This window comes from Macrotis lagotis, chromosome 5 (assembly GCF_037893015.1).
Source record: "Macrotis lagotis isolate mMagLag1 chromosome 5, bilby.v1.9.chrom.fasta, whole genome shotgun sequence".
NCBI classification, from domain to species: Eukaryota; Metazoa; Chordata; class Mammalia; order Peramelemorphia; family Peramelidae; genus Macrotis; species Macrotis lagotis.
In genome coordinates, this window is record NC_133662.1 from 141560790 (window position 1) to 141704968 (window position 144179).

Genomic DNA, 144179 nt, shown 5'->3' on the forward strand with positions numbered 1-144179 from the left:
GTTTAAATGGAGATTTATTTCTAAGTAATCTGACCCTTCACATCATATAGTCCCTTGCTCTGATCTTTCTTCTTCCTGTGGGAAACATTCTGTTTGGACATTCTGTTTCTAGGATTCCTAAATTCTCTTCAGTTTTCATGGAATTTGGAACAAAGCAGTCCTAATAATAAAGAGCAGAGAAAGCTCTTCTGTCTCCTTCTTAACCTCTTTGCTGTTCTGCTAGGGAAATCTATTTCATTTCACCAGCATGTATCACCTGTCTTCCACCTCTTACTTGGGTCGGAATACTTTTCTAGATCGATCAACATTGTAACATTTGGCATGTTCAAGTTTTGTTTTTTAAATAAAATTGTTAGCTAAAACTTACTTTCTAAGTATAAAGACCACAGTCATCATCATTTCCTCCTATCACTGTGAGTAGGGATGGGGGTGGGGTAGGGATGAAGTGAGTGCTAAACTTGGAATCAGAAAAATCTGGGTTTGAATCCTTCTATGATTCCTGTTAAGAATCACAGTATCTTTGAACTAGAATAAGAGGCAATTTAATACAATTTCATTTTATAGAAATAGAAATTGAGGTCCACAAAAGTTAAGTTACTTGCCCAGTGCCACACAGGTAGTAAACCTCAGAGATGGGATTTTTTTAAATCTAGAAATGTTTCTCAATCCACTGTACCATGGTGACCATGGTAGCTAGGTAGTGGAATAGATTGAGTGTTGGACCTTAAGTCAGGAAATACCTGAGTTCAAAATCAGACAAAGACACTCACTACCTGTATGACCTTGGGCAAATCACTCTTTGCCTCAGTTTACCTCAATTTCTTCGATTGTAAAATGGAGACAAAGCACCTACCTTACAAGGCTGTAAGGATCAAACTGCTTAGAATATAATTATTGTTGTTTGTCCTTCATTTTTGAAGAGATTCAGTAATATCACAGGTGATATCCTGACTCATGTATGACACAAACTTGTTGGCTCACTCTCTCTTCCAGATCATCAAAGTCCAGTAGGAAGATAAAAATCAAGATGACTGGTGTTGGCCTAGGATTCAGTAGATGAGCAAGGCATTATCAATGTCTTAACAAGCTGTTAGTACTTCATAGAGCTTACTTCAGTTGTCTTCATGGCCACTTAGAATGATGTTCTCATCTGCCCATTTAGCCGGGGAAGTTTTCACATGGGTAGCTACTACCTAACTCATCTATTGGTTACCATAAATCTGTATTAACTAGTTTACTGAGATAGTTTAACAGGGGTATGACTGCTATACATGCTACAGTTTCTTGAAGACACAAATTATTGGGTTTTTTCATCTTTGATTCTCAAAGAGGACCATGACATCAAAGAGAAGATGCCATGACAAGCAATAAATTGGATTTGAGTGAGGGGATTTTGTGCTAAGCCATCAGCCTCACTTTCTACTCTGGAGCCTTCTGAGTCTAGTGGCCAGATATGAATCAGGACAACTGGAGATGGCCCTAATCTCAGGGACTAACTCTCAATGAGTGAGTCCCACCTTAGTTTTTGTTCCTTAGCCCACCCAGAGATTACCCCCAGGACAATCTCCAATTAGAGCTCAGGTATAACTTGATTCTAAGTTTTCTTCACTTTAGAGGGTACATATTTACTTGAGAGACACTCAACATAACCACTATATAGCTTTTACTTCCCTGCACAGAAAAATGATGTGCAAAGTATTCACCATGATTTATCCATTAGGATATGTTTCTTAAGTTTTTTGTCCTTTGTCTCACCAGAATTTAGCACAGTATCTGGCACATCCCAATTATTAATTGTTTATTGATCAGTCAGTAAACTGGGTTCACAAATAAATACAAAGACAAGGAGGTTCAGAGAAGATATACCACTTGTCCAAAGTTAGAGCCCAATGTTGTCAACATCACAGGTGTCACATGGTTCTATCATCCAGCTCTTTCCTAAGGATGGACCTGATGGGTCCTGGTGTATATCAGCGTTGAAAATCCATGGGCTCATGTCCTTGTCATGCACAGCCCTTTGAGTTAGGAGTATTGCATTGAATATTGACTCAAAGATTTTGTGACTGTCTGACATTAGTAGTCACTTCCTTCTCTTAATTTAACAACAACAATAACAAAAAGTATCTAAGTATCCCTAAGAATTGGAGGTTCAAAAAGAGGCAAAAGACTATCCCTTCCCTCAAGGAGCTTGCAATCTAATGAAGTATACAACATGCAAACAAATGTACACAAAGTTGGTTATATACCAAAGAAATAAGAAATAACAGAGGGAAGACAGCAGAATTATAAGAGTTTGGGGAAGATTTTCTGTAGAAGGTTGAGACTTAAAGGAAGACAGGGAAGTCAGCAGTAGGAGAGGAGGAGGAGAGAATTACAGACATGGGGATCAGTCAGAAAGAATACCCAAAGCCAAGAGATGAAATGTCTTATTCCTGGAGGCCAGTGTCAATGTATAGCTCATGAATAAAGTATAAGCCTTGAAAGTAGGAGGGGGCTATGCTGTGTTTTGAATGCCAAACACAGAATTTTGCATTTACTCCCAGAGGTGATAGGAAGTCACTGGAATTTATTATGCAAATTGGTGACATGATTGAAGATTTTATAAAGAAACTCATTTCAGTGGTTGAATGGAGGATAAAGTGGAGAGTGATTTGATGCAGATTAACCCACAAGCAATCTACTGCAAAAATCAAGGCATAAGGTTATAAGGACCTGTACTAGATGGTGATAGCGTCAGAGGAGAGAAGGGGATGATGTTGCAAAGATAAAATGAACAAATATTGACAACATATTGGATATGATGAATGAGCAATAGATGATGAAGCCAGGATGACCTCTAAATTGTGAACCTGAAGAATGGGGAGGATAATGTTGCGCTCTACAGTAATAGGAAAAGTAGTGGGGTTGGGGGAGGCTTTTGGGGGAAGGATAAGTAGTTCTATTTTGAATTTATTAAGTTTCAAATGTCTACTAAAAGTCCAGTTCAAGGCTATTGAAATGTGAAATTAGAGGTCAGCAGAGATTTTGGAGCAGGAAAGGTAGATTTGAGAACCATTAGCATAGAATCCTTGGTTGCTGATGAGATTGTCATCTAAAGTAGTACAGAAGGAGAAGAGAAGGCAGTCTAGGAAAGAACCCTGAGAGACACCAATAGATAGAAGGCATGATTTGGAGGAGCCAGCAAAGGGGGCAGAAAAAGTTAGGTAGGAGGAGAAAAAGAGTATCAAGGAAAATTTATCAGTATCAAAAGCTGTGCAGAATGAAGATTGAGAAAAGGTCATTGGATTTGACAACTGAAAGATCATTAGTAACATTGGAGAGAGCAGTGTAAGTGGAATGATGAGGTCTGAAGCCAAATTGCAAATGGTTAAGAAGATAGTAAGAGGAAAATGAATTGTAGAAATATTGTAGATAACTTTTTCAGAGAAATGAATAGAGAAAAGACAGAACCTCTGGGTTCTGAGTTTATCCTAAATCCTAAGTAGATGAATGATACAAATAGATTGGAGAAGTAATTGTCAAATAGAGAGGGGAATCAAGAAAGAACAATATTCCATAAACTCAGGGAGGAGTATCAAGATGAGGGAAGTTCAACGTAGAGGTCAGAAAGTTTGAGGAAGACTTTTCTTGGTATCTTCTTAATTCAATTCAGCTAGACACTCTGTAAGGCCCTATAAATGAGGACAAAGAATATAACAACCCATGGGCTTAAGAAGCTTAAATTCGCCTGGGTCAGACAGGAACAATAGGTATTCAAATAAGCAAAAACAAAGACATAAAATAAAAATGCAAAATATACAGAAAATATATTTTGAAGGAGTGTAGCATAGTGAGCAAAAGACAGGTGTCCGAGTTGGAAGATCTGATACCACCTGGATGTATAATTCTGGGTATGAAGTTTGCCCCCAGGCAACTTTATTTTTGCAATTTTAAAAATTTGGGGGGGTTTTGTTAGTCGGTGGCTTAAAGTGTCTTGCCCAAAGTCACACAGTTAGGTAATTATTATCTTAGGTCTGATTTGAACTCAGACCCTCTTGACTCCAGGTCCAGTGCTCTATCCACTGTACCACTTAGCTGGCCTCCAGGGAACCCTTTAAGCTTAAACTCTTTAAGTTTGTCCATATCAGGGAAGGTAAAAACTTACTTTGGGAGATGTAGTCCTACAATCAGATATTCCAGAAGAAATCACATGTTTGACCCCCCCCCAAAAAAAAATCTTTATGAGGATTTAAAAAAACTGGGAAAATTAGGAAAAGACTCTCATATGAAGTGATATTTGAACTGAGGCTTGACTGGAACTAGAGATTTTAAGAGGTGTCCTCCAATCTTATCTGATTCTTCATGTGGGGTTTTCTTGGTAGAGATACTGAAATATATTGTCATTTTTTTCTCCAATTCATTTTGCAGATGAAGAAACTGAAGCAAATGGGGTTAAGTGACTTGCCCGGAGTTATAATTCTAGTAAGTTTCTGAGGGCAGATTTGAACTCAAGTAAATGAATCTTCCTGACTCCAGGACTGGCATTCTATCCATTGTTCCAGCTGGAACACATGAGATAGCATAAACGGTAAGATGTGAAAAATGGAGAAACTACAAGTAGGTCATTTTATCTGGAATATTGAGTAAGTGGGTGGGTTGGGGGTGATATAATCAACTTGGAAAAATAGGTTGCTCTTTGATTGTGAAAGGCTTTAAATGAAAAACAAATGAAATTTTAATTTTATTTTTCTGGAGGTGAAGAAGAAATACAGAAGCTTTTTAAATAGCAAAATGAGATGGTTAACATCTTACAAGTGCTTTAATAATAATATCAATTTGGATGCAATCTGGGGGCCAAAATATAAGGGGGAAATGATGAAAAGAGTCTAATTAGGTTACCCTCACAATGTCTATTCCATTGTTCTTCCTTTTTTTATGGTGAGAGACTTCATTTTGGAACTAGCAAAAGGTAATATCTTGGATTACTTTGGAGTCCATCTCATTAATGTTTTCTCTACTCATAAAGAATGAGCCCTTTGTTCTAAAACGTTCAATGCCATTCCAAAGCAAAACAAAGAGAATTATGGGTTGTATTCCTGGCTAAGGAAAAGTTTGTTGCAACATGGGAGATTCTCAAATTACTGAGAAAAATACTTGGGCAGAAACCAGAGAGTGGTTTGAACAAGTAAAAAGACTATCTCTGATTTAGGACATGCCAAATTTTAATTGAAACAAAGATCAATAGAAAAAAATGCTATACTTGTGCATATATGTAATTATCTTAATAAACTTCCATAAATCTTTCACAATGAAACACTAGTGAAATATTAGAATAAGGGTAACTTGCATGTAGATTAAAAATTTAATTTGGCAATGTGAAAACAAATGAGTTATAGTCACATTATAAATTTCTTAAAATTATCCATCACTAATCCTGGTACCTGGATCTGGGGCAGGGAGAAAATGAAGTTTTAAGTTCCCTATTGAATTGTATTATGGTTCTTTGCTCCAAGTTTCAATTTTGACAAAAAATATCTTATTTGACTTGAAAACTCTTAATCAGCTGGTCAAGTCACTTTAAAAAATAGTAACATATTCTACTCTTCAGTTTGTATTTACACTATCTTCAATATATTTTTCCTTTTTTTTCAGAAAATATATATGAATTGTTTGATGTCTTAACTGGTACTTACCTAGAAAAAGAAATCAGTATTAGTGAGTCTTATTTGTAATTTAAATAATTGCTCTTTTAAATTTTCCAGAAATGAGTCATAAGGTTTGGAACTAACAACTACATTTCTTACAATATTTACTGTAAACCCTCGAAAATTTGTACTTAGGGCTGGCCAAAGAGGGAATTATTACTCTTTAACATTTACTTAAAGGCCCAGTTTAGTCCTAGAAGCTCTCCTTCTAAAACAAATCGAGGTTTTCTTCACATACAGAACGCACAGGAAATTTGGTTTACTTTCTACCACTTACGTTAGAGACAAAAAATGCTTTTCCTTCACAAAAACCAACAAGAAGTTAACTCTCACTAATTAACTGACCAACCTCTTAAGAGTTTGCCAGGAGCAATGGTGCCTGATTTTTCTTTTTTCTTTTTTTTTTTTTTTAAAGAAAGCACAGTGTGTCACTTATTCAATTCTAATGTGTTTTTGGTACTTATGGCTAAGATTTTTATGGAGAGAGCAGTACTGACATGCAGATAGTAGTTGCTTGTAGCTGCTATTATAATTGCAAAGTGTGACAAGACTGTAGTTTTTTTTTTCCAAAGGAGAAACCAAAAAAGTGAATTATGTGTTTTGCATTCAAAAGTGTAAATTGATAGTGTTTAACTGAGCAACAGTGAATTGCCATTGGCTATCACAAATATTTATTTCATTTCATCTTGTTTATGCAAAATAAAAATCTATCTATTTATTTTTAAATGTTAGCTAAGAGAAGTTAAAATAATTTTAGTTATATCTTGCCAATAACTTGTTCCAATTGCTCTGCCTGTACATTTTTGTGCACGCATTTCAAAATTCAATGTAGCAATGCTATTTCTAGTTCCTAACACTCTACCTCCCACTCTGAAGACTTATTCAGTAAACATGAGCTCTAACCACCATGACCCTCTAGACCTGAGTTCTGGCTTTTGCCTCTAGAAAGATCTATAACTAACATAGGGCAAATAGCCCTTTGTTCATAAGTTCCAACATCTAAGAGGGATAAAATGTTTCTTGTACCTTCTCTCACAATTTTCTGCTGCTTGACATAACAACCTTCCCATGCTACAATATCCTCATCATGGGACTGCTCTCAAGAGACATACTTTACTTTCTCATTTTCCCCAAGATGGTAGGGATTGGAAATTCCATCATCAATCATTATTCAGATTGTTCTTCATGACCCATTTCCTCAACTGTTTTTCCCTCAACTGAAAAAAATGGAACAAGATATGGTCCTTGTGATGGGTCATTTGTTGCAGTTAGTAGTGTAGTGGAAGGAAATTTGGGTCTCCAAATGAAGACTGAGAGGCCTTGAATAGTGATCATATATTCCCTGGGATTTAAAACTCTTCAGGATTTATTACGGAAGGCTTGCAAAGTATATAGATTAAAAAAAATTTTTCTTCTGGAGAAGCAACAGGGACTTTGAGGACAGAAGTAAATAACAAAAGTGAGATTGCTTGGGAGAAAGAGACAGAGAGAGATAAGGAGAGAGAAAGAAAGACAGTCAGGGAGAGCTGAATGAACCAAGAAGAGTGGTGTTGACCTGGGGGGAGGGCATTTAGGCTAGGGTTTTATAGTCTTGACTATTCTCTGGGAACTGAGGGCAAAGGGGAAATCCCTACCCCCTTATGTGACTGGAACCAGGTAAATGATTGGAAGCTGGGGATTGGGAATGACAGAGGGGTACAAATTTTACATTTAACAATGGAACAATTGGAGTCAATATACAGTCCAGGAGCAGATAACATTTTACACTTTTATAAAATTTAACAGCATAAAGTATTACAAAATCTGCTTTTAATTACAAATTTCCTATATTCATAATTCTTGGCATCATTTCCCCCCTTCAAATTTTTTGGAACCCAGATTGATCTGGGTTTTCAAGATACATTTGGAGGTAAATTTATTGTAGTGGGAATTCAATTAAAGCAAAGTCCACAGGATGCTGGCTATCAGGACTGGCATAGCTGGTTGACATCCTTCAGAAGTCACTATTGGAGATGTATAGCTGGCAACCCACAAAAATGAATCTCAGAAAAAAATGACTGAGCAAACAAAACCAGTGACGTCTATTTAATAGAGACCCAATAATTAAGGGGAAAAGAACTAGAAGGTCTATAAAGAACAAGAATTATACCTTGTTAATCCTAAACCAGTATCAGAATATTTTTCAAAAGAACATGGATTCCAATTAAACACAGATTCATTAATGGTTGTCACATGAAACTGTAACCAAATGCTCAAGAATAGTATAAACAAATGTACTGAATAACCATTTTAGAAGTGCCCATGTCCAATAAGTAGTTTGCAATAAAAATTTATATTTAAACTTTAGCTGTGTTTAGAATGAACAAAAATTCTAGCTGAAAGAATGACTCTCTCCTTTAAATCAATTAAAAAAATAGATCAATAGGTATTATCCTGATATAAGAAGTCATGCTGATATTTCTTTTATCCTTAAGGGAACTTGTTGTAATAAAGAATCACATCCTCTGTTTAAAAAACCAATTGTTAAGGATTTAGAATATTAAAATTCCAATGGCTCACTTTTATACTTAATTACTGAGCACCTGGCATGATTTTGGCAATTTGCTATTAAAGAGCACACACAGGGACATGAGGACATGTTACTTTGTGTGTTAGGTGTCCTTTACAGGCAGGTCACACAGGCAATCCTTTTCAATAGGGCAGGTTGCAGGTCTGCCTGGTGAGTACTTCCTTTAAAAGAATCCTACCTCAGCTAAAGGTGAGAGTTGCTCTTTCAAAGGCCACTCACTCTATCTGCAGTATTAACATCAAACCCCATAGGTCTAATGACTTCACTGGCATATTGCTGTTTTAACATACCTAATGTAATATAGCAATTACCTATAACCAGACCTTCAGGTGGTTTGAGCACTAAAGGAATCAGAGTGTTAGAAGTAGTTATCAGCAAAGAGATCCAGAGGAAAAAACCATAATTCAATTGTTGTTCATGTACCTAATGTCAGTGCTGTAAATGAAATAAAATAAGCAGAACTTGAGATGTAAAAATACAGCTGAGAACTGGATTTTTATAAAAGCAACTTTTTTGCAATGCACCCATTCAGTCTGTTAGCCATGTTTAAAATAGATACATATATATCATTGCTTTCAGAATTCTTTAAAAACCTTTAGAACATATTAGGTGACTTTAAACTTTCAACAAGTTATTAATTCCAATGTAATAAAACAGTAGAAAGAACAACCAGGTATTCAAGTCAATTGACACATGAATTATTAGATTTTACAAAATAATATTTCTAATATTATTATACATTATTATTATATATAATGCATTATTTATCCATTGTATATATATATATTATACATTATTTAGTAATATTTGGAATTCTAGTGTTGATCTTGGTTTTGATATTTCCCTTTCATTATCCTTACAAAATAAGCAGTTATTACTTCTAGGCTTCAATATTATTACAGTATATAAATAGATGTATGATCATAACAGATAACCAAATAATTATGTCTACAAAAGTGTGACACATAACTGATAAAAATTCTCAGTGTTTTTACCCATCAAGAAGTTTTCTTTTTTAAAAAAAATTATTTATTTAAGACAGTGGAGTTAAGTGACTTGTCCAAGGTCACACAGCTAGGCAATTATTAAGTGTCTGAAGCCAGATTTGAGCTTAGATCCTCCTTACTCCATAGCCAGTGCTCTATCCACTGTGCCACCTAGCTGCCCCCAACAAGTTTTCTTTACTAGAAGTACATAGTACTAGATTGTCTAATATAATTTTCACAGACCCTCTTTCTGGATTCTTAAAGCATCTTGAGGGCAGGACCAAGAGAAATGAACACATTTCCAGATCTTGAAGTTACAATCACACAAAAATGGAACTATGAGTCACCCAGTCCAGTTAACCAAAGTTATAATAGCTACATTTTTTTTTCCTTTTATAAACCCAAGAGAACACTTAAAAGTCTCAATTAATTAACATAGGCTGAATACAGTTGTCAATCAATATTAGGTTAACAAAAGCTTAGTTCAAGAACATTTCACAAAAGTATTTGTTATAAAGCTTGTAAATTAAACACACTTTAAAATATAAACCATAGACAGGGCTCAACTCTACTAAGTCAGTAAGAACTAGGAACAGATCTTTTGAGTGTGCTGAGGTCTCAAGGAGGCCATTAAATCAAGTAAAAAACATCATTCTGTCCCTTTGGCTGCAAGCAAAGTGTGATTTGCTCCAAAAACCTTCCTCCAGATTTTCCACTTGAACCTGATTTACTGACTTGATTTATAGGTCCTTGCAATTTCTAACTGAGGTCAAATTCCCTAGGAAGGAGGTAGATTCAAAATCCTAAGTCCATAATTAATAACTTAATTTTAAATTAGTCTTTTTAAAACAATTAAATCCAAAACCCAAAATAAAAGGAATAAACATTTAACTCAGTCATAACAATAGGGAACCATTTCAGATATGAATTACAGACACACACACAGGAGTTTTAGACACAGACACACACAGTCACAAGCATAATTCTTTTTGCCAATGGTGTAGTGAGATTTTAGGAACCTTGGCCACTTCCTTCAAATCTCAAATCTAGAGACATTTTCCTAAATTCTCCAGGTCATTGAAAAGATGTGCAAGGTCTTGCTGAAGAAAACTACAAAGAAATCATTGATTTAAAAATATTTTTAAAACACACACACATACACATATATTTATATTAGTAATTTTAAATAATACCAATTAAGACCAGTCAAAAAATAATAATTTTTAGAATCAATTAGAATTTCTTGAGGTCATATTGATGAAGAGAAAACTGGGCAGGGGAGTGATGAGAGCAGTTGAGACAAACTTAGTAAATCTTTTGGTCACTTTGTAAAAGAAATCTTCTTTCATTGGTCCTTCCACACCTGAGGGCCTGACCTTCAACCTTATCTGGATTGCATTGGTTTTTCATGGGGCAGCCAGGGAGCACAGGCCCTGAAAGACCACCCAAAAGAGACCCCTCCCCAAAAGGCAAAATCTCCAATGAGGGACTTGGGTCATTCCTCCTCCTATGGACTCTGGGAGAGAATTCAAGGAGATCCAGGGAAGGGGCTAGCCTCTTTTACCTTCCAGTCTCCTTCAAAACCCTGGCCTGCACTGGCCAATTCAATCAGCAATCCACTTGGTCTTCTCTTTAAACTCTTTTTAACTTTTCTATCACTTTCTTAATGTGCTGCAACTTCCTTTAATAAATCTTTATTTTCTTTCCAAAAACTGCATTACTGAGTTTGAGTTGCAATTCCTCCCCGGGGCAGAGCCGAACCCCAAGAAACAAATCAGCAGGGACAATATATATATTACGATTTTTTTTATTATAATTTTAAAATAGCCAATCAGTAGTTAAAATTCCTTAATAAATAGAATGCATTCTTAAGTTACTTTACATAGTTCAAACTTAGTCACCCTATTATAAAGATCTTAGCTTATTAGCCCACGGCTTAATTAAAATGGAATCTGGATTTCCCAGTTCCAGAAAGAGTTTATAAATTAGATTATCGTTTCCCATTCTTCACCCCCCCCCTTCTTTTAGCCAATTGACCATAAGGCATGTAAATCAGTCTGCTTGCTTCCCCTTCCTCTACCCCCTTTCCCCAAGGAGGGGGGGTTCTCTTAGAGTTAAAGTCTTAAGGGAATAGGGAATGGAATGTTAAGTGTTAAATCTAAGGAAGAGATCTTTCACCTTACCCCTTCCTCCCCAACCCAGGAGAAGGCATGGGGAGGGGAGGTTCCCCCTGGGAACTTAGCCATCAGTGGTGTAGATTAAATTTCAGCTAGAATGTGGATCAAGCCTCTGGGTCCTAGGGGTAAAGATCTCCCCCACCCCAACTGTCCCCAAGACCAGAAGAGTGGGCTGCAGAGAGCTTTTCAGAGAGAGAGAAACAAGCAGAAACACAGACTGAAACATAGGTAGTTTTCCAGGAGTGGAGGGAGAGAAAGTCCATACCTAGTCACTTTACTTCTCAAATGTCAATCAAATTCTTAGTGAAAAAAAAAAAAGTCCTTCCAACATACTTGGGATGCCCCAAGACAAAATTATGCTACTCAAAACGACTTCAAAAAGCTAACTTCAAACGTCAGAGCATGCCTTCACCAGTCAATGTCCACTACACAGCACAACCTTTTATGGGTCACAAGCCATGATGGGCTCAAACTCAGGAAGCAAAAATTTCTCTCCTGCATTAACCCTGGGTGCAAGAGAAGGGACAAAGGGAAGAGTTTCTCCGAAGAATCCAATTTGTTCTGACATGGGAAAGGTGGCCTAGTTCAGTTTCTCTTTTTTTTTAATTGATAATTTATTTTTACAAATACATGTTAGGAAAGTTTTTCAACATCCATATGCATATGTATATTTTAAAGTTACAAAATTTCCTTCTATTCTCCCTTCCCACTCCCTTCCCCTCAGTAGTGAACAGTCAGGTTAGTATTGTACAAAAATATTCGTAATAAGCATGTTTACAGATTAGTCATTTTCAGGATGAGGAATTAGGATTAAGCGAAAGATACATGCGAGATATTTTTTATAAAGTGTTCATCAGATTCTGAAGGACTTTTTTATTTAAATTTGGGGGGGGGTTCACTTGTTTTGTTTTTCTTTCTCTGGATGGGGAAAGCATTGTTCAAAGCCAGGATGATATGGTTGTCCTCTCTGAACTGCTGAGAGAAGTTGTTCCATCAAAGTTGATCATCTCACAAAGTTGTTGTTAATGTATAAATGTTCTCTTGGTTTTGCTCCCTTTGCTCAGCATGAGATCCTGTAATTCATTCCATGCTTCTCTAGAGTCTGACTAAGTCATAGTATTCATGTACCATAATTTGTTTAGACATTCCCCAATTGATGGACATCTCCCCAATTTCCAATTGTCACTATAAAAAGAGATTCTATGAATATTTTGGAACATGTGGGACTTTTCCCATTTTTTTATGATTTCTTCTGGATATAGATCTAGAATTGGAATTGCTGGGTCAAAGGGAATGAACAGTTCCAAACTGCATAGTTCCAAATTGCTCTCCAGAATGGTTGGATCATTTCACAACTCCACCATGAATGCATTAATATTCCAATTCTTGGGGGGGGCGGAGCCAAGATGGCGACATGAAGAGATCCAGTCTTAGGAGCTCTCGAATAAAAATTCATAAACTAAGGACTCTAACTAAACTTTTGAGAGACAGAATCCACAAAGGGACCCAGTGAGGCAGTTCTCCTACTCAAGGTAACCTGGAAAAGAGCAGAAAGGCTATGCTCCCCGGGGTTGGAGGGGTGGCCTGCCAGAGGGGTGGCCCACCAGAGCCAAAGAACTTCAGCCTCCCAGAGGCAGCCCCAGGGCTCTGGGAGCCAGGGCTCACAGCAGCGGGGGAGTCTCCTGAGCTGCACCCCGGGGAGCACCAGCACAAAGTGGGGGAACAGCAGGGGACCTCTGCCAGAGTGAGCACGTGGAGCCCAGCCCTCAGGGCAAACAGCCAGCAGCCTGGTCTTTAGGCAGCCTAGACCAGGAAACAGAAGCAGGCAGAGCGGGTAAGCAGGAGCCCCTAGGGCATGAGCCCATTGAGCTGAGGGAGGGGAGTGAAGAGAGACTGCAGAGCTCTGTCCTCTGCCCCTGGAATAGGACTCTGGAGCTCTGACCACATTCAGATCCTGATCGCAGTCTAGGTCCCCCCATAGAACAGAAGGGCCCCCCCCCCACCTCGGCCCGTGGCAGAGGGGGGCGCTTATGGTCATTCACAGACCAGGAGGGAGGACAGAACCTCACACACTGAGACCCTTGTGGGAGTGTCCCAAAAGTTCAGGAAGCACCCCCAAAAAACAGGCTTAGGCTGGGAAAATGAACAAAGAAACAAGAGGAAGACCATTGAGAAATATTTTGCAACTGAGCCCAAGAAGGATCAAAATACTCAGTCTGAAAATGAGGAAGCACAAGCTCCTGCATCTAAAGACTCCAAGAAAAACAGAAATTGGGCTCAGGCTATAATAGAGCTCAAAAATGACTTTGAAAATCAAATGAGGGAGTTAGAAGAAAAACTGGGAAAAGAAAGGAGAGAGATGCAGGAAAAACATGAAAATGAAGTCAGCAGTTTAGTCAAGGAAATCCAAAAAAATGCTGAAGAAAATAGCATGCTAAAAAACAGCTTAGGTCAAATGGATAAAACAGTTCAAAAAGTTATTGAGGAGAAGAATGCTTTAAAAAGCAAAATTGGCCAGATGGAAAAAGAGATAAGAAAACTCTCTGAGGAGAATAAATCCTTCAGACAAAGAATAGAATTAAGGGAGATTGATGAATTTACCAGAAATCAGGAATCAATACTTCAAAACCAGAAAAATGAAAAATTAGAAGAAAATGTGAAATATCTCATTGACAAAACAACTGATATGGAAAACAGACTTAGGAAAGATAATTTGAAAATTATTGGAATACCTGAAAGTCATGATCAGGAAAAGAGCCTTGACATCATTTTCAAAGAATTACTACAGGAAAATTGCCCTGATATTCTAGAAGCAAAGGGCAAAATAGAAATGGAAAGAATCCACCGATCCCCCCGAGAAAGAGATCCCAAAAAAACAACCCCCAGGAATATTATAGCCAAGTTCCAGAACTCCCAAGTCAAAGAGAAAATATTACAAGCAGCCAGAAGGACACAGTTCAAATATCGTGGAGCTGCAGTCAGGATCACACAGGACTTAGCAGCAGCTACATTGGAAGCTCGTAGGGCTTGGAATACAATATACCAGAAGGCAAAAGAACTTAGAATGCAGCCAAGAATGAACTACCCAGCAAGGCTGAATGTCCTCTTCCAGGGAAAAAGATGGACTTTCAATGAACCAGGGGAATTTCAAAGGTTCCTTTTGGAATGGCCAGAGCTGAACAGAAGGTTTGATCTTCAGATACAGGACTCAGGTGAAGCATGGAGATTGGAGGAGAGGGGGGAAATATGAGGGACTTAATGAGGATGAAATGCATGTATAGAAAAATGATACTGATAATATTCATATGAACCATCTCAATTAATAGAACAGGTAGAGGGAGCTTTTATAGTTGAAGCACAGGAGAAAGCTGAATTCCAAGATAAAATATGGTGTAAAAATGGAGTCAATAAGAAAAAAAGAGAAATGGAATGGGAGAAAGAAAAAGGAGAGAGGGAATAGTCCAAGCTATTTCACATAAGAAGATTTTTTTTTTATTACAATGAGCTATTGCAATGATATGGAAGGGGGGAGGCAAGGGGGAATGAGGGAACCTTTGCTCTCATCAGAGATGTCTAGGAGAGGAAACAGCAAATATACTCAATGGGGTATAGATAACTGGAGTAAGAAGGAGGGGGGATCAGGGGGAAGGGGTGGGGATGTGAATAAAGGAGGAGAGGATGGACCATGGAGGGACAGTGGTCAGATATAACACATTTTCTTTTTTTACTTCTTGCAAGGGGCTGGGATTGGATGGCCTGCCCAGGACCATAGGGCCAGGTGGATTCTGGGCCGAAGGGGTGGTATGGGGGCTCAGGGCTTCTTGGCCCCAGGATCAGGGATCTGTCTTCTGCGCCATTCAGCAACCCTACAGCAGAGTCAGAGTGAAAGGAGAGAGAAAATATAGTACATGGTAGTGGAGAAATACGAAAGGAGGGAGTTGCGATCAGCAATGGCAATGTTGGAAAAATATGGAAGTGACTTTTGTGATGGACTTATCATAAAGAATGTGATCCACTTACAACAGAGTTGATGGTGTTGGAACAAAGACTGAAACACATTTTTTTTGTTATTATTATTATTTGGGGGAGGGTGCGTGGGGCTGGGTGGCCTGCCTGGGGCCACATAGCAGGGTGATCATTGGGTGTCTGGGGACTGATTCGGACCCAGGTGCTCCTGGCTCAAGGGCCAATGCTCTGTCTGCCACCCAGCCACCCCTACTATTATTACTATTTTATTTTATTTTGGGTCTTTTTTTTTTCTTCTTTTTGGTTTTTGCAGGGCAGTGGGGATCAGGTGGCTTGCATGTCACATGGCTGGGTGATTATTGGGTTTACGAGGCTGGATATGGACTTGGGTGCTCGTGGCTCCAGGGCTGGTGCTTCGTCCATTGCACCACCTGGCCATACCTACAATTATTACTATTATTTTCTTTTTAATTTTAATTTTAATTTTTCTTCTCCTCCCTTTACTTTTTTGCCCAAGCAAGTCTATCTATATTCATGGAGGGAGGGGTATTTTGTTTACTTGTAAACAAGTATATTTTGTTAATGTAAAGAAAAACATTTGTACAAAATGAGAATAAAAAATAAATTTAAATAAAAAATAAATAAAAATCTCAATTCTTCCACAACCTCTCCAACATTGATCATATTACCTTTTTCTCATGTTAGCCAATCTGAAAGGTGTGAGGTAATATCTCAGAGTTGTTTTAATTTGCATTTCTCTAATCAAAAAATTATTTGAAGCATTTTTCATATGATTATATATAGCTTTAATAACTTCATTTGAAAACTCTCTATTCATATCTTTGATCATTTATCCCAACTGGGGAATGACTCGTAAACTTATAAATTTAATGCCATTCTGTCTCTCTCTCTCTCTCTTTCTCTCTCTCTCTCTCTCTCTCTCTCTCTCTCTCTATATATATATATATATATATATATATAATATATATAATATATATATATATGTATATGTATATATATTTTAGAAATGAGACCTTTATCAGAACACCTAGTTGTGAAGATTGTTTCCCAACTTTCTGCTTTCCTTCTGATTTTGGCAGCATTGATTTATTAGTGCAAAAACATTTTAATTTAATATAGTCAAAATCATTCATTTTGCAGTTTATAATGTACTCTCTTGTTTGGTCATAAATTTGTCTCCTGATATATAGAGTGTTTCTTGGTCTATTAATTTATCCATGGTGTCACCCTTTATGTATAAATCCTGTACCCATTTTGAACTTATTTTTATAAGGTGTGAGATGAGAGTCTATGCCTGGTTTTTGCTGTACTATTTTCTAGTTTCTCCAACAATTTTTGTCAAATAGTCAAATATCTCAAAAGCTAATGTCTTTGGATTTGTTAAACAGATTACTCTAGTCATTTACAACTGTTTCTTTTGAATCCATCCTAATTCTGATCCATTACTCTATTTCTTAACCAGTACCAGGCAGTTTTGATGACTGTGGCTTTATAGTTTTAGATCTGGTAGAGCTAGGCCACCTATCAACACCATGTTGGTGTCATGAAAGGAATTTGGCAGAACTCCTTCTTCTCCTATTTTTAAAAAATAGTTTGTATAAAATAGAAATTAATTGTTCCTAAAATGTTTTGGTAGAATTCACTTGTAAATCCATCTGGACCTGGAGACTTTTTCTTAGTGAGTTTATTAATGGTTTCTTCAATTTTTTTTCCTGAAATGGGGTCATTTGATTATGTTATTTCCTTTTCTCTTAATCTGGGCAGTTTGTATTTTTGTAAATTTTCATCCATTTCATTCAGGTTATCCAATTTATTGGCAAACAGGCAAAGTAGGCCTGCATTATCTCTATGATTTCCTACTCATTGGTGTTTACCCTTTTTGTTTTTTTATGGGTAATTTGGTTATCTTCTCTTTTTTAATCAGATTAACCAAAAGTTTGTCTTTTTTTTTAAATAAAACCAACACTTAGTTTTATATATAAGATCAGTGGCTTTTTTGCATTGTTTTATTAATCTCTCCTTTGATTTTCTGATTTTCTAATTTGATACTTAATTGGGATCTTTAATTTGTTCTTTTTCTAGCTTTTTAGTTGCATACCCAATTCATTAATCTCTTCTTTCTCTATTTTATTCATATAGGCATTTTTTCTTTTTGCAAGGCAATGGAGTTGAGTGACTTGCCCATGGTTACAGTCAGGTAATTATTAAGTGTCTGAGGCCAGATTTAAACTCAGGTCCTCCTGACACCAGGACCAATGCTTTATCCACTGTGCAACCTAGCTGCCCCTAATACAGGCATTTAGAGATATAAAGTTTCCCTTCAAAACTGCCTTGGTTGCATCCCATAAATTTTGATATGATGTCTCTTAAGTATCATTTTCTTAGTTATAATTATTGATTATTTCTATTATTTGCTATTTGATACACCCATTATTTAAAATTGTTATTTAGTTTCCAATTAGTTTTTGCCTTAACTTTCCATGACCTTTGATTGCATGTGATTTTTGTTGCATCATGATCTGAGAAGTGTGCATTTATTATTTCTGCTTTTCTTCATTTGATTATAAGGTTTTTATGTCCTAATACATAGTCAATTTTAGGCAGAAAGAAGGGAGAGTGTGAACACTGAGTAAATTCTATTCAATAACTTTGACGGAGAGGGAGAATAAAATACATTTTTACTTGTTATCTTATTCCTTCTCTGAGTCAAACCTTATTGAATAGAATTTACTCAGTGTTCACACTCTCCCTTCTTTCCATCTAAAATTATAAATCTTTGTGCCTCTTTACCTGATATTATTTATCACTCAAGTATCATTAATCAGATATCATCAATCACTGTTGTGTTATTTATTCTTCACCTGGTGTTATTTATCACTCAGGTCTATTAATCAAGTATCATCAATCACTGTTGATTGTTTAATAAGCAGTATTTTCTCTGTCACTAAGCATCCTCCCCTCTTCTGTCTCATTAGAAGTACACTTTTCATGAGTCTTGAAGTAGATCAAATTATAATCATTTTTTAACTTACCCCTTTTCCAAGGACACACAATCCTCATGAGCCAAAGTATCATCCAAAGCCAAATCATTTCATGAACTATTTGTACCCCTCCCCCCAAGCCTATTTTCCTCCCACATTTTATCCCTTTCCCTGCAGAGTACTTAACCCTTTGTCAAATAAAGTAAGGATTAAGTCCAACCCTGATTTAATTTATAATTATTTAACTATAAGATACTTAATATAATTATTTAACTATGAGATATGTAAGATATTTAAGTATAAGAATCTCAAAGGGTTCTAAGTACTAGGAGACTCTGAAGTTCACAGTTGATAATTTTACAAATTATTGTGAGTTATAACAGAGACACTAACTCAGGACTGTCCAGTTTATGATGCCCTCTTCAGAGAAAGTGATAAGCTTTGTCAGTACAGTAGAATTAAAGTAGGTCAAAGGATACTGAGACACTTAAGTTTAGAGTTAACACTCTTTTTTTTCATCAGGGCTTCTTGTCTCAAACATAGTGAAGTCATCTTGGACCTCTTCGGTGGAGAGACAAGACCCAACTATAACTATATCCTATAAGTCCAATCTCTTCAGTTATATTCTACTCTTTAATTTTCCTTAGAGAAGTAAAATTCTCAAGAGTTTTAAGTGTTATATCTTCCCTTTTTGAGTTGTATACAATTTGATGGTCTTGTTTTGTTTTGTTTTTCTGTCCCCTTTTCATTTACCTTTATTTGCTTCTCTTGAGTTGTGTATTTGGCGATTGCATTCTCTGTTCACTTCAGAAATTTTAGAAGTCCTCTGTTTCATTGAATATCCAGCGTTTCCCCTGACAATATATGCTGAATTATGCAGGGTAGTAATTTTTTTTAGGATTTTGCAAGGCAAATGTGGTTAAATGGCTTGCCCAAGGCCCCACAACTAGGTAATTATTAAGTGTCTGAGGCCGTATTTGAACTCAGGTACTCCTGACTCCAGGGTCAGTGCTCTATCCACCTAGGTGCCCCATAGGGTAGTAAATTCTTGATTGTAATCCCAGATCCTTTGTTCTCCAATATATATGGTATTGCAGATCCTCTGGTCCTTCAATGTTGCAGGTCATGTGAGTCTGATTGCGTTTTCTTTATATTTAAATTGCTTCATTTTTTCTGCTTGCACTATTTTCTCCTTTATTTGAGAGTTCTGGAATTTGGCTATATCAGCCCTTGGAGTTTTATCCTGCTATCTCTTTTCTGGAAGGATTCCATGTATTTTTTTCAATGGTTATATTGTCTTCTTGTTCTAGCAGATTTGGATTGCTTTTCCTCATAATTTCCTGCATGATGCTTTCTAAGTTGTTTTTGTTTGATCTAGGCATTCTAATAGTCTATTGATTTGAAGATTGTCTCTCTGGATCTGTTTTTCCAGGTCATTTGCTTTACCTAAAAGATACTTTACATTTTCTTCAATTTTTTCAACCTTTTTATTTTGTTTGATGGAATCTTATAATTTTTAAGATTCATTGGTTTCTAGTTGTTCAATTCTAATTTTTAGGGTTTTACTGTCTTCAATTATCTTTTGTGTTTCCTTTTTAAAGATGTTGAATACTCTGTTCAATTTTTCAATTATTTTGCATGACTCTCATTTCTTTTTTCCATTTTTCTTTTTCCTCTCTACTTCACTTTTTAAATTGTTTTTTAAGATCTTCTATAAGCTTTTGGATTTGAGTCCAATTCATAGATTCTCTTGAGACTTCCCCCATGAATGATTTTTCACTGACTTCTCCTTCTGACATGACATTGTTATCTTCATCAAGTAGTTTTCTATAACGCGCACTTTTTTTAGCTTTTTTGCTCATCTTTATTATTTTTAGCTCTGCTCTTGGAATTTAGGGAGCATAGATCTAAACTTTTTATGCTGGCACTAGGGTTTGATTCCTGGCTTGTCATTGGCCATGATGTTGCATATACAGTCCTGGCCTTGACTTTGCAGTGGTTTATTTCCTCCTTTGTGTCCAGGTTCTGACTTATCAGTGGTTTGTTCCCAACCTAGTCCTGTCTTTTGCCTGGGGTTCTCAGTGTTCAGATTTTGTTTGGGTTTGGGACCCTCCCTGCTGGCTTGCTATCTAGGTGCTGGGACCTTTGCTGTTGTCAAATTGCCAGGATCTGAACTGCACTGTAGCAAAAAGCCTTCTATTGTCTTTCCCACTCTCCTGCTGTCCGGGCCTTACTTTGCCTTTCCCTCCAAAGAGACAGACCTTCACTAAAGATTCTCCATGATATTTACACTGAAAACTTCTTTGGATCTTCTCTTTTTCTTGGTGGGATCTACAGTCTGAATGTTAGGGCAGAAGCTACAATATTCTTTAGTAGAGAAAGTTCAGGGAGTATGTTAGCATCATGCCACCATCCTGGCTCCACCCTAAAAGTACCCAGAGTTTCTCTTACCTTATAGCCATCTCAGCAGATCCAGGGAGATTCAGTACCCCTTTGTAGTTTGCCAAAATGTAGTGGGAGAGAATTGGGGTCTCCAAATGAAGATAAAGAGGCCTTGAATAGTGAAAGAATTCACATATTACCTGGGATTTAAAACTGCTCACAGGATTTATTATAGAAGGTTTACAAAGTACACAGACTAAAAAGCTTTTCTCCTTCTGAAGAAGCAACAGGCACTTTGAGGACAGAAGAAGCAAAGAACAAAAGGCTTGGGAGACAGAGACAGACAGAGATAAGGAAAGAGAAAGAAAGATAGTCAGGTAGGGCTGACTGGGCTAGGGAGAGCTGTGTTGACCTGGAGGGCAGTTTAAGATGGGTTTTATAGTCTTGTCCATTCTCTAGGTACTGAGGACAAAGGGGAAAATCCCTCCCCCTTATGTGACTGGAACCAGGTAAAAGGTTGGAAGCTGGGGGGTTGGGAATGAGGAGGATACAAATTTTACATTTTACATTTAACAATGGAACAATAGGAGAGCATTTACATTGTACATTTTTATAAATTTTAATAGCATAAAGGTTTACAAAATCTGTTTCTGATTACAAATTTTCTACATTCATAATTCTCTGCATTAGTAAGACTAGACTTTACATGCAAATCACCATTTTAGAGTTTAGTCAAGTCAAGTTAAAACCTGTATTTTGATTTATTATATGCAAGGAACTGGGGCATTGAGATAGTAGTACCTGTGTGACACTGGGCAAATCACTTAACCCCATTTGCCTCAGTTTCCTCATTTGTAAAATTAAATGGAAAAGCAAATGGCTAACCACTCCAATCAAGTGTATAACATTTAATAGCTCTATTAAAAGGAGAAAATCACTTAACTTCCCTGAATTTTCTAATCCATTAAATGACGATAATAATATGTCCTAATTTGTAGGGTTGTTGTAAGGTTCAAATACAGGTGAAGCTCTTTGTTAACCTTGAAAAGTTCTATGTTGGTGACTGTAAAGATGAGAGTGGATTTCAATTTTGCAGGTGAGAAAGATTGCAGAAGTTTGGTAAATTTGAAAAGAATTCCACACAGACTCTTGACTCAGAAGTATTGAGGACATAGAAGTTTATTTATGGGTTACTATAACTATTAAAGTAACAAGCAAAAAGTTAAGCAGTAATATAGGCTAGATTTCTTAGGGAAATTTAGCAAAGAGGGAAAACTTTTTATATGAAAGTTTTATTACAGTCACAAGGTTATTACAATTGGGCAGATCCTTAAGGGAGAAAAAAGGATAAAGAGAGAGTAAGAATTTTAAAAGGAAAGCAATACAAAGTGTTTCAGGATGAGTAAGGGATGTTCCTATAATCTCAGTGGATTTATTTGCCTAAGCACCCCCTTTTGGTGGGATAGCTTTTGAGTCACCAATACTAGCTGTCTTTGTCTCTATAACAAGACATAATAGATGGAAGCCCCAGTTCCCCTTTTTTGGTAGGATAGCTTTGATGTGCTTGCTCCAGGTAGCTTCTGACTAGAGAGAAAAATGGGATGGGAATCTCACACACACAAGATAGTACCCTGTTAGCACAAGACCAGCATAGAAAGGGAAAAAAAAATAATTATTTGATATAGTATCTTGTTAGTATAAGATGAGCACAGAAATAAATAGATTACTTATTTGATATGGTCAGCACAGAAGGGAAGATTAACTATTCATTGGCATAACCAACATTTCCTTTGCTATAATAGGATTCAGAAATACAGATCACCAGCCCTGCTGCCTCATTTCACAAATGAGAAAACCAAGATTTAGAGACATTGAAGAGCTTTCCTATAATCATCCAGGTATTTGCATAGAAGGAAATAGCACAAAAAGACAAAATACTCAGAGAATTTTGAAGCTAAATGCTCAAAATATAATAAAGTTGGAATTTATTTTGCCACTTACCTCTGTGACCATGGACTTAACCCCTTATTTATTTCTTCATAAAATAAGATAATCAGACTAAAGTCAAAGATTCCTTGTAGCTTGAAAATTTTTAACCTGATTCCAAAGTAATATTTTTCTAAATCATGTGAATATTCTCCTAAGGGGTTCATCCAAGACTAAAACCTACTTCTAGGTCCCTTAGACATCAACTCTTGGGGGCATCCTTTCTTGAAGTTTATCTGTCCAGGAACAACAGCAAAAGCAAGAGGGGAAAAGGTGCAACTTTCATGTAACAGAGGAAGGAGCTATCAAGAAAGGCATCTGTACCTACATGTAAAGAGAGTATTTTGTTATGTGAGAAATGTGGTGTGTGGGACAAATGCCACTTAAATAAATTTCGGAGATCTCTCAAGGTATGAAGAGAAACAGGCCACAATCAGAGAGATTGAGGGGAAAGATCACATTTATCCTAAAGAGATCCCCCCCCCCACACACACACACCCACTGACCCACCCTCATTAATGAGGAATGTGGTTTTAACAATCTAAACTGGAAAACTACCCTAGGGAAAGGGGCATAGAATTCAAACAAAGCAAACTAATGTAGAGAAAAGAACATAAAATTCAAAGGGAAACCAGATTAACTCTTTAGTCCCAGGAATTATATGATTCTCCAGACATCAACAGATAAGATGAAGTCAGTAGCCTCTTCAACAATACCCCAGAAGTTTGCTTCCTCTAGGGAGGAAGGGAACATAGCTAACCAGATTAAATCTGTAATATTTTACTGAAGAAATCTCAAAACTTTATCCCACACAGAGTTCACAGGGTGTGGAGGGGAGCCTTTAGGGAATCCATTACAAAGGGGGAATGGCCCAGCCAATCACAAGACTGGAAGAGTCTTCCTAATTCCATTCCAGGGATAACAAACCCCAAAGGTCAAGAGTGACCTAGAGATCTTGTCCTAATGCTACTGAGTTTGTGCAATTAGGTAATTGAATATTAACCCACACAACCCCTCTGATGATTGGGGTTCTTTAGCATATTGTGTATCTGATGATGTTTGGGGGGATCAAATTAGGGGCATATCATGGAATGGGTGAACCTCTTAGAGTGTAACTCAAACTCTTGAGAGCCTATGAACATCCAAGAGGGAGGGGAAAGAGTTTCTGAAGACCATAAATTACCTGACTTTGAAGACTAATTTGTGCCTCATGCCTAGGAGTGAGGTACCGGTATCTTGTAAGATGTGTCTTGCAATGTTTGTGAATAAAATGTACAATTTTCTCTCACTCTAGCAAGTTTTTCTTTTCATTCATTTATAACATACATTTTCTTAAAATTAAAATATTCACTTTAAAATAATTCAAATAATGCAGTCTACAATTTGATTACTGAATTTTTATATTATTTATATTACTGTTTAGAACTTTTAAAAATACAAGCTTCTTTTTAGCTCCTAATAGTTAAACCCTAGTGATAATGAAAAAAAAAATGAGGAAGAGAAAACAACTGAGAAAAGAACCAAGAGAAAACAGTTTTTAAAACACAGAAAAATATCCAGGACCAGAGTGGAAATCAGGAAGAAATGTGACTGAGAGATTGTGAAGGTTTGAGAACTGAGAAAAGAACCACTGAATTTGGCAGTCACGTAATCACTAGCAACTTTTAAGTAAGCATTAAGCACTTTTAGTTGACTAATGAACTCAGAAGCCAGATTGCATAGGTTTGAGAAATGAGGGGAAAGCCAAGTAAGCCATTTTTGTTCTAGAAGATTTACTGAAAAAGGAGAGAAACATTAGCTTGAGGGGAATGATAGTCTATTTTTTTTTAAGAATGAGGAAGGAAGTTTGGTGTGACCATAGGGATGAAGGAACTAATAAATGAGGATGGAAGAGAGAGGGGAGATGGCTGTATGCTGGAGTATATGAGAGTTATATAAATTAAGTAGGGAAAAGGCAAGCATCAAGTTTTTAAATAACAAATAAAACCCCATTATTCAAATGAGGAATGTGGTTTTAACCTCGTTAATTCCTACATAATTTAATTCCTTGTTATAATTTAGAATTCTATTCATATAGTTCTTCTCTAAAGCATTTGCTAAACAAATTAATGTAAAAAAAGTTTTGAGATGAAAATATCTACTGTAAGAAAAATTATTTTAAAATAATTTAATAGTATTCAATCAATTCTGGTAAATATTAAATGCCTACACTAGGAATACAAAGATTTTTTAAAAAGATAGATATGGGGGTGGCTAGGTGGCACAGTGGACAGAGCACCAGCCCTGGGGTCAGGAGTACCCAAGTTCAAATCCAGCCTCAGACACTTAATAATTACCTAGCTGTGTGGCCTTGCATAAGCCACTTAACCCCATTGCCTTACAAAAAAAAAAACTAAAAAAAAAGATAGATATGTATGTGTATGTGCATCCCTATTCTAAGAAAGTAATTTCAATGTGAGCGGAATGAAAAAGCAATCTATTACAAATATGGGAGAGAATTAGCACAAATATATGGGACCAGAAGAGAGCAGGAAGAGACTGGGGAATGACAAGGCGTCCAGTTTGAGTGAAACAGAACGTAGGTAGAGGGTAGTTTTCCAAAATATGGCAGAAAAGGAGATCTGTATGCAATTCATTTCTGGGGATAAATCACTCTTATTTATTAAAGCATGGATTGTGGAATCTCTTTTGAAAGTGGTGATTGAATTATTTTAATTATTGGAAAACAATTATATTTTAAAGTTCTATACTTCAAATTAACTTTTTTACTTATAAACTACTTTACTTTTAATGAATTCAAAATAATGAAAAGGTTTACTTTTGTGAAAAAAGATTTCTAGGTAAACTGAGTTGTTAAATGGAATTTCTATGTAAAATAGAAAGATTACACTGTATCCCTTTATTTTTAAAGAGGAAAAGAGTCAAGAAACTGGATCCAAGATAATTCAAATTATCTTTATTTTGGCTGCATAGTTACATTTCACTAAATTAGTTAATTTTATTTCCAATTAAATTCTCATAGTTTGCCATGTAAACAGTGCATTCACTATTAAACTGCTGTACAAGAACATTATAAAATACAGAATCAGAATAGAAAGAATTCACTTTACAATATTTCAGATAACTGCACTAAAATAACATTGATTAAAAAGGCTAGTGGGTTCATTGGCAAAACACTCAATTCCCATTCAAATGAAGGATGGTTAAAAAAATGGCACAAATGAGAAAGAGTAAAACAATTAAATGAGAGCAAACTAATCCGCGTGTTAGTTAATGATAGCAATTTTTATCCACATAGTCACTGCCAGTCAGATATGAGGGATGGTAAGAAGCTACCAAAAAACTTGTTGCTGTTTTCTGAGTAGTCAGTTATTCAGTGAGTTGAGCTCTCTGGGATCAAAAAATTATCAGCTATAGTATTTTCACAATTTTTTTCTCCAAATTCACAGTAAACATTTACAAAGATTATACTTCTTCAAATAGAATTAAGAGCTAAACACAGTCTATGTCATCAACACCACCCTTCATTGTAGAGGTATTTAACAGGAATGCTACAGCAATTGCTTAATAAATACACATTAGAAATACAAGACAAATTAAGAATGTGCCCATATATTGTTTTTTCAGAGATAATAAAGTATCAAAAGAATGGATCATCCAAGAAAGAGTATGTTGGCATTTTAAGTCTTGAACAAAGCAGCACAGAGGTCAGTTAAACAATTTTTAAAGTTATTTGATAATATTTTCTCCACTAGCCCAAACTGAAATAAAAAGCACATATTTTCCTTGGGCCAACAAAAAGGTACAAGTATGTACAGCAATAGAGATGCACACATAACACGAGTTTTTAATAACAAAAACTAACAGTAAATAACTTAAACAATGGACTGATAGCAAATTTGAATATGGACAAAAATTCAGGAATTGCTAAATTGAAGAATATCAGCAGATAAATTTAGAAAACATTTTAATATTAGAAAATATTTTATTTAAATCAAAGGAAACTTCCCCTCAAATAAAAATACCAAAGTATGGATACCATCATTTACTGAACAGCTACACAATGATAAAAACTACAATTAAAGGAATTTTCCTACATAATTTAGATGATGTAGTGCAACAATGCCCTTCTTTTAATTTTGTTTCAAAGATCCCCAAATGATGAGTCCAACAATCACCAATCCAATGACAACAATAAAAATGCAAATGCACAGAGTTTTTCGGGACTTGCGCTGCAGGTAGGAAAAAAACAAAACAACACAAGATGAAAACAGTCATCCTGTGGTTTACTTTGTAAACCTAACATATAGTCTTAACTGTATGCAACTAACAGAAAAATACACCTCACATATTGATCAAGCATATAATCCCTTATTGTAACTAACAAAAAAATAAATCTCATATGTGAATCCTGTCTTATTTGGAGAAAAGATGACTTTATTATTATTTATTTCTTCAACAACTCTTCAATTTCTGTATTGCTATTTTTTAACAGAAAATGCTTCAATAAAAATTACAATCAAGTTTTACTGGCATCATTTGTTTTTTACATTTTTTTTAATCTAGGAAACACTTGAGAAAAGAGTTCATAAACTTCATGATTGTGTTGAAATTCCCTTTATTCTTAAATTTAGGTATTGGTTAAATAAGCATAAGAATAGACATTTACTTAATATGATAAATATTAGACCTCAGACTAATGTTATCTGTAATGGAGAAACACTAGATACTCTTCCTAAAACATCAGGCATATAAAGCAAAGTGTCCATTGTCAGTAGCATATTTGTTCTTGTTATAGAAATATTAGCTATAGTGATAAAATAAAAGGAAAAAGCATTGACAAAGAAGAAATAAAATTATTGTCATCTGAAGACAACATAATAGTATATCTAGAGAATTCTAGACATTGAATGAAAAAAATTAACTGAAACAATAACTTCAATAAAGTATCAGGATATGAGCACCCATAAAAATCAGTAGCCTTTTTATTTATTAATAAACAAAATGAATCAAGGGGAATTTTTATAAAAAAATTCATTCAAAATAACTAAAAAATTTATAAAATCCTAGAAAAATCAACCTATCAATGCAGATTTAGGACTTAAATTAATAGAACTAAAAAATTATAGAAGGAAGACTTAATAGGAAAAATATAAACTGTTTCGCTAGACCATGTTAAACTACTAAATGATAATGCAGTTACCTAAATTACAGGCCTAGTGTTGTGCCAATAAGGAGTTTCATTTGAAAGAATAAAAGCTCAAGAATGTCAAGAAGAAGAAATCAACAAAAAGTAGAAATGATGGGGACCTAATAAGATCAGATTTCAACCTATACTTTCATGAAAGAATCATCAGAAGTAGTTGATACTGGTTCACAAATAGAAAGCTTGATCAGTGGAACAGATTAGAAATGAAAAGGAAAGCAACTTTGAAAATCTTTCTAACTCCAATCAATGTAGTGAGCAATCATGACTTCACTTCAGAGGATGGATAATGAAATATTTCTTCCATCTTTTGGCAAAGATGTGATAGACAAGGAGTTCAGGACAAGACATATATTTTTAGAAATGGCCAATGTGTTAAGAGGATTTGCTTGACTATGTTTGTTACAGGACAGGATTTCTATTTGGGGACAGGAAGTGAATAAGTAGGAAGTGATACAGCTGCAAAGAAAATAGATATCAATAAAGCATAAAAAAAGAAAAGTTCTGAATGTGACAACTTCATTACTGCCTACTCAAAAGTAAAGCATACTTTATAAAAATGCATTAAGTAAAAGTTCATAGTTTCACATACAATAATTTTGTTCACCTTTGTATATTATATTTTTGTTTGATATTCTCATTTAAAAAATAAATTAATTAATTGTCAATTAAATGCCATTATAAAATTTCATATTAACTTTTACATTTAATTTAAGAAATTACTTAAGAATAAGTGCTTTCCTTTAAAATATTAGCATTGCACGACAAGGCAGAGAGAAGTATAGGAGGAAAGAATCATGTGAATCATGGAAACCAAAGGCCTAAATTCTGGCCCAAGAGCAGGCAAAAAACTGTATTGACAAAACATCATTTTTTTCTACTGTAAATATAACATTCTTGGCAAAGTTCCTTCTACCAACACTACAGAAAGTCAAATTGAAATCCACAAATAAAAGTACAAAACAAAAATTTCTACATGATATATCAGACAGCATAAGATATTATGGGATGCCCTTTCCCATGTCCACAGTTAGGCATTGTATTCCATTTCTTCAATCTGAGTTTAGAAAGATTTCCATATTCTTCTATGTCTTCACATATCACAACAACATGCAGGCATCATTTTTCTCATTTTTGAAAGGAATAGAAATTGTTAATTTACTCCAAGGAGAATAGGAAGGCCACAAAGGCCAAATATAAATCTTTAAATTATAAGAATTTTCAGAATTACAGATACAATTACTTTTTCCTTCTTCCCTGCCCCTAAAAGTACCAAATGTGTTGTTAGATTCAGTGAATTCTCCAAAATTCTTTTTATTTCATAAAATTCTATCATTTGGTAAGATCAGAGACATGATGAGAATATATGAAGAAACAATAATATTTTAGGAGATCATGGTCTTAAATCACCCTCATTTCATTTCAGTTTCTCTTTTCAGTTACTAAACTTCAAGACTACAAACAGGTTTCTATTATATTTCCAATTTCACTAGAGAAAGTCCTTGGTTACTGTTGTAATAAGGATTTATAGCAACTTTCAAATCTCTGACATTAGAACAGAGTAGATTTCACAGCAGAGTAGATTCAAAATCAGGAATTTATTAAAAAAGAAAAGCCTTCTCCTTTCCAGGTTCAATACACTATAGAGGTTCCTCCCAAAGTTTTCCTTCCAGAATTGCTTTTAGGTTTTATTTTTTTTTTTTGCAAGGCAATGAGGTTAAGTGGCTTGCCCAAGGCCACACAGCTAGGTAATTATTAAGCGTCTGAGGTCAGATTTGAACTCAGGTACCCCTGATTCCAGGGCTGGTGCTGTATCCACTGCACCACCTAGCTGCACCCCCAGAATTGCTTTTAATCACTCAGAGAATTGGTTTTACTTGAAGGCACTGGAATATGTTTGCTTTTACTTGAAGTCACTGGAATATTCTTGCTTTTTAAATAAAAGAATTGTTAGGTTGAACCCTAGGGTATTGAATGTAGCATTGTACCAGATGCAAAATCTTAAATGAGAAAAAACCTCCAATAAACAAATATTGCCTTCTCACTAGTCATTTTTTAGGATTCTCTAGGAGCGAATCTCTCAAATTACAATATAACTCTTTGCATATATACATATATATGTATATATATATGTATATATATATGTATATATATGTATATATATATGTATATATATATGTATATATATATGTATATATATATACATATATATATACATATATATATATACATATATATATATATATATCGGAATTCAGACCCTCAAGTTCCAATGATTCACTGAGGTTCTACTCTTCCACTTTTACTTCATCCTCTCTCAGGGATTCTAGAATCTATGTAGAGTAATCTTGAAAGTGGTGGTGGTGGTGGTGGTGGGATGTTAAACATGAACTAGTAAGATGTTCACTCTTCACTAACCAAACTAATAATAGTTGTTTGGCTCCACACTGTCAGCCAGTGTGCTTTCTGAAAAACCCAGAGGAATCACTCAGAGAGTGCAGTAATCTCATTAGTCACTCAGGTTATTAAACAATGCTGAGGGTGTCATCTTTAGACCCAAAGACACACACCATAAAAGGAAGGAGAGAAAAATTAAGAGTAGAAAGAAGAAAGTAGAGAGGAGAAAGGGAAGGGGAGAAAAGAGACAAATGAAGGTAGTTCATTGACATGGAGTAGTAGAAAGCCACCTGTATTTGCTAGAGTTAAATGAGCTACCCTTGTCTTGAGTTATAAAGGTAATTCAATTTTTTATTCCAACCAGTCACTACTATTTTTGATAACTATGCCTAAAATTAGCAATTCTGTTCATGTCATTAAAAAGAACTGACTGACCAGTCCTTTTCCCCATTCCATTAAACTCTAAATCCCCCTTAAGTATTTTTTAAAGTTTGCTTTTAAAAAATATTTTAGAAAGATTAATATTTGATAGTATAACATTAAAATATGTGAGTTTGCATTGTTACCTGATAATCTGCAGCCCTTGATAGCTGTTGGTTTGCCTGCTGGATATGGACCTCAGCATTTTCTACATTGGCTTCTATGCTATCTTTAGGAAAAAACAAAGACATGTAGACATTAATCACGCTCTCCAAATGTATAATTCCAATTCTAGATTGGACCCAAGCATTCCTTTTCATTCAACCAAGATCACTGACATCTTTGATTTCCTTACTTTTTAAATTTTTTATTTATTTAAGGCAACAGGATTAAGTGACTTGTCCAGAGTCATACAACTACGTAATTATTAAGTGTTTGAAGCCACATTTGAACTCAAGGTCTCCTAACTCCAGGGCCAGTGCTCTATCCACTGTACCACCTAGCTGCCCCTCATGACAGTAGCTTTTTCTTTTTGTTGTTTCTTCATCTAGGTAATTATAAGTGTCTGTGTCTGAATTTGAATTCAGGTCCTCTTGAATCCAGGTCTGGTAATCACTGATTTTCAAAAGCAGCAGTTTTCCTCAAAGTTAACCTAAGTTTGAGGGGATTTCAGTTTCTCATTTTCAAAATCTAGACATTACTGTTTATCACTGACATGCCTCAAGGTCAATACTGAATAAAGTGAATAAATAAAAATATGATCATTTAGTCTTGTAATGGAATTCTACTTCTCAGTCTACCAGTCTCTAGTAATCCTCCCAAAATAGAATATCAAATGTGGTAATTAATATCAGGATTCATCACCACCTGGAACCTAACTATTTATTCACATCTCTTTCCCATCATTTAAGTGTTTATTGAGTAGAAATGAAATAACAATTCCTCCTCAAAATGTTACCGCACTCAGGACAAAGAAAATATGTACAAAATCTGTATCGTTCCCTGGTTTTTAATAATAATAGCTATAAAAGCAGCATTTATATAGCACTTTAAGATTTATAAAGTACTGTACAATATATTATATGATTTTTTTAAGGACTAAATGTCTGCCCATTAAATATGGTCTATTTCAGATGGCAAATTCCTGAATTCTATTTAGTTTGCTCTCTCTCTCTCTCTCTCTCTCTCTCTCTCTCTCTCTCTCTCTCTCTCTCTGTCGTGTGTGTGTGTGTGTGTGTGTGTGTGTGTGTGTGTGTGTCTAAAATTATTATTTAAAAGCCACAGGAAATTCTGTCATTCACCATTCATCTGGTATTTATTCTAAGACTAATCCTATAAATTTTGGGGATTATTTTCCCTCTGTCCTGCTGAGGTGGCAAAAGGGAGCTATAGTGATCGAATTTAATGTTTTTAAGTCACACATCAAGAGTGAATGTTGAATAAGGTGATACCAAAAAGAAATTGGATCAGCTCTTGAATCATACATTAGATTGAAGAGTAGGGATGGATGAAACCTCAGCTCATTTAGTCTAATGCTTTTATTTACAGATGAGGAAACTGAATCCCCAAGAAATAAAGTGAGTTGTCAAGATCTACCAGGTAGTGAATAGTACAGGCAGATTTCAAACTCAGGACCTTTGATTCCAAATCCAATCTCCTTTTTTTCTATATCATATTACCTCTAATACATATCTTTTATATAATGGGAACTATATCAGTTATAGGAATTTAACAAAAGTAACTTAATTTAAAAATCATCTGAAAGCAACAAAAATAATTTGTTTATTTTTAAACTACAAATGTGGTTTAAAAGAAAAGGGGAAAGCGGTAACTAGGTAGTGCAGTGGATAAAGCACTGGCCCTTGAGTCAAGAGGACCTGAGTTCAATCCAACCTCAGACATTTAATAATTACCTAGCTGTGTGACCTTGGATAAGTCACTTAACCCATTGCCTTGTAAAAACAAGACAAAAAACAAAAGGAAAGGAGGAAAATGCACATGAATAAAAAAATTCTCTCAAAAGAAATGTTGGATTACTCCCAGTTTTCCTATAGATTCTTTTTTTTTAAAAAATTATGTATTTAAGGCAATGGGGTTAAGAGTGACTTGCCCCAGGTCACCTAGCTACACAATTATTAAGTGTTTGAGGTAAGATTTGAACTCACGTCCTCCTGGGTTCTATAGGTTCTATAGGGCTGGTGCCCTATCCTCTATGCCTTTCCTATAGATTCCTAGTCAGGGTGAATAGAACAAAATTAATTGTTAGGTCAAGTCAAGTCAAATTGAGGTTGGGATAGGGGCAGGGGGCAGGGGCTTGGAGACCTGACTCGGAGCGACTTAAAGTCAGCTAATTTTGTGCTCTCTTAGCAGCAGCAGCAACAGCAGGAGCAAAAAGGTTCCCTCACTAGGTATCCTTTCTAATATTTTTCTCTATTGAAAGCAATAATTAGCAGTGACTCCAAAAAAAATAAGCCCAAACAAAGTCTGTTCTCATACATGCAAAGTGCTGGAACTAAACAGCAAAGTCAACATAGAGTCCTGTGAGGTTCAGAAATGAGGTTGTTATATTGCCCCAGTGGAACCAAGGGAGAGGGAAAAAAAGTAAAACTGGGGAAGAAACCATTTGTAAAGTCAACCTTACGTTGACACATCTAAATTACATGTACTTACCTATCACATCTCCTTGTTCATGAATCATCATTCCTAAATCCTTAAATATTTCATTTATATCCATAATATCAGCCTGATGAAGGAAGAATATAGTAGTTGATTATAAAAGAAATTAAGACAACCTCATACTACCTATTCCTTTCTCTTGCCCCACCTCCCATAAAATATACACAAACATTTGTACATCAATATATATATACCCCAAACCTGTAATAACCTAAATAATTCAAAGGGCAAAAAATTACTACTTTACTGAATAATTGAGAATAATTGAGAAACTACTCATCTAGAGTAGCAACTATCAAACTTTTTGGTTGTGGGATAGCTTTACACTTTTAAAAATACTGAGGACCCAAAAGAATGTCTGTTAATGTGGGTTATATCTATCCATATTAACTATATTAATACGAATATAGCACTCAGAATTTCCTCTAAGATTATAAACAATTCACTCTGTATAGATACAACCAGGTCCTCATTACTGTGAATAATTTATCCCTTTAAGTAGTCACATCATTCATTCAAATTCACATTGCATATTCCCATTGGGCTTGAACCAACTACCATAGGTACATAATTATAACTTTATTATACATCTAAATATATGCAATCACTTCAGAGAACTCATTGTTTGCCCATAAAAAGGACCTATACATATCTTCTTTGTATATAGTTGCTTGCAGTTATCTCTTTTCCATTAGACTATGAGCAACTTGAAGGGAGAAATTATCTTTGCTTTTTTGTATGTCCTCAGGGTTTAGCATATGGTAGGGCTTAATAAATACTTTGCTGTTATTGTTGTCGAAGATGCAAAAGCAGACCATCTAGGATATGATTTATCAGGGAACTCCATAGAACAACACAGGTTGCTGCCCATCTATGAATTAGATGAAGCCAATACATGTAGAGACTAAGTGATTCAATCAGGGTCACAAATTTACTACTAACAGTAAGATTGAATCTTAAGTCTTACTGATTCTAAGCTAGATGCCTCTATAATGAATTAAGGATAAGGTAATTCATTGGTAATTATTTTAATCTGATTACTTTAAGGTAATTGGTACATTTAAAACATAATTCATTAGAGGATCATCATCATCATCATCATGATCCTGACAGTTCAGATTTATATATAGTACTTTGGGTCTAAAAAGATCCAAATGATGATTAGAGATCTCTAATCTAATCTAATTAGATGATCTCTAATCCTCCTATGTATTTTTCAAGTGAATAAATAGAAATTCAGAAGATAAATGGTTTGTCCAAATTCATCTGAGTACTAAGTAGAGATGACATCTGAGGCCATGTCCTTTGATTCAAAGTTCAGTACTCTTTTCAGTATATTATAGTCTATGTGTTATCTTACAAGGACTTTAATTACTTTTTATTAATAAAACTAAGACACAGAAAGCCATAAAATTCCCCATAGCATAATCCATTCCTCTTTTATTGTGTAAAGGTTTCCAAACAAGAATATTCAATTTAATCTAGTAGAGGGCACCTAAGTACACACATACACTTCTTTCCTTAAAGTTCTGACTCAGATACAAGTTTCTTCAAGAATTTCTTCTAAGGACTCTCTCCACTAGATTTTCCCCATTTTCTCACTTCAAATTTCTCAAATAATTCTCTGGAAATCTCTTCTGTCTTTATTAAGTTTTACTCTATATAATGAGTAAAAATGGATTCTACCAGAGGTCATTTGAAAAATTTTTATATATTATTGTAACTTAGTTAAGTTATACACATATATAAGGCACCATTGTACTGAATAATTTGCAGCACTATGACAGCATATATACATATAGGAAGTAATAAAAAATTATATGGTTCCAGATTCAAAGTAATCCAATATAGGTCATGATATTAGGAACTAACAAAACTCCATAGACTTTCCCTTTGTACGTATTCCACACAATTATTTTCTTGTGGTTCTAAATCAATAGGGGCTACTGTACTCAGCTGAGTGAAGAATAGCTAATAACTTGACCCTTGCATTTTTTCCACAAATGTCCTATGATATTTCATCTTTTGTCTAAGTATGACTTACTTTTCTAAGAAAAATGGTCCATTTCTTCGAAAAGGAATGATTTTGATGTCTATACTTTAAAGGTGACTTATGTTTTTCCTTGACATCATTTCCTGTCCTCTTAAATCACTGCTCATGTATAAGGTAATGAAACAGCCCTAGGAAGACCTAACTACAAGTAGACTTATCTACTACAGATGAAGAGGACAGCATATCTTACTTCAAGTTGCCTAATGGAAGATTCTCTCTCTTGAATAAGGTGGAGATCATCTTCTGTAATGTCTTCATCCTGCAGCTGAGCTTGGGGTTGAGTTTGACTAGAGAAAGAGAGAGGGAAAACATAGGTTGGATTTAGAAGAGAAAAAAACTAGACTCATTTTATTTTTGAAGATTTACTAGCTTAAAATTGTTTATATGAAAGTTTTTTAACAAAATGTAAACATTAAAAATGACAAATTGACTTGTCTCTTCACTGATTACATATTATTATACTTCAATCAATATTCATCTTAGTCTCATTTTTAGGATTCTAAAAAGTACATTTAAAAAGATTTGGTTATCAGTTGTCAATAAAAATTAATTTATGTCTTACAAATTTCCACTAAAACAAAATGCTTTTCAGTAAAGATTCTCACTTACCTTTCCCAAGACACAAGATTTCTATCTTTAGAACTATCTTCAGGAAATCCACCCTGTATGATTTAATGTTAAACGGAATGTGAAAGGGAAAAAGAAGAAGAAGGGGGGAAAAAAGGAAGGAAAAATTATAGTTCTTTTACTAAAGTTATTATTAAACAGACACTTAATATACATTGCTATAAACAGATTTTTTTTGAATTTGCCATGCTATTAAAAGAAATACAAAAAAATTAACTTAGCAATGTATGCATAACATATGTTATACAGAACAAATGATAATTACTAATTGGCTAAATTAGAGTACTTTTCTTGAATCCATTTACCATCATTGGTAATGCTACTTCTATACATATTCTAAGACAATTTAAAATCAGATTAACCAAAAAACCCCAAAGAAATAAAATTAGATTAACTGAAATGTTTGAGGTTTATTTTGGATTCCTAATCTATCAAAAGAATTCTTTATGATTATATTAATTTTAATTGTATCTAGGAAACATCTTTACTCATTTATGTGAAAATTTTTCATAGCATTAATTTCAGAGAGGCAAATGTTAACATCATTGGTTTCATGCCAAAAACTTCATTGGAAAATTCACATTTTGAAATGAACCATATCCATGCAGGAGGTGTCCTTTGAAGAGCAAACTAAATGAAGAATTCTGAAACGTACTGATAGTGAAGCAGACATAAAAATTACAAAATGCATTCTCTTCCCTTGAATCTATAATTAGGCAGGGAAGAGGAAAAAAAATAAAGGAAAACAAAAGGCTTCTACATTTAGGATATACTTAGTTCACATGCTTCAGAATCTGACTAACTTCAGAATTTGCCAAAGAATGGATTTATCAAAATCTTCACATTGCATGTGGTAGGTACTCAATAAACTTTTTCTGAATAAATGAATTGTTTGTAAAACACAAAATGATTAAGGACTGATACAGATACTAAGTAATCCTTAGAAAGGATCATGATATTTATATTCTAACCATGAATTTTCAGATACTTACAGAGACCCTAGAGCTGGCTCTTACTCTGGCAACAAAATCTTTCTCTTTTTCAGCAGCTTGTCTTTGGACCTTCTGGAAGTTTGTTAATGAAGCTGTGAATTCAGCAACTAAGCGATCTTTCTGTATTTTCCTTTGACGCTGCAGAAAAGAGAAATAGTACAAGAATTAAGCTGTCCAGTCTACAAGATGTGCTAACATTTTGTTATGTCTTTTGTTTTTTACTATTTCATGTTCATATTTAATCATCTAATGGAGTAACTTTTCACTAATAAGGTGAAAAACAATTCTTAAGAGGATGATGTCATTGTTTAGCTTTGTAATATTCCCAGCACCTAGCACATTACTTTGTATGTAATAAGAATTTAGTAAATGTTGAATGAAGAAGTGAATGAATGGCTTTTATTAGTATCTCCATGTGATATACATTTACAGGTTGCTCAGTTGCCAACCTGACGTTTACTACAAAGATAGTTTTAACAGTGGATAGAGTGCTGGGTCTTGAATCAGGATCATTTAAGTCCAAATCTGACTTCAAGTAGTGTCTGGCATATGGGCATTCTATAAATATTTATTTCTTTCCCTTTCCCTAGATAAAACAGTGAATAGAGTGTTGGAAGATCTAAGTTCAAATTCTGCTTCAGACACTAGCTGTTTGTCCCTAGTTACTTAACCTCTGAGGTCTTAGTATCCTCTTTGAGAAAATGAAAATAATAATTGCATCTACCCCACAGATTTACTGTGAGGATCAAATGTAATGACTTGTAAAACTCTTTGTAAACAAATTTTCTATGTAAAAATTTATTGACACTACAAAATGTTTTAATCACCCTTTTTTTGGCAAGGCAATGGTGTTAAGTGACTTGTCCAAGGTCACACCGCTGAGGCCACATTTGAACTCCAGGGCTGATGCTCTATCCACTGCACCACCTAGCTGCCCCTAAGCACCTTTTCTTAAAGACAAACACTAAACAAATTTCTCTTGGTGACACCTTCCAAGTCACATTAAAAGACACAAAGCAAAATAGAAAAAAAATGAATCTGTAAGGCTTGTATAAGAAAGCATTTGGAGAACCTAAACAGGAAGCATCATGCATATGTTAATTAAGGTTAATACTTAGAAAGAAGTTTGTTTTTTTTTCTCTCTCCGAACTAACCCGGAACATTTTTTAAAAATTTGTGGTCAATTTGCTATTAAAACAAATTTTAACATGTTTTAATAATTTATTTTATTGTAAATATATTACCAGCATGTCTAAAAGCTCATACCTGTTCACTTGGGGTTGTGGGCAGAGATCCAAATTCTTTTATGTACTTATCTGTTTCTTTGGCAAGTTGGTTTGTATACTGTTGCTTCTGTTGTCTAGTGAGAAAAACAAAATTATTAGCTAAAGAATTCATAGATTTATTCAAATGTATTCAAAGAATACATACACATTTAAAGAATACATACAAATAAAACTTAAAGAATACATTTAAGTCAACAACTCTGCCACACAAACCAACTCCAATAAATGGTTTTCTACTGAAGGATTGTTTGAAGATGTCCCTAAAAGATCTAATAAATGATAGAGTGGCCAATCTGCTTAAGGTTATTAGTCACTGCAAGATGATATAAAAACTAGTCAGTAACCTGAGAACATAGAACATCCGAAGGGGCAATGGTCTTTGAGTTCACCTGGACAAGTTCTGCCATTTTACAGATAAAGAAACCAAGGATCAGATAGGACAAATAACTTATCTGAGTACAAACATCTTGTTAGTTACAAAGCCTGAATTAAAGTTAGACATCCTGACTCACAGTCCAATTCTCTTTGTCCTACATGATTTTCAGAGGAATTGTCTGTTTTAATTTTATTTAATTTATTTTAATATTTACTAATAACTAAAGTTGAATCAATATTATCTATATAGAGCACTGATAATGGCAAAATACAATTTGTAAGCAGATGAGAATTTAGAAAAGAAAGAGTACCTGGAATTGAGACCTAGGATATTAAAAATGAACATTTAGGTAACTTCCTAGATCTTACCTAGTAGTTCTTTTAGTTGGCCAATAGTTCCTACACTCTGGATCTTGCAGTTCAATTTGCCAGAATGAAAACATTCAGGCAGTTTACTGAATTTGTAAAGACCAAACTATTTTGAAATGGATTGAATTATAATGAAAATCATTATGGTACTCAAGGATACAATGAAAATAACTTGCGCTATATTTCTAAAGACTATATTAGAGTTAGACTGACTTAAATGGAAACCATAATGATACTAGAAAATTCAAGGTTATTACATTTATAAGTGCCCATTAACTGTATAATATGTTTATACCTGAGCAGCTGTCCATGGTGCCAGGGAGGTATTTCAGTTGGTTCTAAATGGGGTTCTTGGTAGCTGACAAATGCATTTTAAAGTTGGCTAAAAAGTTTATATGCATTGTCTCAATGAACTGGGGGGAGGAAGTGCTATAAATATTATTTCCATTAAAGGGATGAAGAAACTAAGTTCAAAAAGTTTAAATGACTTGCTCATAGTAGCAAAGATACTGACAAAGAAAGGATTTGAATACAGATCTTTCTGACTCTAAGGTAGCTAGGTGAAACAGTGAATAGAATGCAGAGCCTGGAGTCAGGAAGAACTGAGTTCAAATTCAGCTTCAGACACTTACTAGTTGTGCAAACCTAGAGCAGTCATTTAACCCTGTTTGCCTCAGTTTTCTTATCTGTAAAAATAAATTGTAATGTAAATGCCAAACCATTCTAATATCTTTGTCAAGAAAATGCCAAATGATATCATGAAGAGTTAGACATGACTGAAATGACACCACTACCACAATCACTGCAACAACAACTTCTTAGTCCTAGGTCTAACAATCTATCGGCTATACCATGTGGTTTCATACTTCTGAGAAGTGGCTCTTCAGCTTTTTGTTTAAAAATTTCCAATGAGAGTGAACTTACTATCTTCGGGGCAGCCTGCTTTTATACAGTTCTGTTAGTAAGTTTTTTCTTTACATAGAACTGAAATCTTTTGCTCCAAACTTCTACCACCTAATTGTTTCTACTTTTGTATTCTGAGGCAAAAAAGAACAACCCATGTGCCCCCCTCAAGATTCTTTAAATAGCTATAGAGAGCTATCATGTCCTACTTTAGTTTTTTCATTTCTATTCTTCAACTAAAGAATACCCATTCCTTAAATTAATCCTTAGGTGTAATAATCCCAAGGAAATTCACTATCTACCCCAACCTCCTTATTGACATTTTTACCTTCTTATCAGAAACTTTTATTTGATGTTATAGTCTGGACAGATTTTAAACTGCTTTGAGAATTGTTTCTATTCAAGAGTATTGAACTGTGATTTTAATAAAAGAACTCTTTGTTCAATCTCTCTAGTTATAAATGAAGCCTTGCTCCAAATACAGGATAGTGATGCCAGCATCTTATTTGTATTTGGATAGTTTAATGGTTTAAATCAAGGGTTGGGAACCTTTTTTTCTGCCTAGGGTCAGAATATTTGTTCAATCCAATTCTATCCATTATAAATACTGGAATTTATAACATCATTTATAGGCTATATTTGGTCAAACATTTAATTAAATGACCCCTAAAAAGCTCCTAGATTTACAGAATTGAATCTTCACCTGCAGTTGCCTTGGCAACACCAGAGTCAGAGGTTAACCATCCCTGGTTTAAAGGGATGTTTTTATTGGGGAAAAATGAGAAGAAACCATTTCAAGTACACAAAAAGAGAAGGAGAAAAGAGAGCTTAAGAATATCAGGACAATATAGTTCCTCTGTTCGTTTGCACATAACTTTTTTAAAACTTCAAAAGGTAAAACTTAAAAAAAAAAGAAAACATAACTATATGGGGACCCATGGCTTTCTTTTCATCATTTCCATAAATTCATCATTCTGCAAGATGAGCACAATTCTGAAATTCACACTCTGCTCTTGGGCTCCTCCCTCTCTCTGGTGAAGGTGAAATATGAACGCTCCTTGTAGATATCTTCCATTTAAGGGGTGAAGTATCCAGGGAATTTACCTCATTTTTTTTCTATCCAGTTACTTTGATTTAGGGAAATTCTTCATTTTGCAGATAAGATCAATTCTGAAACTTTCATCTCAGACATTTTCTAACCCTGGCTACATAACTTATGTCTCTGTCTTGGTCACTTCCCCACCCCAATCCCTCCTTTGTATGTATTTTCTTAACCTATTTAGATTGTACCCTTTTCAGAACCAGAAGACCATATTATACATTAATAATGACATTATGTGATGCTTAACTATGATAGTTTTAGCTCTTCTCAACAATACAATGAACAATGACAATTACAAAAGACTTGTGATGGACAATGCCATTCACATTCACATCCAGAAACTATGAAATTTGAGTGTAAAACAAAGCAGATTCTTTTCCCTTTTTACATGTTGTATGTTTTTTTGTTTAGTTTTCCCCCTTTTGTTTGATTCTTCTTTTACAACATGATTAATATGGAAATTAAAAATAATTTTTTTATTTATTTAAGGCAATGGGGTTAAGTGACTTGCCCAAGGTATACAGCGAGGCAATTATGAATTGTCTGAGGCCAGATTTGAACTCAGGTCCTCCTGCCTCCAGGGCTGATGCTCTATCCATTGCTCCACCTAGATGCCCCCATATGAAAATATTTTTAACATGATTGTTATGTGTAACCTATATCAAAGGAGGATAGAGGGAGGGAAAAATGTTGAATTCAAAATTTTATAAAAGTGACTATTGAAAACTATCTTTACATGCAATTGGAAAAAAATAAAATAGAAAAATGTAAGCACTTTGAAGGCAGGGATTATATTTTGCCTTTTTTGTTATCTCTAGTACTTAACATAATTCATGTTTATTGACTATTTTAAGAGGTCTGTTCATTTCATTTGGAATATGTATTATTTTTAAGTGAAAAATGAGTCACTGAGTGAAAATCACTTGATATATAAGCAGCTGAAAATATAGAAATGAGGAGGATGAAAATCCATTGCAGGGAAAGATTGAGGAACCCAGATGTAGAGACAAACTCAGAAAAGAAAGAAAATCATCTTCCCTTAGGGTTATTGATAAAAGCAGTCAACTGACAGAGGAATTTAGCTAAGGGATTTCTGATTAAAGTAAAGTTCAATCCAATTTCATATACTCAAGATTTAATTTAAGAGAGGCAAGACCTTGGAAATGACAATTTTTATTATTTGTTACCTCTTTTAGTTTGACAGGGAAAAGTAGAATTAGGAAAATTAGGTTTTATAACTACTATAAAAGATGTTGAGATTTAATTGGGGTGTAGAATACTGGTGAGTAAAGAACTGTCTAGGCTGGTATGCCTCAATCAGAAGTCAATTTGGGTTGTTTTGCCACTATTTAAACAGAAGAGTATTCTAATAAATAGCTAGCTGGATCTGGGCTATACACCCTAAGGGGGGGGGGGTCAGCTTGATGAATTTTATAGTTCTCTACACATTCTTAACTTTTAAAGGGGACAGTCAATTGAAGTTTCTTTTTTGTCATTTGTAAAGGCTATATCATGTTGGAGACTAGAAGTTTAGAAGATCTACCTTAATGGAGAGTTGTAGGGACCAGCAGAGAAGCTGCTTTGTGTAGTGTAAGGTATTCCTGAGTGACCAATGATATCAAAACCTTAAGTACAGAGTTGTGAAATGAGCTGAGCACATGGGTTTTCTTCCTTCACATGTTTCCCTGTGAGAGCCCAGTAGGTATCTAACCTGCCCCATGGTAGTTAAGTATAGTGGTGGGATAATATAAACTTGGGTTATATGTGGATTATAATGCTTTTATTATTACCATATCTGCTTGAATATAATTATATATGATATCATTTCCTTTGCCTTATTGCTAAGAAGTTTATGTTTAAGATCTAAAAAAATGTTATTATTGCATCTGATATTTGTAAATGGAAATGTATCAGTAAAGATTTAAAAGTTAAACTGATGAATAGAGAGATTATATTGACCCTCAACAAGGTTACCCCTAGGAGAGAATTTAAATGTATTTCATTGGGAAATCAGACTTGATATTGGGTCAACAAGTTGGAGTGATTAAGGCATCTCAGAAGCAGATAACCATGCACCCTAATGAGAGAGGTGAGACAGTACTGAGTAGGTATAGACACTTTACATATACAAATTTGTTATACAGAGTATTTTTGCTCTTTGTGACTGCCCTATCACATTATTGAGTTTTATTCAGATAGTCTACTAAACCCTAGGAATTTTCCCCCCACTAGAACTATCTTACAATACCATTACGTACCATATCTTTCCTATCTTGTACTTAGGATTGTACTGTAATTCTGAACATAGGTAAAATTTGACCTTGGACTGTGGCCTAAGTCTTTTTTGGATCGTGATTCTGTCACTAATGTAGATGCTATGCCTTCTAGCTTTGCCCTATATGAAAACAAGATAAACACTTCATCCATGTCATTGAATGATGATGATGATGATGATGATGTTTGTCCTTCATTTTCAAAGGTGATGACATCAGGGAAGTGATGTCATGACAAGTAAGTGAATTGGATTTGAGTGAGTAGGTGCTGCATTAAGTCAATAGCCTCACTTTCTCCTCCAGAGCCACCTGGGTCCTATGGCCAGATATGAATCAGGAAAGTTGGAGATGGCCCTGGATGTGAGGCAATCAGGGTTAAGTGATTTGCCCAAGGTCACACAGCTAGTAAGTAGCAAGTGTCTGAGGTTAGATTAGAACTCTGGTCCTTCTTAGTCCAAGGCCAGTGCTCTCACTGTGCCACCCAACTGCAACAGCACAGAGTCAAGAATAAATGATTACTTTCTGAATTTCACCATTCAACTAATTCTAAATCTACTTAAATGAATAACTGTCTCCCCACATCTCTCCATTTCTTCTACAATTATGTCATGAGCTATTATCAGGTGTTTTTTCTAATATTCTTATCAAGGGAATGGGGTTGGTCTGATCTACTTAATTCTTGAAAAACCCCCTAACATCTCTAGAGGTTCATTAACAATTCCTTTAATAATATGCTCCACAATTGTTTTGAGAAATTGAGTCAATAAAGAATATTGCTAGATATTTTTCTAGATGCTAGGGATACAAAAACAATGAATGAAACAATGCCTACATCCAGGGAACTTACATTCTAATGAAGGAGGCAATAAAGACACATATACAATATAATAAAGAGAATAAATGTAATCAGTTAGTCGATAACAATTTATTAAATAGTTCCAGACCCTGTGCCAAGAATAACACAGTCCTAAAGACAAACTAGTGAAGGAAACAACATGCAAAAATGATAAAAGTTGGGGGTAATCAATATAGGGAAGACACTAGTATTAAGAAGCATCAGGAAAGGATATGAAAAAATTATCAGTTGAGGGGAACAGGAATGGTTACATGTATATTATGGTGCTGAAGTTATATTTTGTTGGAAGAGAGATTGTATTGGCCAAAAGCAAAAAGTAAGTGCATTCCAGGTATGAGCCAGTGAGTAAATGAAAAGTCATAAGATTGGAGATGGGAGTGTTGCATATAAGGAATAGAGAAAAGGCAAATCTGGCCCAACTGCAGAAGGGGCTAGGCATGGATATAATTTCAATGAGGCTATAAACAAAGGTTGAAGTCAGGTTTTGTACAGTGTTTTAAAAAGCTAAATGGAGGAGTTTATTATCTTTTATCCTAAAGTAAATAGGAAACACTGGAGTTTATCACTCCAGTGATATGGAATTAATTGATGGTAAGATTCAGAAAGTAATCATTTATGGCTTAAATCATGTTACTGAAAAAAATCTCTTATGACCACAATATCTTCTTGGCTCTATGCTGTTGCAGTTAGGTGGCACAGTGGATAGAGCACTGGCCTTGGAGTAAGAAGGACCAGAGTTCTAATCTAACCTCAGACACTTGCTACTTACTAGCTGTGTGACCTTAGACAAGTCACTTAACCCTGATTGCCTCACATCCAAGGCCATCTCCAGCTGTCCTGATTCATACCTGGCAATAGGAGACAAATGAGATGGCTAAAACTGCATAAGAAAAATCACTTTGGCAGTATTTGTAAAAGGTAGACTGGAGTATGAAGAGATGAGACAGACAGATCAATCAGGAGATCACTACAATAATCTAGAGGAGAGGTGAAGGCCTAAATCAAGGTTATGTGATTAGAGAAAAGGAGTTGGATGTGAGCAATACTGTGGAGTTAGAAAGACTCAGCTACTGATTGCATTGAATGGGAGTGGGAGAAGGAGAGGTTGAGCATAATACCAAAGATAAATACCAGAGAGAATTGACAGAAACAGGGAAATTTAAGGGGGTGGGTCTGATTAGGTAGTTCGAGACTATCGAGGGTAACCCAGGTCTGTCTTGGTTTCTCTGTGAAGAGTCTTTTTCTTGGCATATTTTTTTTGTACTTCATTTTCAAAGAAGCAAGTGAAATGAATTTGAGTGAAGGGGGCTGTGCTAAGTCACCAGCTTCACTTTTCCCTCCAGAGTCATTTGGGTCTAGTGACCAGATATGAATCAAGTCAACTGGAGATGGCCCTGGATGTGAAGCAATCATGGTTAAGTGACTTGCCCAAGTTCACATAACTAGTAAGTGGCAAGTGTCTGATGCTGAATTCGAATTCCCAAAGTCTCTTGAATCCAAAGTCAGTGCTTTATCCACTGCTCCACCTAGCAGCCCTAGTTTAGGTCAGAAAGACCTAAATTCAAATGGACCTCAGAAACTTCATAGCTATGAGGTCATTTAATCTGCACCTCAGTTTCCTCATCTGTAAAATGGGAATAATAATAGTACCTTCCTTCCAGGCTTGTGAAGATCAAATGAGTTAACTTAAAATAAGCTTAAAGGGATATCCATGTAAACATATGCATTATATACATATATAAATATATATGCATATGTACATATTCTACATTAATCATATCTTAAGAGGATTATGTGTATCCATTGCAAAAAACAAAGTATTCAACTCTTTCTTTAGTCATTTTTGATTGACACATCCTCCCTGAGCAGTGGTTCCATCTCTTTCACTTTTTTGTTTTCCCTAAAAATACCTTTTGATTCTCAAGTTGCCTTACCAGTTACAGCCTAATTCCTGGCTTTACTAAACCTGGTACTATTATCATAGGAACATGTAATCATCTTCCATTAACTGCTAGTGCTTCCATCTTCTGTATATGTCCTTAAAAATTACCTAAAATGATTGATTTCCCAATGAATCTTCATCTATCTCTTCAGAATCATTTTTTTATATCTCTTCCTCTTGCTTCATGTCTTCAGAACTCATTCTTGAGTTTCACATTCTACCAAGATTAACATTCCCAGCAAAAATTCAGCATAAGTGTCCTCCCTTTTTTTCTATTTGAACTGGAAGTCTGACCTCCCATAACCTAGGGTGCATGTAATTAGTCTATATCTGTTATTATTTCATCTGTATATACTCTCTTTCACTAGCACAAATTCTGAAGTGGAACAGACTCTTTTCTCATCCATACTATCATTGACATTGCTCCAAACAAACATTTCCTCCTTGCTGAGCATCAAACTCAGAATAAAATTACCCCTATTAATCTATCTTTTGAGAAATAAAAGAATCATTAAGGAAAGTCAAGTAATTATTAGCTAAACTGTGGTTGGTAATAAGAATTCCAGTAATGAACAGGTAACTGAAGTTCACCATCACTATCTATCATGCCTCTCTGCTGGGTTTTTGATCTGTTTCCCAAATTCATTTATTTTTCTCTGTCAAGATGTATCTGTATACAGACAAATGAGTTCATGAGTTTATTTTTGAATTTCCTGGAATTTTATTTCTATGAACTTTTGGAAATCACAAATGGAATTCTCCCTGTAGTTTTCTCCGTCCTCTTTCAAATGTTCAGTTTAAAAACTATTTGATTAATTTTCAAGTCTCTAGGGTAAAAATTCTTGGGAAAGATTTCCACTCATTGTCACCTGTAAAACTTAACACAAAATAGGTGATTGATGAGTTGCTACATGAAAATGTTAATCAACTTCCTGAAGCTTTGTTAGCATTTCCTACTCATGCCAAGAAAAATGGAAAAAAAGATGAAAGATTGCTTAAACAATTTCTAAGAAGCACACAATCAAATATTTCTTGTCACTTGCATACATTTTACTTGTGTGATACTCCAGCACCTTAGAATTAAATGATGGATTCTTTTGATCTAGCCCCAAATACTGCTTTAGACAGTAGAAGTGAATGCATATTTAAATTACTTATGTGGTTGATGTGAGCAACCCTATGAGAATTGTTGACTTAATATTGCTGTTTTTCAGTAGAATTTATTTCTATTGGTATGGAGTATACCAATTTTCTGATTTGAGATTAAACATAGGGAATTTACTCTGTACATAGCCATATGAAATTGATATCTTCCCCATCGGGATGTAAACTCTTTATGGGCAGGAATTATTTTTCTGTTTGTATTTTTCCCCAGTGCTTGACATTCATATTAAAATTACTGATAAAATTGAAAAAATTATAAGAAAACCTTATTTTTCTAGTGGAAGTGGGTGAAAGTAGTAGAATGTAATTGGATTTGGAGTTGATTTTAGTTATAATCTTGGTTCTGCTACTTATTCTCCTTTATTACCTTGGACAAAGCATTTGATCTTGCTCCGTTCTCTCATCTTAAAATGAAGGGGTTGGCCTAGATGATCTCTGTATATCCCTTCCAACTTTATACTTACATACAATAGGTTTGTAGATATGAGCAGAATGGAGGGGTAAAGTTTAGTCTTATTTTAAATTGTCTTAATCCTGCAATTTTTAAAAGTTATAACATTATAAAATCCTGTAATTTATTAAAGATTCCTTGGCAATCAATTCTATACATTCAACACTTCAATTCCTTATTAACTTCATTGAAAGAACTTTCCATCATAAAATCTGACATTCTCATTCAATTTTACTTTGTTTTCATGTTGTTCAGTTGTTTCAGTCATGTGTAACTCTGTGACCACATTTGAGGTTTTCTTAGCAAAAATACTGGAATGGTTTATTTCTTTCTCCAGCTTATTTTATAGAAAAGGAAACTGAGGCAAAATATATGAAGTGACTTGCTTAACATCACATAGCTAGTAAGTATCTGAGGATGTAACTCAACCTTTGAACTCAGTTCTTCCTGACTGTAAGTCCAGTGTTTTATTTATTGCACTTCCTAGCTGTTCCTTGTTTTCAAGAGCTTTCTTCTAAAATTTCAAATTCAAACTCTCCTTACAATCTTTCTTTTTTTCTTCCCTGTGATAGAATCTCCATCTCAAAATACCTTTGTGTCCACTATGTATATTTTATATTTAATTTTCAACATAAATACTGTTTTCTCTAATAAAAAGTTTAAGTTCCTTCTTGACAGGAATTGTTTTCGTTTTGTAATGTGATCTGTAATGTGACTTTGGCATAGTCACCTCTTGTTAAATTCTTAAAATGACAGGATCAAAACTGGCAACTATAAAATTGTCAAGTCACACTTTGCCCTATTTAAACAATAGGGCAAAGTGTGACTTGACAATTTTTTCTTTTTTCTCTGTCTTACAAGTTTTACTTCTTTGTCTCTGTGGCTATGAAATGCCACATATAAATATATTATTTCCTTGAAAAATCATTTCTTGGGGCAGCTAGGTGGCACAGCGGATACAGCACCAGCCTTGGAATCAGGAGTACCTGAGTTCAAATCTGGCCTCAGACAATTAATAATTACCTAGCTGTGTGGCCTTGGGCAAGCCACTTAACCCCATTTGCCTTGCAAAAAAAAAAGAAAAATCACTTCTAAAATTATCTGAATACTATGAAATATTTATTAGAATTGGGAGGAAACATAAGAGGATTCAGAATTTCATTTTACAAATTAAAAAAAAAACTGAGGTACAGAGTAGGGAAGCTATTTATTTATAGTTATCCAGAAAGAAAAGAAACAGGTATCTTGATTCCCAATGCATCAATCTATCAATAAGTATTTGTTAAATGCCGAATATGTGCCCACTGGGGATAAAATTAAAATGACTGGCATAATCTCTGTTCATAAGGACTTTATATCTGTTATGTTTAAAATTCAAAGTAAACTGAAACAACAAAGTTCAGGGTATGTTCATTTTATTGGTAAGACTAGCAATCAGCAACTAAATGTGTCTAAGTACTGTGAATCAAGGGAAGACCTTGTGGGGCTTACTAGCCTTCATATAGCTTTTTCAGAGTACAAGAGAACACTGAACAGGAAGCACCACAGATGGAAAACAATAAGCTTGGATGGAAGTCTGGAAATGCAGGGCTAGCAAAAACCACTATTTCCATCTTGTTGTTATGGAAAGCTCTTGGTGATGTATGTACACCAGATAACAGACCAAGTTTTCTTGTAAGGATAGCCAGTGTTGCAGAGATGATAGACCAGACTCCCTGGCATCCAACTGTACCCTTCAAGGATAAAAGATTTCTTCTAGTTGTATATGGACAGTTAGTAGTACAGAAATAATGATTTTCTTTCAATTAAACTGATTTATAGGAAAACAACTTTTAAAAATTAATTCAGAGAGGAAAACTAAACTTCTGGACTCATGAATTTCTGAACTTAACTCGGAGACAAAGAAATATGGTTCAGGAAGTTATAGAATTGTACCAATTGCAGAATGTAATAAAATAATTAATATTTAATTTTCTCATATTTTAATATAAAAGAATATATATGTATATAAAATTTATTCCCATTATCCACTAAGTTGCCATTTGTCTTAGTTCCTTTCCCAGAATCTAATTAACTCCATCAAGTCTATAGCAGCCTATATGAAGAGTCTTTCAGCCCCTTCAGGTACAATGGACTTCTCTGGAAACCACCAGCAGTCTTCTAGATGGCTCTTCACAACTACCCAAAACTAGATGAGAACTTTCCTAGAAAATGACCCAAGAGGCCAGTGATTTGACTATAAGAACCTGAAAATGCCTGTTTCAAAAGCTAAAGTCCACTGAGTTCCATGGGTATCACTATCATTTCTTAAAAAGGTCTTCCCCAAAGATAAACTTTGTAACCAATTTTGGAATAATTCAATTTTAAAAAGTGCAATGATGAATTTCATTTCACATATACCTTCCCCTAAATTAATCCCTAAATAATATATACTGCAAATAATGCAAAAATGTACTTCTTTAGTGGTTGGAGGAAAAGGAAAAAAAAACCCACTTACAGTTGTTGCCTCAATTCAGGTGAGTCTTGAGGTGTTCCAAGTTGATTCAAAGATCTTTGTATTTCCACAGCTTTTAGAAAGAATGAGGAGAAAAAAAAAAACGCGTCAATACATTATTTTATTATATTGCTTTACTGAGGCAATTAAAAGGATTTTTTGTATAATAGTTTTCAAGCTATTACATCATAGTTATTAAACTATACAATGAGCCATGTGAAATGTTTAATCAAATAAATGCAGAAAGATCACATCATACTATGAATTTTCTTTCAATGAGGTCTCCATTTTTGCAAATAATCCAGCTGCTAATTAAGAAACGTTGCTTCAGATTCACCTGAATAAAAACCATTTTATTAGTATTTTTAATACATGCAAAATGAGCTATGAACTAAATCTCAGCAGGCAAGTTTTATACTTGAATCAATTTTTCATTAATATTAGAGTTGTATGCAACTTTGGAATTTATAGAATTCAATCTCCAACTGAGCTCTCCATCTAATCCTTCTGCTTATCACCTTGTTTCCATTTTTGCGTTTCACCTTTTAGGACCTAGCTGTAATACACACCCACATACACACACACAACACACAAACACACACGCAGACACACCCTCTCTCTTTTGCTCTCTCTCTCCGTGTATGTATACACACACACACACACACACACACACACACACACAGTCTCTTTCTCTCCCCCATCCCATATATATAAACAACTCTCAATTTCTACTTTTTCCTTCCTGTCTACTTAAATATATATGCTCCTTACTGGGATAGGGGGAGAACTTTCTTCAATCCTTCTATGACATCAATTGATTGTATCACTTCTTATTTTTATATGATTCTTCCACATCCATACAAAAAGTTTGACTTCCAGATCCCCCCACCTCTACTAAATCTGTTTTCTCAAAGATCTCCAATAATTTCTTTATGAGGAAACTGGTGGTCTTTCCATCGTAACTTGTTCTGTAGCATTAAACATTGCTGAACATGTTTTTCCTCAATGACCTCTTCCTTAGTTTCTGTGACTTCAAACTACAGGGTCTCATTTTACTGCCTCCAATTACTCATTTTTTTTCTCTAGTTCATTGATTCCTCTTCTTGATTTCTTAAATCAGGTGTTCAAGGCTCTGTTTTGAGCCCTTTCCTCTTCTCTTCTCTTCCTATTTTTTCCTTGACAATCTTATTCATTCACTGTTTCAACCACTAGAAGTAGTTGAATTTGACATCTGCAAGAAAGAACTCATTATGCAGATCTAATTGTTAAGAAGTTTTCCTCTGCCTTTCTTCAAATCTAAAAATCTATTTTTTTGATATTCCTGACAGGTACTCCTGACTCCAGGGCAGGCGCTCTATCCACTGCACTACCTAGATTCTCCATAATCTATCTTTCTGGAGATATAATGAATCCTTTTTGCAATAAACAGAATGAATACAATCTAATCAATGTATGATGGTTCTTCAGCTACTAAAAAAAACTAGCTATCATTCTGGTTCTATCTTTACCTGATATGTGACCTGAACTTTCCCTCTTTATGCTGCAATTTCAATATCAAACTAAAGATTCATGGCAGATTAGAAATAATACTGAACCAGAGACTGTAGGTTCAAATTCCTGCTCTTCCACCAACTAGTTTATCTTGATCAAGTCTCCACCCCTTTTACTCTATCTGATTTTGCCCCAGTAAAAATAGTCCTAATTACTGCCCCATTGCCCTAATACTTCATTCCATTATCAGCAGATTAACTGAGATTCCTATATTTCACAGTGACCAAATGACAAGGAAAGCTAGTTTTATTCTTCAGCTCTATCACAGCTGGATTCATAGAATTGTTTAATCATTCCAGTAGTGTATGATTTTTTATATTTTATAATTCCATTTGGGGTTTTCTTGGCAAAAATATTGGAGTAATTTGCCATTTCCTTCTCCAGCTAAATTGCCAGATCAGGAAACAGGCAAACAAGGTTAAGTAATTTGCCTAGGGACTTGCCTACAAAGTATCCGAGGTCAAATTTGAACACAGGACTTCCTGAGTCCAGGCCCAACATTGAATCTACTGTACCACCTAGTTGTCCTTGCCCTATTTTACTAAATATTTTTAATCCAGCCAGCAGGTGGCAGCTGTACAAAACAGACTCCAAAGCTGCCACCATTTACTAGCTTTGTGGCTAGTCACTTAACTCATTTCTTCATCTCTAAAATGGCAATATTAATACTTGTGCTGTCTCATAGAGTTGGTGGAAATCATATAAAAATTTGTAAGTTGTAAATATATTCTATCATTTCCACTTAGGGTTGGAAAAGACAGAGAGATGGAATAATGCTGTCAATTTTACCATTTTTTAACTGTCTCACTTCATCTATATTACAAAGAAAGAATTTAAAATAATAAGTTAAAGGTTTTCAGGATATCTTGAACTGAATTTCTGTTATACCTTTGACCTTCCAGAAATCAAAAGTTGGCATAACAGAATTTATGAAGGTTCAGGCATATTTCTTATAGATTTTTTCATTTTTTTTTTGCAAGGCAAGGGTCAAGTGGCTTGCCCAAGGCCACACAGCTAGGTAATTATTAAGTGTCTGAGGTCAAATTTGAACTCAGGTCCTCCTGACTCCAGGGCTGGTGCTCTATCTACTGTGCCACCTAGCTGCCGCAATTTCTTCATCTTTTAAGCATTTTTTTTTTTTTTTTTTGCTTAGAATTAAAAGACAATTCTGGGCAGTAATGCAGAATGTATAGTAATGGGAAATTGGAATTTGAATGTCTGCAGTTGAGAAAAATAGACCATACTTACATAAGTAAAAGCAATACTGTAAAATATGAAAATAAGCCAGTCCTATCAAGGGCAGTTATGGGTTGGCAGTTTAGTTTTATATGCTTGTTTGCATCTTCTCCAACTATCAAAGTTAAATCAAAGTAAGAGAATTTAAATTAAAAATAGTGCTACTCAGAGATTCTTATGGCTCCACCAAAGACAGACAGTTCTCCAGTAAAGCACAAACCCTCTAGTTTTATACATGCATAATTAAAATGTCAAATGTTAAAACCATCTTCAAAGTAGTAAGGTTTCACTCAATTTTTAGGAAAAAAAATCCTTTATTCCTTTTTATTTGAAATGAGTGATTTATTCATAAGGCTAAAATACTTTATAATAGTCATCATCCACTTATTTATAGGATAGAGGGAATGAGATTTTAACTCCCAAGGCAATTTTGGAAATCATTCTACAAATTATATTTCATTCTTTATTGGCAAAAGAAGATGATGCAATGTGTTCTGCTTACAAGCAAAGATTGAAAACTATGACTACTGGCAGAAAATACACACATATACATACATAGAGAAAGAGAGTGAGAGAGATCATAGCAACCATTTTTATTTTATTAGTTTCAAAAGAAATTCAGACAGCATTCTACAGTTGTTTTTTCTTTCCCTCTCTTAATACAGGGAAAATTTCTATTTTTAGACCTTTTTTTCCATTTAGGTCCTTTCCTTATCATCCTAATATGTCTTCTGTCTTCTAAAAGATTGGACCTCCCATTAGACAAAAAGGTACCTTGTTGCAGATATTATTTTTGGTCACCCTAGTACTATACAGATAGTATTGCATACTATTACAAGATCCTAGATAGACATTGGCTGAACTGGTCTTTCATCTCAACACTATTATTTTTCTTCTTGCATCACCGGCTTACAACATCATCACAATCCACAGATAAGATAAAGAATACATATCATTCCTTTCCAGAAAAAAGTGTCAAAAACAATAAACATAACACTTATCTATAAAATGGAGATAATAATATTTGCATTTTCTACCTACTGGATTGTTGTTAAAAAGGAATTTTGTAAACTGTATATAAGAATATTATTTGAATTACAAGTCACATTTATAAAAAGTATTAGTGAAAATTCTAATGAAATCTAAAAATTAAAATTTTCAAATCAAAAAATTCTATTTATTCATATGGCAACAAAATTTTGACTTTATAAGGATTCATCACCGGATTCCTTTAATTAGCAAGTCTTCAATTTATTTAAACCTTCTCTACATAGTTTAGTGCAAGTGCAATTTTTATGTCACTATTTTGTACTAGTCATATCATTACTTCCATTCCTCTAACACAAATTTCAAGAATTTCCTATATTTATAAATGGAAATCATTAAAGAATATTTTTTTACTTTTAATTTGGGAATTTTTGCCAGGCAAGGGGGTTAAGTGACTTGCTGGGGTCACATAGCTAAGCAAATATTAAGTGTCTGAAGTCAGATTTAAATTGAGGTCCACCTGACTCTAGGGTCGGTGCTCTATCCACTGTGCAAAAGAATATTTTTATAATCACAGAGTAATGACAGCATTTGCTACAAAATATTTTTAAGTCAACATTTTAAATCAATATTATCTTATAGTTCACAGATCCCTAAACTGTTCTCATGTAAAGACTTTCAGGAGTTGGTGAAATTAAATCAGAAAAAAATACATCTTTATTTCAATATATTTATATTCTTTTGTTGTCCTAACCTAGGTATTTTAATTTAGACATTTAAAAATATTATTCTGAGAACAGGTCCATAGGCTTAATCGGATCGCCATGGTCTATGATCCAAATCCACATTCTTTTGCCACCTTCTAATACTTTTTAGTATCATAGAGAACACACTGTTCAATGAAAGTTAGCGACATGTTTTTATACTGAGAAATTAATATTCTTGAGCTTGTGTCTGCTGCCATCTGGTGGCATAACATAATGCTGAACGACAAAAGGATAATTTGTTACTAATAATGGTTCCTATAATAAAAGCCCCAAACTCTTATTCCTAAAATATATAAAATTCCTTGTCCCCACCAAGTTCTTGCTGTAATATGACAACACCCCAAAATAGTATCAAATACCATATAGCATATGCCCATTTGTCAGGCCAACTGGTTATTAAGTAGACACTCTCAAATAGGAACTTTAAGAAAATTGTTTTTTTTCTTTTTTTGCAAGGCAAATGAAGTTAAGTAGCTTGCCCAAGGCCAGACAGCTAGGTAATTATTAAGTGTCTGAGGCTGGATTTGAACTCAGGTACTCCTGACTCCAGGGCCGGTGCTCTATCTACTGCGCCACCTAGCAGCCCCAAGAAAATTCCTACAAAAGCCTTCCATGGAATAAGCTATTTTTGCCAAATAACAAGAATTGTTAAATTAAAGAATTGCTGTGAGGATGCAAAGAGAAGATCCAAACAAAGACCTATGGTAAGCCATCCCTAGTCCAGAGGGAAGAGGGTTAGTTGTCCCTTGATAAGATCCCAAGCAAACTTTTAGCAACTGATTAGAAAAGCAATTGCACCGGGTTAAGAGTCAAAAAATCTAGATTCAGTCCTGTTTCTCATTATGAACTATATATTTTGAGCAAATCAATTGAATTTTGTTTGTTTCTTCATCATGGCTCACCTTGTTACCTTTCTCACTGTTATGAATATCAAGGGAAACAAATATTCTTGAAACTACTTTGAAAATAAATTAAATGAAAAATTATAATTATATATATGTAGTAATGATAATACCCATATTGGCACTTTATCATATTTTGCTAAGTGCCACCCTGAGAGATAGGTTGCTTTATTATTCTCATTTTACAATTCAGGAAATTGAGGCAAACAGAGGCTACGACCTAAGATTACATAGTGTCTAAATTTAGATTTTAAGGTTAGTTAGGTGGTAGTGTTTAGAATGCCAGGCTTGGAGTTGGGAAGATCTGAGTTCAAATTCAGTCTCGGATACTTATTAGTGTCACCCAAGGCAAGTCATTTAATCCTGTTTCCTCAGTTACCTCATTTGCAAAATGAGCTGGAGAAGGAATGGCAAACTACTATTATCTCTGCTAAGAAAATCTAAAATGAGGTCACAAAGAGTTGGACATGACTGAAACACCTGAACAGCAAACTAAAATTTGAACACAGGTCTTCCATTTTTCAGGCCCAGAGCTTTATCCACTGTACCAGTTAGTTGCCTCAGAATAAAATCATCCTTAATATTTAATTTTACTATGACTAAACTTCATGAGCAAGTCTTGAGGGTTTTATCTAAGAAAGAAGGATGGGAATAAGCATTTATATTAGTGTTTTATTATGTGCCAAGATAACTAATATTATCTTGTCTGATCCTCACAATAACACTATGAGGCTGGATTGTGTTGTTATCCCCATTTTACAGAGGAAACTGAGGAAGAGGGAGACACTAAGGATTTGTCTAGGGTCACACAGCTACTATGTGTCTGAGGGTGAATTTGGTTTAGGTTTTCCTAATTCCAGGTTCAGTGTTCTATCCCCTGAATCACATACTTCCCTCTAGACAGATGACTGAACGTGAAAATGAGGCTGTTATTATTAATATTTTTAATGGGGAATTAATATATGCTAGGGTTACAACAACTTAAAATCACCATGGAAAGGCAACAAAATTCTGGTTAAACATAATATTAGTACTAGGTTATCCAAGGTAAGGGACTGTCCTTTTTTTTTGGCTAACAATTAACTATACTTTCCCTGAAATATAATCCCTAAATCAAATTGTTACATGTCTGCCTCATAGAATTTCTAGCTTCCTGCAAAGTACAGCTCCGGCAACAATTCCAATGAAAGGCCTGTGCTGATCTCTACTCCCTCCCATTCCCTTAGTAGTAATATCTCCCATTTGAAAATTAAGTTATTATTTACTTTCTTTTGTTAAATTGCATCCCTTGCTACCTAAAGCTTTAGAAGGTAAGTATCTTGAAGAAAGAAGTTGTTATTATTATATTTGGATATCTCAACACGAACAGTAACTAGAAAAAGAACTAGTAAGTGCTTAAAAATATTTGAACTGAATTTAAGACCCATTTGTTCTATAAAAAATATAATGTATCAAGTTAAAAAAACCAAATTAAATAATTAAAGAAAGTTAGTATTTTAAAATCTAAAAATATCCTGGAGATAAATTTAAGGACTAATTCAGTTATGAATTTAAAAGAAATTCATTCCATTTTGAAAAATAATAGTTTACCAGTGGAAAAACTTTTCAAGAACATAGGAATATTTGTTAAAGAATCTGAAAGCTTGCTATTGAAACAACTGCAATTCCTTCAAAACTATCTCTATCCCATGATCTGTCTTGTGACACTATCAGAAAGTAACAACTTAGCATCTTTATATCTCAGAGAACTGGCCTGACTAGTTTAGTGATAAAAAAGAAGTAAGCTTAAATAGGGAAGAAAGTAGAGAGTTGCAAAATCCCAGAGTTCCCATCTAATTACAGGTTCCCATCTAACATGCTAAATCAAAGGAAACATTTCTAGTTCTTTATAGCAATACAAAACTCTGATCTGAGACCTGCTTTTTTTTTTTACCTTGAGCAATATTGTTACAGATATTGTATAAATATCATTACAGAAGAAGGTTTCCAGTATAAAGTTACTTGATTCCTTCTAGAAATTCAGGGTGGGGAAAAAGATTATCAAAAAGGATTTTTTTTTAATTTCAACATTACTGTATATTAAGATAAGAAGCAATATGACTGTGAACAAAGAGCTGACCTATCAATTCTAACAGTCAGGAATATCCTGGGTTCAAATCTTAACCATGAACCATAAAAGACAAATTGTTTAACCTCCCACTATTTCAAAAAACTTCCTAAGAAAATAAATTTCAGATTTGCAGATCTATACTGGTAGAAAGTTTCTTAAACTAATGAAATTAGAAATCCAGATAAAATAAACAATAAGAATAATATATGACATGATTGAGTCCAGTAGGAAGCCTAAATCAGAACACAAAATTAAAGATAACTGGGATGTTCTTATAAAAATTCACTGAAAGTCACACAGATTGTATGTTTACATAACATTATTGCACTTCTTAGCATGGCATTCAAATTTGAATGCTACTTTAAGCTAACTTTTGGTGCTTGTGACAGAAGGGTGGAATAATCAGGGAAGGTCTAAGAAAATTCATTGGGTGCTTAGATAATTTAAAGATTTAAATAGGTAATTTAAAGAATGAGAAGTAATGACTACAAGATTTTCACATAAAGGGTGATATAATAAACAAATTAATAGAGCATGAAGTAGTTTGTCAGATTTATGGATAAAGGAAAAAATTAGGACCAAAGAATATAAAGAGAGCATTACAAAACATAAAATAGATAGTTTTTAAATAGAATCAATAGAGTTAATATTATAAATAAAGCAGAAAATGCAGGGGGGGGGAGGATTTTGCAACAAAACAAATCAAATCAAGATAAAGGCCTCATTTCTCAAATATATATATATATATATATATATATATATATATATATATATATATGTAACTGAGTTAAATTTATAGGGTAACCTAGATCCTAAAGAGGAAATATAGCAACTTGGGTTCTGGAAAACAGATATTAGAGAAGAGAAAATCAAGGATGATCTCAAGGTTTTTCGACTTTAGAGGTAGAAAAAAACAGTGGTACCATTGATGGGGGTTGCTACTTTTAGGGTTTAGTATCAAAAGCTAATAATTAAAGTAATAATACAAATAATAAGCAAAGGCTTAGGTGTGATTTTTGTTTTGTTTTATTTTGTTTGTTTGAAGTGTCTATCAACCTTTGAGAGTGCAGCAGGAAAAGCTGTCCAATCAAAGGGGTTATCACCAATAGCTCTAAATAAATCAATGCTTCTATAGATCAGGTAGCCATGAAGTAATGATAGTATGTATAAACAAGCAGAACTGCTTCAGTGAAAGAAAAGAATGATTAAAGTTCCTGTGAGAAGTTTCAGGCTCCTAAGAAGGTTTAAAATTGGAGACATCTGAAGACAAGAGTCTGTAACTGGAGATGCTGGTGATGAAGGGAATAAACATTAATACGTAAATTGATAATATACCTATGCAGTCTCCAAAATAGCAGAAATTTGTCCCAGTCTTCTGTATTTTAGTGCAATTTATATCAGTATGAATCATTTTTCTAAATCACCATTTTTATGTCAGTTATTGAAGCATAAGATTATAACAGCCTACTACAGCAAATCTAAAATTCCAAACTATGGCCATCTACTAAACATATATATATATATATATATATATATATATATATCCCTTTAACCTATTTACTCTTTTCCAGGACTGTCTGCTTCTACCATACATCAACATATTCTTAATGCCCTTATAACTTTCTCTATCCAGACTAAGAGATTTACCTTATGCCATCCAGTTTGCTTAGAATGCCTTCCACAACTTACAAATATATGAGCTGGAAGGTACTCAAGAGTTCATCTGGTCCAACCTGTATCTGAACAAGAATACCATCTGCCACATCCCAATTACCTCCCAAGGCAAGAGATACCACTTTGGAATAGTTACAATTGGAAGTTTTTCCTGGCATTAAACCTAAATCAATTTCTGGAACAAACCCTACCCACTGATCTCAATTTTGCTCACTGAAACCAAGGACATTAAATGTAATCCTTCCTCCACAAAACAGGCCTTCAAGAATTTGAAGCAAGCTACCACCATCCTTATGGGGCAGCATGGGGCTATGAAAATAATTCTAGCCTGGGAACCAAAGCACCTTGGTTGAAATCCCATATCTAATATTTATTAGCTATATGGCCTGAGCAAACTATTTAACCTTCTAGAGTCTCAGTTTCCTCATCTGTGAAATTGAAAGGCCTGCACTGGATAGCCTCTAAGGTCCCTTCCAGTTCCAAATAAATGATTCATAGATACTACTACTATGTGATGTTTAATATCTACATTGTAGGAAAGATTTTGGAGTTGTTTAAAATCTAAACTTTTGATTATATTTTCATAGGGCACTTACATATGGAGTTATAGCTTACATTTAATAATATAATCAAAATTCAGGTAAGTTTTTAAAAGTTTCTCTACCTAATGTCTGATAAGCTCTGATAATTTTTTTTTAATTCCATGATACATAGTCAAGCCTATCACAGAACAAAGGAAGTTCTCTTTTAATTCACTGAACAAGGTTTCCTAAACGTTATTCTACAAAACCCTTGTATTCTTTTTTATTATATAAACATTTTATTTGTCTTCCAATTATATACAATAGTAGTTTCTATCTATCAATTTATTGAATTTTACGTTTTCCCCCCACCCTCCTTTCCCTCCCCCTCCCCCACAAAAGGAACTCTTTAACATAATCTTATGTTGTTTCTATGCTATACATTGATCAAAATTGAATATTTTGAGAGAGAAAAAACATATTCTTGAGGAAAAAATAAAATATTAGAGATAGTAAAACTATGTAGCATATAAGAACTTTTTAAAAAAAAATTGAAGGTAATAATCTTTGGTCTCTGTAAAAACTCCAAAGTTTTTTTCTCTGGATACAGATGGTATTCTCTACCACAGATCCATTAAAATTGATTATTGCACTGGTGGAATGAGCAAGTCTATTAAGGTTAATCATCCCCCTCATGTTGCTGTTACGGTATATAATGTTCTTCTGGTTCTGCTCATCTTGCTCAGCATTAATTCATCCAAGTTTTTCCAAGCTTCTCTGAAATTCCATCCCTCCTGATCTCTAGTAGAACAATAGTATTCCACAACGTACATATACCACAATTTTTTAGCCATTTCTCAATTGATGGACATACTTTGACTTCAGTTCTTTGCCACCACAAACAGAACTGCTGTGAATTTTTTTTTACAAAACCCTTGTATTCTTGAACAGTAGGAATTATATAATGCACATTTACAGAGGGTTTTTAAGATTTGCAAAGTATTTTAGACATTATCTTATTTGATCCTTATAATAATATCTATATGAGGTAAGAACTATTAATATTATTTTCATTCTCTAGTTGAGGAAACTGCAACTGATAATTTAAATGATTGGGCAATGTAGATACATGTATTAAGTACTTAAGGCAGGATTCAAATTCAGTTTTTCTAACTCCCAATCCAATATTTTATCTACTGTATCACCTAGTTGCCTCTGAATAATGTGAATAGTAGCTTCAGGAGAAAACTTCTTTACAAATGAAATCTTTCCTCTCTAAAATAATAAATGGAGAAATTATCTGTATATCAAAGCATTTATTGTTACTCTTTTTTTCCTCAACATAAAAATAAGCTTCCTTTCTTCTAAATTACTTCAAATTTTTTTCAGTATCCCCTATATTCCAAGGCACATTTCATACTCTTAAGATAAACATCTGTAAGTCCTATATATGTATTTCAATCTGAAAAAAAATGTTGCAGAGTCAAAATGACTTGGGAAATGATAACCTAGAATTTTCAAAGAAATTAAATGCAGAGTTTACCAGAGGTGGAGAGTAACACAAGAAAATAGCTCTGATGAAGTAGAGGTAATTTTGTTTTTTTCCTTTGCTGGGCAGGGATGTTGAAAAAAATTTTAAAGTCTAAAATTAAATCAGTATGTAAAACTAGATTGAGATACAATTAGACTTTACTTCTCCCATCATTTAAAAAGGAAAAAAAAACACTGTCATTTTGGAAATGTGTAATCAGATTGCCTTGCAAATCCTACACATTTAAATGGCATTTAAATAAAAAAAATCATCTCATTACCACAGTAAAGTTAAATGCATTAAAAACTAGCTCATAATGTTGAGCCATGAGCAATTTCTGAAGAACCTAAAGTATAAAGCACATTTATAGAAAATCACTAGTAAGTACTCCCTTTAAGTCAACTGATGAAATATCCAATTTGCAAAAATTCAGATCACCATTTTCTCTTTAAATTTTTCACAGAATTAAGATAAGAGCCATTGTTTTGAGGTGAATTACACTGATTAAAAGATAGTGAACTAACTAAGCAAATAAGAGGGAATCAGGATAATTGGAAGTCAAACTCTACTACTTCTCTCAGTATAAAATTAGTTCTTAGTCTGTGAAATCTACAAACTGAATCTCATTATCAATTTGCTGTTGCATTTGAGATATAAGAAACAAATCAGATAAACAAAAATCATGTATTACATATTATTGTATATATTTCCCTATTAAATTTTAGTATTTTACAAAAGTTAATATCAATATATCAATGAAACCTTCATCTCACCATTCTCTCTTCAATTTATGTAGAACATTACCAAACTATCCATCCTTATCCTACATAATTCTTGTCTATGTCACTCTACTAATTTTGGGACTTGGTGAATCAGTTAATTAACCATTAGACAAAAATTGCACATTGCAAATAGTAACCATTGAAGTAATGACTGTAAATGATCTAAGAACTTAGTAGTTCTTAGCATCCTGACCCCACACTTTCAACACAACCACTTCACTGCAAGAGTAATAAGGAACCCCAAGAGACTGAGGGTTACTTTTTATGGTTGCCTGCTTTATTCCTTTAACAAGTATTTAATAAGTAGCTATTGCATTCTAGATACTATGCCAGATATGAAGATACAAAAAAGAGAAATTAAACTGTCCCTGATTGAAAGAAGTTTATATTCTCTTCAAGGAAGTAACATATATGCAGAAAAGCAAACATAGTTTGATTTTAAATGTTATACAAAAGAGTTTGCATTTTATTTTAGAAGCAAAAGGAAACTAACGGAAATTCTTCAAAAAGAGAATGACATGGTCAGACCTATGCTTTAGGAATATAAGGTTGGGGATATCATTTTGGCAGTTATGTAGAGGATGACTTGAAGTAGGGACCATATAAGAGCAAGAAAATCAATCAGAAGACTCCTGATTCAGTCCAGGCACAAAGTAAAAAGAATAGGGAAGCATAGGGATGAATTTAGGTCATGGTGAGAGAGAAAAGAGTTCAAGAGGTACAAAACAGTGAAAGGATCGGATCAAATGCAGTTTCTCTAAATGATATGTCTGCTAATATAATTAATATGATTCAACTCAAACATATGACTGCTTTCCAAGAATTGGTTTATTTATTTCTTGACAGAGAGGTGAAAGTCTTAGGATACAAACTGTGGCAAATTTTTGGATTTTGCTAATGAGGGAATTAGTTTTGCTATGTATATTTGTTAAAATGTTTTCTATTTTCTCTCCCCCTTCCCCTATGGGAGACAAAAGGTAGGAGGAAGAGAAAATAATTTTTATGTTAATTAAAAAATAAACATTAAAAGAATCATTCTCTTTTGTAGAGTAATATGCACCTATATAACAAATGCCTCAGTAAAAAAAATTCAATTTTCAGAGAAATTATAGAACATTTAATGTAAAATCTTCTCTGAAAATTTAATAATTCATGACAGTTAATATTCTTCATCAATAGGATGGATTTCTGAATGATTTTCCCCTCTTCAAATTACCAATTGTATTAATGTATATATGCTGCTTTCTCTCTTCCTGCCAGAAGAATTTACACTTCTTGAAGGCAAAGACTATACTGTTTCCATTTCTATAGTTTTAGTACAGTGCTTTGAACATAACAAAGAATAAATTTTTGTTGAATCATAGAATCACAGAGTTGGAAGGCTTAGAAATTATTTAATTCAACAACTTTTTTATTGTCAAGGTTAAATTATTTTTAACAAATGTTAAAAATATCAAAGTTTCTTATAGAACCTAGGTTTAAATCCTGCCTTTGACTACCTATTGGATATTGGAGAAATCAGTTTTCTCATCTATAAAATGAGGGGGTATGACTAAATGGACTAGAAGTTTCCTTCCAGTTATAGATTTATAATCCTCTGTGATCCCATGAATGAAAGATTCTGCCACCCTTGTGGGAGATAAAACTTAGAAAGCTAAGTTGAAATTATAATTTAAGGGGAAAATTAGGGAGAAGGAGTGGTTAATATTCTGTACATTAAAAAATTTATTTTCATGCCTATCCCTGATCTAAACTATTACCTGCTATTAGTCATGAAGTTAATCCTAACCAATGAGCCAATTGAAGCTGCTTAATTACTGCTCCTCCAGAGATTTAAAAATACAACTAATATTTTCAGAAGTAACATCCAAGGTAAATTCTTATCTACTTTTTCAAAATCCTTTGCCTAACCACCTCTCTTACACTTTTCACTACTTACCTACCCAAAGATAAACAACTCCACTTCTATGTAGATATGCAGTTCCATCAACTTTTCTAGGAGGGAGGGAGAAATGAGTTCAGGTTTGTTTGTTTGTTTGTTTGTTTTAAATATTATAAGGGTATGGTAACCTGTGCTTCTTTTTTGTGCTGACAAATACAGAATGAAAGACATGTTCCCTCTTTGAATAAGAATTTTTCATTTATATAATGATATAAAAAATTAAAAAAAGAAAAGAGAGAACAACTACAGTTTTGAAGTACTTTAGTTTCTGAAGGAGCTATATAGTAATCCATCTATGTGATAATCTTCCATCTCAGATCTATTTGGACAATATACATATTTTAATAATGGCTAAACAATGTATAGAAACACTGACTAGTATTTTAATGCTAACTGGGTCTAATGATGGAAAAGCAACTCAATTTATTGGAGACCTAAAATCTATCAGAAAAAAATGAAAAAAGTAAACTATATAAATATATTCAACATCATTTAGAAACAATAAACACAAAATTGTTTTTAAAACACTAAAAATAGTCCAAGTCAATACCATGATTACAAAGCAGAAGTGAAAAAGGAGGTTTGGGAGAAATGTTTCATCACTTGAACCAAAGTGTTTTTTTAAAGCACTGCACTCTACAGCAATAATACCTTAATGGTTTCACTGCATGAAACATTATTAAGCTTCACAAGAAATTATCTCCCATATTCTGCACACTGCAATACTCATGCATATATTATTTTGTTTAGTTCACAAGAGTTCTAGTATATAACCCCTTTGCTTTTTCTCTTTTAGACTCACCTCAATTCATAAGAAGGAACAAAGAAAGGGAGAAAAAAAAGGAAGGGAGGGTGGAAGGAAGGAAAATAGGAAGGAAAGAAGGAGAAAAAATGAAAGTTGGAAGAAAAGAAGGGGAGGAACATAAGTGGAAGAGAGGGAGGAAGACTTTGATAGTGAGTATTCTCTACACTGTGCTTTGTATGCTATTTCTTCAGAATTCAGTGTCCAAGAAATGCAAATATCTAATTAACTCTTGGATAGAAGCTCTGCTGACTTATCTGCACAGCAATGGACTATTCTAACTACTCTATATACTAGAGTAGACAAAAACTTGGGAAAAACTATACCAGTTTTCATCTGCCTCCTAAAAACAGTATGAAAAGTTAATTGGTCTAACAATAATATTTAAAATGACTAACTAGTTACAGTTCATCAAAGCTCTGTAATATAGAATGTCCAATCTTTTAGCTCTTCTGGACCATAAAATTCAACAAAAACTTGTCAAGGTTGTATACAATATTCATGAATAAGTATAATATATTAATATATAATATATATTATGAATAAATAAATATTAAATTCCATGTGTGACAAGTTTTTTTTGGTGATGAGACTCAGAAGAGTTAACAGGTTGGACACACCTGATCTATATGATAATTGATAAGATTAGGAGGTTTTCTGTCCCATAGTACAAAATTAGGCAGGTTTGACCCAAGCCAAAGTTTTATAACAATTCATTGGAAAGAGCTTTGTGAGGAGGCAATGGCTTCTCCTCCATTACATGTCTACAAAGGTTGGATAGCCATTAGGGATATTGAGGAAAGAATTTTTGATCAGTATAGGATGGATTAAATGGCTTTAAAAATCCCTTCCCATTCAAATTCTTTGATTCACATCTCCAATGTACTCCAAGAGTACATTATAAGAAGAAATAGCATCTGGATGCTATTTTCTCTTCAACTTTCTTTTATAAGACTGTTAATTCATAAAAGTTCAGAAGTTATAGTTTTTAGCTTGTGAAGGAGGCACTTTAAAAGTTCAGAGGTTTTAGTTAAGCACTGATAATGCTGTTGGGAATTCCCCCCCAAAAAATGAAGTGAAAGTTCATACTTCTGTCTTTCATTTCCACAAGGTTTCTGCACTGAATTTATGCCACAAGTTACTTACTCTATAAGTACGTAGTAATCAGTTAATAAATAGTAACTGAATGATTTATCTAAGCCTCCCTCACATGCCTAACTCTGGTATACACTGTAATTTAGAGGTGGTAAGTAAAGGAGAAAGCTCTTGTGGTTCAGATCGGACCTCAAAGGACATCTGGGTTTTGGGTGGCTTAAAGACAGTTCTGAAACTGATCATCTTCACTGGTTCAGAAACTTGATTTTTTTCTACTTCACTACTTCACTATAGGCTCTGGGTGAGGGTGGGTTAGTAAAATGAGGATTGCATGATGTTAACAAACCTCATGAATGATAGATTTATTATCCTGAATATGTATACAATGAGAGATGAGGTATACATTCTTATTCTCATACCCATTTAACAAATGAGAAAACAGAGGCTGAAAGCATATATCTGCTATTCCAGTCCACTCAGGAAACCAAAGTACAGAAGAGAAGATTGTTTTGGGAAATACAAAATTAGAACCAAGTGAGCTCGATTTTTTTAGATTTTTTTTCAAGGCAATGGGGTTCAGTGGCTTGCCCAAGCCCACACAGCTAGGTAATTATTAAGTGTCTGAGGCTGGATTTGAACTCAGGTACTCCTGACTCCAGGGCTGGTGCTCTATCCACTGTGCCACCTAGCTGCCCCAAGCTCAATGTTATAAAGAGATATTTTCATTAAGAAAAGTAATTTGCTGAACTGCCCTCCTCTAACTCTAGATAGAAACAGTTAGATGGCATAATGGATATAGAATGTCAAGCCTGGAATCAAATCTCACCATAAACTGCGTCACTAATTGTGTGACTTTGGGCAAGGAATTTAATCCTTTATGCCTCATCTGCTTCCTCAGCTATAAAATGAGCTAGGGAAAGAAAAGGCAAAACACTTCAGTATCTCTGCCAAGAAAATCCTTCAAGAATTGAACACAAGTGAAAAAAACAAACAAACTGAAAACTCTAGGTATGTAGATGTGAAAACTCCTAGAGGGGAAGGACTCTTTCCACACTTGCTTTTTGTATCTCTAGGACTAGTAGAGTATCAGCTACTAGGTAGGATTACCAGTCCTATTCATTAGAATTATAGTACTCTTCCCTTTGAATTACAGTTCAGATCTGAAACAACACCCATTCCTCAAGGAACAATAGTAGGAGCTGCCCCCTGAGGACCCAACTGAAGACATCTGTCTTTCTGTCTGCTGAGTGAATGTTAATAGCAAATATTTGTTTGGACCAGAAACCCTGAGGGTCTTCCCTTTCCAGACTGATTTTTTTTTTTTGATTAGGTAAAAGAAGTCATTCTTTGCCACATTTCTTTCTTAGCTATCCTTAATCACTGAATGGGCATTGCCTCAGTCCTGTTCTATATCTGGTCCTTGGACCCAGATAACTCTGGAAGGGAAAAGTGAGGCTGGTGACTTTTCAGAGCCCTCCCTCACTTAAATCCAATTCATTTGCCTGTCAGGACAACATCCCTGATGTCATGATACTCTTAAAAAACAAAGGACAACCAACAAAGGATTTAGAATTGTCTGGGACCTTAGGAAGCAGTGAGCCACAATGCTTCATTTTATATATGAGAAAATTAAGACCCTCCAAAAGATCAAGTCACTTACTCAAGGCAGCATAAGAAAGAAATAGTAGACCAAGAAATTGTAAGGAAAAATACTTAGGAGTCAAGCTATATGGTACAATGTGGTACAGTATCTACAAAATAATTAAGAGAAAGGAAATCTACCCACTTTTTATTTCCTTTTCCACTGGAGATAATGCTAGATAAAGCGAAACCAATCCTTATAATTTGGTATTACTTATATTCTAGACTTCTTGCAGAATAATTACTGGTAAAATATAAGCCAAGACTAAGTTTATAATTAATGAGATTACATCTTATCTATTGCCTGTTTTTTGTTTTTTTTGAGACCAGGTCTCCTTATGAGATGATAAGCATGCAGGTTTTGACTTGTCTGTTTCTTACTGTTGTGGGTTCCCATCTCCTGGTGGCCTCCACTCCCAGGGACTCATCATATTGGTTCTGATGATGTTTGTCCTTCATTTTCAAAGAAGACCATGACATCAGGGAGGTGATGCCATGCCAAGCAAGTGAATTGGATTTGAGTAATTGGGGTGCTGTACTAAGTCACCAGTCTCACTTTCTTCTCCAGAGTCATCTAGGTCCAGTGGCCAGATATGAATCAGGATGACTGGAGATGGCCCTGGATGAGAAGCAATCAGGGTTAAGTGACTTGCCCAAGGTCACACAGCTACTAAGTGGCAAGTATCTGAGGTCAGATTTGAATTTGGGTCTGTCTGGTTTAAGAGTCAGTTCTCTATACACCATAATACCTATATTGGTTCTAGATTTAGAATGGAAACTGGATTGGCTTTGCCCACAGCAGCTCTGAATTACTGAGCTCAAGTGACCAACAAGGTCAGAAATTCAAAATATTATGGCCTAGTGCCATCATACCTGGAAGTTTACATCTTATGTCAAAATTATAAGATTTGGGATTCATCATAATTTTATCACTGAGAATATATTCACAAACTAATCCTTAAGGTGGGGTTGTTTCTAAGACATTTCAATCATTTTATACTGATTCTATTTAGTTTCAGGAGTCTAACACTTTTCTTTCTTCAAATTCTAGGTCTCCATCATATTTGAAGTCTATATGTAGAGATTACATCAATAAGTATTTTGACAAATACATTTCTAGAAACACAGTTGCCACCCTATTAACTTGCTTCCTTATGTACCATTATTTAATGAGAAATTCCAAAAGTGCTCCTTTCCAAGGAGCTCCAATTCCAAGATATTTATGCACTTAAATGCTTCCTTTTACAATCTCAAATCATATGTTTTTAAGGACAATATACATTTTCTCTCTGGGAATTCCTAAAGAAGTTTTTTTCCTCCCAATATAGCCATCTTTCTACCAATAAAGTAATATCAGCCTTTTGAATGACAATTGGCTGCTTTTGTTTTTGATTTGAACCTCATCATTAAATTATAATTATTATATCTAATAAAAAAGTCTCCTACCCCAATATCAAAATAGCCAGAATCTACTGAATCAGCTATTTCTAATTGCTAATGAGTAGAATGGAAAATGTACAGATGATGCTTCTTCTCTATCATCTATAGTACTAGACTGAAGATTGCAAAGATGAGATGAAATTAGGTCTAGAACATATACTGTAAATTCAGGTTCACAAGTATTTATCAAATGCCTTCTCTATGGGTTAGATTCTAACAAAATCAGAAAAAGAAAAGATTTCTGTTTTAACATTTTATATTCTGCTGGGGAAATATTACATTTACAAAAATAAGTATATCACAAGGAAAACTGAATAAAGAAAGAGCACAGATAACTGAGGAGACTAGCAAAGACTTCAGAGAAATGGCAGCTAGACTTGGAAGGAAGATAAGGATTCTGGTAGGGAGAGATGAAAGAGGGCACTGAAGACATCAAGGATGGCTTATGAAAATCACAAAGGAGGGAAGTCCCTTTGTGATCACCCCCTTCATTTAGAAAAAAGTTTGAGCAGGGTATGACATGAAAAAAAGGAAAGGTAAAAGGTAGTAAGATTTTGGAGAGCCTTACGTGTCAGGACAAAAAGGCACATTTATGACAGGAGAATAATACAGGCAATCTTGTCATTAGAAAAAATATTTATTTTAGTAACTCTGTGGAGGATGGATTGGAGATAAAGTAGCCAAAGAGATGGAGAGCAGTCAAGACTCTATTAAGACAGTCCATCTGAGAGGCAATAAAGTCCTCCTGGAATATACTACAAAAGAAAAAATGGCCCTGATTAGAATTCAGTCTTTTTCTACTTATCCTATGCAGTCTATGTTTATATGTATGCAGTCAACAAAAGTACTAACTGCTCTATTAAACATATCCATGACCTCATCTAAATCACAGAAGCAAGGGAATAGCTAATAATGTTGACCAAGTTGAACATCTCCACCTTTAGAAATCATTCTTTGGTAATATGAAACCTATATATCAGAACTAGATAAGCAGGTAATATATTAACTCTTCCTACCTATGAGAGTAGACTTTAGTTAGTTTTCTAGGAAACTTAAAAATGCTATTTTAATCTCTAGAAATTAAGATCACTTAAATCCCCAAACTTAACTAAAAGAAACTAATTTACAACTTCCTATTTGAAAGACTGCCCATAGAGATGGCTCAAGAACTTATTTTGTTGTTGAAGCCTACAGGTAAACTCAGTAATTTTTCAGTTATGTCCTACTCTTCATAACCCCACTTAGGGTTTTCTTGGCAAAGATAATGGCATGGTTGACCATTTCCTTCTCTAGTTCATTTTATGATGAAGAAATTGAGGCAAATAGGGTAAAATAACTTGCCCAAAGTTACACAGATATGGTCTGATTTGAATTCATGCCTTCTTGACTCCAGACCTAGCTACCTATCTGCCCCATCCCTGAAACTGGTTACCCTTATCCTAAAATTCAAAGTTGATGTCCTAGACCTCTATTTCACTAAAATAAATGAATGAGACTCTCAGAAAAGTTAACTCAATCCCCTTCCACAGTTCCTCAAAAATTCTCTTACATACAACCCAATTTCTTCATTTCTTCCATTCCCTACTTATCACTAGGTTAGACTTTAACCTTATGCTTGGCATTAACCTGCACCATCTTAGAACTGTGTGGATCATTTTGATGAGTGATCATGATAGTGATCATTACAGTCCCCTCTCCCAACCTTCACAATTATCTACTCCTAAAATCATTCCCTCTCTTTTAGTCATTTTCCCCTATTTCATTTCATTAATTCTCTCCCATGACATACAAATGTGTTCAGGTTTCTCCAACATTGAAAAGCCCTCCTGGTCTGCTCCAACAACCATGAACGAGACACTTCATCTCTTGGTTTCAGGTGTATAACCTTTGGTTTCTTCCCCATGCTTGGAATGTTCTTCTTTTTCTGCTTGACTACAGACTTCCCTAGCATCCTTTAAGTCACAACTAAAATCCCACTTTCTATGGGCAGATTTCTCTAACCCCTCTTAATTCCATTGAGTTCCCTCTTTATTTCCTATTTATTCTGTATATCTTTTTTGCATATATTTCTATATTGTTCCCCCATTAGATTCTAAGTTCCTTGAAAGAACTATCTTTTGCCTCTTTTTTGTATCCTCCAACACTTAATACAGTGTCTGAAATTTTATAGGCGCTTAATAAATATTTTATTATTTAAATTATCATCCTATCTTCTTAGTTCTCTATTTTCTCTATTTTAAGACATCTTAATGTCTTAAACACTGTCTATACACAAAGCCTCCATTTCATACTATTCCCTTAATCACATAATCTCAAGATACTGTTACTATTTCCAGACTCAAGGAGTTCTTTTCATCATTCATCCAAATTAATTTCTCCATGATTTGGCCCTGTTGAATATACCATGCATCTGAATAAATGGATAGTTTCTCTTTCCTGGGCTTCAGAAGATGTCATATCATCCAGTATTTCTATCTCTTTAATTGTTATTTGGTTTGTTCCTTTTCTTTTTCCTAACCCTACCAGATGCAATTTCTCCAAGATTTTTTGTCTTGGAGGGAATGGACTAGCTGACCCCTGAAGTCCCTTCCAACCCAAGTCCTAGTTTAAACTCTCCCTTTTCTAATCTCCCCCCCCACCTAATGATAGTGTCTTGTAACAAATAGCATAGTGCCATACATCCAATATTGGGTAGCTAGGTGGTTAGAGTACTGACCTTGGAAGCAGGACAACAGGAATTCTAATCCACTCTCATATTCTTGCCACTTACTATTTGTATGATCTTGAGCAAGGCACTTAACCCTGATATCCCTTCATCCAGGGTCATCTCCAGTCATCCTGATTCATATCTGGTCATTGGCCTCAAAAGGCTAGAGGATAAAGTGAGGGTGGTGACTTAGCACAGCACCTCCTCACTCAAATACAATCCATGTACTTGCCATGGCATCACTTCTCCTGATGTCATGTTCTTTTTCAAGAATGAAGGACAAAAAACAACTACTTATCACCCACTTGCATTCCCTCTGTGCTTATCTCCAGTTTATCCTGTATATATCATTGTTTGTATGTAGGATCCCTTTCAAAATTTTTTCTTCAATTAGACTGTGCTCTCCCTGCAAGCAAAGATTACTTTTTGTTTCTTATCTTTCCTTATATTTACAGCACTTAGTTAAATGACTGGTATATAGTTGGTGCTTAATAAATACTTCTTGACTAGATTTCTGTGATTTACTGAAAAAAGATGATCTTGGAGTTCCTTCAACAATGCTAATGTTCAATGATTGTCTGTTTCTCTTCTCTTCCCACTATCTCCCTTGGCAATCTCCTTTACACCAACATCTTTGTTTATCATCTTCTAACAAATAATTCCTAAGCTATTGCACAAGCCCTGACCTCTCTATTGGAGCACTAAACTGATATCTCCAGCTGCTGACAGGACATCCTGCCTAATGAATATTTCACTACAACTTCCAACTTCAAGGGAACACAAAACCTTTATCTCTACCTCTCTGTTCAACTTCCAACTCCCCAAAACATTTTCTTTGTAAACCTACTTACTTCATTAATTATGTCAATGGCAACATTATTTACCTAATTATCTACTGAACTCCTGCTTGAAACTTTCTCTCTTATCTGTCATATCTTATTTGCCACAAAAATCTATTAATTTTCCTCATGCAATGTTTCTTAAATCTTTCTCTTCATCTTTATTTCACTATCACTTCCCTAGTATAGTCTTGCTTTATGGTCTGACAGGAATATTTCAAGCAGTTATCTCTTTCACATCATGGGGAATGGGGTGTGGTATCTTTCCAATCTGGAAAATCATGCAAACTTTGTGACCCTCCCTTCATAGAAGAGAAGGTACGATTTTTTTTTTCTTTTATGGGGTATTTCTTGTTGTAAAATTTGGATAGATATTATATGATACTAAGTAAATTTATTTATACGTTTCTATGTTTCTAAACTTTTCCTTTAATGTTTGTTGACCTTTGAGTGTCATCGTGGCTTTCACAAAACTTACCCCAAAATTTCAATTTAATTTCTTATGCCAACCTGTGATGTATTAAAACCACAATGGACAAAGTCATGAAGTGGAAGGTATATCTTTCTAACTGGCCATTGTTTATACATTTTCTAAATTATCCTTTGTGCTGATTATTCTTCATTATAAACAGATCTGAATACATTGCTCCTTTCCTCACAACCTTTCCTTGACCCCTTGGAGCCTATATGATGACATTCATACTTTGTAAGCTGGGCTTTAAGGCTCTTGACAATCTGATACCACCTTATCTTTCTAATCTTTTTTCATAGTACTTCAAGGCAAAGAGGAGTAATTCTTATCCCATGCTCTCTTACTTTTATGGTTCTACTTTTATCATTCTACATGCTTGCAATGTTCTTCATTCCTCCACTGCACCTACTGACTTCTTGCCCATCTTTTAAAGTCCAATTCCACTATCTCCTCCAGGAAATCTTCCTAAATATTTTGCTGGAAATTTTTTTTGCCTTTTTTTGCCCTCTATTAATTTGTTCTTCTGAGATCTCTTGTAGCACTCCCCACATGACCTAATTTGTATTTCCATTATGCATTTAACCTACAATGTGGTTATATTTATTAAATTTACCCTAACAGAGTATAAGTTCCATATGGGCAGGGACTAGTATACAGTAGTAAGCTCTTAATGGTTGCTGGATTTTATTGAAAATTTGCTTCATAAAAATGAATTCTATACTATATGAATGTGAAAAAGACTTAAATGTCAACTCACTCAATTCTTAAATTGGTATAAGTTCAGTCTGCCATATATATTTTTCTATATCTGGACATTCACATATACATGTATACACACAAATACAAGTTGTAAAATGATACTAAGATTTATTATTAATTTGATTACTCTAAAATCAGGAACACTTGAATGAAAAATCTGACCACAGACACACTGTGTGACCCTAGATAAGTCACTTATAACTCTATTTGCTTCAGTTTCCTAATCCGTAAAATGGAGATAATAATACCACCTATATCCCAGGATTCTTGTGAGGATCAAATGCAATAGCAATAGAAAAGCATGCAACACAGTGCCTGGCATGTAAGATGTGTTATCATCACCATCATTATTAATATTATTGTTGCTATAATTTTTGTCAGTGTTGTCAAGGAAAGTGAGAGGGAACCTTGTTGTTGCCCCAGTATTACATTAATAACAAGGCTATGGATAGAAATGATTATATAAATATATTTATTTCCTTCTAAAAAAACCTTACATAGCTATTATCCATAAGTTCATCAAAATGTTCCTTCAAACTCATCAAATAGTCTTAATGTAATTCACATAATGTGTATAATATAACTCACAAACACAAAATCCTTATTATAATAAATATCAAATGCATACCTATATCCTAAAGGAATATTTCATACATTTGTCCTAAACTTACTTCTTTTGAGAGGAAGCTTAAAATTTGTAAATTCTGACATATTTATTCCATCCAGTCCTTTCACAATTAACATCTTTGCATTTGTATCCCTTCCTCAGATTTTATTTAAGCCTGAGTCAGAGATAATTTAGCATTTTCTCACATGCTACACTATACCATCCTCCCAATCATTTATAATCCCCTTCTGAATCTCTTTTTATGTGGTTATTAATTGAAAACAAAATAGCCTGCATCTGAAAGATTCAGCTTGAAACATTACTACTGAGAAAAATGACATGAGAAAATTTCAAAAATTCCTAGGTGGTAGGAACTTATGCAAGGTAAAGTAAGAAGAACAATATGGAGAAACACTATGGGGGGGCAGCTTTGAAGTGTTAATTTTTATTAATGTAATAACCATGTTTCCAGAAGACATATGATGAAAAATGTCTCTCGACATACATAATACAGAAAAAGATTTTTTTTTTGGTCATGGCTATTGTATAGACCAATTTGCTCAACTACATTCATTTGTTACAAAGATTTTTTTTTCTTTTTCTTGCTTTTGAATTGGATTGGGGAGTAAGGAAGAAGGGGTTTAGGTGGTCAGGGAAGCTGTCAATAGTAATGCCAAAAAAAGAGAAAATCATTTAAAAATTTTCAATACATGAAACAGAAAGAAATCTTAAAAAGAAGCACAGAAAATAAGGCTATTTCAAAAGTAATGTATAGAATGTATTATATTATAAATATGATGAAATATTCTTAAAAAATGTTTGTGTTCTACTCACCCCCCCACTTTTTCTTTTGCTGTTTAATAAATGTTATAAGTGCATTCCAAAAAAAAAATATTCCAAACTCTAACTTACAACATTGTGTGATCTTCTGGATATTAGAAGAGATGCGTTGAGCCAGTTGGGCTGGGTCGCCACCAATTCCTGGAGTGTAAGACATAGCTGATCTGTTCATTGATCAATCTCATCAGATGGGAAGGGAAAGATGATAAGTTTTCTCTAAATGATCATCTAGAATGAAAGCAAAACAGAGTTGCATGATTACATGTAAAAATATTTCACTTCAAAGTTCACAGATTAAAGCATGAAACAGAAAGAAAATGAGTATAAACTCAAATCAGTTTATACGGTTTGAATATAGAAATGTTGAATAGCTAACAGTCACATAAGTCATGTCCAAGTGAAAAAAAAAAGCAAAAGAATAAAGGATACTGGCCTCTAAAGAAAAATATCAAATTAAATATAAACTTTATCTTCAGCAAAAGACTTCAAAACTTTTGTCCCCATTGAGTTGTGTTTAAAGACTAAGTATATATCTTGGATATACAAGGTTAGTGATTCCTTTTATTTATAAGGGAAGGGTATCTAACTAAGATAATGAATTGTTAGCTAACATCAGGAAATTCATATGACAGGTTGAGAGTTAACCAAATGTGGTCACCAGTGGGCACACAAAATGCCATCAAATTATTTCTTCAATTAGCTCATATTGCTATGCTTACTCAGTCACTAGAGTCTTGTGCTTCCCTTTAATCCACCTTTGTAAGACTAAATTTACTGAACTTGCTTTAAGACAAGAAATGTAGGAATAAGGGTATGGACTACAGTGATGACAAATATGGAATAAATTGAGATAGGGGACAGTAGCTATTTCTAGGAATGAAGGGGATGAGCCAAAGATTAATTTAAAGTTTCAAGATTGAGGATTAGGAGATTATCTTTTTTCATTAAGAGGAATAGGCAGACTGCTAAAAGGAAAGTTTAGTTTTAGAAGAAGAGAATAAATAAATTTTGGGAGTCCGAATCTGATATTATAGCAGGTTACTTGTGGAAATGCCCTAGAAGCAGTTAGTTAAATGGGATTAAGGTGAAAGCTCTAGGATAGAGCAGTAGTATTGTGAGTTTCAAGTTTCAGGAAGGATTTAAAAAATCAATACCATGAGAGGTGGCTAAGTGGCACAGTGGATAAAGCACCGGCCCTGGAGTCAGGAGTACCTGGGTTCAAATCCAGTCTCAGACACTTAATAATTACCTAGCTGTGTGGCCTTGAGCAAGCCACTTAATGCCATTTGCCTTGCAAAAAAAAACACCTAAAAATATAAAAATCAATACCATGGCATGGAACAGAAATTTACATTCCCTCCCCCCCTTCTTATACTGTTTCTATCAAAAATTCTTTTAAGTAATAAAAAAACACAAAAGACATTAGAAAAGCTTGTGCTATAAATGATGATAAAAATGTTGCAAAATGGAAAAATGATTAACTCTGGTAAATGAATGATGCAACTAGAAAGTCAAAGGGGAACTTCTGTAAATAATTGACAAGTGCAAAACAGAAAGTATGAAAAATAAGAACTAGAAACAAATACAATTATCATTTATGTATAGGTGATTAATGAAATCACATTAAGAGAATTTAAATAATATATAGAAGAATTTGAAAACAAGGCTAAGATTCTTATCAGTACTTCTAGATGAAAAGAATTCCATAGGGATACATTTAAGCAGGAGAAACATTAGTAGATATAGTGTTCCCCAAAACAAGCCTAAAATGTCAAGAAAGAAAGTTTGTTTTAAATTTTACAAAGAATAGAAATACTGGAAATTCTGTCTTGAAAAGAAAATATTTAATTGGCATAAAATGATGTAATGAAAACTAATATTTTCTGTAGAATCATTAAAGGAGCTCATTTTTTTTTCAGAGATAAAATTTTAAAAGAAAGAAGCAACAGAGATAGAATTGTTAACAAAATGTTCAAAGAATTTATTTATTTATTTTTTTGCAAGGCAATTGGGGTTAAGTGGCTTGCCCAAGGCCACACAGCTAGGTAATTATTAAGTGTCTGAGGTCGAATTTGAACCCAGGTACTCCTGACTCCAGGGCTGGTGCTTTATCCACTGCGCCACTTCGCTACCCCTAAAATATTAAACTATTTTCAAAGAATTTAAATATGAATTAAAGAAAAAAAGATGAGAGCATGTTCCATTCAACCAGTCTACAACTATTTGCAGAGGAAGACTCTAGCCAGTATGCCTTTAGCTCCTGGGGACATTAATGCATTTCTTTAAAAACAAATGTACCAATCATTTAATAAATAACAAAATCTGAGGACAAATATAAGCAGATCAAAAATGATCATTTGTAAAGATATGAATGGGACAAATGTATTCACCCCACTAAATCTCCAAGGCCAAATTGAATTCTGCTTCTACTCCATGGGACCAGACTAATGTTAGTCCAGGCCAAAGTTCTGCAGTGCATAGAATTTTTGTTGTAATGTGTACCCAGGTGGCTAAATCATCATTAGGGATTATTTTTCCACCTCCCCATGAAGCTGGTATGGGAACAATCTGAGATTTAGGATGACTGTTAGTAGGTTTAATTAGGTCTACTAGACATTCAAAAGCTATCAAGTATCCCTAGCCTATTTTAAGTTGAATTATAACCATTTAGAAACAGCTGGGTTGTACAGTGGATAACGTGTTGAATTCGGAGTTAAGAAAACCTGAATTCAAAACAAATCTCAAGTATTTTTTTAGCGATGTGACTCTGGACAAGTCATTTAATCTCTTCTGTCTCAGTGATTTCAACCAAAAGGTTGTTGTGAGGATAAAATAATTTTTCTAAATAATTTTTCTAAAGTCAGTATCTGGCATTAGTAGACATTTAATATATGTTTACTCCCTTCCCCATGCTAGTGAGGTTCAATCAGAAGATTTCTGCAATTCAAATTTTTATTAAAACATTGACAAGTACTCTAAGCTCATCCCCTTCCTAGTCATTTTTCTAGAAGTCTAGATACAAATGCCTTCTTCTCCCAAGTTCTTTCTGTATCCTTGTTCATCCATCATCACTATCTTTTCACAACCTCTTCTCTCCCACTTTTAATATTCATTCTACTAACACCAGAGTCATCAATATCCTAGACTTATAAACTTGAATTATATTTCTGTCTTTTCTAAGAATTCATTTTTTCACCCACATCTTATAGAGAATCTCCTATACATCACATCATTTCTCTTAATTTTCAAGTGAACAGGACAAACCTAGACATAGACACATCATAACGAAACTCTATTAAGCTTCATAGTTTGTTAGCCTTCTGACTCCTTAGGCCCTTTCAACCAACAGTTCTTTATTTGTCTTTATATGAACAAAGCTGCTGACTTTGAACTGGGAAGACATGAATAAAAGAGAGGACTTACTCTTTAAATGATATGATAAAGACTACAAAGATCTGGATGTTTCTGGGGGAGTGTATGCTTAATGGACAACATGAGATTCTAGCTGAGACTTGAAAAATAAACCCTCACAAATAGGCATTAAGGAAAGGCAGAGAGGAGAAAGTGGGCAGAAACTGAAAGGAGTATGAGCTGGGTGCGGTTCATTTTTTAGACAGTGGGATTCCTTTGACTCAAATGCAAAATCTGTTTTGGACAACAAAATGGAAAATAAAGTTCATTTTTTCACAGAGAGAATTTTATTCAAGTCCCTCTGGACCACTTATTAGTAACTCTATGATGTTTCCCCCAACACTTTTAATCTAAAATTTAAACTCAACCCCAAGATTTGTACCAATTCCTTTGTCTTTACCACATCCTATCCTTTTTTTAAAGTGTTATTTGAAGCTAAGGAAACAATGGACTAAATAAAACTAATGGAATTCAGAATAAACTCCAGGCAAGAAGTGTGACAAAGAATGTAAGAGATAGTTTAGAGGACAGAAGGCAAGTCTAAGCTTCTACACTTGCTTCTCTGCTTAAAATAGGTACAAAAACTTACAATACCATATGATACAATCTATTATTGAATGCCTGCATAAGTTCACACTCTATAACATGCAGTAGTTGGTTATAGCATTTTTTACCTAAAACTACTTTCTGAGTTTTTTTAAAACTAAAATGAGCCATCAGCAGGAGTGAAGCAAATTACAAAAAAACAAAAAAGATGAATGTGTGTGTGTGTGTGTGTTTTGTAAAAGAGAACAATTAAAATATGGTCTTTTCTTGATTGTATGTATAGAAATGAAAATTTGATTTATATTATACTATATAATATTAATTATGGAAGTGTGGATAGTGCGTGGGAGCCAGGATGCACAGTTCCAAGTTGAAACTGATTGACTGAGACCACAAATTAGCAATTACAATCACTGATATTTATATAGTATTTTATGATTTTCAAAACATTTTACATTCATTAGCTCATTTGATCCTTGAAACAACCCTGTGAGATGAGTGTTAGAGGAATTATGTCTCCCATTTTATGGATAAGAAAACTCAAAATACAAGCTGAGGATTCAGTAGCTAATAATATGTTGGGTCTGGATTTAAACCCAAGTCTTATTCAAAGGAGGAGGAGAAAAGGAGGGACATAGAAAAAAGAAAAGGAGAGGAGGAACAGGAGGGAGAAAGAGGAAGAGGGAGAGAGGAAAAAAAATAAGTACAAGACAGAATAGGGAGAGAGTGAAAGAAAAGGAAAAGAAGGAAGAGGAAGGAGAAAAGAGGGAAGGAAAAGGAGAAAGGAAGATGGGAAGAAAGATGGAAAAGGAAAAGAGAGACAAAGAAAGGAAGACAATTCCATAAAACCAATGCTACTCCCATCTTCAGTTATGAAACAGGATCAGTTATGTCCAATGACTTTTAGGATGCATAATGATTGGTAACTTTTATAAATTACCCATAAAAATAATGAATATTTAGGTAGTTTCTTTGGTCTATTTAACTCCCAAGTGTATTTTTTTTTTAGGTTTTTGCAAGGCAATGGGGTTAAGTGACTTGCCCAAGGCCACAGAGATAGGTAATTATTAAGTGTCTGAGGCCACATTTGAACTCAGGTACTCCTGACTCCAGGGCTGGTGGTCTATCCACTGCGCCACCTAGCTGCCCCCAAAGTGTATTTTTTAAATTTAAAATAATTCTACTTTATCTTTGTGGAAAATTTAAATAGATATGGGAGGGGTAAGAGGAAGTTAGTGATCCATAAGATTGAACATATTAGACTTCAGTGGAAATTTTTTAAAACGTCTTTTTTTCCTAAATATTCTAGGCCACATTATTCCCTAAAGTGATTAAAACTTCAGCCAGTATGGACACTTTAGAAATCTATATTTTTCTTAGCTAAAAAATAAGGAAACAAATGCATTACTCATTCTCATATTCAATGGCACAATCAGTAGAGCCCCATTCCATTCCACCCTACCCCACCCAGTCTTTCCTGAAGAAATTCCATGTTAAGCAGAATCCCAAAGTAACAAAGTATCACAAAAGAATAACAAGTCAGAGAAAGCCAGTTACTTGGAGGATAAAGTTACCAAATTAGTTGAGAAAAGAAACAGAGTAGATGTAAACAATTGAGAATTTAGTAAAATGCTATATCAAAGCTTGAGAACAAATTTCCCTTCAGACAATTTAACTAGGTTGTATTTTTACTTAGCAAGAGGTCAAGGTTATGGTCTGGATGCCTAGGTAAGCAACAGGATGAGAAACTGGCAATTTGTTGAGGGCCAATTGTACTCAGTTGATGTTAACAACACATAGCATAGGATGGAGCAAAATCCAAGCAGGCACCATCAGTTTTGCTTCATTTTCTCCTAACTAGCTACAGTTAATTTCTCCTTAGTTATGCAATGAATAGGGACTGTCCATAGAGTTAAGCTGTGGGATATTATCTAACCTTAGCTCCTGGATACTATCTATCCCTAGCAAGTATTCTTTGAAGTGTTCTCTTTGTCTTTGGGATAATAGCAAAGAACTGATCATCTCAAAAAATGAGAGTAATGAGGGAGGAAATTAGGTAAGGCTCATGAATAAGAAAAAGATGCAAAAGTTTTGCATAGAAAAAGCACTTGTTCAAAGAAAAATAATCTAAATGATGACAAAAATCTAAAAGGTCATAATGTTCTGTTAATTTGAATATTAGGAGTTCAAACAATTGGAAGAACTTCAGGACAGAAAAATATAAATAAGTGACAAAAATGATTATGTATGTGCTATAGAAAGATTAGTGAAAAAGAGCTAGCTTAAACAAAAGAGACTGTGATCAGTATATACAAACAGAATTTTGCCAGTTAACAAAATTAAGATGAACTACCTAGTCTTCTGTGGCCAGTGGATGAAGTTCAACTCAAAAAACATTTATTAAGGACCAACTATGTGCTATAGAGGATATACAAAAATGAAAAAAAAAACTTCATAATATCTCTGCCCCCAGAAACCTTAGGCTCATTAATTTCCAGGAAGAAACATCTTTGGAGTTAGAAATTTCTTGCTATTTCTCTGAGATAACTTTTCAAAACATTTTATTTATTTATTTTTTTAGTTTAGTTTTTTTTTTTTTTTTTGCAAAGCAAATGGCGTTAAGTGCCTTGCCCAAGGCCACACAGCTAGGTAATTATTAAGTGTCTGAGACTGGATTTGAACCCAGGTACTCCTGACTCCAGGGCCAGTGCTTTATCTACTGCACCACCTAGCCACCCCTGAAAACAATTTATTTAGACATTTAGGAAACATAATCTCCAGCTCCAGATCCTATATTAAGAACATTAGAAGCCATTTAATTTCACCTCTTCATTTTGTAGATGAACAAATTGAGGCCTGGAGAGGGCTTACTTAAGGTTAACTAACCTAGAGTTAAAAACTAAGTCTTGAATTATGTGTTCTAACTCCAAACTCAGTATCTTTCTCCCCTGGTAAACTTGAGGACATAAAGATGCCAAAAAAAAAAAAAAGACAAAATCATGATCCAAATAAGCAAACTTTGCTCTTTTTTCTTTAAGCAATTTCTAAAGAGCATTATAAAGATATGTTAAAACTAGATTTTTCAAACAAAAACTATTTTACTGAATAGTACCCCTTAATTATTAGACTTATATAGTTTTGAAGTTTGGGTAAACATATATCTATGGAAAAATTTACATGGGTACTTCAATTCAAAAGAGTTATTAAATGTTTACTATGTGAAATGCCACCAATAGAGTCCTATTCTGAGACCTCAATATGATATGATGATAATAGGTTCTTAATATACCATGCTGGTATATTATTTTGAAAGGTTTTTTTTATGGGCCTGGACACAGACTCTAAACCTACAACAAGGGTGGGGAACTTTTTTTCTACCAAGGGTTGAAAGTTAAAAATTAGACTACTAAATTTAGTCAAACATTTAATTAATTCACCCTTAAAAAGCTCCTAGATTTATTGAATTTCAAGTCCTGCCTACAGTTGCCTTGGCAGTGCCAGCCCACATGATTTCACAGACCTTTTATCAGCCTGGAGGATGCCTGCCTCTGGCCCATAGAATGAGAAAAAAATCTATTTAAGATCTTGGGGGTTGCAACCAGCATTACTGGAGGCAGAATAGTGAAATGCTTGACAACAGAAACTCATGAAGACTACTAAGATATAAAAGACTAGCAACCAGTGACAGAGAAGAGACTTTTCAAACCAATGAAATTATTGATCTTTTAAGTACTGAAGCACAGACAGTGCAACAGGCTAGGAACTCAAGTATAAATACAAACAAATGTACTTAAAGGAGCTTAGATTCTAAAAACAAATCAATTTCACCAATTTCTTAGACTCTGGCACTCTGGAACCTGTTTATTTTTAAGCATACCAAACTCAATACAGCAGCTGTCGCATTGTTAACACATAGCTTCTTGCTGGTTTATTGAAAAGTCAAAACAAACATGAAAGTAGTATTTATGTGCCTCTTCCCCCTTTAGATCAATGAATTCTTAGGATGGCTACAATGGCTACAAAAACTAGGTTGGATAGTGGTGTGAAATCAGGAAGATTCATCTTGCAACTAAATCCAGCCACTGGATAATAATAATAATAATGATGATGTTGCATAAGAAGAGTTGCAGTTTCAAGTGCAATCTTTTTTTGATATTATACTGTTAGAAATTCATTTTTATTATATAAATTAAAAATAAAATAAATATTAAAAAATTAAAATCAAACCAAGCTCATTTAACCCCGTTTGCCTAGTTCCTCATCTCTAAAATGAGCTGGAGAAGGAAATGGCAAACCATGCCAGTATATTTTCCAAGCAAACTCCAAAGTAGAGTCATTGAGTCAAAAATATCTGAAATGATTTAAAGACAACGTAGAAGGACTAGAATTTAAGAATATCTTGAGGGACCAAACTATCTCATTTGATGAATTTCATTCTGATAGGTAGAACATGTTTTTTTTTCCTTTTCTTTGAAAAAAAACTTTAAAATGCTAAAAAATACTGATAACAAAGATAAAGAAAAAATATTTGGTATGATGTAAAAATACCTAAGCCTTATCAATTTCAAATGACTTTAAAAATGCAACAATTGTGCCTGGTTCTATTAGTGTTTTTTATGGCTGTTCCAGAGTTGACCTGGTGTACTGGATAGACCTGGATCAAATCTCATTTCTGATAAACATTCCGAACAACTAATTAAATCTATCAACATTTGAGGCAACTGTCTAAAACTATACATTTCAGGGAAGTTGCTGATGGAACTTTCCTGTGTCAATAAAATGGCAGATCTAATATCTATCCCTTATTATTCTCATCCAGCAGCAGGAAGTAGCCACCAAACTTGTTCAAAAGTATAGGAGTTATCATAGATTTTGGGGAGATTCTCTCTCTAAAAAAACCCATTTATTTCACTTTAGCACCCAAGTCCTCTTCATTTAAAGTTTATATTTTCACAGGGTTTTTCAAGTTCACCACAACCTTCATCCCCCAAAGCAACCAATTTTGAGATCAATTAGAATTCCATATTTAGGTTCATGCTTGCTTGAACTATTCGCATCCTTATTGTAAGTATGCACCAATATTTGGAACTTGAAGAAAACTAAATTAGAGAGTTTATAAGGTTTGTGTCATAAGGAGTAAAAGAAAAGTGCCCAATGAAAAGAAAAAAAAACAAAGATAGGTGAGTGTGTTAGTGAGTTAATATGGGTTCTTATTAACTGATATGGAAATTAAGAATCCAGAACATAATCCTGCAGTCCCAAATTTGAAGCAACCTGCTTCAAAACTGAGGTTCATTCCATACCAATCTTCACACTGGTGTGGAATGAACTAGACCAGAGGGGTTACCACAAACTTGCAAAAATGATTTGCTTGAGTCTGCATAAAGGCAGCAAATTGTTCTTTATGAGCCTAGCTGGAATATATATATATATGAGGCAGTGCAAAAAAACCCCCGTCAATTTCAATACATTTAAGATACTGTAATTCAGTTTAAAATAATTTGAAAAGCTTAAAAGTTATGCAGTCTGACCTGGGCAATGGATTTTTCTATTTCCAAGAAATGCCAGGAAAAAAGCGACTAAGAAGAACCTGGAAGGCCTTTTGTTTTCAAAAGTTCTTCAAAAACCTGAAAATTAAGCCTTTCAACTAAAGACAACAGTGTGACTTCCTGACAACATAAACGATGGTTCATTTTTTTCAGTAACAGTATTCTGCTTATTCAGTTCCTGAATGTTCAATCAGGATACTATGAAACTTGCTTATTAAACGTAAGAGTTGAAAAGAGGAAAAGGGCAACTCCATCTCTCGGGGAGACAGTTATGAATCTTTGGTTCATCTCATTTGCTAACTCCCCCAGGGTTCGTGACAGTGTTTTCCAGTGGAACTTCAATGGCCGCAAAGTACAGGAGAGCTCTTTCTCCGGCTCCCACTTCACGTGTACACTTGTCTTTGTGCAGGATGTTTTGGCCCGTACGACTTAAGAAAGAAAGGACCTGGGAAGGCTCCCGAAGGTTAGGCGTGTTGCACTATGTTCATGCTGCCAGGTGCTTGCATGGGCACTGCCTTTATTCTCCTGTGCCCTGTCTGAGCAACAGGTTCAGGTGACAGGGCTCTGGGAATACAGAGGCCCCCGGAAAGAGAAGCAGAGGGAGATCTGGGAACACAACAGAGGTTGGCACCGGCTCGCCCGGAGAAGGAGGAACGAGTCCGCAGTCCCGGGGCCAGCTGGGCTGGCCGGGAATGCGGAACTAGCGCCCCCCCATTCCTCCCCTCCCCCCCAGCACCCCCCGCCTTCTGTCAAGTCAGGGGAAAAGCGCCCCTCGGGCCCAGTCCGGCCTCCGCCCCGGCAGCCGGGGAGAAGGGGCGCTCTCGGCCCGGGGGGCAGCCGGCCCTGCCCAGGCGGCCCCGGCTGCTGCTGCCGCAAACCCGAGGGCGGAGGCCGGGGCCACAGCATTACGTCAACAAGGCGGCCCCGGGGGGCAGAGACCCCCGCAGGCCCCGGGCAGGCCGGCCGAGGGGCCCCAGACGTCCTCTTACCGAGCCCGCCACCTCTCCTCCTCCTCCGGCCGCGGCGGCCCCTTCAGCCTCCCGGAAGGCAGCGGCCAAGGTCCTGGGCTGACGGGCGGTGGCCGCCCCGCTGCGCTCACCCTGCAGCAGAGCCCGGGAAAAGAGGCGGGCGCGACCTCTCTCATTGGCCCCGCGTGCTGACTGACACTCGCCCTTGCCCTCCCCCAACCCCACCCCCCTTTTTTTCCTGTGCAAACCTCAGTTCTCGGACCAGAGCCGGGGCTGTATTTTAGCCCTTCCCTGGATGCCGGCGGTGAGAGACCTGCCCCAAGGAACAAGGTTACCTGTCTGTCTCCTTTCCCAGGGAGCCAGCCTCCGCCTCCGCCTTGGCGGATCTAAAACACCCCAAAGCGTTTGTATTCATCTTGGTATGATGAAATTCCACTTCATCTCTTAAAAACAAAATCCTTTTCCACGGACCTTTTTGGCAGTTATGGCAAGAAGCGCATCTCCAGAACTTCCAAGTCACCGAATCACCTTGAGGTCGGAGAGACTCACACAGAGGCCTAGGTGGAGACCCCGCCCTTTCTGCTCATTTTTCTCCGCCTATACATGAGGAGAGGAATGCCATTATTGTTTCTTGACTTTGTGCGGACAAAGATTTCCCAGTTTTGACTTGAAAATGTAATGGCATACACTGTTCCAGAAGGCGAGCTGAATGTTAAATGAAAAGCAATATTGACTGGAGCAAGACAGTCAATAAGCGTTTACTAAGTTCTTGTTCTGTACTGAACGATTCTGACTCAAGCTTCCAAAAAAACCAAAACAAAATAAAACAAGAAAAAAATCTTCTGATCTCAAGGAGTTCCCTCTAGGATGGGGAGGCAACATATACATTGTGTATACAGTATATCTGTATATATCTTATCTTTATATATATTGTGTATATAGACATGTACAACTATATATATATAACTTGTGGATATTTGCATATGAATAGTATACATTGCATAATACTGTAATACGCTTATTTAAATGTCTATATGTTACATATTACACACATACATACTTTTCATATATATGTAATCAGAAAGGGTAACCTGCATTAGCAAATGAAAGTAACAAGTAAAGTCCTCATGTAGAAAACAGAATTTAAAATGAGTCTTGAAGAAGTAGGGGGAGGGCAGCTAGGTGGCACAGTGGATAGAGCACCAGCCCTGGAGTCAGGAGTACCTGGGTTCAAATCCGACCTCAGACATTTAATAATTACCTAGCTGTGTGGCCTTGGGCAAGCCACTTAACCCCATTGCCTTGAAAAATCTTAAAAAAAAAAAGTAGGGGAAAGGGAAGAAGGGAACTAAAAGGTAGGAGTGAAGGGGCAGGGAGATGGGAAATAGAGTGGTACTTGAGTGTATGTTGTAGTCCAGTCTAGTTGGACCAGAGTGAATAGAAGGGATTAAAAGGTAAAAGGGTCAAGTGGAAATGGAATTTAAATGCCCTGAGAAAGGCAAGTCCTAATTCTAATGTGAAATTACTGTGAAAGTCAGGAAAGTCAGACAAACTTTTCATGTGTTTCAGAAATGCTGTCTTAAATAGAAACATAATAGATACTTTGGGGGAAGTAAATAAAATGCAAGTGGTTGATGAAGTCAACTTGGAAAGATTACAGGGGTGAGGTCATTGTTTGGGACTTTATATGAAGGCTCATGGTACCCATTAGAAAAATATTTTGATTGTATCTCTCCTTGGAAGGTAAGACATACCTATTGACTCCTCATTGTTGCCATTGGTGAACAAAAGGAGCAGCAAGAAATATAATTTTCTGTTTGATACCATGTCCTTTTAGCCTAAAGTAGCATTAAGAATACATTAATTAGAACAAATAAATCCATCATGAAGATAAATTTTACAAACTAACATCTGTTGTAGAAAATGAAGTAGATGAGATAGGAATGTGCATATATACACAAATACATACATATAGTATTAGGAATGAAGAAGAAGGGAGAGGGGGAGAGAGAAAGAGGGATCACTTTGTATTAACAAAGAATATATCTATGAATTGAGTCTCTGACTTCAAGACAAAAGTGGGAACAAGGAGAATGGTAAAATAAAATGGAGAATGTACAGTAATGAGAAGTCAAAAGGCACAGAGACTTATAGACTACTCAGAAGTTTCATGCTCATATTCTAGAACTCTTTCTTAAAGAAGCTGGAGGAATAATTTTCTGATGGGCACTAATGACACGTGTTCCAAGCCTCGAGTTCTGTAATTCTGGGAAACTGACTGAATCTTAAGAGAAAGGAAGTAACTAGTCATTGTCACAGATTCATTTCAGAAACAACTGTCTGCTCCAGAACAGTTATTCTCAAACTATGGTCTGAAAATTCCTGTGGGTCCTAGAGAGAGCCTTTCAAGTGGTTTGCAAGGTCAAAGTTATTTTCACAATAATACCAGGATCATTTGCTTTTTTTTCATTCTCCTTTTACTGTTGTAAAATGTGTGAACATGATTAAACTTGATGTTTTGCTTGAATTCATCTGGAATCAGCAAATCATTGAGGGAGAACTTTATGTGAATGCTTGGCAACAAATACAAATGTTGCTGAAGTACACAAAACCTTGAATAACTTTTTTAAATCTTAGGGCTTATCCTGGAGCAACTGAATTGACTTTTGTGTTGTTAGCACAAAAGTAATTCTGGGTAAAATTCCTAGTGTCATAATATAATAGGGAATGGACTCCAAATTATACTCGTGGTCATTGTATTCATCATCTCCATTTACTACTATTGGAAAAAAATGTTTAACTTAAGAATATCCTTGATGAAGTATTAGAAAACATCATTTTTTATTAAATCTCAGCATTTGAGTAATGTCTTTTTAATATTCTGTGTGACAAAATTGGAAATATACATGAAGCATTTCTGTGGCATACTGAAAGTGAGTGGTTGTGTTCAGGAGAACTCCTTATGCAATTCTGTGAGTTATCAAATAAACTAGCTTTTTCATATATAAACATTTTTCTTGAAAGAATAACTGGTAGACACACTATGATTATTCATACTAGGATATCTGATAGCATTTTTAAGCTGCTTACTTAAAGAAAAATAATTGATAGATATTTATTGCTAAAAACTTAAAACTTCAACAAAAATAGAATTTTGAAAAATATGTGTCCATCATCATGAGTCTGACAACTTTCCAATACTTAAAGATTTTTCTGATGAGATTGGGAATTAATGTTATTTTTAAATATTGAATAATGAAATGTATCAACATCTGGAAACTATATATATATATCTCAATGAACCAATATTTTAAAAATAATCAAAGCATGATGTTATAGAACCATGTATGATTAAAGGATTCATTCAAAGTGTAAGATGGAACAATGACTTTTAATTTAACAGTATAAAAACTTTACTAATAAGGTTTCAGATTTACAATAAATCTTTGAAACCACAACTTGTCAACTTTTGGAGTAGCATCAAAGAAAGATATTCCAAATTATTAACTGTGTCTCCCTTTTTCAAACATATCTCTGTGGGGCTGATTTTTTTCAAACATTTAAACAAAATAATATCTAAATAGACAATTCAGAAGCAGATAGGAATATCTATTTTTTCTTCTATTAAGTCAGATATTAAAGAGAATTTCACAAATACAAAATTGGAGAGGGGTGGAGTCAAGATGGCAGAATAAGGCAGGACCTAGTCTAAACTTTCTCAAATTCACTGCCAAACAACAATGAAATAATGCCTCAAAATAAATTCTGGAGCAGCACAACTGCAAAAGGAAAGGGTGAAACAATTTTCTAACCCTAGCCATCTTAGAAGACTTACTAAAAAGAACTATCTTGCTGAATAAACAAAGAATATAGTTCAGTGCAGGTGGAGTCTGAGCAAGCCAGTGTAGGCCACACCCCAGTAAGGCAGAAGCAATATCACAAGTACTAGACCTGGACAGCAGTGAGGTCCTGTGCTAGAAGCATGGTACAGTATTCCCTTCACTCCAAGAGTAGAGTTCAACTTTAACAAGTTAAAAGTCTTGAAATAATCTGGAAAATGAGCAAAAAACTAAACAAAAACCATAGAAAGATACTAGGGTGACAGGGAAGATCAAACAAAAACTCAGAGGAGGACAACAATGCCAAAATGGCTACATGGGAAACTTCAGTGAAAAATATGAATTGGTCTCAGACCTCAAAAGATTTCCTGAGATAGGTCTAAAATATTTTAAAAATCACATAGGAGAGGTAGAAGAAAAACTGGGGGGGGGGGGATGAGAGTGATGCAAAAGAATCATGAAAAAAGAATTAACGGTTTGGTAAAGGAAGCACATAAAATGCAAAAGAAGAAAATCACTTCTTAAAAAGTAGAATTGACTAAATGAAAAAGGAAGTATAAAATCTCACTGAAAAAAATATCCCTTAAAAATCATAATCAGGTAAGTTGAAGCTAATGACTCTAAGAAACATTAAGAAATAATAAAACAGGGGCAGCTAGGTGGCACAGTGGATAGAGCAGGAGCCCTGGAGTGAGGAGTACCTGAGTTCAAATCCAGCCTCTCAGACACTTAATAATTACCTAGCTATGTAGCCTTGGGCAAGTCACTTAACCCCATTTGCCTTGCCAAAAAACCCCCCTAAAAATTAAAACTTAAAAAAAATAACAAAACAAAATCAAAAGAATTTAAAAAGTGAGATATCTCATTGAAAAACCACTGACCTGGAAAAAAATTCAGGAGAAATAATTTAACAATTATTGAGCTATCCCAAAACTATGATTAAAAAAAGAACCTGAACATTATATTTCAAGAAATTAACAAGGAAAACTGCCCTATTATCTTAGAACTAGAGAGTAAAATATAAATTGAAAGAATCAATCTATCCACTCCAGAAAGAGATCCCAAATGAAAACTTCTAGAAAAATTATTGTAAAATACCAGAATTCTCACATCAAGGAGAAAATACTGCAAACATCCAGAAACAATTCAAACACTATGGAGCTACAGTCAGGTATACACAGGATTTAGCAGCTTCTATATTAAAGGCTGAGAGTTTGGATTTTGATATTCTTGAGGATAAAGGAACTAAGATTACAACAAGAATCACCCATCTAGTGAAAAATGTTTATAATGTTTTAGGAGGAGAAAATGGATATTCAATGTAATAAAGGACTTTAAAGCATTTCTGATTAAAAAGGCCAGAGCCAAACAGAAATTTGATTTTCAAATATCAGATCCAACAGAAGCATGAAAAAGGTAAACAGGAAAGAGAAAACATAAGAATTCAATAAAAATAAACTATTCACATTACTTCATGGGAAGATGATACATGTAACTCTGGTGCTCTATCCACTGTACCACTTAGGTGCCCTGATACTTGTAACTCTTAAGAATTTTATCACTATTGGGTCAGCAAAAAGGAGTATACATAGAGGTCATGGGTATAAGTTGACTATGATGGGATAATATCCAAAAAGAATAAAGGAGGGTGGAGCGTATTGCACTGAGATGGGAGAGATAGAAAGGAATGAATTATCTCATGTGAAGAGGTGTGAGAGATGGAGGAAAGATGTGGAGTGTCAGATACTTCTTAAATTTTAGTCTCCTCAGTAGTTCATACACACTCACAGTTGAGTATAGAAATCTATCTTACTCTATGGAGCAATAGAAGGGTAAGGAGATAAAAGAGGAAGGAGTGGCTAATAGAAGGAAAGGTGAATTGGGAGGTGGTAGTCAGAGGTAAAACACTTATGAACAGGGAATGAATGAAAAGTGGGGAGAGAGGGAGAGGGTGAGGGAGAGAGAGAGAGAGACAGAGAGAGACAGAGAGACAGAGAGACAGAGATTGAAAGAATAAATGAGAAAAATGGTGGGAAGGGTAAATACGCAGTAATCATTAAGTGTGAATGGAATAAACTCATTCTAAAACAGAGGCAGATAGCAGAGTAGATTAAAAAACAGAATCCTACAATATTTTGTTTAGAAGAAACCCAAAGAAGACAACTAAATGATCAGTATCAAAAAATGAAATAAATTCACTACCAGTGAAGATAAAGTCAAAGCAATTATTAGGTCCTATTTTGCCCAATTATATGCCATTAAATTGGACAATCTAAGCAAAGTGGACTAATATTTACAAATAAATTGTCCAGATTAACAGAAAGGAAATAGAATATTCAAGGGAATTAATAAAAAATAATGTGAAGGAAGGTGATCTAGTCATATTAGATTCCAAATTATTATAAATTCATAATTATCAAAACAATTTGGCTAAGAAATAGAGTTGTGGATCAGGGGAAATAGATTAGGCATGCAAGACATCGTAGTAATAAATGATCACAGCAATCTAGTGAAGACCCAAACTTTTGGGACAAGAACTCACTATTTGACAAAAATTGTTTGTTGCTTGTTGCATGTTGCAAGGACTCCGCTTACAGAATATAGAACCCCAATAGGAAAACACATCCAAAGAGACAGAGTTATCTTCAATTTAGACTATATGGTCACTCATAGCAATATAAATACATTTAATAAAAGAATAGGGGTTTATTTAAAAAATAGTGAATTGAGTCATCTTCCTGAGTTCAAATCTGACACACTTATTAGCTGTATGATCCTTTGCAAGTCATTAACCTCTGTTGATCTCAATTTCCTCAACTATTTAATAGAGTCAACTTTGCAGATTCAGTTCTTGACATATTGTAGTCATTAAATAAATACTTATTCCCTTCTCCTTCTTCCCTCCATTTCACCCCACCCCAACCATCCTAAAATAACTGAGTTTCTTTGGATAGCTTAAAGAAAAATTATAATATGATTGTTATATCTTAACATTGTTATATAGATGTTTCATTGAAAACAAACTATATTTTCATTAACCCTCCTTTATAATTCAGCAGCATTGTAGAAGAGTAAGGGCTTTGGAGTTCCCAGATTACGGTTCTTTTCTCAGATTTGTCATTATCCCATTGTGTGACTTCCAGCAAACTATTTCATTTCTCTGGGTCTCAGTTTCTTCATCTAGTTAGAAAATAGGAAGATGATTTCAGGTTTATGCACTACTCTGAATCTCTGATCTCTTCCTTAGCTCCCTCCATTCCCCATTCCCTCCCTCCTTCCTTCCTTCCTGCCTTCCTTCCTTCCTTCCTTCCTTCCTTTCTCTATCTTCTCTCCTCTCCCTCTTTCCTTCTTTCTCCCTTCCTCCTTTATTTCTTCATTTCTTCTTTTTTCTTTCCGCCCTCCCTTTCTCCCTCCATCCCTCCCTTTCCTCCCTCCCTTCCTCCCTCTCTTCCTTCCTTCCTTCTCTGCTCCCCTCCCTCTTTTCCCATTGTTAGAATGTTGTATTTCATAGAAAACACTAAGGGGCACTAGAGTATAAGGAAATGAATGAAGAGACTAAACTCGGTCAACAGAATACTAATTTATCAATATTAGATTGAGAGTGTGGTGTATCTATTAAGCCCTGCTTTTTTAGTTTAAAAAAATATAGGTGATTTTTTTAGCTTTAAAAAACAGGAAAAAATAGAAAAATAAGAATATCTCACCTTCTTTGGAAGAACTTTGTGCTTTCTTTGTATTCTATTCTACATTAAAGCAATTTTTATAGAATTACATATTTTGGGTGTATCATATCTGCCAATATAATATCTTTGTGTCTCTGCTAACACCTAACAGAGTTCTTTGCAAATAGTTGGTACCTAATGAGCAGTTATTGATTAGACAAATGAATGAATGAATAAATAATTTATTTACTGCTTTAGGGAAATGATCTTCATTATCATTGTGCAACTATATATATTATATATATATATATATATATATAGTAATACTAAATGGCAAATATTTAATATTTTATAGACAGTATAGAAAATACTTATATAAAGATCCCCACCTTGACTCACATATCCTTCATCTTCACTTTACCCCAGTCACCAACAAGTATGATGATAAGCTATATGCTTCCTAAATCCATGATCCAAAATTAGAAATTCTCTCTCTCTCTCCCTCCCTCCTTCTCTCTCTCTCCCTCCCCTTTACCCTCCCCTTTCTCTCTCTCTCTCCCCAGCCCCTCTCCCCCTCCCCTCTCCTACTTATATTCTTCCTCTTTACCATGATAAGCAATATCTTTCTGTTCCTCCCTCATTCCTGTCATATTCTTTCTCCATTATTTTCATTCATTCTTTTTATTTTCATCCATTTGTACCTGTATATTTCCAAGTTACAAAGTTTCCCTCCACCCTACCTTCCCACCCCACCCCCTCCCCTCTGTTGGGAATGGTCAGGTTCGCATTTTACATAATTATTTTGTTAAACATATTTACAAATTATAGTTTTTGGCATGAGGAATTAGGATTAAGGGGAAGAGATACCGAAGAGATAGTTTTTATAAAGTGTTCATCAGATTTGGTAAGTGTGTTTTTTCTGTGTATTTTGCTTTGTTTTGTTTCTCTTCCTCTGGATGGGAATAATATAGTCAATAATTTGTCAAATATAGTTGTTTTAGCTCTCTGGATTACCATCAAGGTTGCTTATCTCATAATGTTGATGTGTAAATTGTTCTCTTGGTTTTGCTCCCTTCATTCAGCATCAGATCCCATAAGTTATTCTATGCCTCTCTAGAGTCTGACGATTTGTTGTTTCTTACAGAATAATATTCCAAAGTATTCATGTACCATGACTTGTTTAGCTATTTCCCAATTGATGGCATCAATTTCCAATTCTTTGCCACTACAAAAAGGGCTGCTATGAATATTTTGGAAATGTAGAACTTATTCTATTTTTTATAATTTTTTTTCTGGAAATAGTCCTAGAATTGGAATTGCTAGGTCAAAGGGTATAAATAGTTTTATTGCTCTTTAGGCATAGTTCCATATTGCTATCCAGAAAGGTTGGATCCCTTCACAACTCCACCAGCAATGTATCAATCCTCCTACAACCTCTCCAACATTGATCATTTTCCCCTTTTTCTCATCTGGGTTAATCTAATAGGTGTGAGATGATACCTCATTGTTGTTTTAATTTGCATTTCTCTAATCAATAGTGATTCAGAGTATTTTTTCATATGATTATATATTGCTTTAATTTCTTTATTTGAAAAGTATCTGTTCATATCCTTTGACCATTTATCAATTGGGGAATGACTTGTGACCTAAGAAATTTGATGCAATTCTCTATATATTTTAGAAATAAGACCTTTATCAGTACTCCTGGTTGTGAAGATTGTTTTCCATCTTTCTGATTTTCTTCTAATTTGGCAGCATTGATTTTATTAGTGCAAACCCTTTTTAATTTAATATAGTCAAAATAACTCATTTTGCAGTTTATAATGTGCTCTAATTCTTATTTGGTCATAAATTTATCCATTTTCCATAGATCACAAACATAGAATATTTTTTGGTCTATTAATTTATCTATGGTATCACTCTTTATGTCTAAATTCTCTACCTATTTTGACGTTATTTTGCTATAGGATGTGAAATGCGGATCTATGCCTAGTTTTTTGCCACGCTATTTTCCAGTTTTCCCAACAATTTTTGTCAAAGAGTGAGTTCCTATCCCAGAGGCTTATGTCTTTGGACTTGTAAAATAGTAGATTTCTGTTGTCATTTACAGCAGTTTCTTTTGAACCTATCCCAATCCACTGATCCATTACTCTATTTCTTAACCAATATCAGGCAGTTTTAATGACTGCCACTTTATATTATAGTTTTGGATCTGGTAGAGCTAGGCCACCTTCCTTTACATTTTTTTCATCAGTTCCCTTGCTATTTTTCCCCTTTTGTTATTCCAGATGAATGTTATTACTATTTTTTCCCAGCTCAGTAAAGTATTTATTTGTTAGGTTTAATTGGTATGACAATGAATAAGTAATTTAATTTGGGTAGAATTGCCATTTTTATTATATTAGCTCTACCTAACCATTTTTCCAATTATTTAGAACTAATTTTATTTGGGTGAGGAGATTTTTATAATTGTGTTTATACAATTTCTGGGTTTGTCTTGGAAGGTATTTAATGTTATCTACAGTTATTTTAAATGGAATTTCTCTTTCTATCTCTTGTTCTTGGGCTTTGTTGTTCATATATAGAAACACTGATGATTTATGTGGGTTTATTTTATATACTACTACTTTGCTGAATTTGTTAATTGTTTCAAGGATTTTTTTAGGTGATTTTCTCAGGTTCTCAAGGTATACCATTATGTCATCTGCAAAGAATGAAAGTTTTGCTTCCTCATTGCCTATTCTGATTCCTTTAATTGCTCTTAGTGCTACTGCTAGCATTTCTAATACCATATTGAATAGTAATGGTGATAGTGAGCATTCTTGCTTCACCCCTGAATTTATTGGAAATGCTCTGGGTTCATCCCCATTAAATATAATATTTGTTGATGGTTTTAGATAGATACTATTTATAATTTTAAGGAAAACTCCATTTATTCCTATACTTTCTAGTGTTTTTAATAGGAATGATGCTATATTTTAACAAAGGCTTTTTCAGCATCTATTGAGATAATCATATGATTTCTGTTGGTCTTACTGCTAATATGCTTAATTATGTTGAGTGACCCTAATGTTGAACCAATCCTGCCTGCCTGGTATTAATCCAAGCTGATCATGGTGTATTATCCTAGTAATAACATGCTGTAGTCTTATTGCTAAAATTTCATTTAAGATTTTTGCATCACTATTCATTAAGGAAATTTGTCTATAATTTTCTTTGTCTGTTTTAGTTCTTCCTGGTTAAGGTATTAGCACCATGTTGGTGTCAAAAAAGGAGTTTGGTAGAACTCCTTCATCTCTGATTTTTTAAAATAGTTTATGTAGAATAGGAATTAATTGTTCCTAAAATGTTTGGTGGAATTCACTTGTAAATCCATTTGGACCTGGGGAATTTTTCTTAAGGAGTTTATTGATGGTTTCTTCAATTTCTTTTTCTGAAATGGGGTATTTAAGTAATTTATTTCCTCTTCTGTTAATCTGGGCAATTTGCATTTTTGTAACTATTCATCTATTTCACTCAAGTCCAATTTATTGGCATACAATTTGGCAAAGTTCCCACTTATCACTTTAATTTCCTTCTCAAAGGTGGTTAGTTCCCTTTTCATTTTTGATACTGGTTATTTGGTTATCTTCTCTCTTTTTAAAATCAGATTAACCAGAGGTTTGTCTATTTTATTGGGTTTTTTCCCATAAAACCAACTCTTAGATTTATTACTGAGATCAATGGTTTCTTTGCTTTCTATTTTTTTTAATCTCTCCCTTGATTTTCAGAATTTCTAGTTTGGTGTTTAATTTGTTATTTTTCTGGCTTTTATTAGTTGCATACCCAATTCACTGATCTCTTCTTCCTCTATTTTATTCATATGGGCAGTTAGAGATAGAAAGTTTCCCCTCAAAACTGCCTTGGCTGTATCTCATAAATTTTGGTATGATGTCTCATTATTACCATTTTATTGGATACAATTATTGATTATTTCTATTATTTGCTGTTTGATCCACCCATTTTTTAAGACCAAGTTATTTAATTTCCAATTAGCTCTTGGATCTTCCCATGACCCTTTATTACATGTAATTTTTATTGCATCATGATCTGAGAAGTGTGTATTTATTATTTCTTCCTTTCTACATTTGATTTTAAGGTTTTTGTGCCCTAGCACATGGTCAATTTTGGTAAAGGTGCCATGTACTGCCCAGAAAAAGGTATATTCTTTTTCTGTCCTCATTAACTTTTTCTCCAGAAGTCTATCATATCTAAGTTTTCTAAGATTTCATTCACCTTCTTAACTTCATTCTTGTTTAATTTGTTAGATTTATCTCATTTTGAAAGAGGGAGATTGAGGTCTCCCATTCTTAAAGTTTTGCTGTCTGTGTTTCCTTGTAATTCACTCAGTTTTTCCTCTAGGAATCTAGAAGCTATCCCATTAGGTGCATACATGTTTAGTAATGATATAGCTTGATTTCCAATGGTACTGTTTTAGAAGATATAATTTCCTTCTTTATCTCTTTTAGTAAGATTGATTTTTGCTTTTACTTTGTCTGAGATTAGAATTTCTACACAATATTTTTTTTACTTCAGTTGAGACATAATATGTTTTGCTCCAACCTTTTACCTTTACCCTGTGTTTATCTTTCTGCTTCAAATGTATTTCTTGTGTATGGGATAAAAATCCTCTTAAAAATATAGAAATTCTGGAGCCAAGATGGCGACAAGAAGGGATCGAGTCTTAGGCACTCTCTGATAAAACTTGAAACTAAGGACTCTAACTAAACTTTCGAGAGACAAAACCCACAAAGGGACCCAGTGAGGCAGTTCTCCTATTCAAGGTAACCTGGAAAAGAGCAGAAAGGCTCTGCTCCCTGGGATTGGAGGGGCAGCCCGCCAGAGGGGTGGCCTGCCAGAGCGAAAGAACTTCAGCCTCCTGGAGGCAGCCCCAGGGTGCTGGGAGCTGCTGCTCACAGCAGCCTGGGAGTCTCCTGAGCTGCACCCTGGGGAGCACCTGGCACAAAGTGGGGGAACAGCGGGGGACCTCTGCCAGAGTGAGCACATGGAGCCCAGCCCTCAGGGCACACAGCGAGCAGCTTGGTCTTTCTGGAAACAGAAGCAGGCAGAGCTGGTAAGCAGGAGCTCCCAGGGCATGAGCCCATTGAGCTGAGGGAGGGGAGTGAAGAGAGACTGCAGAGCTCTGTCCTCTGTCTCTGGAACAGGACTCTGGGGCTCTGACCACATTCAGATCCTGATCGGTCTAGGCCCGCCCATAGAACAGCAGGGCCCCCCCCCCCACCTCAGCCCCATGGCAGAGTGGGGCACTTATGGTCATTCACAGAACAGGAGGGAGGACAGAGCCTCACACACTGAGACCCTTGTGGGAGTGTCCCAAAAGCTCAGGAAGCACCCCAAAACCAGGCCCAGGCTGGGAAAATGAGCAAGCAGAGAAATAAGAGAAAGACCATGGAGAAATATTTTGCATATGAGCCCAAGAAGGATCAAAACACTCAGTCTGAAGATGAGGAAGCACCAGCTCCTGCATCTAAAGACTCCAAGAAACACAGAAATTGGGCTCAGGCTATGACAGAGATAAAAAAAGACTTTGAAAATCAAATGAGGGAGTTGGAAGAAAAACTGGGAAAAGAAAGGAGAGAGATACAGAAAAACATGAAAATGAAGTCAGCAGCTTAGTCAAGGAAATCAAAAAAATGCTGAAGAAAATAGCATGCTAAAAACCAGTTTAGGTCAAATGGATAAAACAGTTCAAAAAGTTGTTGAGGAGAAGAATGCCTTAAAAAGCAAAATTGGCCAGATGGAAAAAGAGATAAGAAAACTCTCTGAGGAGAACAAATCCTTCAGACAAAGAATAGAATTAAGGGAGATTGATGAATTTACCAGAAATCAGGAATCAATACTTCAAAACCAAAAAAAAAAATGAAAAATTAGAAGAAAATGTGAAATATCTCATTGACAAAATAACTGATATGGAAAACAGACTTAGGAAAGATAATTTAAAAATCATTGGAATACCTGAAAGTCATGATCAGGATCATTTTCAAAGAATTACTACAGGAAAATTACCCTGATATTCTAGAAGCAGAGGGCAAAATAGAAATGGAGAGAATCCACCGATCCCCCCGAGAAAAAGATCCCAAAAAACCAACTCCTAGGAGTATTATAGCCAAGTTCCAGAACTCCCAAGTCAAAGAGAAAATATTACAAGCAGCCAGAAGGACACAATTCAAATATCATGGAGCTGCAGTCAGGATCACACAGGACTTAGCAGCAACTACACTGGAAGCTTGTAGGGCTTGGAATATAATATACCGGAAGGCAAAAGAGCTTAGAATGCAGCCAAGAATGAACTACCCAGCAAGGCTGAATGTCCTCTTCCAGGGAAAAAGATGGACTTTCAATGAACCAGGGGAATTACAAATGTTGCTTTTGGAATGGCCAGAGCTGAACAGAAGGTTTGGTCTTCAGATACAGGACTCAGGTGAAGCATGGAGATTGAAGGAGAGGGGGAAAATATGAGGGACTTAATGATGATGAACTGCATGTATTTCTGCATAGAAAAATGACACTGATAATACTCATATGAACCTTCTCAGTTAATAGAGCAGGTAGAGGGAGCTTTTATAATTAAAGCACAGGAGAAAGCTGAATTTGAAGATAAAATATGGTGTGAAAATGGAGTCAATAGAAAAAAAGGGAAATATAATCGGAGAAAGAAAACGGAGAGGGGGGAATAGGTCAAGGTATTTCATATAATAAGATTTTTTTCTATTACAATGAGCTATTGCAATGATATGGAAGGGGGTAGGCAAGGGGGAAAGAGGGAACCTTTGCTCTCATCAGAGGTGGCTAGGAGAGGAAACAGCATATATACTCAATGGGGTATAAGCATCTGAAGTAAGAAGGAGGGGGGGGGACAGGGGGAAGGGGTGGGATATGAATGATGGAGGAGAGGATGGACCATGGGGGGGAGAGTGGTCAGATATAACACATTTTTTTTTTACTTCTTGCAAGGGGCTGGGATTGGAAGGCCTGTCCAAGACCATAGGGCCAGGTGGATTCTGGGCCTAAGGGGTGGAATGGGGGCTCAGGGCTTCTTGGCCCCAGGACCAGGGATCTGTCTGCTGAGCCACTCAGCGACCCTACAGCAGAGTCAGAGTGAAAGGAGAGAGAAAATATAGTACATGGTAGTGGAGAAATAAGAAAGGGGGGAGTTGCTATCAGCAATAGCAACGGTGGAAAAATATGGAAGCAACTTTTGCTATGGACTTACCATAAAGAATGCGATCCTCCCATGACAGTTGTTGGTGTTGGAACAAAGACTGAAGCACATTTTTTATTACTATTATTTGGGGGAGGGTGCAGGGCAAATGGGGCTGGGTGGCCTGCCTGGGGCCACATAGCAGGGTGATCTTTGGGTTTTTGAGGCCTGATTTGGACCCGGGTGCTCCTGGCTCAAGGGCCAGTACTCTGTCTGCTACCCAACCACCCCTGCTATGATTACTATTTTATTTTATTTTGGGTCTTTTTTTTCTTCTTTTTGGTTTTTGCAGGGCAGTGGGGATTGGGTGCCTTGCATGTCACACGGCTGGGTGATTGTTGGGTCTATGGGGCTGGATGTGGGCTTGGGTGCTGGTGGCTCCACAGCTGGTGCTTCGTCCATTGCACCACCTGGCCATACCTACAATTATTACTATTATTTTTTTTATTTTAATTTTTTTCTCTCCCCTTCACTTAATCGCCCAAGCAAGTCTATACAAGTCTATATTCATGGGGGGGGGGGTATTTTCTTTACTCTTAAACAAGAGTATTTTATTAATGTAAAAAAAATTTGTACAAAATGAGAATTAAAAAACTAAAAGAAAAAAATATGGAAATTATTCTGAGCAAAAAAGAAAATTTATTTTGGCTTTTCTCTAGAAAAGGGCATACTCCAAGTCTCATAAAGGTAGTGAAGATCAAGTTGCTGCCTAGAGGTGATAGTTAAGCAAGATTATTTGTTTCTGCTTCCCTAGCGCCCTCTCTTCCAACCTGATTGGTTAAGATTTTCAGTTAGAATCTTTACATGAAAAATCCACCCAGCAGCAAAGAGAATAAAATGTTTTCATAAAATATTACCTCAGAAGTTATCAAAAGAAGATTTCTAATGACCTTTTTGTTATCTCTCTAAATGAAATACTATCTAAGTATACAAGATCTTCTAAGGAACTCTAGCTTCTTAGTTTAGTACTTATCAAACAAGAGAAGGTAGGCTACTGTTCTCCCAGTCTATTATCAAATGGGTGGCTAACTAAGATTGCAATTTCTCTTCTCTGGAAGTATTACACTATTTCCCTCCCTAACAGAATCAATCCAAGGTCTTTCTGGAAACAGACCACAGTTTCACTCCCTAGCAGAACTGGGAGGGTGTCTGACTGGGAATGCAAGGCCTTTCTTCCTCTTCTGAAAATAGTCTAAGGGTAATAGTCTGTCTTTGTTTTAATGATTTTTAACCCTGAGAGGACTTCACCAGGAATGTTAACTCTTAAGAGGGAATATTCCACTCACTTGTAAACAACATATTGTGGGATTTTGCAAAATTCAGTCTATATTGTCAGGTAAAAAGATGGATGTTCAGTGAAACACAGGACTTCCAGAATTTCCAGACACAAAGACCAGAACCTAATGGATAATTCAATTGCCAAATACACGACTGAGGAGTTGCATAAAAAAGGTAAATGAAAAGAGGAACTGAAAAAACAAAACTTGTTTTAAACAAATGATGGTCTCTAAAAGGGAAGATAAAACAATTTTAACTCATCAGAACTTTTACTTCTCTAAGAATAATTAGAGGGTAGAATATAAATGAAGAGAATGAACCTAAGGGATATAATTTTAATTAGGTCTTGTCCCTCATTTGAAGAGGTTCAAGATCACAACACTATGTTTGAGATAAAAACCCCAGAAAAAAAGCTGGAGTATCAACTTTAACTTAAGTTATTACACTCTGATTATCACAAGGTGCTAAGCACCTTGTCTAATGAGGGCATCATAAGTTGCAATGACCTGAGACAATGACTCTATTACTTTACAATCATTTGTAAAGTTCTCAGTCAGACCTCCTGAACCTCCCAGTACTTTGAGATCTTCAAGACACTTTCAATTAATTAGATCAGTACCAAAACCTTAACAAGGGGTTAAGTATCCTGTGTGTAAAGTGGGAGATTCACTTAACAAGGTGTTAAGTGCCCTGTGTGTGAGGGGGAGGTAATGTAGGAAAGAAAATAGGCCAGGGGGGAGGGGCAAAAATAGTTCAAGAAATGATATGGCTTTGGAGGATATTTTGGCTTGTGAAGAGGATTGTGTGTAAATGATTATAATTATAATTTGATGCAATTTGAGTCAATACTGCTTATCAAAAAATCAAGTAAACAATCTTGATAACAATAGGATCTTATCAAGTATATTAGCGAGCCAAGGGAAGAGGCACCAAGATTTATAATTTTAGAGGGAAAGAAGGGAGAATCTGAATGCTGTGTAAATTTTATTCAATAGATTTAGCCCAGTGAGGAAATACATATATTCCCACTTGGGTTTAAAAATCTAACTTAATCTACAGGAAAGGGGGGATTGGGAAAGAGAATGTGAGCAATAAAAATCCACTTAAAAATATAGAGACTCCTCTGAGCAAAAAAGAAAGTTTATTTTGACTTTTCTCAAGAAAAGGGCATTCTCCAAGTCTCACAAAGGTAGGGAAGATCAAGGAGCTGTCCTGATGTGACAGTCAAGCAAGATTATATGGCTTAGTTCAATTCCCCCCTCCCTAGCTCCCCCTCTTCCAACCTGATTGGTTAAGGTTTTCAGAGTTAGAATCTTTCCCAGAAAAATCTATCTGGTAACAAAGAGAAGAATGAAATGTTTTCATAGAATCTTACCTCACCATCCAGATGGTGAGGATATCAGAAGAAGATTTCTAATGACCTTTTAAAGTTGTCTATCTAAATGAATTAATGTCTGAGTATGCAAGGTCTTCTTATCATCGAACAAGAGGAGGCAGTCTACAGTTCCCCCAGTCTATCATAAAACAGGTGGCTAACTAAGAATGCAAGGTCTCTTCTCTGGAAATATTCCAAAATTTCCCTCCCTAACAGAATCAGGAGGGTGTCTGGCTGGGAATGCAAGGTCTTTCTGGAAATAGTCCACTATTTCCCTCCCTAACAGAATCGGGAGGGTGTCTGGAAATGCAAAGTCTCTCTCCCTCTTTCTTCTGAGAATAGTCTAAGAGTAATAGTTTGTCTTTGTTCTAATGATTTTTAACTCTGAGAGGACTTCACTAGGAATATTAACTCTTAAGAGGGAATATTCCACTCAGGAAGATAAGGGAAGAAGGGACTGATTAAAAAGGAAGGGAAGGTATAAGTGAAAATAAACTGAAATTTAATTTTTTTTAAGATTTTATTTATTTTGAGTTTTACGAATTTTCCCCCATTCTTGCTTCCCTCCCCCACCCCCACCCCCCACAGAAGGCATTCTATTAGTCTCTACATTGGTTCCATGTTATACACTGATCTCAGTTGAATGTGATGACAGAGAAATCATATCCTTAAGGAAGAAAAATAAAGTATGAGATAGTAAAATTACATAATAATGTAACATCCCCCCCCCCCCCAATTTGACAGTAATAGTCTTTGGTCTTTGTTCAAAGTCCATAATTCTTTCTCTGGATACAGATGGTATTCTCCATTGCAGATAGCCCAAAATTGCCCCTGGTTGTTGCACTGAAGGGATAAGTAAGTCCATCAAGGTTGATCATCACCCCCATGATGCTGTTAGGGTATGCAGTGTTTTTCTGGTTCAGCTCATCTCACTCAGCATCAGTTTATGTAAATCATTCCAGGCTTCCCTGAATTCCAATCCCTCCTGGTTTCTAACAGAACAATAGAATTCCATGACATACATATACCACAGTTTGTTAAGTCATTCCCCAATTGAAGGACATTCACTTAATGAAATTTAAATTTTTAAAAAATAAATTAAAGGGGAAAAGTAGTAAAACTTTGGTGAGGAGAAATAAGAAAAAAAAGAAAGAGATAAATATAAATGGAGAAGGATAGCATAGAAGGAAATACAGAATTAGTAATCTTACCTGTAAATGTGAATGGAATGAACTGCTCCATAAAATGGAAACAGAAAGCAGAATGAATTAAAAACCAGAATCTTTCTCCATTATTTTGACCTAATGCCACTTTTCTTTTCTCTATGCTGTCTATTCTTCTGTTCTGGCTTTACTTTCATTCCTTGATAGAATAGACTCTCTAGGTAATCAGTCAGTCTAAATATATATATGCATCCTTTACCTTTGGAAGCAACTATTAGATAGAATGCCAGATCTAGGGTCAGAAATACCTGAGTTCAAATTCTAAGATACTAACTAACTGCGTGACCCTGGGCAACTTACTTTACTTAACCTCTGCCTTGGTTACCTTGGCTGTGAAATAAGGATAATAATAGTGCCTACCTCCCAGGTTTGTTTTAAAAAATTAAATGAGATAATATTTGCAAAATACTTAGTATGGTATCTTGCAAATGCACCCTCTATATAAATAATTATTCCCATTCCTCCAAAATCATTTAACATCTGTGAGCCTCAGTGTTCTCATCAGTAAGGGGAAGGGAATAAGAGAAGGCTAATAGATTAATTAAAAATAAACAAATCCTCAATGAATGTTGTAGTGCTTTTTGTTAAGGTTAAGCCTTGAATTAAATTGTCTTTTCAATTTTGGTAGCCTCTCTTTGATTATGTACAGATAACTTTTTGAATGTGGGATTTAACTTTAAATAGAATAGTTTTTCAATACTGTTGATGTTTATTTTCATTAAATTGTCTTAAATTTCCTGACCTTTTTTCCACATGCTGGAAACCCCAAATTCTATAAGATTATGGTTTTGTTAGTCCAGACTTCATCTTGGATTCTGGAATAATTCCTTCTTTTTTTGGTGAATATTTAAATCATGGAAAGCTTAATTTCTTTCCTCTTGGCTATCTATATTCTCTAAGAACACAGTGAGCATTAAATAAATATTTCTTGAATGAATTTTAAAGGAAAGTTGATAGTCCATAAGACTGACCCTCGACCAAATTGTGAAGTAGGCAAAGATTTTCTTTGGCAAACTTTCTATAAACCCACTTCTCTCATACAGTTCCAGGAATTCTTGGAGCTCTATATCCTACTTTTTTGGACTGAGTAAGACATAATATTAATAGAGTGTCTTTGCCTCTCCTATTTCAGCAGAACCTAAGGCATTCTGCATCTCATTCCTTCAGTCTCATTTTCTGCTAGCTGATAGTAGGCTAATCCAATAATTAAATGTTGTTAACTTTCTTAAGTAATAAGAATAGCTAACAAATAACATTTTAAGAGTTTTGATCCTCACATTTCTGAGTTAGGTGATATTTTTATATCAGTTTTATAGATGAGAAAACAGAGACTGAGAAAAGTTATTGGTGACTGGGCAGGATCTAAAATAAATTTTTTTTCTGATTAAGTCAGGCATTGTCACTCTGCTGCCTAGATATTTCAATTAAATAACTTTATGCCTTTATATAGGTAAAATATATGCTCTTTGAGAAAGTCACTAACATTAAAAAATGATGAGAATTTTAGGTAGCATAACAGACCAGGGTAGGAATATGTTTTTGAGTCAGCTTAGTGTTGTACAGTTCTTCAGATCACACCAGTGTCTTGGTAAAGTGTGATCTTCTGCAGTTTTGCTTTGTTGTTGTTTTTTTCCCCAGAAGAGATGCCTAGAGAACTTATAGCTGTTTCATATGTTTCATCTTGACACTTGAAAAGAGTTCTTTGTCTTTCTGACTAGTTCTGAAAGAAGTGAGATAAAGAGGACTGCATACAATTTTTAAGTTACTTAATGAAGTTTTACTTAGCAGTTGCTCTTCTTTCCATATCTTACCCTTCTTAATTAAGATTGATTATATGATAATCAAAGCAATGTTTCTTTATTATAATAGTCTATGTCAGACCATAGATTCTATATGTCAAATAATAGCAAAAATAAAACAATCCTTTTTTCTTTTTAAAAATAAATTTATTTATTTTTCAAACTACACGTAAATATAGTTTTCAACAATCATTATTTTGTAAGGGTTTGAGTTCCACATTTTTCTCTCTCCCTTCCCCCTCCCCCCAGACAAAGAGTGATCTAAATAGAGGTTATACATGTACAACCATGTCTCCATATTAATCATATCATTAAAGAAGAATCAGAACAAAGAGGGAAAATTGATAGGGAAAAATGTAAAACATAAAACAATTTTTAAAAATTGAAAATATAATGCTTTGGTCTGCAGTCAGACTGAGTAGTTCCTTCTCTGGATAGAGATGTTAGTTTCCATTACAAGTTATTTAGAAATGGCTGATTATTTTACTGTTAAGAAGAGCAAGTTCATCATTGTAGACAATGCCTTTTGAATTAGCTTTCCTTTCTGCATTGCTTTCAATAGGAGAGGGAAAAATGAAGCAAATAATGCATTAGAGAAAAAAGAAATGATATCAATAAATCTGAAGTCATCTGAGCATGAGATAAGAAAATATTCACAATATGTTTTTAGTATATTCAGAATAAGGTTCCTTTTTTTTACACTGCCTCTGGATTTCATTAATTTAGGGAATAATCTGGTGAGGAATCTCCTATAGTGCTACTTGATCAGATAGGTTCCTGCTCTAAAGGAGTTACTTGGCACCACAGGGAGGAAAATGATTTTCTCAAAATCACCAACCTATAAGTATTAGAGGTAGGTCTTCTTAATTCAGGGGCCACCTCTGTACTATTCAATGCTTTCAAGAATTTTTATGAAAAAAATTATGGAAGATTGAAAACAAAATCCTAGCCTAAATTTTCTACTATGAAATAATCCCCATGACTAAAACAGGAGAAATAGGTAGACTGTGGTGATAATAGTTTGGAGAACTGGAAAAGAGACTGGATTTGGAATTAGAGGAACTGTGTTGGAATTCCAACACTATTATTTAGTGTCCTTATGACCCTGGGGATTTCACTTCATAATCCTGAGCCTCAATTTTATCCTTTCATCCTTTAAAATAAGAGATTGGGAAGGGGGTTCTAGGGAAAGTGTCAAAATGGAAGAAGAAAGTTAGAAACCCAACTGTACTCTCCCTACATTCTCCTCCAATAACTTTAAAATAACTCCTTAAATCAAATTTTGGAATAGTAGAGCCAAGGGAAAGTCAGAGTGAGATATTTTTCCAGCTCAAGACAATTTAGGAGGTTGGCAGGAGAGGTCAATGACACTGTGATGCACAGAGCATATGCATTAGCAGTAGCACCAGTAGTGAGAAGTCAATGGTGGCAGCAAGAGCTGACAAATGAATTTTGATTGAAGAAAAGGATGTTTAGACTGGAGAAAAAAAGATTCAGAAGTAATCATGATAATTGTCACAGTTCTCTAAGCCTTTTGAAATCCAATCTCTGAGTCTAGGGAATATCATAAGCTATGCTCATCTTTTTTTCCTTCTTTATCTTAAATTTGAAGATGGAAAGGTCACTACCCTCAGATTCCCTACCTCTAAGCTTCCCAACATTTACACTGTAGCAAAAAATTTCTACTTGATTCCAGGATAAAATGAACCATTTTATCCATTTTAGAGAGGTGATGGATTTAGGGCACAGAAATACCTAGAGACACATTACCTATGCATACTTATTTAAGGAAATTTGGGTTTTTTCTCATTTTTTTCAATTAAGTAGAATGGTGGAAGGGAGAGGAAAACTATTTATATTAATTTTTTGTTGAGAAGTTGTTACAAATGGAAAATGTTTGATATTTCAGATAAGGTCACTAGTGCTTTTATCTAACTTCTTCATTTTACTTCAAGAAATCTCTCGAAGAGTGATAGTAATCTGTAAATGTTTGTTTACAACATTTTATTAAGACAATTAAGATATTGAAACAAGATTCATCAATAAAACTTTGAAAAGAAAAAAATACAATTTAAAAAAACTTTAAAAAGGTTTTCCTTGTTGAGAATCAGATTCAGAATCAAATTCTCCTCCCTGACTCTTCCATCTTTTGAAGGATTATGCTACATCTAAGGAAATCAGATCATTGAAGTCCCCCATCATTATATGAGGGGGTGGGTATGAAGAGTTTTGTGATCTATGCTTAAAGAAACATCATATTTTGTCAATCAAGTGCACATCATATAACAGTAGATGGCACTGTGGGGTTATTTTCAAATTAGGTGTCTTAGTTTAATGCTTTCAACAAGCTGGCAACCCCTTAGTGCCTTAGCACTTCTCTTTTCCTTTTAGGAGTTCAGGGCTATTGTGGATTACCCAGACAGATCATGGATTGTCTCCCCCCCAACTGAAATTTAGGATAAAGTCATCCCCCCCCCATCATATTTTCCTTATTGTTCTTTCATAGACAAAGGTATTTAGGTCTTACGCAGAAGAGTTCTTTATTCATACAATTAGAAATGAAGAAAAGAGAGCTAATATCAATTCACCCAGCATTCATTTTCTCTGGTCTGGCGTCTTTTTCAGTAATTCTATCAACCATGCTGCTTACCCTTAGGCTGGTCTAAAACTTTGAAGTTTGATTCTTCCAACTTTTCCAACAGGGTGTAAGCAGGATTTCCCTCCCACTGCCCCACCTCCAACCCATCCATATCATTGAAATAATTTCATATTATCTGATCTGTCAATGTAACTGCAGAAGTCACAACATTATGCTGTCTCTTTCCAAGAATGACAGAGACAGCTCTGTAAGAAGGCAGCATTCAGTATTAGACCAGTATATAGGTCATTGTGGTCTTGCTCTTTTTAGCTCTCTCAGGTGTATGCATTTAATTTGCATCATTGTACCTATCATTCTGATAAGGGAGATTTCTTCATAGGATGAAAACTGCCTAGCTACCCCAGTTCTGTTAAGGCAGGCATGGGGAAAAAGTTCTAGCAATGAACCTAGTGGTTCATTGTTAATTATTCTTTCCCTTCCCTACTAACAATCAGTCTTTTTTGAATTGTCCTTGCCCTTAGTTCCTGGAATCATCACATGGTTAGAATTCTCCTCATTGACTCCTCTAGGATGGAGCTCTAAGTAAAGAAAGTCAACAAGTAATTATTGCTTACTCTAGGTCTTTGGAGTTCCCCATCACTATGTGAAGGGATGGGTATAGTGAGTCTTGTGACCCACACTTGATACTATTCTTGGTAAGAAACAGGGAATATATTGTCTCTCAGCTAGTTTTGTGCCAGAGGATTTGTGGGAGGGATTTTAGTGTTACAACTACTGCATTGTACTCTCATATCATAAAGATTAAATGTTTCTAGATCTCTTCTTTTTAATTTTTCTGTCCATGTTATCTCTAATATGACAATATCACCTCTACATTTCAGTATCCATTGTTTTTCCCTCAAATTAAGCATGAAGTTTGTTGGGAAAGGTCTGGGGATTGGAGAGAATTAAAAGTTCAAAACGAATCAACAGAATAATATAGCAGCCAAGTAAAGGAATGAGATCTTAGACTTCATTGAGATGCATGATATCTAGAATCGTTCTATTGTAGTTTGCTTTAGTCAGAACACAACTGGGTTAGCATAAATTAATTTAGGGTTTCACATTTTAGGAAGGATATTTCTAAGTTAGAGTTCTCAAGTGGGAAGGTGAAAGGCCCCTATAGATTATATGAAGACTATTGAAGAAATTATAATTGTTAGCCTAAAAAAGGAAGGGGGAAACCTGTAAATAGCTGTTTAAATATTAGAATGGAAGTAATCTTGTTCTGCTTTGTCCCAGAGAGCTAAACTAGGAACCATGGATGGAAGTTTCAAGGAATTTAATTTATTCTTGATATAAGGAAACATTTCCTAGTAATTCAAAACATCCATCAATTGAATAAGAGGAAATGCATTCCCTCTCACTCAAGATCCTTAAATAAAATCTGAATTACTAACTGCTAAAATGTTGTAGAAGATTGCTGAAAGATAACAGAAGCATGTTCTAATCTAGAAGATCCCTCATATAACTCAGTGAAGTTCTAACGAATAACTTTGAAGCAGTGGATAGAGTGCCAGCCTTTGTCTCAGGAAGTCCTGAGTTCAAAAGTGATCTCAGATACTTACTGACTGTGTGACCCTGCATGAATCATTTAGCTTAGTCTGCTTCTGTTTCTTCAATGGTAAAATAAAGTGGAGAAGGGATGGCTAATCTACTACAGTATCTTTGCCACAAAAACTGAAGAGGAGGTGATGAAGAGTCAGATATGACTGAACAACAACAAAAAAATTCTAAAAATGCTAAAGAAAGAATAATTATAAAGAAACCCCAAAACAACAAGATAAAACTCTTTCATCTCACCAGAACTGCACAAAAAGATTTCTTCAGTCTGGCAGAACCCCAGAAAGGAGATAAACTAGGTTATATGGAGTCCAAAACAACCAGGCTCCATATCATGAGACTAACACTCAGGATGACAAAAAAGACTCGTCCACCTTCCTAACAAAAGAAAAATAGCATAAACTAGCCACTAGAACAAAAAGGAAACCCATGCCTAATCTAGGCAACTCAATCTCTAGCAAATGTTTAGCTCATATTCAACCAAACATTTAGGCAGGGCCTATCTAAGTATATAGAAGAAATTTTTAGCCAAACACAAGCTCTCAATCCAAAAAAACTGAGGATGGATATAAGAGTAAACAGGGAAAAAAGCATCAAACACAAGAATTATCATGGAATGAGAGAAATCGAAGAGGGGTAAACCCAGTGGAAGTGAATAATTCCATAACAAGACCAAATAGAACTTAAGAATAGAGAAAGTCCTGGACACATGGAATATAAATATTCCTGGAAGAAATGAAGCAATTAATCAATAACTATTTATTTATTAGGTGCCCAGTCTATTCTACATATTGAGCTAAACACTGGAGATAAAAATACAAATAAAAACAAAGACAGTACCTGCCCTCAAGGAGCTTACAATGTAATAATGGAAGAAAAGATTCAAAAACTGAAGGTGGGGGAGAAGTAGAGGGAAGGTATAAAAAGAGTACCAAAAAATAAATCCAAAAGCAGTATGGGGGTGAGGAATGGGAAGAACAGTAGTGAGTCTCCTCTTTAAACAGCACTCCAGGAATCTATACTCTGCCCTTCCAATCTAAGAGTCTAAGAAGCTAATCAAAAGGGCAAAAGTTACTGACAAAATGTGAGTAAAAGACATGAAATGGAATAGCTAGGGGAAAAATCCAATAAGAATCAATACCTTAGAAAATATGGTAGAAAATCTTATCCAAAAATTGAATTTCCCCAAAATTAGAAATGGGACAAGTAACAAGATATGCTAAATTTTAATTATGTTCATTAGACAATAATAAATATTAAAACAAAAGGGTGGGAAAAAATAGAAGAAAACAAACTTCATGGTTGATTTCATGAAATGGATGCTGAAATGTTGAATATTTTCCTACTAGAGACAATATGAACAGAAAGATTAAAAAGAAGAGGTCTAAAAACACTTCACCAGTATGATATGGAAGTATAGTATAGTAATTGCAACACTGTATATGCAAATACTATATATGTTTAAAAATAAACGACCTGGAAAATAGTTAAGGAGAAATAATCTAAGAACCAGAAGATTATCTGAAAATAATAAAAAAAGAAGAATGTGGATATCACATTTTAAGATATTATAAACCAAGAATACCTACATCTTAGAGCCAGGGAACAAAGTGAAAATAGAATGGATCCACCAATAATTTCCTAAAAGAAACCTGAACCTAAATCTGGTCTAACCATGAACAATTAATATTGCTCCTTCTCCTGTTATTTAGTTCTGTCTTTATGTGTGTGAAAGTATTTTGTAAATGTGTAAATTTGTTTTTTCAGGTTAACTCCCAAGTATTCTATTATGTCCTAAGTTACTTTAAATGGAATTTCTCTTTCCATCTCTTCCTGATGACTTATGTTAGTAGTATATAGAAATACTGATGATTTATGTGAATTTATTTTATATCTTGCTAGTTAGCTAAAGTTAATTGTTTCAAGTTTTTTTAGTTGTGTCTCTATGACTCTCTTAGATTATTACTATATCATCTGCAAATTGTGATAGGTTTATTTCTTCATTATCTATTTTTATTACTTCAATTTCTTTTTCTTGTCTTATTTTCATAACTAACATTTCTTGAACAATATTGAAAAATGGTGGTGATAATGCATATCCTTGTTTCATTACTGATCTATTGGTAAGCAAGTTCAGCACAATGCATTGTACCATCTTGCTGTTCCTAAACCCCAGATATTTTTTGTGTCTCCCTTCTAAACTTCCAATTACTAAGATGTTTTAGTCTATATTCATTTAATGAAAAGGTTTTTAACTTGGATTTCAGCTGGTTCTTGGATTTGGATGAGAAAAAAATTAGATCTTTAATTTCATTAACCTTTAAATGAAATTTAACAATTCCTTCAATTCTTTAAAATATTATACTGAGAAGGTGTCCATGGGATTTGCTTGATTGCCAAAGGGATTAAAAAAATTTTAAATAATCCTCTAGAATTTCTATTTTAGAATTCCTAAGGCAGGTGTTATTATTTTCATTTGAGAATGAAGGGCAAACAACAACCTACATAAGAGGTTGAATCTGCAGTTGGCAATTGGACAATACCGCTTTCTTTCTTTTTTTCTTCCTTTCTTCTTTAACCCTCCTCTCTCTCTTTTTTCCCTTTTTTTCCCTTTCAATATATCCCACTGTATTTAAGACTATCTCTAATCTTCATCTACAGATTGCCCATGGATTTCTAGGTTCATAAACTCTCCTCAATTTCTCTTGCTCTGTGTAAATGAAAGAAAAGGAGAAAGATTAAGGAACAATCATTGAGCTGGGATTGAAGTCTTTTTTTTCATTGTTTGGTTATATTTCTACCTTTATTATATAGCCAATCTACCTATAAACATGTAATTTTCTTGGTTATAGTCTTCCTAACATTGTTAGGGGTTAAAGCCTTAATAGAATCTGCTCAAATAGATATCACTAAAGCTGATGGCTAGATGTAAAATACTCTGAACAACTGGAAAAAGGTTATTTTATCAAAGGAGATCTTTGTTAAGATCTATCTAATTTATGCAAGGGCTTAGACTAAAGAAATTATCTTTTCCTGAAGATCATATGAAGCTACAGAACATAATGATTCCTCTGAGGGAGGAGTTTTGGAAAGAAGGAAAGAATTATGAGAAGAAAATAGACAAAGAAAGGGATTTCCCCCCCAGTAATTTCATGATGGATTTCCTCCTTTCTTACTTTCCGTGATAGACTTTGGACTCTATGTTGCCATGTACTATCCACCCAGATAAAATCTGACTACTGATTACTAAAGTCAGCACTCTTGTGCTAATCAAGAAATCTCACTCAAACATCAAAATAACATTTTTAGTTATCAATAGAGCATCATAGTATGTAAGCATTGGATTCAGCAATAGTGAAGAGTCATTGCCAGGTCATAGGACTGGGATGTGGAACTCATTAAATTGAAAACTGTCAATTACTGGAAAGAATCCATTAATATTTAGAATCTTTTGAATGCACTTTCCTTATTTTACCCTGTTTCTTTTTTTAAATCATCACAATGCTGTATTATATGATTAATAAAGTGAATGGTCATTAGGAAGAAAGGAATGCAATCTTGAAGTATGAATGAAAGTAGATATAAAATCAAATTGATTTGTGAGGAATCTGAAGGAAACACTGGGCTACTATAATAATAACTAATGCATATCTATCCCTGTCTTCTTTACCATTCTATTCTATTTCCTTTGCTTGTATATAATTTCCAAAGTTATATAACAATCATAGGACAAATCTGACTTATTTCAATGATATTATATCTAATTTGTTTCCTTTATTTGATATCTTTTGTTCATCTTTCTTTGTGCATTTTATATTGAATACTAACATTATATAGTGCTTTGAGTTTAGCAAAGTACTTTTCATTTATTATCTCATTTGATTCTAACAGCAGCCTTCTAAGGCAGGTGCTTTTGTTATTTTCATTTGAGAATGTTGAACAAACAACAACCTGAATGCAAGATTGGAACTGCATTTGGCAGTGGGACAACACAGCTTTCTTTCTTTTTTTCTTTTTCCTTCTTTTTCAATGTATTCCATTGCATCTAAGGTTTTTTCCTAGTCTTCATGACCCATATCTAACCACTGAACCCAAATGATTTCAGAGGAAAAAGTGACACTGGTGACTTTGTACAGTCCTCCCTCACTTAAATCAAATTCACTTACGTGTCATGGTATCACCTCCCTGAAACAGGGCCCTCTTCAAGAATGGAAGACAAACACCACATCAAAAAGAACTGATGGGGAAAGTGAGACTAGGAATTTTAGTATCTTACTTAGGGTTTAAATCCAAATGCTCTTGACTTTAGGTTCAGTACTCTGTCCCTTATGCCATGATCCTTCATAGTATATTGAGACATCTGACACTGGATCTTATTGTTGAGTTCTTTGTCTTCAGTTGGTTTCTGAAAATCTTGGCTACTATTCTTTTTACATTGGTGAATTCTCCATGGTTTCTAGCTTTGTGTATACAATATGGTATTTTCTTCTGTCCTTTTTATCTTTTAATTTAAAGTCTTTTTTTTTATTAGATTTGTTGTAGAGCCAGCATTGTATATTGGCAAGGTCATTTAACTGCTCAGTGTTCTAGTCATCTCCTCACATGGCAGGTTAAAGAGAAGCAGTTGACTTGCTACGGTCTTTTCTCATCTGATAATTTTCTGTATCAATAAAATCACAGGTCCAATTTCCAGCCTTATCCTTATAAAATTACAGACAAATAATTTCTTACCAGTTCTACTATATTAATTTCACACCTAGCAAGAAGTCCCTTATTCCTCTATTTTAACAATATTGTACACATTTGCAACAAAATCAACATAGATAAGATTTTTATAAGCACTTTGATTTAGGACACAAAGCAAATGTACTATTATTATTATTCATATTTTATTGAAATTTTTTCATTGTTTTTTTATTAATTAAAATGCAAATAGATTAATTTTTAAAATTTTATTTGAGGATTTACTCCCTTTATGGTAGTATTTATATTTAACATTATTAATGATAATTAAAATAGAAATAAATAAAATAAACCTTTTGGCTCAACCTATTTTCTAAATAATGAACAAACCATATCCATTATTAAAACTAAGAAAATGAAATGCTTGGTACTCAATATTTGTTATTAGGTGTTTGCTTCTTAGCACTCACACCTCTTCCCTAAGGGACTGTGTCATATGGGATGATTGTTGGCTTCTCTAAACTTTCTGGTATACTTTTGAGAAACAGGAAGTCCTTTGGACAGATGAGGCATTGGGAAAAAATAAGTCAAAGGAAAAAATATAAACATATGTAAGGTACTTTTGGCAATTACTTCAGACATTGTTTCATAAAACAAAAGATAAGGTGATTCAAAATACTTTTTATTAGTATGTAAAACCAGAATTTTATTTGATTTTACTTTCAAGTTCCATAATTCTTTCTTTCTGATGATTTTGAAAGGCAGTATTTATACAGATTAGACATTCTGTATAAGTTTGGCTTTCTAAATGCAGCATGCTCAAACCTGTAGCTACATATCAGGAGAAAATGAAGACTTTTTTGTTATTGAAAAGACCCTATAATCTTAAATTCTGTGTCTTAATTTGGAACTGCCTTATTTGAATCATTTTAGAAACTAGAGAATTTGAAATCAAGAGAATTACAAAAGAGAAAATTTTGGCTTCTATCAACTAACAAAGTGGAGATGTTCAATTTTGCTTTCATAACATCAGTGGTTCCTGTATGAAGATTCCATGGTCTTTTGGCATTCAGACCAGTCTCTATGGGATCTTGGGCTTCATCACAATCCTTATAGTGGGTGAAAACTTTAGTAATTTAGTAAGTGTATTTCAAACAGCTTCACTCTCCTTCCAATTTCTTGGTTGTCTCCTTGGCCTGTGCTATTGTTCTCTGGATTAACTGTACTTCCCTTCAGCACAGTACAGTCTGTTGAAACATGTTGGTATTTTGGGGACAGATTCTGCAAGTTTCACTCTAGTTTAAACATAAGGTTTTGTTTAGCATCTATGTTTAACTTATACCTTATCTCTGTTGATTGATATGTGGCCATTACTTACCCTTTGATTTATCCAATTAGGTTCATAGTATCTCTGTCATAGGTGTTGATAGCTCTTAGCTGAGCATTTGCCTTCTTGTACAGTTTCTCATTACTGTACTCTGGTGCAAATGAAGAAGGACTGGAGGAAATCATGCAAGCTCTCTATTGTGAAGGAAATTGTGAAATACTGTTTAACAAAACTTGGGTAATTATATCTTCTCTCCTTTATTTTATACCTTTCTTTATCATGATATATTTGATTAGCAAGATTTTTTGGTGCAGCCAAACAAGCTAGAAAGATTGAACAAATAGGTAACAAAATATCTTCAGATGGTGACAAGGTATCACAAAAAAAAGAAAGAAAAACAGCTGTGACTGGGAATAGCAATAATGACTTGCTTACTTTTCTGGTTCCCCTATTTTATGACTGTAATGATTGATGCTTTTTTTTGGTTACACCTCTTGCTTTAGACATTATGATTTGATTTGCATACTCAAACTCTGCCATCAATGCTTTGATATATGCTTGTTTTTACCCTTGGTTTCAGAAAGCTGTCAAAGTGGTTTTAAGTTGTAAAATTCTCTGGCAAAATTGCTCTTCCATGAACTTATTTTCAGAATGAAAAATCAACTTCAAGTGAAAGAGCCTTGGGTTTGCAGTCAGGGAAACTAGTTCATGTCCTAGCTATACCACTCACTAGATGAGTGAGACAGGCAAATCATTTAAACTGTTTCAGTTTCTTCATGTGTAATGTGAGCAAGTTGGATTATGTGAACCCCAAGGTTCTTTGTTGCTTTAATACTTTAAGTTTTATTGTATATTTCATATAAAATTTTCCATTTTGTTTTGTTTTCCAAACCTGAGACTTAAATAGTATCAGAAACTCCTAATGAGATTCCAAATCAGCAGCTCTTCTAAAGTTTACAGTCTTGTAGTACTGAGAGGTTGTGATTTGCTAATGATCATACTGTCGATATGTGTTAGATGTGGGGCTTAAACTCAGATCTTCCTGACTCTGAGGTCAGTTCATTAGTCACCATATATCCTGTATTCTGCTGCTATGTGTTATTATTTTTTTTTGAGGCAATCAGGGTTAAATGACTTGCCAGGTCACACAGCTAATAAGTATCAGGTCCTCCTGACTCCAAGATCAGTGCTCTATCTACTGTATCACCTAACTACCCCATATCATATGTTATAATAACATTTGGCCTACTCATTTTACAGGGCTGTTGTGAAATAACCTATATGAACATACTTTATACATTTTGAATCACTGTAAATATTTTGATTTTATCCTGTCATTATTACAGATATTTCTAATAACTTTGGCAACAATCAATAATTCTGTTCCTTTTGTATTTGCAGTATTGAAATGTTTACTGTCTCATATCATTTATCTCAATTCTATTTATTCTTTGTTGCTACTTGTCAATATTTTTTTTTACTGGTCACTCTTAAAACATTAATTAAGGTTTTTTAAAATATGTTTGGTAAAGTCAAGTAAGTAGTGAAATTTCTCTTCATCTATTTTATTATAATTATTTTAATGCTAATAAAATTCATTTAATATTTTTAGTCTCAGAGGGTTTTTAAATTTTAATTCACTTTTCAGGGCAATTAACACAATTGTTAAAAAAATCAAGGGAGGTTATAAGGTAAACATATTTTGAAAAGTATACTAAACTATACAAAGAATAAATATTGTCCTGGTCATTAAATTGATAAGCATCTTCTTTAGTTTTACCCTTTATTTCCTATTGTACAAAAAAGGAATCTTACTGTCCCTATCCTGCTGAACTCCTCTCTCTGTTCTTTATTTATTTTGTCTACAAGGCAGCAAACTAATTGGTAGAGGGTAAGCAAAGATTTTTCTTCCTATCTTTATGCTTTTAAAAAAATATAAGAAACAATTGAGACACAAGTAATTCTTTGAACAGATTAATTTTTAAAAAATTATTTATCCATTATATTTTTATATTTATCTATCCATATGCCACCCTGACCTTAGAGAACCCTTCATTACAACAAAGGTTTAAAATTTGAGGGGAAGAAGTTTTTCAAAAAAGAAAAAACTTCATCTACAATTGAAGATATATATATATATATATATATACATATATATAATATTCTATATTCAATGTTTAGTACCCCTACAATGAAGGAAAGAAAGTATGTTTTCTCAGTTCTTCTCAATTGTTTAATTTTCTTTTCAAATAACTTTCTGTTTGTGATCACTAAGTATTTAACAGGCTATCTATGACAGAATACTCTGCCTTAATCTGTCCCTATCTCTTCATGCCTACAGATAAATATGTATATTACATATAGGTTATTTATATATATATATATATATATATATATGTAATATATGTCACTGATTACTAATGATTACTATTAAATAATTCAGTTCATTTATTTTTCCACTTAAAAATGTTCTACTTTATTATGAATGAAAGGTCTGTCCTGTTACATTACCATTTTCAGCAATTTCATAAACCCATGTTACTTTGGATTTCTTGCACATATAATTTAATAGCACTTAAACCAAACTATGCATTAATCTGACAAAGATTTTCAAGTTGCTTTTATTCTGCAACCTGAACTCTCTGTACAAAAAGAAAGACCAAATGATGTAGTGGAAAGAGTCCTGGGTTTAGAGTCAGAAAATCAATTAAGATATATTCTAGCATATCAGTGAGTGAAGTCAGAAATGAAATTCTTTATTTAGAATACAGTCTATGCCACTTATCTGTGTAAATTACTCTGAAGTCCTTTCCAGATCTAAAACTAGAATTCTCTGAAATAATTTCTAGAGTTAAAGTTCTGTCAGCAGTTAAATATCATGACCTTTGGAAATGTTTGTCCTCCAGATTCAGGCAGAGAAGCATTAGATAGCAAAGGAATGTGGGGAGGTTCAGAAATATGCATTCATGCCTTTAGCATCAATGGAGCAAAGGAGTGAGAAATAAAGGAATGAAAAGGAAGAAGGAAATCAATATCAGAAGAGAGTGCTTATGTTTTCCCCCCAACTTAAGATAAGATAATAGATTTAGAACTGGAAGGAAGTTCAGAGACCACTGCATCCAAATCCATTATTTTACAAATTAAAAAACAGGTCAAGAGAGGTTAAGCAACTTGGCCCAGAATCACAAAACTAAATGAGGTAAAATTTGAACCCAGACTTTCCTGACTCCAAACCCTATACTATGCTGACAATAATGGTCTAGTAATACTAGCACATTTCTAATACATAATAGGATTCAATAGGGAAAAAGTATTTGTCATTTAGAAAGTGGCCTGATGGTGGACAAATTTCCAGCAATACATTTGTTCCATGTACTGAAATGTAGTGCTACTCTAGTGCTGCTGCTTGGGTTATACACAGGATATTTTTTCTTCCTATGAGGGTAAGAAATTCTGTAGGATGTTTTTTCTTAGCCCTTCTCTATTTCCTCTCATCCATTCTTACATTGTCATTATTTCACTGGGGCAAATATTAGCTGTTAGACACAAAACATATCACTCAGTAATCTCTAAAATAAATATAGTGAGTGGCTATAATATCCTCGATTATTGCAATACTTGTTGAACATTCTCTTTGAGCAAGGATGTCTCACTAAAATCTCATATTCCACACATCTAAATAAATCATCTAAAGATGATTAATTTTTTCACATAAGAGTTATATATCCATCTGCAGTCCCTATTTCTCAGAATACCAAAGATATAAAGAACTTCACTAATCACCTCCCCTATCCCCCCCCAAAATATTTCTAAAACATGCCTGATAAATGATCATTCTTCTTTTTCCTGAAGATTTCCAATAAAGGGAAACAAATTAACTCCTAAAGTCACTTCATTTTTGTCTATTTGGACATATTTCCTCCCATCAAATCTAAATTTGTGTCTTCACAAATTTTATCTTTCGTTCTCTATTCCTCCCTCTTGTGGTATCAAGTAGGATTTGTAGGACGGTTTGTCAAATATTTGAAAAAAGTTTCATGTCCTCCCTGGGTCTTCTCTTCCCCAGGCTCAGTTCATACAACATATCTTGAGGCATTTCATTCTCCTAATTTCTCCTCTTCTGGACACTTTCTATTTCACTACATCCTTCTTAAAATGTGGTATCTAGAACTAAATAAATTACTCCAGATGTAGCTTGATCAAGGCAGAGCTCATTGGGGTCATTCTTTTCAAATGCTAGAAGTTAAGTCCCTCTTAAAGCACGTCAAGATTGCATTGGATTTTTTGAATGTGTATGGATTACATTGTTGACTTTTATTTAGCTTACCATTCACTAACTCTTAAAGGACATTCCCAGACAAACTGCTTTCTAACCATCCCTTCCTAATTTTTTGAATGGGAAGACAATTTTTTTAGTTCAAATGTTATACTTTCCATTTTTCCTCTGTTAAATTTCATCATATTAAATTCAGGCCTGTGTTCTAGGGTACTAAGATGCTAATGAATGTATTAGATAACCTTCACAGTTTTGTGTTTTTTACAAATTTGAAAAAGTTACCATCCATGTGCCTATACAAATTATTAATAAAAATGTTAAAGAGCATAGTACCAAGTTACTGTAGACAGACTTTCTAGATAACATTTAACTATTAATGATCATTGTCTTAGTCTAACCATTCACCCAGATCTTTCTCTATGTCATTATACTATTGTCCTCTCATATATCTTCACCAAGGCAGGAAATAGTACTGGATTTGGTTCCAGTACTATTTCAAGTTCCAGCCCTGCCACTTGGAATTTATATAAATTTAGATAAGTCATTTCACCATTGTTCATTTCTTGGGGCATTAGTTTTCTTATCAGTGAAATGAGGAGGTTAGGCTTGATGACCATTGTATTTTTTTAAGCTCCAAGTCTTATAATCTTATTCATATACACACATATATGCAAACTGAGAGATTTTAATAAATGTACTGTTAAAATCCAGACAAACAATATCTGCTAGTTCTTTGTCAAAGAAAAGAAATAAATTTAGTACGAAATACATGACCTGTGCTTCATAAGCTATTCTAGATGATTGTGCCTTCTTTTGTAGATATTTTATTACACAACTCTTTACTAATAATTGTTGCCTGGATGAAAAGTCAACCAATAGATTCTATTCCATGGTGCTATCATTTACCTAGTATTTTATGTGCAAAGCCTTGTGGTAATTTTTGACTCTTTTCTCTTTCTTGCTTCTTATAGTCAATCATAAATTCTCCTTCAATGCAATCTCATGCTTTCATATCTTCCTTTTTATTTCTATTGTCATCAGCATAGCAACTGTACCTTCTTGGGCTATTACTTCATTAATTATCCTCTTATTAGATCTCTCTTCCTCCAATATTTCATCCCTTCAATCCATCCTTTATTCTGCTGCCCTATTAATTTTCCTTTAGCATATATAATGTGACTATACTAGTCACATTAAACCTTCTATTCAAAAAATGTTCAGTGATTTCTTATCACCTACCGAGAAAAGTTTAAACTCTTTTAGCTGGCATTCAAATTAATCTAAAAACCGTTACTTCTTATTTTACCACTATAATCTCATCGAGCATTCCTCAAACTGTACTACTACTTTCAGAACTCACTTCCTTGAAAATTTACTGAGTTTTCATAGCCATACCCTTGTTCTTTCCTTTATGCTCCTCATGTCTACAATGCCATTTATTATCCTCTTACCCTCTTGGATTTCTCCCCATCTTTTAAAGTCCATCTTGGATGCTGCCTACTCCATGAAGTGTTCTTGGATATCCTCTATTAATCATCCTAGTCTTGTACTGAATTTCATATAAAAGCTTTTTATTCTGCTAATATAATTTCATTTAATTTTATATATATATATATATATATGTGTGTGTGTGTGTGTGTGTGTGTGTGTGTGTGTGTGTGTGTGTACAAAATTTAGGGTACAATCCCTGTCCCAGTGGACATGTATATATATATATATATATATATATATATATATAGATAGATAGATAGATAGATAGATAGATATAGATATAGATATAGATATGGATATATAGATATAGAGATAGAGGAGATAGAGATAGAGATAGATGCTGAGGAGATTAAAAGTCCAGATAAGACCTGACTACCTTCATATAGTTAACAATTTAATAGGGGAGAAGAGGAACATTATATATACAACACAAAACTACAAACAAATAACTATAATATAAAACTACAATCAACACAATATATCATAAGTGCAAAAGAGAAATGCCAGCAAATCACATTGCAAGATCAAAGAAGAAAAGATCATTACTGAACAGGAAGAAATCAAAAGACTTCATAAAATATTTCATATTTACATTTGTCACTAAAGGATAGGTATGATTTAAAAAATCAAGGACAAAAGTACATGAGAATCATTTCTAGGCAGAGGGAGATTAGAATGAGGGAAAAGTTCAAGGAGTACTGTGATTGGAATGAATATGAAGGAGTAAGGGCAAAAAAAATCCAATTTGACTGGAGGATAGACTAATGCAAGGGACTACTCTATATGAAGTAAATCTGGAAATGGGAGGCAGAGGACTGTCTCAGGTCAACATCTAGGTTTGTTATTAGAATGAAACAAGATATTACACAGGTCACAGATCATTTGCCAGTGAACAAAAATTGTCCATAACTCTAGTTAACAAAAAGAAGTAGTTTATTTGTTTATAACATAATCAATGAAGATACTGCAGTGCTTAGAGTAGGTAGAAACATCACCAATATCCCCTTTTGACTTTATGTAGAAATGAGTCTGGTTAGCAAGTTAGGGTTTGGTGACTCAAGAGATCTTAGGGGAAAAAAAAGAGACCTTAGGAAATCTGCCTTGTCTGAAGGGTGTTTATTCCTGTGTGGATGAATATTTCCATACTGTTAGATGACCTAGAAGTCACATTATTATGGCCAAAGCTACTTGGAAACTTCATTAAAAAAGGAATGGCTTCTGCCTTAAATTCATGGGCAAATGGAGTCCATGCTGACAGTAGTCCTTTCAAGGAGCCAAGATGGTAGAGTAACAAGAATTCTTCCACAATTCCTCCACAGAGACCTTCTAGAATGATCAAGAAATTAAAGAAAATTAAAGAAAAAATATTACAGTGCATCATATTTTCAGCTTAGGTCGGCATTGAGAGACAGACAGAGAGGCAAGGGCATATTTCTTGGAGCATTCCAGTATAGTAGAACTAAAAGAAGACTGTAGCTAGGTACTAGGGGAAGAAGAATCTCCAGATTCAGACAGAAGAACTCCAACTTTGGAAGGAAGCAGAAACAGGTTTTAACTGGTGCTCCATCATTCAATGCCCATTCAATGCCCTGGGCAGACTGAAGAGAGCAACCAATATCTTGGGACAACATTCTGAGGAGAGAGAAATGAATAGTAGACCAAGGTGAGAAAGAGTCACAGGCCTCAAGATGCGTACTGAAAGAGGAAAAAATTCAGAAGCTGTAAATATGTGATTCTTACCTTAGGAATGGAAGAAGATTTAGATTGCAGCCTCCAAGTCAGTCTGAAGTCAGTAGTAGAATAGAAAGGACAGGAATCCCTATACAAAGGAGTCTACAGTTCTGTAATTCTAAATTTGCAGAACTTTCTAACAGAGAACTTTCTAGCCACTCAAATTAAGAAGTATTCTCCTGTTCAGGAGTGAACAGGAGAGTTACTCAGACCTAGAACCCAGATCAGGATCTTGAAGAGATCAGATATAGCACTGATCAGACTTTGTCCTGAGTCAGATAACTTCGGGAGCCCTGAAAAATTGCAATTATCCTGTGCAGTCACTTAGATTCTGAGGCAACTTCATTTCTGGATAGCTTTAATTGTTAAAGGATCCATATCACTTAAAATCTCCAAAAAAGAGATGAAGTTCTCTAGAGGACAGAAACATTGCAAATTTCTCACCAGACATTTAAAATAATAACAAAAGTATAAAGTCAGGAAGTAGGCAAAAATAATAATCAAGCAAAGAAACAAATAAAAGTATCAAGAAAAGATTCCCTCTTTAAAGGGCTTTTATGGTGACAGGAAAACTCAAGATTCAAACTCAGTAGAAAATGACTCTAAAATATTGACAAGAAATACTCCAATTTAAAACAGAGCCTGGACACAAATCCAGCCAGAATTCTTAGAAGAGATGAAGTTTTGCTTTAAAGATAAAAAATGATTTTAAAAACCAAATGAGATTTTAAAAAAAAGAAATTTTTAAAAAAAGAAATGAGTTACAAAAAAAGTTGGGAAGAAAATTTGCAATTAAGAATAAGAGGTATAATACCTTACCCAGGGGAGGGAAATACTCCCTGAAATTTGCAATGGACTAAATAAAAACTAATGTTTCTATGACATAAGAAATATTAAAATAATTTCAAAAGACTCAAAAAAATGGGAAGAAAATATAAGGTATAACAGAGCAAAACCAATTAATCAGGAAAACAGTTAAAGAAGTAAAGTAAGAAATATTAAATTTCCTGAAAGCCATGATCAAAAATGAGCCTAAATATCATATTTCAAGAAGTTATAAATGAAACCCACCCAAGATCTCTTAGAACCAGAAGGAAACGTAAAGGTAGAAATAGAAAGAATACACTGAAAATATCCTGAAACTATAATAAAAAACTCCAAGGAAAATTATCATCAAAATCCTGAGCTACCAGGCAAAAAGTGGTGGTCCTATCATTAAAGATAAAGTGGTGTTAGATTAGATGGGAACTTGCATTCAAGTAAGTTTCATCCAAAATATTAACCATTGCACCTACTATATTTATCTTTTATTTATTGATCAAGTAAAAATAACATTTTATTTATTATTGCATGACTAGATCTATGCATAAGGAAAATTGATCTGGCTCTAATGTGAAGGAAAGAAAAAAAAAGAAAAATGAGAATATAAAAGCAAATAGAAGGAAGGTCAGAAGAGGATATCAAAAAGCAGGATAACTTTTAAAATGTGTTGCTTTTAGTATATACTTTTTATAAAGCAAATTGAATAGAGACACATTTTCACATACAATTCTCATTTTTGTTCTTTTTTGAGTATGGAATACTCAAGAGTTTGTTTGTATGTATGTGTGCATTAAGTTCACAATAAAAACCAAAAAATCAGATGTATATGATATAGGACAAATGAAAGGACTAGTGCAAAGAAGATAGGGATCTAAGTCTCCAATATAACTCTTTTCAAACCACTAGTAATCCATAAGTCTATACAAAGTCATGGCTAAATGAAGTAAGAAGAAATATAGCATTATGATTAGCTAGTAAGGCTTATATTAGAGTGATCAAGACCCATTCCAAAGTCATCCAATTGTCCTAGAATATACTCACAGGAGGCAATATTATATAGCATAAATATCAATTAACCACCAGTGAACCTTTGTCAAGACAGATCATTTTGGACTTTATCTGTATAATAGAGTGGACTTCTGGATTCTAGTCTTTGGAAAGTCATAGCTCCTCTCTGCTTAGCAAAAGCAAGCATTCAAAGCTCTTTCCAAGTAAGCTAAGAATCAAATGTAGATTAACCTGGCATGTTGGCTTTAGAATGCAAAGGTTATAGCTTCACCTTAAATGGGATGTGGGGTTATGACCAGGACTTAACATAAGAGTATTTTTACTTAGACAACTATTTTTATATAGTGACTGAAAAACATTTATTTCTTGGGCACATATGAGAAAAATGTGTTTGGCCATAACATTAGCAGAGCAATTTATTTACTTGGACAGGAGTGTAACAGTTGAATTGTTAAAAACAACAACAACAACAACAACAACAACCAGATATTGGAGATAGGAACCTTCTTTTAATTTATAACTAAAAAAGAGAAAAAGTCCTGAATTAGGTTCAGTCTAAGATTATGAGAAATAGTGCTGAAATAAGAATAGTGCTTCAGTCTCCCCTTGTTGAAACTCATCTTCAGTGGTTAAATTTGAGTTCAAAGTTCTCCTTATTGTTACTGTCTTCTGAAGTGAAAGCAACACCCCAGTAAAGAAGTGGAAGGTAAATACAAACATCTGGGTTTACTGTGATATTAAAATGATATTAATGTGATATTGTTGTGATATTAAAATAAAAATGATATTAAAATTACTGTTTTTGAATGAAGCAGAGATCAGAAAAGTGGACAGCTTTTCCAGTCATTGAAGTCCAATGGTGAGGTCAGGATGACTGACGAGGACCCAGGATACAGTGACTGACTTCAACTTTTCTAAATTAAGGTCTTTTTTGGGTCTCAGGTTATCTGAGACCATGCAAATTTAATATCTAAGGCTAGGTATGATTTGATCAAAAATGGAGATTCAGTGGATGACAATCAGGATGGTAAAGAGCTCCAGATTTGTGGTATTTATTTTTTTAAAGGAGGATCTGTTAAAGAAACTGATATTTAATTTGGAGAGAAGGCTCAGAGAAACGACAAGATACCTGTCTTCCAGGATTTGAAAGACTATCATTCAGAAAATGAATTAGATTTGTTTTGTTTGATTCCAGACCAAGAAGGAAGCAATGACTGAATGTCACAAAGAGGTAATTGTGAGATTCAAATAGGTAAAAAATTCTTTATAATTAGAAATATACCAAGATAGAATGGGTTGTTTTGGGAGACAGCAATTTCTCCCAAAAGTAGGTCTTCCAGAAGACGTTATATAACTACTTGGTAGGTATATCATGAATGGATTTCTTTTTCAGAATGATAACTGAAGACTTTTTTTAAATGAAATTTTATTAAAGATATTGAGTTTTACAATTTCTCCCCCCCAATCTTACATCCCTCCCCCCCACTCCCCCACAGAAAGCAATGTCAGTCTTTACTTTGTTTCCATGTTGTACCTTGATCCAAATTGGGTGTGATGAGAACTGAAGACTTTTGAAATAATTTTATGATCCTGTGTTTATTTTAGCTTTGTTGTTTAACATATTTTTGTGTGTCATGACATACTTTTTGGTAAATCATGTCACTGTAACCAAACAATGACAGAGCAACAACTAGTTTTTAGTTCCAAGAACCGCCCCCCTGACAACACACACAGACACACACAGACACACACACACACACACACACACACACACACACACACACACACACAAACACAGACACTAACAATGACTATTGAGAATAAACCTAGTCTTCCCACCTTATACTTTAGGGATTTTACAGTATTGCTTAAGGAAGGGTTTTTTTCCCCTTTCCTTCAGGGATTATGGTGTACTTTATCATTGATGCTGATGGGACAACTCAGGGGAAACACATTTTAAATAAAACTCTGCTGTTGGGCAGCTTACTCATATGCATCTCAAGTCACAACTGGTCTGAACAGAAGGTAAATAATAAAGTAGATCATTTCCCATGAATAGTCAATGGCATTTTCTGCTAATTGAAAATGTATTTCTAGTTGTTTCTAGTTGTTTAGTCATTTACTTAGTTTATTTACTTAGTTTATTTATTTCATGATAGATTTCAAGTACAATTTTAACTTCTAAATATACCAAAGGACTTGGGAATAATTTTTGGGTATCAAATAATTGATGTGCAAATATAATAACTGGCAAAAAAAAGATCATACTAACTTCTGTATTTAAGAGATATTTTTCTCCCTTTCTAGCATTTCCAGAATCAAGAAGGATCCCTACAAGAAAGTAATGACCACCAATTTGTCCCAACCATCAATTGTGCAGTTCTGCTATGAGAATGTGAATGGATCTTGTATCAAAACCCCTTACTCCACAGGACCTAGAGCCATTCTGTATACAGTACTTGTTTTTGGGGCTGTGTTGGCAGTATTTGGCAACTTGCTGGTGATCATTGCCATCCTTCATTTCAAGCAGCTACACACACCTACAAACTTCCTCATTGCCTCCTTGGCTTGTGCTGATTTTTTAGTTGGGGTGACTGTGATGCCCTTCAGTACAGTGAGGTCTGTGGAGAGTTGCTGGTACTTTGGGGAGAGTTACTGTAAATTTCACACATGTTTTGATACAACCTTTTGCTTTTCATCCCTTTTCCACTTGTGCTTCATCTCCATTGATAGATACATTGCTGTCACTGATCCTCTGGTCTATCCAACCAAGTTCACGGTGCCAGTTTCAGGGTTATGCATTGCCCTCTCCTGGCTCTTTTCAGTGACATACAGCTTTTCTATTTTTTACACTGGGGCCAATGATGATGGCATAGAAGACTTGGTAATTGCACTTACTTGTGTAGGAGGTTGTCAGGCTCCACTGAATCAGAATTGGGTTTTACTTTGTTTTCTTTTATTTTTTGTACCCACAGTTGCCATGGTCATTATATATGGCAAGATTTTTCTAGTGGCTAAACAGCAGGCTAGGAAGATAGAAAGCACCAGCAGTCAAACCCAAGCCTCTGCAGAGAGTTATAAAGACAGAGTGGCCAAACGAGAGAGAAAGGCTGCTAAAACCCTGGGGATTGCCATGGCTGCCTTTCTTGTTTCTTGGTTGCCATACATTATTGATGCAATAATTGATGCTTATATGAATTTCATTACTCCAGCTTATGTCTATGAGATCTTGGTGTGGTGTGTTTATTATAATTCAGCTATGAACCCCTTGATCTACGCCTTCTTTTATCCTTGGTTTAGGAAAGCAATAAAACTGATTGTGAGTGGCAGAGTCTTGAGGAGTGATTCTTCAACAATGAATTTATTTTCTGAGGAAGCAGAAATAGATTAAAAAGATTACAATGAATTCAAATTCAATATCATATATGAATCAAGAGCAAAATGTAAATATGTTTCTAGAAATGTAATATCTGTTCAATTAGATGGAAATTACATTCAACTATGAGTGGTTTGGGATCAAATATTTGTGGTTGTACTGAGTGTTACAAAATTGGCTCATATATAATTATGACATTTCCATATACATTCTTGCTTGCTTGTATCTCTGGCTACTTTCTCACTAATTATTAATTATATCAATTGGTTTAATTCCACTTCTTGCTCCATTACTTCAAGTAATTAAAAAACTATCTTCTTTTCCCTCAGAGACATCTGGTATATAATATCCCGAAATACATGCAGCAAAAAACTCCTTATGAAAAATTCATATGTAAGTCTCTGAAAAAACTTTCAAATAAGAGTTTGAGTGAGGACTGTGGAAAAGTCATATGACTGCTCTGAAGCTCACTTTCCTCAAAATGGTACTGATACAACTATAGGATTATTGGGAATAAAATTCCTTTACAACTTTAAATAACTATTTGGACATTTGGGAATTATCACTATTCTTTTTGTTAGTACTAGAAACTCTTTTTAATCCCAAAGTTTTCATATCAAGGCTAGAATATGAGATTTCATAACTGGTTTGGGAAGAAATTAATTAAAGGAACTGTTTTTATTTTTTTAATGCTTAACCATGATGCCATATTTAGAAATAACCTATTTTCTCTGGGCCTAACTCCTAATACACAGTGGTATTATAATTATTATATATTGCAAACTAGCTTTTGAAAATATGTATAATTTGCTTTAATTGAAGGAGAAAATGCATCTGTATTATATAGCCATTCAGTTTAATGATAATGAAATCAATAATTCTCAAAAAATTTTCAATATTTTCTGAGTGGTTTCATTAATATAAACTACAGTTCACATTTCTCAATACAAAATGAAGATATACTTAAATGGAGCAAGTGGGAGAAAATGAACAAAATAATGAACAATGCCTCTCTCACTTCTCAAAAGATTTCAAACTCCTGTCAAAAACCTATGCAGACTATTATACAGTCTAGTATAGACCTGTGGTGTCAAATTTAAATAGAAATGGGAGTCATTCAGCCATACCTAAGGATCTCTGCAGGCACATATTGACTTAGAAAACCCACATATTAACATAATCTACATTTTATTGTATTTCAATTATTGAAAAGTATTTCTCAATTACATTTTCATATAGTTTAGCTGCACTAGATTGAGTTTTGGGTCCCAAGATACCTCTAGTGTAAGGCCATATTGTAAAATAAACCTCTTCATTTTATGAACTGGAAAGGAGAACTATAATAATCAAAAATGACCTTCTGTACATTTTAAAATTACTTATTCTCAAAATAACTTTTAAATTTGTGAAGTATTACAAGTATTTATTCATGTGGTCCTATTTAGTAAAGCCACAGATTCTGTGTACTAATCAAGTCCCTCTCCTTCCTGAGGGAATTGAATGCAGACCAATAAATCATAGGCATTATCAATTTATAAGCAGAGAAGTGATGAATTAGATGGATAGTAGTTGTCAGAGAAATTTGGGTCTTGGAAAAATGTAAATATCCCAGGAAAAACTTCAAGATGAGGAAATATCTCATCTGGATCCCTATTTGTCTAATCTGTGAACTCTGTTGGAAAACTGAACCCTTATTTGTCTAATCTGTGAATTCTGCTGGACAAACTAGAGTGCTTGACCAGATGAGAAAGGGAATCCATCAGGTTTTCACTGTTTAATGTCTAAGGAGTGGAAAGACATTAGATTTGGAGTACGGAGTCCTGGGTTCAAATGCTTGCTAGGTTATGTGACTTTAGATGAGTCATTTAAATTCTCTGGGTGTGTTTCCTTATCTGTAAAATAAGAGAATTGTAATAAATGATTTCTGCAGTTTCTTTTAGTTACATATTCCATTCAAAAAATATACAATATCAGTCAATCAGAGGAGAGCTATGACTATACTTCCATGTAGAATCACTAGCAGACCTTGCTGGCAGAGGACTCTGGCATGAATATTCTTTACCCAGCAACACAAAATGACATAGAAAATTATTGTTATCAGATACTGAGAGTCTCTGGGGTGATATGGAACTTTAGGTGATTGATTTTTGTTTTGAAGACTAATGCCTGTTGATTTTTTGTTGTTGCTTTCTAAGAAAAATTCACTTTTGATACATGGTAACCTTCACAATGCACTTCAAAAAGTCTGGAGATGGTGTCACCCTGGTGCAAAGATTTTTCTAAATTTCTAGGTGAGACCTCAGGTCAAGAGAATTGTTTGTTTGCCTTTGGGTAATTTTATTTACTCATTTTTTAAAATTAAATTCAATACAAGAAAAGAAAAAAAGAAAATTTCCAAGTACATAAAAGAGGGTTCAATATAAAACAATAAATGTCCATTCTAAGAAAACCTACATAAAAAATTTTATATGCTGTTTTCAAAGTTATCCAGGTAGGATGTCTTTTATTCTCTATATTTTTTTCTCCTTTCCTCTGCCTCCCCCTTGCCTTAGAGAAGACTACAATTTAACAGACACACACACACACACACACACACACACACACACACACACACATACACACACACACATACACACACACAAACATATATACACATATACATAAACATACACATTTAAACATGAATACACTCATTACTGTTGTCCTTTATTATTAAAAAGAATCAAAATAACATCACTATATCAGATTCAAGTTATAGTATGTCTGACTGTGGCTGATCAGACCAATAAAAGGTTAGCATTCTCTACCACAAGTTATACCCAAATAGGCCATGTGAACATTTGAGATGTATTTTCCAAATCTGCACACCTCCCATTTCTCTTGAGTTACTGTAATACTGCTTTGCTCATAGTGCCCAACTCCTTTGATGAGAGCACACCATGCTGAGCTGTCCTATGCTAGTGTGTCTAATAGTACACAATCAGTTCCAAAGATCTTCAGAGAGATTGTACATACGGACACCCTTATACACACACACACACACGACTATAATATACATATATCCACTTGTCATTACTGGAGGTGTATAGCATTTCCTTTATAGTTTCAAGTTTTCCCATGTTTTATCTAAATCAACTAGCTTATCATTTCCTACACCACAGCAGTATTTCAAGCAATCACATTTTGAGAGATTACCTATGGCAGTTCCCCTCCTTCCTCTCCTTACTCCTGACACCCTCCCCACTCCCTCCACTCCAGCCGGTCATGTATACCAATTTCCTGTATTGGTTTTGTTTATACAAGAAAAATTTTAATTTAAAAGAATAAAAATTATCAATTTTACTAACAATGTTCTTGCCTTATAGTTTAAAGTCTAATTTTACTGAATCTCCTTCCTTTATATCTTTTTCCAGTAGTTTCTTTGAAAATTCTGACCTTTTATTCTTCCAAATAAACTTTATTATTTTTTTCTAAGAGTAAAATAATTTTGTTAGTAATTTGTTTGGGATTTCATTGAATAAAAAGATTAGATTAAATGTCATTTTTATATTGGTTTTTACCTACCCATGAACAATAAATATTACTTTGATTATTTAAGTCTGTTTGTATAAATGCACTTTATATTTATGTTTGTGTAGTTTGTGTATCTGTTTTGGCAGGTATACTCTCAGGTAATTTATATTATCTAGTTATAATCTAAAACAATATTGAATTGTATTGGTGGCACTATAATTTCCCTTTTTTTCTCTTTTAATTAAATTTAACTTTGTCTGAAACCATGATTACTACTCTTGCTTTTCTGCATTATAGTACACATAAAATAACTTTTATTTTATTTATGTTTAACTCTCATTCCTATCATTTCTGTTGTGTTTCCTAAAAGCAACATTTTTTTAAATTTATATTTCTAATCTGTACACATTTTTGTTTTGTAGGCAAATTCATCCCATTCACATTCTCAGCTATAATCATTTTCTGTGTATTTCCCTCTCTATTATTTTTCCTTATTCTTTGTTAGGGACTGTTGTGTGTGGAAGTGCTGTGAACCTTCATCACTTGGTGCTCTTAAGCTCCAGAGTCTTATTTTACTATGTGCCACGGGAGTGGGAGTGAATTAGAGACTGGGAGGGATATTTAAGCACTTGTATTTTGGTGAATAAATGAAGATCTTGGTGTATAGGGAGAAGCTTGTCTTCCTTGTCTTCCTTGTCTCCTGCCCCTCCAATGCTCACCTGGGGAAGATGGAGGGAGTCCAGAAGTGGGACTCAACATAAGAGTCCAGGAACAGGGACTCAACATTATGACATCTGAACTGGGACTCAACAGTTCTTCTTCTTATCCTGTTTACCCTATTCCTCCTCATTCCTCTGCTTTACATTGACCTGCTTCCTTAACCCATCCATCCCTCTTAGTGCCTCCCTTTTCCTTTCCTCTCCCCTTATTGCTTACTAAATTTACAAGATTTTTATGCCCTTTTATGTATGTTTGTTTGTTTCCCTCTTTAACCCATTTGCAATGATGGTAAGGTTCCAGCACTATTTGCACTCCAATTCTTCCTTCAAGTTTCATTTGTGTGAGATAATAACTCCTTTTTTTTTAAATCTCTCCCTTAACAATTTAATTTTTTTAGAAATCAGTCCATCATACCCATCTCAATCCAAGCCTTCCTTTCAAACTACTCAAATAATGACATTTCTAAGAGTACTGATAATATTTTAACATATAAGAAGTAAACAATTTGACATTATCAAGTCCCTGATAAATGTTCTTTAATGTTTATTTTATATTTCTCCTGGATCAATCTTACATGCCAAATTTTCCACTAAGTTCTGTTCCTTTTGTGATATACACCTTAAAGTCTTCACATTCATTAAAAGTCCAATTTTTTTTTCCATTCAGGATTATACTTTACTTTTCTTGGGAAGTTACTCTTGGTTGTAACTCTAGCATTTTTAATTTTGTTCTATGACATGTAGTTTTTCAATTCCCATGTTCCTTCAATGTGACATCTGATGGGTCATGTGTAATCCTTATTATAGCTCCATGATATTTAATATTTTTTGTTGCTTGTAATATTTTTTCCCTGACCTAGTTGCTTTAAAGCTTTGCTATGATATTCCTATGTTTTCCTCACTTTCAGAGACTAACCAGCAATCAGATCCTGCTTCATCCTCTTCCAGAACTTCAGGGCACTCTTCCTTGACAATGTCCAGAGTTACCTGGGCATTTACTGACAAAACTGGTAGATAAATAGTATCTTTTGACCCCAAATTTAATGTTCTTTTTGTTACACATGGCCTCAAAATTATGTGAGTAAAAAATATTCCACTTTGAAATCAAATTAATTATTAGTACCAATTAAGTCAAAATAAAACAAACACAAAATAGTCCCAGAAAGCTCTTACACATCTACACAGTAAAATATGCACAGGCATGCAAGCTGGAAGGAGCATTCAAAATAGCTAGCTTCCATTGTTTATTGAGCACGGTAATAGGTGATAATCAAAAGAAATTTTAGTTGTAACCATAGTCATCCTGAGACAACATAGAGGATTATCTTGTCTGGGAATTCCCAGGTTTCCTTCTCCTGTATTTGACTACAATGGACAACAGAAATTATGAACTTTCAAAATGAATATGCAATCTACTGAGTCATAGAAATTTTTACTTAGGTCACTAGAACAAATATAATCAGGATTTCAACATATTGAGTCTGTATTTGAATATTGTATTCAAACTCTAAAGATTTCAAATCTGCTTCCTTAATCCATCCATTCCTCTGAGTGCCTCCCTTTTCTTCTCCTTTCCCCTTATTTCTTACTAAATTTACAAGATTTTTATTCCTGTTTGTGTGTGTATGTGTGTTTCCCTCTTTAACCCATTTCTAATGACAGTAAAGGTTCCAGTACTATTTGCACTCCAATTCTTCCTTCAAGTCTCATTTGTGTGAGATAATTAGTCAAATATAAAAGCACACACACACACACACATATATAATGGAAATTTAAATATATAAATGCAAATAATGGAGACATTATTACATTGTTCTTGTTTAATCGTGTCTGATTCTTCCTGACACCCTAGAAAATGAGTTTTTTTTTCTTTCAGTTTCTTCTCTAGTAGATTAAAGCAAACGGAGGTTAGGTGTTTTGTTCAGGGTCACACAGTTAAGTAACTGAGGTCGTATTTGAACTTGTCTTCCTGACTGTGCCTAGCAATCTATATACTTTAGCAGTTTAGTTGCCTCCTCATTATTCCATTGTTATAACATTTAATTTATGCTGAAAATAACATTACTTTGGGGGATAAATGAATGAGTTATGAGTAGTTTTAAAACTGAGTTCCAATTAAAACTTAGCCTTTAAAAATAAAAGCTATAATAGAGAGAAGAGAAGAGGTAGAAAGGCATTAATGTAGACACGTCCCCTGCGATGAACATCTTGTTAACAGAGATGGAAAACAGTGGGATAGTAGAGTCAGCAAAGTGGAGGAGGCCCTGGGGAGAAACTAGTTTAAGCACAAAAATTCCTTAATCAAATCTCCTGGAGAGAAGAAGAGAATTTAACAGAAGGTGACTTTATGACAGAAAAAATTCTGCTGCAGTGGTTGGTGAGGGGGAGAGCTTAATTTTCATGTAAATCCAACTTCTCTAGAAGCAACAGTATAATTGAAATACTTATCCCTAGGGGATTTTTGTTTTATTTTTGAGGCCCTCTTTATCCAAGATATCAAAGGAGAAAGGACTTAGAATCAATGTTTCTGTCTTCTGGGAGCCTCACCTTCTGGAGAACCTAGGTACTCAATGCAATATTTATAGTATGACTCATTGAGGGTTCTCCTAAAAAAAACACTTATGGCCTATAGACTTCCACCTTCTTTAGGACCTAGATAGCCCTCCCACTTAAAATACCACTTTGATATGGCCAACACAAATATAAATACACACATGCAAAGAAACACTGGAAATCATTAGAATTTATTCCTTTACCCTACAACTGCAAAGCCTGAATATGACACAGAAATAGATGAGGATGAAGATTAGGATTACACCTCCTTATCATAACTTTATCCCTTGTTGCACTGTAGCTTTATTTTTTTCTTTGTCTGAGAACTCCCACTTTGGTCCAGGAACTCAGAATTATATAGGAAATTTTTTTCTTCTCTCCGGGAGATTTTGTCCAGGAAACTGGTGTTGACTAGGAATTTCCCTTTATTCTTCAGGACACTGGAGCCTAGATTTTTACTGATTGGTGGTTTTATCTCCAGGAATTTCCTCCTTCAGCCACCTGAACCACTCCACTGATGCTATTCCTATGACCCAAGAGTTCGAAGTGAAAGGGAGTGGGGTAATATGAGTATGCATAGCTTTTTCCCAGTCCTGGGAGTTGATTTCACTTGTTGTGAATTCCTTTTACATAGGGAATCATCTTTAAAACCAGAAGAAATTTCTTAATACTGGATTGCAGGAAAAATCCTTATGGTGTCTAGGCAATCACATTCTATAAATATATATATGAGCAAAATCTCCCTAATCAAGTAGAGAATGAAAGGACAGGAGGAATTCATCAAAACTCACTAATATGCTGGAGAAAATGAAGAGCTTCTAATCAATCAACCCCATTGTATACACCAAGCTAGCACTTCTGGGGGGGGGAAATAAAAATAAGTGTCCTGGGCTTTAGACATCTAATATCTCATAGGAGATAATATGTACATAAATAAGAATATATGAAATAAATATCAAGTAAATATAATTGGGGAGGAAGGATTCAGTGATCCTTGAGAAGAGTTCTGTAGGAAATAAGGAATTCTAAGACTTGGAGGTAAGTACAGTGGATTTCTGGCATGGGAGATAATGTGGGCAGGATATGGAAAGATGTTTGTGAAGAATAGCAAAGCCAGTTCAGAAGAACTTTAGATAAAGGTGAATAATTTATAATGAGCCTGGAAAGACAGAATGGATCCAGGTTGTGTTAGGCTTTAAAGAACAAGGAAGAAAAAGAGCCAGAGGCAGCAAAGAGATGCTCAAACTTCGATCAGAAGTTTGGAAAGTCAAAGAATATAGCACATAAGTTAAAAGAGGTAAATCACATGGAATCTTAACAGTTTTGGAGGCTCTTTCCATAGAAGTTAGAATTGGAATCTCTGAAAAAGGAAAAATATTTTAAACAAGGATGATGAAGATGCATGGGGACCACCAGAATGTGATAAATAGTCCTTTCTGGCATAGAAACAAAGCTACATTTAGTGGTTGCAGAACCCCAGGTCTACAAAAGTGACCATGTGGTTTATCAAGACTACTCAAGCAGTGTGCTATCTTCCCAGGATCTGTATCTAGGACAAGGGTTACTTTCCTAGATCTTCATTTCCTAAACATATAAGACTATAGATTTCAGATGTAAAAGTTCTGTAATTTGTGGCCCTGATAGATTAAGGTTTTTTTCCATTGTCATACAGCTATTAGATGTCAGAAATAGGACTTGAATCAGATCTCCTTTAACTCAAGGTTGGTCCTTTATCCACATTTCATGCTGTATATCAACAATATTAAGATATCTAAAACATTTTATTATTATGGTTCACACTTCACACCTTAGGGATTTCATTATAAAAGTTTGTGGGAGATTAGCATAGTCTCTTACTTCTTGAGAATATATTTTATGATTAACTCTCATGACTCCCCAGGGAACTATAACCTAATAAAAATAATCCTTTGGCAACTTTCTCAGTTAGCATTTCTTGGTTTTCTACTATGCCAGGTAACATACATGTAATTAGGAGCCTGAGAAAGTACCAAGTCTAGGCTGTTGGATTAAAGGAGCAGTACAGAAGGTAAATAACTAAAATAAATACTGGTATATCTAATTAAAACAATGTCTTAATCATGTACTGAATTTTGAAATATGTGAAAATGATAAGATCACTCTCAAAATAATGAAGGACTTGGGATTATTTTGTAATGTTTCTTGTAATTACTGAATATATACTGACTACAACTGTTTTTATATTGCCTTCACATTTTTTCTCTTCCCCCGCATTTGAAATTTTAGTAAAATTCAAGGAATATGGAAGTACTTGAAGATTTACACAGGGAAGTGAGGACCAACAATTCTTACCAATTTGCTGTGGTGCAACTCTGTTTTGAGAATGTGAATAGATCCTGCATCAAAACCCCATACTCTCCCATTTCTCGAATGATCCTGTATACAGTCTTTGGCTTTGGGGCTATGTTGGCAGTATTTGGCAACTTACTGGTCATCATCTCCATCCTTCACTTCAAAAAGCTGCATACACCTACAAATTTCCTCATTGCTTCCTTGGCCTGTGCTGACTTTTTGGTTGGACTCACTGTTATGCCCTTCAGTATGGTGAGGTCTGTGGAAAGCTGTTGGTATTTTGGGGAGAGTTACTGTAAATTTCACACATGCTTTGATGGGTCATTTTGCTATGCTTCTCTCTTTCACTTGTGCTTCATCTCTATTGATAGATACATTGCTGTCACTGACCCTTTGGTCTATCCAACCAAGTTCACTGTGCCTGTTTCAGGGATATGTATTGTTGTATCCTGGGGCTGTTCAGTAACATATAGTTTTTCTCTCTTTTACACAGGGGTCAATGATGATGGCTTGGAGGATTTGGTAACTGCTCTCTCTTGTGTGGGAGGTTGCCAGGCTCCAATGAATCAAGACTGGGTTCTCGTTGGGTTTCTTTTGTTCTTTATACCAACAATTGCCATGCTCATTTTATATGCCAAAATACTTTTGGTGGCTAAGCACCAGGCTAGAAAGATAGAAAGAATCAGCAACCAAACCCTGGACTCTGCAGAGACCTATAAGGATAGGGTGGCCAAAAGAGAAAGAAAGGCTGCTAAAACACTTGGGATTGCTATGGCTGTGTTTCTTGTCTCTTGGTTGCCATATTTCATTGATTCATTAATTGATGCTTATATGAATTTCATAACACCCCCTTATGTCTATGAGATCTTGGTGTGGTGTATTTATTACAACTCAGCTATGAATCCTTTGATCTATGCATTCTTTTACCCTTGGTTTCGGAAAGCAATTAAACTAATTGTGAGTGGCAGAGTCTTGAGGAATGATTCTTCAGCAATGAATTTATTTTCCATAAAAACAGAAATACACAACTAAGAAAGGTTTTAGCAACAATTCTAAATTGATGTGGATTGAATATTAAAGGTAAATTAGAAGTGCTAATGAATATTCAAGAAATATAATATATATGTTATCAAATTCACAGAAAATTTCATTCAACTGGTGATAGTCTGATACATTTTTGCTATCATACATTAGATATTTTTAAATTTATATGAGTAGATAGTTTAATTGATAATGTAAAATTTCTATAGAACTGTCAGTTATAAAATTAGAAAAGTTGACCTAAGGAGATCAAAGACAAAAGCAGAGATTCAATAAGACCCAAAAATATTCATAGCAGCTTTCTTAATGTAGCAAAGAACTGGAAACAAAGTTGATTTTCATTAATTAGGGAAGAATAAATTAATTAATAAATTAATAAATTAAATGAAATAGCAGTGAAATAGCAGAGTAAGAACAATATAAACAATGATTCCAACAATGTAAATGCAAAGGTCACTAAATGGAAACTAAAATTTGAATAATTAAAAAAATCAAATATAGTGTCAAAAAACATATAATGAAACATAACTTTCCTCTCCTTGCAAAGAGGTGAGAAATTATAAAGGTAAAATGGTGGTAACAATGTCAAATGTAATTATTTTATCAGTGTTTTTGTATATTTGTTTAACTGTTTTTCTTAGTTACCAGGGAGGGTCTAATTTTAAGTTAAGAGATGAAATTTGGAAAAAGGGATATATATATATATATATATATATATATATATATATATATGTATAAGAATTTTCAGTGATATAAAAGCAGAAGGTATCAATAAATTTTGTATATTCATTAAAGGGATTATACTAGTCTTTCCCCCCCATCAGTACTTAAGCATTTGATGAGTAAATAGATTTAGAGTTGCAAAGGATCAAACTTTGCATTTATCTTTTGCTTCTTTTTTCAAATAACTTAAAATTTTACATTTTGTCTGTATAACATTTTCACCAATGTGTGGTGCCCAAATAAAGAAAATAGCATTAAAGTATATAAAGAGTTTTACAGTTAATATTTCATTGTATCCTCATTGTACTTCTGAGAGATAAGTATTATTATCCCCTGTTACAGCTGAGGAGATGAAAGCCGAAAGAGATTAAATGATTTGCCCATGGTCACACAATAGAGAAGTGTCTGTCACTGGGTTTGGATGCAGTTCTTCCTGACTCCAGGACCTGTGCTATATCTATTCTTCCACCTCATCATCTCAAAACTACTGAAAACTTTCCTAAAAGTGAGATTGGTTACAAATAATTAAACAGTAGTATCAATAATATACTATTCTCTATTTTCTATGCTTTTGAAATAAATGCACTTTGTAAATTTTCTTTTATGATATAATAAATTGTGTATATTTTACCTCTTTTCCTAGTGTGGCCTCTGGCAGTCTTTCTTAGGGTCTTGAATGGGAAAGAAAATGTTTTTAAAAACAGTCCATTTTCAGGTAAAATTATTTGTAAAGTCTCTGTAATAGTTATTTCCACACTCACAAAAAGGAAAATTGTTTCCACAAAATTGGAACAGGTAAGACATACATATCAATGCATTGGTGATAGGTTTGAAAAACCTTCAGAACTCTCCTTCCTTTGTCCCTACCCAAGTCCATCTCTATTTCTATGATAAAATTGTATTTTAAATAATAAACTGGACTTAAGTATAAAATGTGTTTGGAAATGATCTTCTTGTTTCTCTTTGTCTCAATTTTCCTTCCTATAGCAAACATACAACACTTCCTTACCTCTGATTTGAATTGTGCACATTAGAATATGTTGTTCTTTTAAAATGTGACTTTTCTTGTACGTATGGAAACTGACCCAAAGCAAATTGTTCTTCCATCATTTTATTTTCCCAAGTTCCTAACTTCAATCTCAAGACTCATTATGTCCCCAAACAATTCCCTGGTTCCACTGTCAACAATAAGAAATAGGGAGGAATCTTTCTCTAAAGGTGAGATATCATTTCTATCATGACCCTCGAATTTCTAAACTCCTGCCACATGTAGGAAGGAAGGTCTAGAGCAGAGATAACAATATGTTTAATTCTCATTCTTTAGGAACTGGAAATAAGAACAAATACATGCCTTAAAAACTATTACCTTTCATATAGTTGGTTAGTGATTTGTGGAGTTTTTTTTAACTTTTTTTTAACAGAAGTCCTAATGTTTCATTTGGAACATTTACTCCTTTGAAAACTCACAATATTAAGGGTATTTTAAACAAGAGTCCTTGATTATGGGGCCATTTCCATTAATAACCAAATAAGCCCCATGGCTACATTTTTCTGATGGAATGGAAGCTTTAGAAGAGGGTCACAGGAAATAGAAAGGGGAAAAATACAATTTTATAGGGAAAGAACAGAAAGAAAATTGTCTCCTGAAATAATACCTCATAATTGCCTAGCTCTTTACAAAATAGTTCAAAATTATCTCATTAGATCTTCACAACTTTGCCAAGGAGGCAATCCAAGCAAAGTTCATTATACAGAGAAGTAAGATGAATTTCAAATAGATTAGGTATGTTTTCCATAGCAACATAAATAGTAGAAAACTCAACCAGGTTTAGAAACTTTCTTTGTCTTAACATTTTACACATTTCTCCAAACTCATGTAAGATAGTACAGAGGATAGAATGCTGGATCTGGAGTCACTAAGACTCATCTTTCTGAATTTGGATGATTTTAGAAAAGTTGATTTCCCCCCCCCCAATTGTTTAGATCTGACTCTGTATGTGTGAAAAGTGTTTTTTAATTGTGTTCATAGAGTTCCTGAATTTTTCTTGACATAGAGATTCCCAAATATTTAACATCGTCTACAGTTATTTTTAAATGGAATTGGATTTTGTTGGTAATATAAAGAAATGCTGATTATATGGGTTTATTTTTTATCTTTCAACTTTGCTAAAATTAATTGTTTTAAGTAGTTTTTTCAGTGTATTCTTTAAGATTCTCTAAAATGCCATCATATTATTTGCAAAGAATGATAGTTTTATTTCCTCCTTGCTTATTCTAATCAATTTAATTGCTTTTTCTTCTCTTATTGCTAAAACTAACATTTCTAGTACAGTATTGAATAAGAGTGGTGATAATGAACATCCTTGTTCCAATCCTGATCTTAATGTAAGAGCTTCTAGCTTATCCCCATTACACATTTGCTGATGGTTTTAGATAGATACTACTTATAATTATAAGGAAAAACTCTACTTATTTCTATGCTTTGTACAGGAATGGGTGTTGTATTTTGTCAAAAGCTTTTTTGGCATCCATTGAAATAGTCATATGATTTTTGATGGTTTTGCTATTGCTATAGTCAAATATGCTGATGGTTTTCTTAAAACTGAATCAGTCCTACATTTCTGGTACAAATCCCACCTGGTCATAGTGGATGGTGATAAATTGCTTTAATCTCTTTGAGAATTTATTTAAAATTTTTGCATTAATATTCATTATAGAATCTGATCTATAACTTTCTTTCTCTGTTTTGGTTCTTGCTAGCTCTTACTGAGTCAAAAATATGGTATCAACACCATTTTTGTGTCATAAGAGAAATTTGGTAGGACCCCACCTATTTTCTAAATAGTTTATATAGTATTGGAATTAATGGAATTAATTGGAATTAATCTTTAATTGCTTCATAGAATTCACCTGTAAATCCATTTGACTCTGGAAAATTTTTCTTAGGGAGTTCATTGATGACTCATTTAATTTTTTCTAAAATAAGAATATTTGTTTATTTTTTTTCTGTTAATGTGGGCAATTTACAATTTCATAAATACTCATTCATTGCATTTTGATTGCCAGATTTATTGGCATACAGTTGGGCAAAATAAAACCTAATTAATATTTTAATTTCATTTTCTTTGGTGGTGAATTCACCTTTTTCATTTCTGATACTGGTAATTTAGTTTTCTTCTTTTTTAAAAAAATCATATTAACCAAAGGTTTTTCTATTTTTTTTATAAAACTACTTAGTTTTACTTATTAGTAAAATAATTTTTCTTACTTTCAATTTTATTGATCTTTCCTTTTATATTCAGAATTTCTAATTTGGTATTTAACCAAAGATTGTAGAATGCCCGATTCATTAATCTCCTCTTTCTCTATTTTATTCACATAAGCATTTAGAGTTATAAAATTTCCCTTAGGAACTGTTTTGGTTGTATCCCATAAATTTTGACATATTGCCTTATTATTGTTATTTATTATATTTGATGAAATTTGATTGTTCCTGTAATTTGTTGTTTGATCCACTCATTCTCTCACATTAAGTGATTTAGTTTCCAATTAATTTTTAATCTCTTTCCATGGTCCTTTATTACATACACACAAACACACGTGCATGTGCAAACACACACACATACACACACACACACACACATACACACCCTTGAGATTTTTGAGAATCTGAAACCTTATATTCAGATCTAGACCTCATAGTTTAGAAAACATATCTTCTATGCATATAGTCTTCTTGTGGTGGGGAGGGGAGGGAAGAAGGGGAAAAATAAAGTAAAAAATGAATAGCAGAGAATCAAAAACAAAGGAAGTAAAGTACTTCCTAAAAGGAAGTAAAGATTGACAGCTTTGAACACAATGTGTAGTATTTATTATCCAGGTTTTCCTGAAGTAGAAATTAATTACTTTATATTAAATTTTCTCATGGTC

At 34.5% G+C, this 144179-nt stretch overlaps 3 protein-coding genes and 1 pseudogene across 3 annotated transcripts; 3 read left to right on the forward strand and 1 right to left on the reverse strand.

Annotated features, from left to right (window-relative positions):
• Positions 1-25693: 25693 nt before the first annotated feature.
• On the reverse strand, positions 25694-86148 carry STX7 (syntaxin 7). The gene is made up of 10 exons (XM_074187606.1): positions 86039-86148; positions 75616-75771; positions 50342-50411; positions 38390-38483; positions 37124-37261; positions 36114-36166; positions 35695-35791; positions 33446-33518; positions 30922-31004; positions 25694-26984 (listed from the first exon to the last, which is right to left on the reverse strand). The coding sequence occupies exons 2-10, from the start codon at positions 75713-75715 to the stop codon at positions 26886-26888; spliced, it is 807 nt and encodes a 268-aa protein (XP_074043707.1). The 5' UTR covers positions 75716-75771; positions 86039-86148; the 3' UTR covers positions 25694-26885.
• A 164-nt stretch (positions 86149-86312) lies between these two features.
• Positions 86313-117320, forward strand: LOC141489390 (trace amine-associated receptor 9-like; annotated as a pseudogene).
• A 10592-nt stretch (positions 117321-127912) lies between these two features.
• On the forward strand, positions 127913-129911 carry LOC141489902 (trace amine-associated receptor 9). The gene is made up of 2 exons (XM_074190252.1): positions 127913-128018; positions 128301-129911. Exon 2 carries the CDS (start codon positions 128338-128340, stop codon positions 129382-129384), a length of 1047 nt encoding a protein of 348 aa, XP_074046353.1. The 5' UTR covers positions 127913-128018; positions 128301-128337; the 3' UTR covers positions 129385-129911.
• Positions 129912-138434: 8523 nt separating this feature from the next.
• On the forward strand, positions 138435-139517 carry LOC141489903 (trace amine-associated receptor 9-like). Its single transcript, XM_074190253.1, has one exon. The coding sequence runs from the start codon at positions 138435-138437 to the stop codon at positions 139515-139517; it is 1083 nt and encodes a 360-aa protein (XP_074046354.1).
• The last annotated feature ends 4662 nt before the right edge of the window (positions 139518-144179 follow it).

What these genes read in the sequence shown, in the direction of transcription:
- STX7 (XM_074187606.1), bottom strand. Translation starts at nt 75,715, where the DNA reads ATGAACAGATCAGCTATGTCTTACACTCCAGGAATTGGTGGCGACCCA. An exon ending in CCTGAATTGAGGCAACAACT is followed by an intron (nt 38,484 to 50,341) that starts GTAAGTGGGTTT and finishes TTTTCTCACTAG; the next exon opens with ACAACAGAAGCAACAGTATA. An exon ending in CAAGGGCTGCAGATTATCAG is followed by an intron (nt 26,985 to 30,921) that starts GTAACAATGCAA and finishes TCCTACCTGCAG; the next exon opens with CGCAAGTCCCGAAAAACTCT.
- LOC141489902 (XM_074190252.1), top strand. Translation starts at nt 128,338, where the DNA reads ATGACCACCAATTTGTCCCAACCATCAATTGTGCAGTTCTGCTATGAG.
- LOC141489903 (XM_074190253.1), top strand. Translation starts at nt 138,435, where the DNA reads ATGGAAGTACTTGAAGATTTACACAGGGAAGTGAGGACCAACAATTCT.